This window comes from Semicossyphus pulcher, unplaced genomic scaffold (assembly GCF_022749685.1).
Source record: "Semicossyphus pulcher isolate SPU_LCO1_2020_fin unplaced genomic scaffold, fSemPul1.0.p SCAF_8, whole genome shotgun sequence".
Taxonomy (NCBI): domain Eukaryota; kingdom Metazoa; phylum Chordata; class Actinopteri; order Labriformes; family Labridae; genus Semicossyphus; species Semicossyphus pulcher.
The window spans coordinates 27238253-27360148 of record NW_027211759.1 but is presented as its reverse complement, the minus strand read 5'-3'; the positions used below and the strand labels follow the sequence as shown (position 1 = coordinate 27360148).

Sequence of the window (121896 nt, the reverse complement as noted above, 5' to 3'; positions counted from 1 at the left end):
GATAACGAGTCATTTCAGTTGTGTTCTCGAGATCTCGACTTAGCGTCCTAATGTAAGAAGACCCCCCCCCCTTACAAGTATACAATTTTATGTAACCTGTTAAATAAAATCACGTTTTGATGTCCTTTAGATTAGGAGGACCGTTTATAGAGCAGTCTGCAGAACAGCTGGATGACAACTCTGCTACCAGGCAGACCTTCGTTCTGTTCAGTAACACACTCACACACGCTCCTGGTCCGGTCCGGTCCTGGGGGACTGCCAGGAGCTTAACTTAGGTGTGGAGGGCCGGGCTAAGCCCACTAACAGCACATGAGGATGGGGCACTGAGCTACACGGCACTACGGCTTTTTGGGCTCATCATTTTGAGACATTACACTCTGTGACAACAATTCTCTTAAAATTGACGTCATAACTCCTCCTCAGTTTTTGTTTTACTCGGCCGATCCCGTGTCTCTCCATCTTTCCTCCCCCTGGCTCTGTGGCTGTGAGTGACGGCTGACCTCAGTCATGAGGGGTTCAATCGCATTACAGTTGTGAACGTATATTGACCTTTAAAAGTCTATGTACTGTAGCTTCACTGGTCCGTTGAAATGAAGGCCACGAATCATACAGATGTCTTTTGATGATTTTATTTATCTCTCTCTCTCTTTCGTCAGCAGACACCGTGAAAACTACAAGAAAATTAAAGAGATAAACTTTAACATTTTAAAGTCTCTCAAGCTAGCGTCTGTTCACAAACAGGCCCAGACACGCCAGCATAACAGAAATGCGCTGACAACATAAAACCAATACAAATGTCTCACATTGTCCATGAAAAAAGCACATTAACAGACATTATGCACAAATATGAAACAAATTAAAGACAATATACCATGTGCACCTCTTTCCTGGTTCTTTTGGGGCCGTACGCTTTTGTTAATTATTACATTTTTAAACCATTTTTTAAAGGATGTATGAACTCAATATTATGAATTATAACAAATAACATAAAATAAAGAACTCAATGTAATATGTCTCTGAGACAGTTACAGTCTAGACCCCGAATATAAGTCAACCCCACTTTCACATGTATTTCAAGGCCATTCTTGTATGCAGACCAATACGGTATTTATCTCGTTATCTCGAGATAACAACGCGGCAGCACCGTGACGTCAGGTGATCATAACTCGTATCCTCAGAGCTGCAAAAGCACCAAACAAACATAGAACCAGGCTGAACTGACCTCATCAGTGTGGGCGATGGCAGCGTGGCATGTCCTGCTCTGTAACATCACAGTGAGCAGCCTGTTGGTCTGTTTTAGATTGACAGAAAATGATCCCGTTATCACAAGAAAACCAGCTTTCTTATCTCGAGATAACGAGATAAATAAGTCGAGATCTCAAGAAAACAACCGGAAATTACTTGCATGTCCGCTAAGGGCTTCCATTCAAACCAAAACAGGTTAAAACTGTTTCCTCATGCATTCAAGTTCTGGCCGGTGCTTAATATTTCCAGTAAAGGTCATGTGTAATTAAGGCGTAGAGGCGTAGTCCTATATGTAAGGGAGGGAAATGTCTGTTTGTAATAATGAAGATATATCATCAGCACTCTGTAGCTCAGACTGGAGCGGAGGGGAGAGATAAGGAAGGAAGTGAAGCCAATTAGCAGAGAAGCAAATAAATTAGAAAACACCAATTATGAAAACTCATTGTCATTTCTAGACCGACAGCAGGGCTGTGGAGGTGTTTTCAGCAGACATGTATTAAAACATAAATCATCTTCAGTCTAAACGTCCCGCCTGACACCTGAAAGAATCACTGTTGGAAAGGTTATCAGTGTCTGTGGTGGTTCACTCAGTTTGTCCTGTTTCCAGTTAGACAACATCAGCAGAGTGAAGCAACGGCAACGAAAACAACATACACGCGTGTTTACCTACAGCTGATGAAAAACATTTTATTTTTCAGACTTTCAGTTAAACTCGACAGTATCAGCTGTATTAGTTCTACTGTAACTTTAACGCTGAACACAGGAAGTCACAGAGGGTCCGACTGCTACAGGATGTAAATGATGCCACTGTTGGCGGTCAGAAATGAAGTCTGCAGAGAATGATGAAGAATTTGCATGTTGCAAACATTTCTCATTTGATATAATTGTCTTTGAAAGGATACAAAAAATAAAAAATATAATAAGATACATTGAGGATAAAGTCTTCTTCTCCTTCTGTACAACCTGACGATGATGCCGACAAAACTGCATCATCCAGTACATCCAGAGGGAATTCAGTTTTGTGCATCATCTGTCTGGAGAAAAGTTAATTATTTCAGATTTAACAGCGGCTGTTCATCGTACCTACATGTTGTGATGTAAAAACAGGCCACTCCTTACTACAGTAATCAGGCGACAACAAAACAGACATCAAAGCAAAGTGCTGGAAGCGTTTTATATGCTCTTTAAAAACTAGAAAAATCACATTTCCTCTCTGATTTCCTGCATTTCTTTCCTTCTTTGTTTCCTCTACCTCCCTCTCTCCACCTCTGAACACATCTTTGCTGCCTTTTCCTCCTCCAGTCTGCTCTCTCTCAGGATTCTTCTCACAGCTTTCAGAGTTTTTTCTCTAATTCCTTCTGTTTTCTTCTTCTCATTAAACTCGTCTCTGTTGTGTACGAGTGTTCACTGGGCCATTTGGACCACAACTGCCTTCCAGGCTCGGTCTTTGTCAAAGTCCTGCAGCGTTCCATTGGCTGCCTGCTGCTGAGGGAGCAAAACAGGACGAGAGACCGACAGAGAGAGAGAGAGAGAGAGAGAGAGAGAGAGAGAGAGAAAACGTGGAGGGGAAAGGTGACATGTATGACCTGCTGTATGAGCATTATGTAATCAAACATCTGCAACAGAATTAAATGTATATTTTGCACACATTTTAATGACCCCTGCTGGACGTGCAGAGACAGACGGGGAGTATAAAGATTCGTTCTTCCCCCGTCTTACCTCACAGTAGTGGGTCTGGCTGTGCATGCTGTCCTCGCTCTCTGGAGCCCCCATGCGGAGCTGACTCTTGTAGGAGGCACAGTGCACCACAGTGGCTGAGGTGAGAACTGCCTGCACCAGCAGCAGCACCATCAGAATCAGCAGCAGGATGTCGTAGGATTGCTGTTACACACACACGCACACACATGCACGCACGCACACACATAAAGACAGAATGAGATGATAATGAGAGATTCCTCGATGAGTCAATTTCACAGTTCCTTTAAAATCTGTTCCGGGGTTAGATGGGCAACACTTACGAGAAAACCTGCACATTGCGTACGGCTGCTGAATTTCCGCTTCATTAAACTCACCTTGGCTGTAGGAACATCATGCAGGAAAATTTCAATAAAGCTGATCACACTGCAAGAGAGGAAGCCGGAGGCTGAAAAGAGCAGCGGAGACGTCACGCTGCTGATGGCGATAAGCACCTCCACCTGAGAGAGTTAGGATGAGAGGAGAGGGAGGACGAGGGAACAGAGGAAAAAAGAGTTTTAGAGCCAGTGGGAAAAAGAAGTTTATATAACTGTGAAATTAAGTTCTGAGAAGAAAATCCTTTCATAGCAGAAAAGCCTAATTAACTTCAATAAGATGAAGCAAACAACATGATTTATAGGCACCTCTCAGGAGCAGATCGACACAGAGGGCTCCACAATAAAACAGATGAAGCAAAAGACAGAAATATTTACCCCCTCAGAAACACCATAAAATAGAATATGGCAGGTTAAAACAGGTGGACTTCTTTTATAAGTGTTTATAAGGGTCCTGTAAGTTTCATAAGAAGCACAAGTTCAGAAGTCAATTAGAAGCCAGTGAAAAGAAGATTGTTGCCACATCAATAAAAAGTTATCCAGGGATGTCAAGATGACAGTGAAGGCGGTTTCATACCAGGTCAGACGCAAGTGGCCAGAGTTTTGTACGAAAAAAACCCAAAGAAAAATAGTGTGGTTTATGGTGATACATACATTTTGGACAGAAGAGTCAAAGAAAATATCTGATATCCAAATGGAGATGCCTTTAAAGTAAAGGGGAAAGCGTATGCAAGGTAAATACAAGAGGACCCAGGACAGAACCGTGAGGTACACCACAGTACAGAGTTTGAAATAAAGTCACATAGTCACCAGCAAATGAGAATCTCCTATCAGAGAGGTAAAGGGCACCACTCCAGGGCTCTGAAGCCTGAGAGGGGAATTCACTCGGAATGGATTGCAAGCGATGATAGCGCTTGAATTAGGCATCATTTAGTCTAACAACGTGGTATTGTTGTCATGATCAATGGTAACTCATGACATCTCTTATACCGCACTGCAGTTCCCACCAGCTCTCTGCAGACGGTAATATTTTCTCTCTAACTGCGCGGTGCTGTTAGCACTGGCGTGTGTCTGCAAAAAGCACCGGCGCACAGAGACGCTGTTTGCTCTGCAGCACAGTTTTGGGTGCATTGAACCCTCTGTGTGTGCTTCGAGAGTGAGGCAATGTCTTTTTGTCACATTTGCACATGTGTGCGCAAAAGCTGCGCAGTCCCTTATTGAATTAGGCCCTCTGTTGTTGAGGATGCTGCGGTACACCTTATCAAAAACTGCACTTTATTCAGCAATAATAGAAACAGAGGGTTGTTCTGCATCAACATGTATCACTCATCATTCAGGACTGTGCCTGTTGTTGTTTTCAAAACCCCTGTCACTACATGAAACAGCAACGTCCCCCTGCTACCTGCATGCTGAAAGCTGTGAGTTTGGACGAAGATCCGTTTTAAATGCTCGTGTCACAGTTCTGCTTCTCCTTTCCACTCACTCCTCCTCTGCTCCACTCTGCCTGCCTGCCACGCCCACCTCATCAGTTCACTCAGTTCACCTGTGCATGCAGCTGCTTCTGATCAGTAATCAAGCCAGTATTAAGCCTCTCCTGCTCTCACTTATTGCCAGATTGTTCTTTGATACTCATGCAAGACTTCCCCCTACATCCCCCTAGTCTGTCATAAATCACCTCTGCCTTCTGTCCCCAACCACGAGTTCTTTCTTTGTGTTCCTGCTTCCTGTCTGCCTCTTCCCCTGGCTGCTGGGTGTTCCCCTGCTATGACTCTGCTTTGTGAGTTTTCCTGTCTGCTTTTTTATGGCTCACTGTGCCTCTCACCGGGTCACTACACGTCTTACTGTGTGCACGTTCTGTGGAACTTTACCTGCTGGCTCCTCGCCCAGTGTGGGTCCCCGGGTCAGTCCAGCAACTTCTACAACTTCTGCCATGATTTTTGTGTCAAGCTGTGTTTTTTCCTGCCTGTTTTTCCTGTACCTGCTGAAGCTTTAAGTAAAGTATTTTTCCAACAATCCCTGTTTCCCTGGATCCAAACTCACCCTGTTAGAGCTGGGGCTCTCCTCCCCACGTGCAAAACAAGTTACTTGAAGGGCATTGTTGCTGCATCCTGGGTTTAGCACCACACAAGAAAATTGTGCTTTGATTTAAGTACAAACAACCCCAAACCCCCCTTAGTGCAGGTTTGTGAAGGGCTCAGCCGGAGCTTTCTCCTGCGCTGGCACAAGGTTGATACGAAGTGAGGAGATAGTTCTGGCTGTGTGGGAATATCATGCATGATCTGTTTCCGCATACTATCTCATACTGTAGAATAAATGTAGTTTGGTTGCACAGCTGCCCGCCCTTTAAAAGGCATAAAACCTGTTAGTTTACACACATTCCTAAGAAAGGAGCCCACCTGCTGCAGTACTGCCGTGTACTCACCAGACATTTGTTGGGGTATTCTGACACAACATGGCTGGCAATGGCACTGGGAAAACACTGCAAAGGATTAAAGTTGAGACATAAAGTTATGCGAAGAGGCCAGTTATGGACAGTTATAGTTCTGAGCTGCACCTTTACAAAGAAAAACTCACAGCCACAAGAATCCAGAAAAACGTGACAGACAGGTAGGGCCCAGGCAGCAGAGCGTCCATGTTGAGGGCGATGATTCCTCCAAACACAGCAGAAATCCCAACGATTACTTCGATCACCTATTAAAGACATTCTTCAGTGATTGATCAACATTAAACAGACAGAATATTATAAATAAAAACCATGAAAACTACCCACAGAATAAGCCTTGAGGAGTCGAGTGGGGAACACTGCAGGCGTCATGACCACAGCTCTGTCATACATCACCGGCTAAAACATGGACAGAGAGATTGAGAGGAGTTAGGATGGGAGAGTGAAAGCTGAGGGGAGGCAGAGGGGAGAGACATCAGTTGGAGGAGTGAAAGTTCTCAGTCACCCCCCACACACACTCTCTCACACACACTTTCACACACACACACACTTTCACACACACACACACACACACACACACACACACACACACACACACACACACACCTTCCTGTGGCAGCAGCAGTCCTCTGCAGAGCGGGCTGACAGGATGACAGTACTTGCCATCAGCACCTCCAGCACGATCATCAGGATGAGGTTAAAGTTGATCTGAGCACAGACAGGGTGGGAGGGAGATCACACACAACAACAGCAGCTTCTTTTGACCTGTTTGTCATGTGTAACAAAGGTTTAATGTTTTATTGAGATGCATTTACATTGACAGCAGACGGGTTCAGCACCAGTTTACATCCAAACCAAACCAGGCAGGTGGTCGTCACTGCAAATGTGGACACGTAGAGCACCTGGAAATCTGACACCTTGAAAAAACATGAGGCCTCCATCAGTATGAAGCCTCAGATGCCCTGAGAAAATCTAATTAAAAACCCATTAAATGATAATTATCTCTTTCGCCTTTGGTGTGTTGCTTGTTTACTCACTGCAACGTGTCTGTTCTTGGCGATGGCAAAGCTGGCCAACGCTGCAGGGAGGCCCTGAGAGGAGCAACAACACACTGAGCTGCTGCTGTGTTCGATTTATCAGCTGAAAGTGTCATCTAAACTCTTTACGATGGATATGCACATGAATTTAACTGTTAATCTGATGGTCACTTACAGCGCCTGCAGCACAGCGCAGGTAATCCATGGCAACAGGAAACACATTTCCCAGGTACAGAGAGAAACCAGATGTGATGAGCAGACTGCCCTGTGGACACACACACACGCACACACACACACGCAGACACTCATGATTGCATTCAACGGGTTAAATTGCAAAAGAAAGTTAACATTTTCTCACACACACATGAGAGCTCAGTGAACCACGGCTGCACTATAAAGCACATTTTCTTCATCATTGCAATATGAACACGTTTTTATCAGTTGAATCAGAGCAGAAGCCAGATTAGATTATTCTTTGTTCTCTGCGAGGTTAGCTAGCACAATGGCTGAGGAAGGAGAGGAGCCAGGAACATGGAGGGACAGCGTTTTACAGACACGTGTAAAACATGAAGAACAGCAGAAAACACAAGAACTGTAAGTTTGAACTGATATGCATGTTTCAATATTTGTTTATTCATCGTAAGTCATATTGTCATCAAAATATTGAACGTGGCTCGTGCATATTGCAGATTTTCCTCTTATCGTGCAGGCCTACAGTGTGTCAGATGTATAACTCTGACAGGGAACAACCCCGTCATTCTCTAAGTTTGTTCTCTCAAATTTCTCTTCATCTAAACATGGAGGCACAAAACAAGATATCTGATGTCTCTATCCCACTCAAAATTTCCAAGTTGGGATTCTCTCAGCAGAGAAAGGATCACCCCAACCTCTAAAGTTTGTGTGTTATGGACCAAACAGCTCCACCCGGTAGTGTGCCTCCTCTGCCCGCCTCTCCTCTCACCCCTATGAGGACGCTGTAGAGCCAGGCCCTGTAGCTGAAGCAGGGGTGCTTTAGAGGCTCCGGCTGGGCCAGCTGCAGGTCACTGGCTCTGACGTCCACCGTGTAGCTGTCCCGCTCCGGCCTGTACCGCTCCCCCCTGGTTAGGCTTCTCTCCCCTCCCCTGTCGCCCCTCCGTCCCAGCGTCCCGTTGCCCCTCTCCAGGGTGGGCATGTGGCTGTAGGTGAACTCCTCTCTGGCTGAGAGCTCGTCGCACTGCATCACTGAAACAGCTGAAACAGAGGATGATTATGAAAGGAAATGAGCTCATTGCACACAAACTTTGACATTCTCCTCTGTCTTGAAACACGCAAAACCTGAGAAAGAAAATGAGCCCATAGTTCACATTTCATGCACTAACCCCCAAAGCAACCCCTCTGTGCAGTCTTCCTCAGCAAAGAGGACGTTAATTATTCCTTCTCCCTCTTGTCACAGTTTCCTCCCTCCACACTCACCTGTTGTTCAGTTTCCTGCAAATATTCCCCAAATATTGTCAAAAAAAAAAGTTTCGTCCAACAACAGGGATCAAGTTGTCACATGGAGGACAGCTTGTTTGTGTCTGCAGCTCCTCCTGCTCCCCATCTCTCCCCTCACACTCTCTGTCACCCCCTCTCTCCTCCCCTCCCTCTCTCCTCCCTCTCCCTCTCTCTCCCCTTTACACGTCGTTTCTCTGAAATAGTTCTGAAAAGTTTTTTTTGCAGCCCTTCAGAGCGTGGAGCTCAAACACATGGCTCTTGTGCTGCCAGCCCGCTTTGTGCCAGAGGGAGAGCGCCTGTGCATGACAACAAGGGGAGGATGAAGGGGCTCGCGCTGGGGGCAAACACCCTTTCTACACTCCCATTTGCTCATGCACACACATGCACAACAACCCACTCACAGAACTGAACAATAGACACTCAGAAATGAGCGCAGGGAAACACACACACACACACACACACACACACACACACACACACACACACACACACACACACAGTTACATGTTGAGGAATTTCAGTTCATGGAAAGAACATGAAGCAGCCACAGAGAGAGAGAGAGCCACAGAAACATCATGTACGAGGTGGAACTGTTGGTCTTTCCCTGTAAAGCTGCATGTGTCCTCCTGTGCAGCTCCTCTGGTGTTGCTCAGCGCTCTGCTTGTGCTTCACAGCTCAGTAAATTAAGATGCCCTGCAGCGCTTTAGAAAACAGGCAACAGAGACATTTCAGGACTGCGTCACGTGCTCTCCTGTCTGACACGGGAATCTCATGATGGATCATTTCTGATCTAAATCACATTCCATAAACGACTTATCCATGAAGTGACGACATGTTCTGAGTGTGTGTGTGTGTGCGTGTGTGTGTGTTCATTGTGTCTGTGTATAAACATGAACATGTATGTGCACCTCAGGAATCCTTTCAGTCACAGTGAAGCATTCTCAGCTCGACATTGTTCATGGGCAGCCGTAACCACGGCGACTCCTTAACAACTGCTGTCACCCTGTCCCTCGCCCAACACACACACACACACACACACACACACACACACACACACACACACACACTGCAAACACTGCAAACCCCATACACACTTAAAGAGGCATTTTGAAACAGTTCTCTGAGGAGCACAGGTTACAGTTTAATGTGTTCCTGAACCCTCGGCTTGTTTCCTCCTTGTAAATTGATTTTGAGAATTTAGCATTTTCAATTTAGCAAGTGGGACAAACAAAGAGTATCCTGTTCCCCATGAAATGTTTGTCACGTGAAGACAAATGAAGAACACCCAGAGTCTGAATCATTGCTTTTAGCTTCGTAGTGTTTATCTTGTTAAATGCTTATTGTGTGTATCATTCTGTGTGTTCGTTCCACTGCGCAGCTCTTTGGGCTGCATGTTTTGTACTTACTAATCATTCATCATGCATCGATGGGGTTCCATGTCTAGCCGAAGGATACTTCGACTTGTAGACTGAAGGAGCAGGGGATCGAACTGCAGACCTTCTGGTTGGAGGGCAGCCCACTCTGCCTCAGAGCCACAGGGCTGTACCTAACTCACAATCACTTTCATTGCTTTCAGTGACAACATCTCTGAAATGTCATGGATCTTACAGAGTGCTATCAGCCCACCTTTCTTCCTAACTTTTCTCCATTCTTCGGACACAAACAGGAATTATTTTCCTGACAGAGGTGGAAAACAACATTGTCTAAGGTCCCTCTTGGACACAATGAAAGCTGGATGTCTGGACATGTAGTTATAGAAGATATGTAATGTGTGGTTTAAGAGAAAGGTGTGATGTAGATGAGATCGTGCAGATTGAAGGCAGTAATTACTTTGATTTCATTTCTGCGCCTGAAAACTCAAAACAAAAAGGAAAAATAAAGAGAAAAGCATCCTGCAGCACTTGTGATTGGTCTCTGTGGCACAGGAGCACATTTGTAGCACAAGAATCAATGCAATAAAGAGCTTTAACGCTCCTCTGAGAGAGAGAGAGAGAGAGAGAGAGGAGCAGAACAAGGACAGGTCTGTTCTCTGTACAGGGTGGGTGTCAAACTAGCTCTGATCGCTTTTATCCTCTGACTTACTCTACACCTGTCTGCCTGCCTGTCTGTCTGTCTGTCTCCTGCCTGCCTGTCTGCCTGTCTGCCTGCCTGTCTGTCTGCTTGCCTGCCTGCCTGTCTGTCTCCTGTCTGTCTGTCTGTCTGTCTGCTTGCCTGTCTGCCTGTCTGCCTCCTGTCTGTCTCCTGTCTGCCTGTCTGCCTGCCTGCCTGCCTGCCTGCCTGTCTGCTTGCCTGTCTGCCTGCCTGTCTGCTTGCCTGTCTGCCTGCCTGTCTGCCTGCCTGTCTGCTTGCCTGCCTGCCTGTCTGTCTCCTGTCTGTCTGTCTGTCTGCTTGCCTGTCTGCCTGTCTGCCTCCTGTCTGTCTCCTGTCTGCCTGTCTGCCTGCCTGCCTGCCTGCCTGCCTGCCTGTCTGCTTGCCTGTCTGCCTGCCTGCCTGTCTGCTTGCCTGTCTGCCTGTCTGTCTCCCGTCTGTGACACCTCCTCTACTTCAGGCTCTTCTTCAACCTGCTTTAATCCACATGAAATAAACAGCATACTGACTCTGAAACATTTTGAGTGTGGAGCCCAAAACAGACAAACCATAATCATTTCTAAAACCTGATAAAACCAGGCGAGTGATGAGTCCTTTCTTACTAACCTGATGATAACATGAGTTGACTACATGTTTAGTGTTTCATTAAACTCTTCTATATAAGAGGAATAGATGCAATCAGATGTTCACCCCAGAGCTAGACAAAGTCCACAGTGTGTAAATAATACACTTTTATAGAGCCCTCTGATAAAGCACTCTGTGGCCTGATATCGGGTCATATAACTATTGTAGAACTGTCAGTGACGACACATCAGTGAGTCTGATATCTCTGCTAACTCTCGAGTCATGTGAGTGTTACAGCAAGGGGAACATGGGACTAAGTAAGCTAGCTGAGGCTAACTGTACAGTTTTGGTTATTGTCCATAAAGAGACGTAAATAATGAGCATCTCCAAATTGTCAAAGACGACACAATAATAAATCAGCTCTCTTGTGGCCCTTTGTATAGAGAACACATGGATCAGGATAATGACTGAAACATGTATTAGGTGTATAATATACACATTATCACAGATTATTTAGAACACATGTACAGTTTGTTCTTATCATAAACTGTACATTTTGTTTTGTCAATTTACAGTTTATAATTAGAAACATTTATATTATGTCATCCTTGAAAGTTATGAATGATGCCAGAAATAACGGCAACAGACCTGACGTGCTGGGCTGCAATGACTGGTATATATCAAAGCTGGTTTTCTCGTGATAACGGGAAAATCTAAAACAGACCAACAGGCTGCTCACTGTGATGTTACAGAGCAGGACATGCTGCCATCGCCCACACTGATTTCAGTTCAGCCTTTTTCTGTGTTTGTTTGGTGCTTTTGCAGCTCTGAGGATACGAGTTATGATCACCTGACGTTACGCTGCTGCAGCTTTGTTATCTCGAGATAACGAGATAAATAAGTTGAGAGCTCGAGAAAACAACCGGAAATTAACTTGTTATCACAGGAAAACAGAGTCAGTAAAATGTATATATGCATGTCTGCTCAGGGCTTCCGTAGATTCTAACTTAACGTGGCTGAATACCATGAGAAGTCTTTACAGGTAATTACAAGGTGATCAGAACACTAAAGGTGTCTTTGTGGGAACTTCCAGGAGAGCTGTTGGTGTCAGCTCGCAAACTTAGAAGCTTTCGCTGCATTAAAAGAGTTCTACAAGAATGTTAACATGCAGTGCAGTTCATGGATCAATAACATGACATGGCTGGCTGATGCCATTTATTGAGATATCTGGTCATTGCTTTTAGGCTACAGCGACAAGTATTGATCCCTCTTAGACTCATCTTGCTGTTACATCTGTTGGATGCACAAATATCTACCTGGAGGGCTTGCACCGGATCTGTCACACACAGAGTATCAGCGGAAGGTTCTAAATAGTTTAAACACCATGTAACACCCCACATTAAAGTTATGGACTATCTGGTGTTTGTCTATTACATATAACCCAATAAAATCTTTATGCAAGACACTATAAAGACTGCAGAGGCCTGTGTGCAGTTTGGTTCCAGCTCCTTAAACCTCCTCCTGCATGAGATCGAACCTTTCATCTCTGGAAAACAAAACAATGAAACAGAATAATAGACGTCCCCCTGCGGGTGTTTTTAAGCCAGAGGCTGCACCAGGAGACTCTAAGAGTGGATTTATAAGATTCTTTATATTAATCTTTACAGAGGAGAGATAAAGTCACACATAAACAAGTCATGTGGTTTCACATCTCTGGAAAAAAAAGCGGACAGCCTCGTGTTCCGGGTTCAGGCCTGGAGCGTCTCACACATGAAATGACGACACCGTTTGACTGTTACACGTTTAGTGACCCATGCTGATGACACAAACTCGCTCTTATCGCTCAGCAGCTCCGCCGGCAGATCTTTAAACCTTTCCAACAGAAACAAACACAGTCGTCCGCTGACATGCAACATTTAAACAGTTATTTAAAAGTTGTTTTTACAGCGATATCCAACAGTAAGACACATGAGAAAACATCTGTGGATATATATACATTAAGTTACATCTTCAATAGCTCTGTTTCTATGAACAATATTTACAGACGCAGAGGAAGGAAACGTTCTCCTTCCACCTCTCGGCCCAAAGAGTTCTTCTTCTTCTGCATCAGTCACATTACAGGTACGTGTCAGTGGTTCGTCTGTTTGGCTTTAATCAGCACACATAATGCTAAGTGATGACAAATATACAAATTAATCAGTCTGTACAGGTCGACATGTTTCAGCTGGAGGCAGCAGATCTTCCTCACACAGCCTCTCAGATCCAACGTGACGCACTGAGCGGAGAACATCTTGTTGTTACAGTAATGTGTGTTTTTTTGGCATAATACAGCTATCTTATGACAGTCATTGTATGTAACTGTAAGTTATAGTTGACAGATATCTTGTAACAATCTGTGATAAGATAACAAGAAACAAGAGACAACAGAGACAAAGATCTTAACCGGACAGCCCACAAGTCTGATATGTCTGTCGATACAGAGTCACACCTCTCTGCTCCTGTGAGATCAGACGATGGATCCCTTGGAGGAGGACAGGTGGATGGACTGGATGCGGACGGCCAGAGTTTTCTCCAGGTCCTGCAGGATGTCACAGCCGGGGCTTTCAGGAGGCGCGTCGTAAAGCAGCTGTTTGAAGGGCTCCAGCTCGATCAGGATCACCATGTTCTTCAGGAAGTAGCCCTCTATGTAGGACGCCAAGTCTGGAGCGTCGAGAAACTGTGGAGAAGGCGGAAAAACTCTGTTATTAAAACACATTTTCAAGTATTTACGGATCACTTTCCTGCTTAAAATTGAATCCACATCTAAGAAATGTGTCATAGCTGCATCGTTCTTTAATATCGTGTCTCTTTCTGCACCTTGGTGTGGTTGTAGATCTCCACACACGTCTCAGTGTTGATGTTCTTGGTGCAGATGATCTCGCAGTGCCTCTGCAGCGCCTCCAGCTGGAAGAACTTGGCTGCAGACAGAAGCTGGAAAAAACACAACATTCATTTAATTAAAGGTTCAGATTCTTGATCAGAGACATTACTGCCAGGGGCAGATCTACAGGGGTGGCACCCTTGAAAAATGCCTTGCCACCCCAGCTGCCACCCCAATTTTGGATGATCAAATCAAACATCGTCCAAAGCAAATTCATGCGTATATTTGAGGCTGGTCGGAAGTTTACGAGTGCAAGTAAATGCAGCAAAATATCCTCCTTGCACCTTGACACTGGACATGGGAAGCTGAGACTATGTCGGTGAGTGTTAGGTTGCCTTATGGCGGTAATCTAAAATAGTCCTTCAAATCTCATAAAGTTTAGTTAAAGCCTGTGGTTGTCTCAGCACTACATTCGGAAGCTAAACTGTGGGTAGTTGTTTAAAGCGTGTGTAACGTGAACGTGTGGTAGCCTCATTAGCTTACTAGCTAACATTAGCTAACTCACATACTGAGGAACGTTGGATTAATGTTAAGAACAACACAGAGCTGTAACGTTACCGGTAACAACAGCAGCTTCTGTGCAGCTTTTCCGTGTGCCTACACGATGAGTGCGCACACACTATCTTTATGTCAGAACCCCCCGCTTTTCAGAAAGGTGCTGGTGTCTCACCGCACAAGCGATTCATGTCAGCGCTTTTGTGGGCAATTTGTTACAAGGACTGTCCTTATGAGGCCGATGACAACGTGTTTGAAAGCAGGTGCGCGCTGCAGACGTAGGTGAGGACAGCGGACGAGCAGCGGAGGAGCAGCCCCGCCTTCTCCCCCCGAACAAAGCATCCAGAGCCATACAGACAGAGAGTCGCGTCTAATATGCTCCATGATCCACCATTGCGATGTCACAACTCTCTCTCTCTACGGCTGTGAAATGTCCACACGGAGAGAGCCGATCTAATCGCCCGCCCCGGTGAAGATTAAACACATTTTCCAAGCAAATATTGATGCGATTGTTTGCGATCAAATCTTAATTTAATCTTAACCTAAATCTTAAAATGTATACATTTCTGCCACCCCTTAAAGTTTTCTTGCCACCCCATTAATAATTCTCTCGATCCGCCTCTGATTGCTGTAAACATTAAACAATGCATTATCCACTGGTGGCCATTTAAATCATAAAACATCAGTTTAATCTTTAGAGTACATAATGCAGGTGTCAGGTTTGCAGATAAAGGCGTAACACTGACCTCCATGACATCTGTGTTCCTGATGTGCAGAGCGTCCGTCCCTCCGAAGTACAGATACTGCATCACCAGCTGAGAGGAGGAAACACGTGCACATATATAAGGTGTATTTATGAATGGAGGAGTTTTAATGTGTGGTTCAAGTGTGAGTAAAAAAGTGTCTCACCTGGAAAATGTGATATTTGACATTGCTGATTTCGATACACGTGTTTTCACCACACGGCCTGTTGGCTAGAAGAGTTTTGAACCTTCAAATCAAGAGACAGAAACAGTCAGTGACGAGACAAGACAGCACACATCACACCTCCAAGTGCTGTAAAGTGTGTCAGCCTTTAAAATGAGCTTTAATGAGACATCCTCGTGTTTCCTCTGAGGACATCATGTGAGTGGCAGGATTGATTGATTATTATTAAAGTAACATGACATGGGAATTAAATGGACGTCCTTTTTGGATCCCAGGGGCCAGAAAAAAATGACTTTATGGATCGGCAGGAAGAAATGTACAGGACTGACCTCACACGTCAGCAGCAGTAGTAGAGTTTTGTTATTGCTCTATGAATGAATCTCTCTTATGTTCACATTTAGACAGTAAAATGTCCTGTAAAGAGTCACCATGCAGCAGAAATGCTACATAAATACAGTGCTTATTGTTCTTTTGAAGTGCACCTGTTGGAAGCGGTGAAGAGCAGGACTTTGTGGGCGTAAAACGGCTTCCCCTCCACCAAGAAGGTCACATCTGACATGTCTTTGTTGTTCAGGAAGTGAGGATCTGAAAGAAGCACGGCCAGAAAAACGTCATGTTTTTCTGATTCTCATAAAAAAAAGCAAATGCAGTGCACGTCTTAGCCTTCTGGCCATCCTCAACATTTAGACAGTTTGTCTTGTATGGCAGTCTCTGAACACTAGATGGCATTATGTGCACTCTCCATATCTCCTCAGTGTGCATTGAGTGGGAACACACCACCCTAAAAATATACATCCAAGTAGTGCTTTTGTGCTACCTTCCTGCTGTATGAATACACCTTACAAACGCATCGATTTTACAGAAATATAAATAAGACGATAAAGACAGACTCTCACCCAGACGAGATGCCGGCTTCCTCTTGATCTCGACCAGTTTGGGGATGGGGTACGGCCCGTAACACTGTGTGAAGATGGCCGCCAGCTGCTGGCTGATCACCTCATTCTGACAGAAACACAGACACAGGAAGCAAACATCAGAGGGAGAGGAGAGCTGCCTGGGCGGGCAGCGCTCAGCCAGCATCCAGGAGTTCATGTTACGCAAGAACACCGGCACTTACTGTAACGCTCGTCTCCCACACAAACATACCCAACACAATTATCAGCACAGCGAGAGGGAGACAACTCCTGCAGCCTTGTTTTACTCCCAGCATTCATTTTAAAACATGTTCCCAGGTATCTCACACCTTTTAACAGGGATCACATCAGAGGAATTCCTACATGCTCAGTTCCTTTGAGATCACTGTGACAGGAAACACCATGACAGGGCGAGAAAGGGAGACAGGAGAGTGAGAAGCTTCAGTCACTGACACCAAACTTTCCATGTGTGTGTGTGAGGGGGTTTAAACCATGGGAGAGGGAGGGGGACGCCGTTTATCTGCAGCAGGGGTGTGAAACACTGCAGGCCCCATGTGTGCAGAGAGGCTGTTACTCTTACTGAGGCATCACACAAACAGCTTTAACCACCTTTTCAACCGGGAAGAGACCTGCATCTCTGTGAATGTTCCAAACACAGTGTGTGACAGTGTGAGAGAAAGAACTGCATACATTTAAGCTAAGCCATCACAGCAAGGAGGCTCTGGGTTGGGACCCGCTGCCTGGCTGGGGTCTGTACCTGAGTTCTCTGGCTTCCTCCCATAGTCAGAGTTCATTTCTGTTTTTAATCTGCCCTTTTTGTGTGAGTCTGAACATGTGTCAGCCCTGTGATTGACAAGCGAACTGTTCAGTGTTAACCCCGCCTCTCGCCCAATTAAACTCTGCGCCAACCTCCTACAGCCCTCTAATGATCCGCTGTGTGGATAATAAATGTATGGGATTGAAGAGAACTGAAATAAACTACACTGAGGGGACGTTAGGTGAAAGTGAAAGTGAGTTAAGCTGAACGCTGAAGTGTACTCAAGTAAAAGTGAATCAAACTGAGCTAAACTATGTGGAAGTACACATCTGTGGGCGGGTCGAGGCTGCAGACCATCCTGCAGAGAAAAGATGAACAGCCCTGCTTCGATGTCTGTGTGATCCTCATGGTGGAGCTTTGCCAGGGGTCCCTGAGGGCCTCATAGAGATGAGGGTCAGTGGCCCCTCCATTCATCAGCAGAGACAGAGACCCACCCTGCAGCTGTACACAGGATGGTCTGAGTGTAACTGAATGTGTGAGGGAAAGTCAATCTCAAAGCCTGACGAGGATACAGCCTCTGTGAACGACGGCCAACTTCCGGTTTAGCCAGCGTTTAGCGATAAACTTCCAGCCCAGACTTCCTTCACCGTGCTCTGCATTGTTTACAGTCCAGTTAGCAGCTCGAGAAGCGACCGTGTGTTCAGATCAAAGTGAAGGTAAATTCTCCCTCCAGATGTGTCTGCTAAATAAACGCTGTCATCTCTTGGTTCGTCCCATCCCCCGGAGGAGCGCCCGTTCATCCGTCTGTGCTGAGTCTCAGTCTCACTGTAAACAGTAAGTTACACAGAGGCTGCACTCGGCTTACTTCAGCGGGATGAAGCCCAAACAGAAACAGATTTTCTTGTGAGTGACTTTAATTAACGGCTCTTCAGTTTGCTGAAATAACAACATCATGATGCAGATTAGGAACAAGTCAACATGAAGCTTTGTCAGGTCTGTCCTCAGGAGGAGGAGAAAACTACTTTAACATGAGACGGAGGGCGGAGCCATCATTTCTGATGCATTTGATGTTGGGAAATCTAAACACTGATAGATTTGTCGCTCAAATTAAAATGTTTGATCTGAAAAGATTGTTAACTGAACTTGCTGCAGATTTCTGTTTACTGAGATTAATAAGATGACTCTGAAGCCTGGTGATACGTGGTTGGTCAATACTACTTGGACTACAAGCGTACTACAAACGGATTCTGATTCTGAAACCAGAACACTTCTCATACCAAAGTCTGGTCCTCGTGAATTTGCTGTTTAAATCTAATATGGCCGTGCCGTGGGGATCTTCAGTAATGACAGCGGGCCCTGATGTAACAAGCAGCAACATGAAGGAGCAGGGGGCCTGTCATAAATCATTATCATTTAGAGTAAATGATATTGAGTGGGTCTCTGGGGCTGTCGGTCTCTGTGAGGCTGATGACCTGACTGTCTAATGACAATGTTACAAACAGAGCAGATAAATATCAGAGTACGGAAGAAGTTAAGTTAAAAATAGAGATAAATATGAAGTTTAGTTTTGTCTGACCACAGGTGAGGCAGACGGCGTGGTACCTTGCTGGCTCTGAGGATCTGGAACATGAGAGGAAGGCCATGCGTGATGAGTTCCTCAGTGTACTCCTCCTCCTCGATGCAGCTGAACTCTTTCAGCAGACCCTGGATTAGAGGTCGGCGGTGCTGACTGAAACACGTCCGCAGAGACTCCAGCCAAGTGTGCAGAGTCCAAGGAATGCCTGAGACATCGAATTCACACACAAACACACAGAGAACGTGTAAATGTTGCACGCAAAATGTGATACTGTAGATAAGGCATGCACATGTTTTAGAGAGCGAACGGACCGAGGCTTCGTATGTCTATGGTGATGTCTACGTGGCCGTGCTCCGAGCTGTGGTACATGGCTTCTTTCAGGGCTTTGAGTTTGGCCTTCCCGGTCCGGATCAGGTCGATCTGAGACGGACTTCTTCCTTCCAGCTCCGAACCCTCCGCCAAAATCTCTTCCAGGGATAAAACGTCCCCTTTCCCTTTCTCTGTGTGGGACAGCAGCTTACGGAACACGTTCCTGCCAGAACAAGAACACAAACACAGAACTTGATTTGTCTGTCAGACTGTGACTCTGCTTTATTACTCTGATTGTTTGTGCCTCCTGTCCAATAACAGCACAAGTGGAAACAGGTGTGTTTGTTTTCTAACCCACACTTCTGTGTTTGTGTTCAGTTATATGACATTCTCTGAGTCATGGTCATCACTGATAGGGCCCCACAATCTGAAATGAACTGTCTCACGGCTTTAATTGTTTTTGCTGCTTGTGGCTCAGTTTTAATGAACTAAGAAGTGAGATAAACAAACGCTTTCTGCAAAACAACAAACAACAAAACATCCTCAGAGTAACAACTTTAAAGCATACGAGCTCTTGTTTGTCTTTTTGAGACTTTGAAAGAAGTGACTGGTGTTAAATAGATGTCAGTTAAATAGTAGCGAAAGATCGTGGTCGACTAAACCGTTTCCATGCACCCAAATGTGAAATTTAAATCAGCCTGTGAGGTGAAGACATCATTTAGATGAAATCTAGGTTTTTAATTTCTAAGTTGCAAACACTGAGATACACTTGATTTGTTTGCTCCTCCGTGTGGACCAACTTGGAGTCGTCTTGTTATGAAAACCTGACGCTCCTGTGACCTCTGTCTGTGTCATTTTGTAAAGAGTGAATGGGAGGCATTAAGTGATAGACCATACCTGTAAACTAACAAGATTACGCTCTTTTTGCGACATCAGCAGCATTTCAGAGTCACTTTCAAGAAGTTTCTAATAAAGAACAATGTAACTTTTCATTAATCATAAAGGAAATGTTTGAAATATTTAACCTGCACATTTCCATTTAACTAAACTGATAGCATCATGTTGAGAGTCTGTAAGGAAGTGCACAGGAGGTCAGCTGAACACGGAAACAAATCTGTGGAAGTGGAAATATCGGCCCTGGAAAATAAAACTTTAGAAAAAACGATTGTGCACACTTTTGTGTAACTTAAAGAAGAACACTAAAATGTTGGACTTGTTTTAGCAGAAGTTGGACAGAGATTCACACAGTATTTACAATTTGAAAATAGATTTGATAAAAGTTAAATAAGTTCAACTTTTCAATCTGTGTCCTGAATTTAAAACAACTCGCACTCTGTAAAAGTGCAAATACTCAGCAGCAAAAACACACAAACTCTGCTGTGACTGTGTTTGTGCATAAACAAGATCATAACTAAACACACAGCAGAGTGTGTGTCTTCTGTTTGTTCACTGTGGAGTGTGTGTGTGTGTGTGTGTGTGTGTGTGCGTGCACTTACCTGTGTCCGTGAGCCGCTGCCAGGCTGTACGAGTTCATGTCTCCCTGCGGTGCGGTGGAGATGCCGTTGCGGTACATGGTTCCCACCATGGGGTCGGCCCCCCGCTCCAGCAGCAGACTCACCAGCTCAAAGTTACCTGTGCATGAGAGACCATCAGCAGAGCTCTTACACCCACAGACACCAGAGTGAGACACAGAGGACGAACATGTGATGATGATTCTGCAGGCATGCCTCACGCTGACAGTCAGGTGTTATTATCAGCTGCTTATAGAAGGCCAGCTGCTGCTGTCAGCGTGCTTCATACAGCGAGACAGGAGGAGGAGGGTGGAGTCACGCTGTGTCTCTGTACCTGCAGCCGCAGCCAGCTGCAGCGGGGTATCCGTGTAGTTCTCCATCCCGTCCTGCAGGGAGCCCTCCACGTTGGCTTTGGCATCCAGCAGCAGCTGCAGAGGGGGCCGGTGGATGATGGGAGAGAGAGAGGTGGAGCGAGATAGGTGAGGAGAGGCGGACAGTCAGGTTAGAAAAGATAAATGTTTTTTACTTCGCTTCCTTCAGTGTATATAACAAAAATGTGCAGGGAACAGCTATTAAACATTTTCTGCAGGTTAACAAACTTCTTGAACTTTACAGCTGGTTTTTATTCATGAAAAGGATTTAGATGTTTTCACTATTTAAACAAATAGTTCAAAAGTTTTACACTCTTTTGGTTTATACCACTCTCATATCTGGCAGTTTAATAGGAAGCACAGCGGGTAGTTAGCTTAGCACGATATGGTCAAATATATCTTTGTATCCTCTAAAACCAAAATGTTTCTTTTTGCATTTATTTTTGTACGGATTAAATATAAAATATATGTTACTTTGTGATCTTTACACGTAGCTATGTTATGTCTTCATGCTACATTTAGGCTAAGCTAACTATGCCCTTCTCCAGATTTCTATTGGCCGTACAGACGTGACAGTCAGTCGGTCTTTATACCTAACTTTAAGAAAGTGAAAAAGCTGATTTCCCAAAAGGTTAAAATATTTGTTAAATGTTTGCTGATATTTTTATAAATTTAAATACATTAGTGATAAAAAAACACTCATTTTGACATTAGGCTAATCTGTTAGCTGGGTTATAACCATAGTCATCTTCTTTTCGGGTGGCTTTCGGATCACTTGCACGCTGGCTGACAGACATTTATCACCAATAAATGATGCTGTGACCAATCAGGGGAAGAATATTTTAGTCATCTAATAAGATGAAAATTGACAAACATCCAAACTTAACATTGTGGAAAATAAAGACATTTTTAATCTATGGCCATTTATCGGTCTGAGTTTAATGTTTGTCTTTTATTTGATGCCCTCAGAGTTCAAACTGTGACGTCAAATGGATTTAAACATTTTCCATTAGGATTCAATGATTTAAAATCCAATGTACAGATCATTTAGAGGACAAGCACATTAATTAAACCAGGTCAATAACAGTTTGACCTCTGTGTTTCCACTAACTCCACTCGCTAATGCAGTTTGATCCTTGAGCAAAGACTGACAGGAGGTCATGTTTAACTGTTCAGACCTAAATACTGACTTGTTAAATTCTCTCTTCACAGATGAAAAGATCAAATTAAGCATCTCAGAAACAGTGTCTCAATAATCCTGAGAGATAAAACTAAAAAGAGCGACAGGAGAAAACTGGCAGCAGAGAACCATCATCATCATCATCATCACCACCGAGAAGCGCTGATGACAGAAATGACACAGATGACCAACCATGAGCTGAAGCACAACGAGAGGTCATGATGAGAGAGTCACAGGTGAGAATGGACGTCACTACCTGCACCACAGGCACATGTCCGTGCAACACAGCGAAAGTGAGGGGCGTCGCCTGCCGCGTTTCGGGAAAGACTGAGGGGTGCTTGTGCACTGAGTTTGGCACCTGGGGAGGAGGGGATACAGGTAGGTGGGTGGGGGAGGGAGGAGGGAGAGAGGTGAGGGAGAGAGAGATGAAGACATTAACACGACTACATGAACTACGGAGCACAAGACAAGCAGCTGCAGGGAGGAGAGGGAGGAAGCTCTATGGGAGTGATTAACCAGGAACCCCGGGGCAGCAGGGAACTGGATGTCACTGCGTTAGCCTCCTAATGAACACGATGGATTGATCTAGTCTGCACAGGGCTGTCCTAATGCTTCCGCTCTGATCTCTCCTCCCTCAGCTGTGGGTTAAAACTCTCAGGACTCGGACCCAGCCTCGCTCAGGCTCGTCTCTCCGCTCAGGCTGCAGAGACAAACGAAGGCGTGACACACATGAGAGACAGTCACATGACCAAAGCACACAGGCACAGATCTCCATCATGCTGCTTTGGGAATGAGGGGGATTCATGTTTGATAATGAGTGACAGAACGACCTGTAGCTTCACTTATTTAAGGCTTATTGAAGCTGGTAAAAGCTGCTCGCCAAATCTCTGAATGGACTTCAGATTTTCTGTTATTGAACCTTATCCTTTACAAAAAGAAACAGCACCCAGGCTGCAGTCAATCATAATAATCGTTCCTGGTCTTACCTTTGGACTGGGCTGATGATTACCTGTTTACTCTGCTATGAGGCCTGCACGGTCTGAGGAAAGTCTGCAAAGTCTTATGACATTGTTCAATACTATGACGTGCAATACATACACAGAAGTGTGCATCAAACCTAAAGTGTTACACTTCCTGTGTCTTTCAGCTGTTCTCCTGTGTTTGTATCAAGGTCTTCATCAACCACATGTTCCTCTCCTTCCTCAGTGATCGGCTAGCTAACCTTACAGTCGGCACCAAATTTACACCATTCAATTTGAGGGTAGCTGACTGCTAGCTGGAGCTCCATCTGACTGACTGAATGGAGTCAGTATATGACCTGTGTTGTACGTGTTGTTTAATGCACATGCTCATGTTGCCCTTTCCCATTTAATAACATTGCTGTGCTTTTTAAATGGTTGACAATTCTCTCATTATTCCATAATTTTACAGATACACAGTATTTACAACAACACTAACTTAGTCCCAAAGATGTCTTGTTTGGTTGAACCCACTCTGATAGTTGGAGGGGTGTACTTTAAGGTGTTGAGAGACTTTAAACATCATATATCATAGCGAGGTTACTCAGCTGAATGAAGCTGAGAGGATTCAGTCTTTATGTTTCAGAGGACAATGCTTCGTGCTGTGGTCATGAGGGATGAATGCAGCAGACACAATGGCTGATGGGACATGTAGTTGTTAGTGAGGTGACTAATAAAGGCCAGGATCAGGAGGCCGTGACTGAACCAGCTCTCTGAAGTCTGCACACTGTCACAGGATGACATCCTGATCTGTGATCAGTCTGTGAGGGATTCATTTTAAGTCAGCTGATCTTTGTGTTTCTTTTTCACCTGACGGAGAGAAAAACGACTCAGCAACAAACTTCTGCGTCCCAATTTTACACTCTACTGAAAGTGAGTTTCATTGCACAGATAAATTCAGTCTGTTTGCTACACGTCGTTTAATGTGGCGGGGCAGTCAGGGCCTCATGATCCTCCGCTCCAACACATTTAGCACCATGACATGACAGAGAGATGAGGGACAACACAGCGCACACATCATGAGCTCCTGTTATACCTCTGACCTGCCATAAAACACTCCTCCTCGATGCATACTCTGCTGATTTCTCCTGATTAAATGTCACTTCATAAACACTTCGTAGATCAGTTTCATATTTTAAAATCTGATGAGGGCGATGTGAAAATAATCCTTCCTTCATTTGACTTTGATCAACACAAAGCAGAATGGCATCAGAAACTTCAGCACTCACCTCGCTGTTAATATCCGCTCCTGCATCCAGCAGCATCTGGACCATGGCCTCGTCTCCACGGACACAAGCGTACATCAGCGGGGTCATCCCCTGCACACGCACACACACACGCACGCACACACACACACACACACACACACACACGCACACACACACACATGCACAGAGGACAAGAGTGATCACATCATTTCAGGAATTAAAGATGCACTCCCTTTTTTATTGTAACACCCAAGGGCATTGTCAAATCCCAACTTTCCTGACACACTTCTAGTGACTCCTGCGTACACACTGTGTCTCTTCCAAGACTTTCTAAGGCCTTAAATCTTACAAATACTCAGAGGTATACGTCTCGATGTGTTTTGTTAAATAAAATGCTGTCCCCAAAAAAGAAGAATTCCCTAAAGAATATTTCACATTTTAACCCTAGCTAGAACAGTTTGACAACATATTTGAGATTAAAGACGTCTTTACATATTTTTACCTGCAACATTTTTAAATCAAATGCTTTTTTAAGACCTTAACAAATCTAATTAAAGACCCCGAAAACATCAAAACAATTTCTTTGGTAGAAAAGAGGATTTATTGAGTCCTGCTTTGGAAAACAAAATGTAACTCTCCCCTCGTTTTGGTTCAGTGCTGAAAGCAGTGCCGATTCACTCTTTTTCAATCCATTAACCAATCAGAGAAGGGTTCAGCCATATTAATAAGCCTTTGCTCTGACATTTACTTAAAAGATCAGAGAGGCTGCTTTCAGTCATTGTAAACATTAACATGTGCACTGTAACGTCACTGCAGAACTAGTTATAAACTTGACAGGACGGAGGAAAGTAGGATTCAACAGCTTTCACCCCCATGGTCCCTAAGGACGAGGTCTTTTGGAAAACAACCTCTGACACCTCTCTTCTCCCAACCAGCTCTGATCTTAGCTCTACTGTATCCAAATCACGACTGACGACAGCGAAACAACGCCGCGCAGCCAGACTCAGTCACAGTTTGTAGCTAGCCAACATATCGTAAACAGTAAAGCTTTCAGAGTCTGTAGGACATTACAGTCACACAACTTAGATTGCTTCTATACTCTTTGTTACAGTTATGCCGCTGCATCAGCCTTAAGTGCTCCATCTGCAGATGTAACACCTGCAGCAAACTAACAGTAAATTTAAGACCAACATTTCCCTGATTTTAATTGAAGATCTTTTAAGACTTTTTAAGAAGCAGCGGGAACTCTGAATAAAGTATTACAGATCAAAACTTTTGCTCCGCTCTAAACTTGTGTCCTTGACTGTTCCTCTCTCCGGCACCTTGAGGCTGATGAGAATATTATTGTGCTATTGATTTGATACCAGATGAATCGATGCCTCCTCTGGGCCATCGGGGACATCAGCAGAGCGTGTCTGACAGAAACACAGAGGACCAGACTTTGCAAACTTTCTGCTTAGATCAGCCCTGAACCAACAGTGGATTTTTCTGTGTAAAATGATGAGTTACACTCGCAGTATTCCCCTGGTGATGTACTGTACTGGAGGTGTGAGCTGTGATATAATGCAGAGAGGAGAGCTGCAGGAGGAATTTACAGCAGAATAAGCTTTGATATTCATGACTGCCTCTCTGCTCACAAGTCTGCTCAGTGCTCAAAGGTGAAGGAGCAGAGAAAATGTGTGTGTGTGTGTGTGTGTGTGTGTCAGTGTAAATGTGCCTGCATATGCATTATTGAGTGTGTTGACTGTGCCTCTAACCTGCTCACTCATGCTGTTGATGCCATCAGGCCCCAGCAGGTTGACAGCCTGCTTCACCAGGTCCGTGCGTCCGCAGCTGAGCATGCGGAAGCCCAGGTCCTGCAGGAACTTCGCTTCAGTCGAGGCAGCATCCAGTTTCCTCGAGGCACAGAAGCAGTCATCCGTTCTGAAGGGCAAAGCACACAAAGTGATTCACAGAGCGAGCAGACTCTTTTGATTGTTTGCAATGTGCCACGTTTTCTCTGAACACCTGACAAGCCTTCTGTTTTTAACACTATAGGGAGGATGAGTGCAGGGAATATGCATTTCTTTTCTGATGTGCGACTTTGAATGCGACTTCACATGTGCCTGCTGCTGTTTTTCATGTGCAGATGAAGAGGCTGGGTGCACACGTGCTCCGTACCGAAGCTGACGCGGCTCACAGTCCACTCCGGGCAGCAGCAGTCGGGCCGCCTGCCGGACGTCATCGCTGTCCACAGAGAAGCTGCGTCTGTGCTCGGTGTGAACCACAGCCACACGCACCCACTCCATCAGAGGCGGCAGCACCATGAACGGCCTGTAGGGGGAGATAGAGACACATGTTGTGGCCACCAGAGACTCGCACTGAACTTCACTCATCCTCAGTACTTAGTGTGCCAGGCACTTGCAGGGAAAATCCAGCTAATACAGAATGTGATTATGTTATTTAAGAGATCTTGCCCGGTGCAGCTGATGTTTGAGAACAGGATGAACTCTGCTAGGAGCTGAAATCAAAGACCTAAAGCGAGCAGGTCTCAGAGAGGAAGTCTGATGTGAGGAAATCTAAACTGAGCAAGTGTAGACTGTAAGATCAGAGCAAACATGCTGTTTAATACAGTCTGTGTAAAGCAGGAACATTTGTATCCACCAGGTCTTCTTAAAGCCTAAAGCCTGACGGGGTCATGACATAATATGCTGACGCTGTGAAAGCCAAGGCCAATTTGCACTTAAACCAAAATATGCAAAATGCATCATGATTCTATATGCCTTTAAATGCATTTTCATGTTATGATGCATTACATTTATCATACAGGGACAAGTGTTGCTCTGGTCCTGTGAACATCACTGATCTCTCTGCAAACATCGTGGATGCAGAGTGTGCTCACTGCACGCTCACACAGAGAGCTCATTATCTGCTTCAATTAAACTGATGGTTTAATGATGTTTTGCAAACAGACTGTTCTGTAAAGCTAAGACAGTGGCCTGAAATCATTCAGCTGATCCTGACAGCAGAGGTCACAGTGAAAGTGTAATTGAGAGAACATCCCTGAGCGGCTCCACAGGACCAACAGATGTTCTTGGATGTAAATATATAAGAGATATAAAATCCTGCACGCTGCCATGACTATGAATAGATTAAATCCCTTCTCTCCCTGGTTTTCCTCCTCCTGCGTCAGAGCTCACTGCAGCCACACGTTATCCATATGCATGAAGATACATATGCATGATGTCACACTCTGACCTTCCTTACTGTACCGACAGCATGTTATGGATATAAATACACTGTATTCACGTCAGTAAAACAATGAGCTGTCATAGGCACATTATGCAAAAGACAAACACACTCTGCATATGGCTGCAGAAAGCCCCATTTAGAAGACTCTGTTAAGAGTTATGATGACAGAAGTTTTATGACTTGAGGTGAAGTAATAAAGTCCTGTGTTTACTTTGAACTTTCTGTCTCTATATAAACACAAATATCTCTACTGCCTTATAGTAGAGGAACCAAGGCCCTGAAAAACTGAGATAACAAAGCATAGTTTTTTTAATTATAATTTTTGGTTGTTTTTGGAACATAAACCAAAAATAGTGAAAAAGAAGGCTTCTGGAAAAGGGACACCATCTGCCTTATCACATGTGTCTCTGATAATAAACTTCACAATGACACCAAATTTGGACCGGACATTCACAGACACTTCCTTCTTACAATAAGTAAATTAATACTTTTAACTGTCTTTGAATGAAATGTACACACTTAAACACATGAATTGTAGGTGAAAATCTAAAATCAAAAGGTATGTATATTAAAGGTTTTTTTTAAAGTCAAGCTGAAACAGCATTTCAAGAGTATCCAGCTTCCGTATCGTGACGTATTTCCGAGTGAAACAGGACGTGCAGGCGGGACATATCATCAGAGGGATTTGATTTGATCGTTGAGAAGTGGGTGTAGACAGACGTTCTCCACAGCGCAGTAGCTAGCTAACTGACCGAGCGTTCTTGGTGCTCTGCGGCTAAATGTTGCAGATTGATTGGCTGAAATTGTTTGGTGCTAACTTACGTAAGCACACGTGAAATTTAGTTTTACTGGAAGAAAAAATGATCAGATTTTAATATAAGAATACGAAGAAATGGATTTTCTGTATTTTTTTGTCCTATATTGTCAAATAGATGCACAATATTACCGGGGATGTGACATTTTTCATTTCACCTCGACTTTAAGTAAGGAGACCAATCATCTAAAGATGTCACTTATATGTACTACAAACTGTTATGTTTTCATAAAGTAGATTATTTGACTCTTCAGTTCACCCTGTGATGTCACCAGCTCCTCACAGTGGAGCCAGCACAAACACGACTCTGAAAGCGGGGCCCTGTCGGTGTAAATGTGTGAAGAGAAGGACACAAATATAACTATAGATTACAGATTACATTCTGCATACATTCTGTCTTTGTATTTTATATATTGGTGTGATATTATATGATGATACTCTGAGCCAACAGGCTGCTTAACAGAATACTGTCACATAATTCAATGAATAAGAAAATACCCCAAAATATATATATATATATTATAATATATATAATATAATATATAAAGTTAATCATTAATAACTAATCAAATATATACAGTATTGATATATCCTGGAGTCGTCTGAGGCTCTACAGCCTATCGTTGTGTTTTAATTCAAATCAATCAGATGAGATGACACTTAGCCTCTACTCACAACATTAACCTAGTTTCTTCATAGAATACATTCAGTAAAGTGGTTCCTTCTTACACTTTGCTGTAAAGGAAAAGTTCAAAGGAAGTGTTTGTGAACATCCCGTCCAAATGTAGCGTCACTGTGATGTTTATCACATCAGATACGTGTCGTAAGGCCGATGGTGTCCCTTTTCCAGAAGCCTTCACTATTTTTGGTTTTTGGTAAGATCCAAAAAACAAACAAAAAAAATGGTTTGCATGAAAATATTTTTATACAACCACCCATTTCATAAAGTAGACATGTAGAGAAGTTCTGATGGTTGTGCTTTGTTCTACCTCGGGTAGGGGTATCTCGAAAACGAAGGCCTTTTTGAGGGTTTGTTCCTCACTGTTTCAAAACAGGCTTGTAACTTTAGTTTTAATGCACAGAGGTGAATTACAGATTTAGCATCATTACAAGAAGCCTTTCCAACATCGACACAGATTTCAGAAATCTGTTGGTGTCTCCATCAGGTCACATCACCGAGGACAGACGAAACAAAGAAAAGGAGGTCAAAGACAAACAGAGAGAGAGGGACAGTGGAGCGTGGAGAAGAGGCGTCTAGTGAATGTGACGTCTGTGAGCGACAGGGAGGACTCGGAGCCTCATCGATGAAAGTGAAGCGGCCAACATGGCTGACGAGCAGCAGCAACTGATTTACACGTTGGAGCAAAGTTAAAGTTCATTATTTTCACTATGTTGTTCTTTGATTTGAAGTTCACATGATTTCAGTTTAACAGTCTCCAAATATGAGGTTAGCTTCAGTTAGCTTAGCATAGAAACAGCTGATAGAAATGTCATTCTGAGGACTGTGAGGACGTTTCAGAGGCTGGACGCTGCACTGATACTGCAGGACACAAGCTTTATCGATACTTCTAGAGTTATACTTGTGGGCACTTTTACCACCTCTGATGACCTTTAGAAGAACACACTAAGGCTGATACCTGCGATTATAGGTATAAAAAACGAATCAATGATGAGGGTTTGAAGGAAATCGAAGCATCTGCCAGTTCAGTATTTTTTCATAGTATATTTCTTTCAATCATCAAAGACTCAGATCAGAGCATGAAAATCAGTCAGAATGCTGAGGCAGAAATAACTTATTACTTACTTAATAAATGTTTTGAATGAGGCGTCACATTCCTCTGCTGTGACTTCTTAATGAAACTCGTGTGTCCTCTGGCTGTACAAAGGAAGTCTTAGTGCCTGGAGTGTCCTTGACACGTGCTCGGCCCACTTCTGTCACTCAGTGTTAATTATGCTCCCATCAATGCTCCTCTGAGCTGAATGGAGGATCTTAAATAATAGTTTGATCTGCTAAGAAATGCAAACCTTGTGTTTTACTCACTTCAAAGCAGCCTGACCTCCGGCCACGTGACGCTGTCGGTCCCACAGACTTAATTAAGGCAGCGCACAACACCTCATCAAGAGGCAAGGAACGTATAATGCAACACATTCCCCACATGGAGACACTGGTTCACCAGAAGTTCAACGTCTTTTCTTTTCCATTCAATCCTCATCAAGAATCTCAGTAAAGCAGAGACATTCCTGAGGAGGTGACTGCAGACTCTGGGCTTCCCCTAAGTTTGGCTCCAATGTGCTTAAAAATGCTTAAAACAAACTTACATGATGTGATTGTTACAGATTATTATTAGACTTAAAGCAGATGTGAGTTGGTCACACATAAGCTGAAAAGTTTCTCCACTATAGGCGATAAAGCCTGCAGGCCCAGAGGACGACTGTTCAGGCTCACCTGACAGCGCTGATTCCCTCTCGGCTGCAAGCTGACGGGGTTTTACTGTAAGACATACTGAACATGTCGAGACTACGAAGCGTATAAAGAACCAGCTCATAAACTCAGCAGGAAAAGTGTCCAAAACCTACAGGACGCAGGATAAAGGGAGTTAACACCATGGAAACTTTGCCTAATCCTTATGTCATTCACACATAAGTCACCAGCACAGTGCTGCAGCTGTCGGCTCATAATGTCCCACTATGTCAGGTTTGTAATTATATATACTGTTTGAGCACATGAGGGTGAACGCCCGCTTCAGCAGCCCCTTCCTGCCGCTGCTCGGGTCACCCAGAGGGCTCGAACAAGGAGCCAATATGTCGACAATCCACTTTCTTCAGGAGGAAAACATCTGCTGTGCCTTTTCAGGGCGAGCACGGAGAGACAGAGATATCATAAAGTGTGCAGAAGAGTTCAGTTACAGCACGATGATCTCTGCAGCTCTCTGCTCTGGATCAGGTCTATAAAGTGATCACTGAGGTGAACAGGAGGGCAGACGCAGGAGCGTAAATTCAGGATAACTAAAGTTATCCTTGTGTGCTCTGTGCTTTTTGTTATTGTCCCAGTGCACATTAAAGGAGTGATGTGTTTACTGTCCCACAGTGCAGGATGAGAGGAAGGGGTCTGATGGTTTAATCAATACCAGACAATTCTATTATTTTACCTTCTTTTGGTTTCACAGCTTAAATATGAAGTTAGAGGGGAGTAAACATCTTGATATTGTGACTGACAGCTTCCTTTCTCTAACCTAAACACAGCTAATAATAGCCTCTACTCCTGTGCTGCACATTGTGCTGTATCACCTCTTCATTAGATGTTTCTGGTACAGCTCTTCTCCAGCTCTTGTTCTTTGGTGAAATGTGAGTTTTACATGCTGTCAGTAACAGGTTGTGAGCTGCAGCACAAACCTGTTCACGTGCGTGTTCTCAGGTTCTCACCTCTCAGAAGGAGGTTGATATAAGTCATAACCTGTGTCCCAATTTGGGGGCTGCATCCTTCTATTTAGGCCGACTGCGTCACGTATCCGGAGAGTCATTGTGCACCGATTCAAACAAGATGGCAAGTTTTTGGTTTCAACTTAATCGAATAGCTCGAGATACAAATGTTAAAAAAATGAAAGGGGCCTTGAAACAAATTATCTTTATGTTACATGACGTTAGTTATGAGAGCTAGTTTAGCTAGCATTTCAGATTGACCTTAACGTCTACACGGGCTACCAATGACTCATCCTTTGTAGCCTGCGTCCTTCGAAGGATGCAGGCCCTGAATTGAGACACAGCTAGTTAGTAAGATTTAAAGAGACCAATTTAGTTTAGTTTAGTTTAGTTATTTTGCCTTTTATGCCTATTTACAGAGAGAGGACAGTGGATAGTGTTGGAGACAGGGGAAGAGAGAGAGGGGATAATATGCGGCAAAGGGCCGAGGGAGGGGGTTGAGCGCGGGGCTGCCACGGTCGCCTCTGTATTTGGGCCGTGCAATTTAACTGTTGACCGAAACTGACCCCCAAAATTCTATTTATTTCAGTCCTCAAATTAAATTGAATCTTAATCCTGCAATACGAATTGTTTCACCATATAGAAGCAGCAAAAAGAAAAGTAAAAAGTGCTTTGAAAAAGTTCTAATCTTTTGAATCTTTAGCTCTCTTTTTGGTCTCCTCCAGCTCCTGTGAGAAATATCTAGCTCTTTAGCTGCAGACCGCTCCACGATGTTCACCAGATCGTCTCTAAATGTCCCTTCTCTTAATGCAAGGCTAGCATACAGTGGGTTTTGTTGCCTGGTCATAAAACGCTAATGAGAGACGCAGTAGGGAACCAAAACAGTGAAGCTGGATGCTGGAAACAAAAACAATGAGCTGAAAGATGCTAAAACACTGTAGGGCTGGATGACATGATTCTCTGCCCGTTCAGCATCACAAAAGAGCTTTTCACCTACACGCTGTGTTTAGCTGCTTATGAAGGGATCTTTGTTATTAAGGGATCAACATTAACTTCCTGTCTGTGTTGTTTATGTTCAGTGTTGAAGACTTGTTGTTGACTTCCTGCTTTACCTCCTCTTTGCTCCTCACCTCTCTGTTTGTAGTGTGACCTTGGAGGGCTCCACGTTGGGGTTCTCCCACTCCATCTGCGGGCAGTGCATGAAGTAACACAGCGTGTAGATCGCCTCGGGCGCCCACTGAATCACACCGCTCTTCTGGTGGACCGGCGTCCCGTTGTTGTGGTTTTTCATATACAGTGGCTGCAGGTGATGCATGGACCGGGACACCAGGTCACCTACACACACACACACACAAACACACACACACACACACACACACACACACACACACACACACACACACACACACACACACACACACACACACACACACACACACACACACACACACACACACACAGAAAGATCAAACACAAAGGGAACATGAGTGAGAAAAGATGTAAAGACAGAAATATTCTGAGCACACGGCCTTTAAGAAAGACGTGTGGGAATCATCCTCATTCTTCCAGCTCCCTCTGAGCTCGTCTGTCAGGGGAAATCGACAGTTTCCCAGCACCACAGTCAGGAGAAAGACAGGGTTCATCCCAGTCCTCTCTGTGCAGCTCACAGAGGGAGAGCAGGGGAATAAGCATGCTCAGGACTGCACTGTGTGGAGAATGAATATTTATGGATAAACATTAGCTTCTCCAAGCTATTTCCTCTGCATAATTTGTCAGTGCTTTAAGGTCATCCAGTTGGGCTTGAAAAATCAAAGCTTTAAAGGTTCTGCTAATAAAAATTTGAATATTCTCTGGCGGGTTTTAAGGAAATTAAACAGTTCTTGGAAGCGCACGATCAGACCCTTTTTACACACCGGGGACCAGGCGGACGGCCTTTTAGTGCTGCAGACATGGAGAGATGGAGTGTTGGACATTTCTTTGGACTATCATCCACTTGAAGAAAACATTATGACTGTGGCACCTTCGTTATTGAGCGGCCGAGTATGCCTACATGAAAAACAACCCTTTTTTTTAACAGCCTGGGCACAGATCCCATTTCTCTGGAAGCTGTCACATTTCTGTCGCTTCTCCTTCCCGTCTCGTCCCACTGCACCAGAGACATGTAATGAAACTTAAAAACCCTGTGTCATTCTGTTCTGGTCAATTTGATGCTATTCAATCTAAAAAAAAAGAAATAGCACATGATGGCTCTTGTTCCCCGCTCTGAACGAACTGTCCTGTGTGTGTCTGTGTCTGTGTGTCCAATACAATGTACAATACCGAGCGGGAACAAACAGCCATTCCCCTGGACAAAAGTGTTTGTTTAGCATCAGAATTGTGCTATTTGGCGCTTGCCAAGATTCCATTTAGGCCCGGACAATGTGTGAGGCGACTGTGAAGAGGACGCCCCAGTGAGGGGAGAGCATTCATGCAATAAAACAGTCAATCTCTCTGCTGTCCTCTGGGAACACTGTGACTGTGCTGATACCGAAATGTGCTGGACAACATGATGAACTGATGCAACAAGCAGGAAATGTTATAACTACCTCCTGTTCAAAATTTAAGTGAAGGCCCTGCAGATTCTCCCTGTATTATCTGTGACTCCCCCTCATGCATCTTCCTCTTAATTGTACCAATGAGGATACAGATTAGCTTGTAAGAGTGCCCTCTAAAGCTCGCTGAGGGGAGCTGAGGTGGTCAGCGCTTACGTCTTATTTATGCTGGCCTGTGACATTTAGCAGAGCAGACTGGCAGGGCTGAGGAGGAAGATTATTTCTGAAAGAGGGCAACAGTGAAGCAGCAGCAGCAGCTTAACACACGGGGTGAGATTACTGCCGCTTCCTCAGCAGGTGCACGCAGAAATAACTGCAGAAAAAGGATGATCTGGTTGTTTTCAGTGACCAAATGTCAGCACGGGAGCAGGAGGAGAAGGATGCTCGGAGGTACAGAAATCTAATAAGCTAAAGCGTCAATATCCTTTTCATTACAAGATTCAAGCCTTTAATCGATACCTCGGCCGGGTAATTAATTCTTTATGCTAACAAGAAGAGGAGAGGTGGAGGGCACACGCAGAGGATCCTGCTCTTCAGGTATCTCAGTGATCACCTTTAAGCAGCTTTGAGTTCAAAGCTTCAGAAGAAGAGAATCACAGAAATATGAAAGTTTCAGTTGACACCTTTAAGGTCAGTAACCGTCAGTGCAGCTCCACATAACTAACCGCTCATTACTTCAGAGAGAGTGAAGGCTGTTTAATGTTTAACGCAGGGAGAGAACGTCTGCTCTTTAGAAATGGATTAACACTCATTTCTGATGGAGCAATTATATTCAAGCCTTTATAGGTAAATAAATATGCAGTAACCAGCTCTCCTCTGGGTATCGATGTATAAATGTGCTGTGCAGCTGCTGCCAGCGTCGCACTTTCTGTCTTTCAATTATTGCTGCTATGCTGCCATGATTACATTTAATGGTCGCCTGTGGCCATTCCGACTAAACAAGATGTTGCTAAGATATTCTTCCCGCTTGTACTTTGGTCCATTTAAAATCAGCCTGAGCTTTTAGCCCCCAAAAACCAGACACAATCCTTATGGAGCTCTGGTGCAGCTGAATCTGGTGCATTTAAAGTGGAAGGACTCAGTGAGGACGAGAGAGAAGTCAAAAAGAAAGAAGAACAAAGGCAACAGCTTAACAATCAGACTGCTGCTCTCTTGAATATAAAATATTGTCGATCAAGAACAGAATTATTCCTTTCATTGCCACGAGTGGAGCTCTCTCTCAGGTCTTTCCTCACCATTACTCATCCCTATTCCTTTTTCAGGAGGAGTCAAACATTAAAATCTGTGACACACAGCTTCTCTGCAGTAACCTGTGAGTTTGCCTCCCTGTGAGCAGTTTGCACTCAGAGTCATATCTTTGGCTTACTGTCAGAGGCTTTAAAGGGGCCCTATAAAGCTCATCTCTAGCTCTATATTTTAAACTGGGGATTCTACTCGAGTAGCTTTGCATGATTTACAGTTTTAAAATCTGCTTATTTACCTTACACTGACCCTGTCTGCAGACCCTCGGTTCAGCCTCTGTCTGAAACCAGCCGTTTCAGCCGCTGGCCCTTTAAGTGACTTTAAATATTGTAGTCAATACCTGCTTGTGACATGATGGCGGATTGAGTCTTTCAGTCACAATCTGTATATTGTTTACAGATTGTTAATAACTGAAGGAGGAAGTATGTGCTCAGAGGTGTGAGGACAGGGGATGTGATATACGTCGTTGTTCTGTAAATTCCACTTATACTTCACTCCAGGATACAGTTAAACAAACGGCTCCTACTGTCGAATCAAAGTAAAATAATAGATTTCATCTCTGTATTGCATATTACTTTTTAATTTTAGTTGATTCCATAACACTTCTGGTTTAGCATCATAGAGAACATAAAGATGGCACCTTTTTACCATGAAGCACGAAGATCATTAAATTGCTCCATCTCCTCTCAGATCATACTTCATTCATCAGTTAAATGTTCAACATTTCTGCCACAACAAAAGGATATTTGAAAGGTGTCAGTGAGAGCACAGACGGCCATTAGCAGCACCTTCTGTTACATCTGAGACACTTACAGGAAAATGCTCTGATTCCCTCAGACTCACATGAGAAGATGAAAAGCATCAGAGGAGATCAAAAGAGAAACAGCACGACTCTGCAGAAGTTCAGGTCCACTAATAACGACCAATGATGTTCAACACATTTTAACCAGCATTAATAACTTAGATTGTAAGACAAAGTACCCACAGAGGTGTGTAAGGCTACACATGAATTATTAACACTGGCTTTATTATTTTACTGCTAACTTTGGAGTAGATGCAGGTTATAATATTTGTTAAAGGCGTTAAAGGCAATGATGAATGTGACTTAAAAGGAAAGTCTTAAATCCGGCTTCAAGTGTCCATCAGTTGAGTTAAAGCTGTTTCTACAGGGAGCAGAGTTGTTGGCATCACCTCAATGCTCAGTACATTCACACCAGATGAATAATACTTCACAGCAAAATATTAGTTTTAGGACGACGGAAAAGTTGGGTTTGAGATTTTAAAACCATGAAATATTTAGGATGTACTGAATCTGACTTTATTCTTTATAACGGAAGAAAGGGAAGTGTAATGTTCGATATAAATATTATATTTCATTCTTTTGGACTGAAAAAGAGCCAGACACAGTTTTGCCTTAAGCAGCATCAGGTTATGATAAAGAGACTAAAGGAAAAGTTTGACTTTTGGATTCAAAACTCAGCGTGAGTTCAATCACAAAGACTATTTCCCTACTTTATTCATTCACTCACATCACTTTCTCTGTCCACCCCCTCTCTCTCTCTTCCCGCTGCATTTAATCAGCTGATCATGGGCGTTCCTTTTTCACTATTAATCAACCAGATTTTGCCTCGACCTCCATCAGCTTATCATCCTGCTGCTGTCAAATCTGTTCTCCCCTCTGCTGCTGTCAGCCGTCCTTTCAGGGCAGATTTGTTGCGCGCCTCCTTCACCCCATTCACCTCCAGTACATCTCATCCAGTGTCCGGGTTGAGCTCCTGAGTCCAATCCTCATCACGACCTTCATCCTTCCATCACCACCACCAGTGTCTAAACTCCGTACAGAACTTCCCCAGCCTGTTTCCTCTGTCTTCACACGCAGGGTGGGAGGCTGAAATTACAGCTTAACTGTCCTATGCTGTGTTCTGTTGGTCAATCTGACGGTTATCATTTCAAAGCTTCTTGATTCAGCAGCAACAGATCAAAGACAGGAGATGGAAATCTGAAGGGACATCAGGCCGAGGTTAAACCGAACACAATATATTTGATAACTGAGCTACTGTTTACAGCTAACGTTAGCATTCAACCACTTCCCTAGCTAACATTAGCATTTGATAGTGTTACACAATCTAAAAGAAGAGGTGTAAATTACTCACTGATGATGTTAACTAGCTTAAGGTTATATTAGCTAGGCATTAGTTAAATGATAATGTTAGCTGTTGTGACATCAGTTTACAAATATGTTGTTTCGATAACTCATTAGCAAATAACAGCAGCTAGCGTTAGCATTAAATCAATTCCTAGCAAACATTACTGTCAATTAGCTTATACTAACTTGACCTTTCCATGATAACGTTATGTTAGCTAGGAATTTATGCCTTTCCTATTATATTGTGTAACACTAGCAAACAGTAATATAAGCTTTCAGCCACTTCCTTTCTAACAGTTATATTATCTAAGTGGCAAAATGCTAAAGTTAGCTGTTGTCTGACAGTTGCTAACCGGTTTTCAAATAGGCTATGTTGTTCTAACTTGAACATAACAGTCAAAGTTAAAGTCAAAACTGCTAGTATTAGCATTCAATCAATTTTACCTTTAGCTTTCCTAGCTAACATTACGTTAGCTAGGATTTTATGCCTTTCCTATAAATATTGTGTAACGCTAACAAACAGTAGGGTTTCAGTCACTTGCTGACAGTAATATTATCTAAGTGGCTGAACAGTAAAGTTAGCTGTTGTCTGACCGTAGCTAAGGGTTATCAAATGTTGTTTTAACTTTAAATTCGGCCAGACTTCCTTTTGGATTTTCACTACGCATTGTCTTTTCAGTTCCTGATCAAGAAGCTATAGGACTTACGACCTGGAAAACAGCAGTATGACACTAACAGCATTTTAGCTTCCCACCCTAAGTGTGCCGTAAGAAAAATATAATGAATGCAGAGTATCCTATGCTGCTCTCGGCCTTACTACCACCATGATGGGCTCTTATTAGCAAAGAATTTGGATATTTCTCATCTTTATCATGAAGTTGCCCAATATGAAGTGAGATACGGTTATTTGCTCTCGAGCTAAGAATAAGAGGAGAAGATTGTTGCCTTTGTACAGATCCAAATGAGCTAATTCCTACATCCCGCGCTAAGCTAACCATCTCCAGGCTTCGAATTCATCGTACAGACATGTTGAGATGAGCATTTTCACAAATCTATTCATCAAACGTGACAGAGGGTTCAGTTCATGTTGTGTGGTTTGAAGCCAACAGACATCATACACGGAGAGGTCGCTGTCATTTGACCTTGTTTCACTCCAGCTGTATAGATTTACATATATATAGAGAAAGCCTTTTACCAATGCTGCCTCTGAGAATAGATTCAGCAGAGTTCCGGCCTGAGTTACACTGTGAGGATCATATGAAGCAGGGTTTTGTCAGGCGTGATTGACTGATGACGACACACCAAGAGTCCTAATAATTGCACTATTTGCAGGACTGTCATTTCAAATATGCTAATTTGGCATTTTGGCTGAAGAGAAAATGAGAAAATACAAAGAGGTAAATCAGTGGAAAACCTCTAAAATTGAGTCTAAATGTCAGAGCAGAAAACTCTCCTCGCAGGATGCAAATTCTACTGCTGGAGCAGCCAGTGTTATTTTACTCCATGAAATTTATGTTGAAAAGCTCGCAACATCTCTTTGCCATCTTTCTCTCTTTCACATACTCTATGTGACAGCCTGATAGTGCAACCATTGCAGGCTATTCTCCTTGTCTCAATTATTCATTTATTTCTCAGCCCGAGCTGTTTGCAGATTCTGTCGTTATTTACAGAATTCCTCTCCAGGCCTGATAACATTACCACTCCACTGAGCTCTGCTGTTATCCCTCAGCCACTCTGTCGTCTCGCAGTGTGTTTGCAGAGTCAACACAACAGAATGAGTCCTTGCTTGACCTCATCAATATGACATGGACAGTTGACAGTGATTTGCCTCCGTGCTGCAGCACCCATCTCCTCCATCCAGAGAGGAGCATTAGCTGGTTGTTTGCTCTGATGATAAATGTTTACACTTCATGTACTGGAAATATTTCTACAGCCTTGTCTTCACATACTGGTGCCTTGACAACGGAAAAAGACCCTTCCCCAAATATAAGTCTGTATGTTGTCTTTATATTTTCATGCACATGAGGAAATAATCTGTGCTTATGTGGCTGCATCTCTTCTGTAAGACGGCACTGCAGCTGCAACCAAGAAACCAAACAGCTCATCACTTCCAGTGAGCGTCTCTGTGATTATATCTGATTATATCAAACGGGAAAACATCAAGTTGTGTTCTCAGTGCAGCTGAGAAGCTTGTCAATGCAAGTTTGTCAGAAAGTTTCCCCCAAACAGAAAACAAAGTGGAAACTTTAACAAAAAGACTTCGATAACTTTTTTGAGTCGAGATAAGACACTCAGATGCTCATTATTCTTTAAATAATGACTCCATTGTGAGTGGACGGACGTTTAAATTAACTGTTAGAGCGCTCGTGAAATATAAGCTAACATCATTTTTGCTGAATGTCTGTAGTTCATTAGAGTTTCTGTCTTTGACAGTGTAACTCACATTCATTTAAATATGCACAAGCTTTGCAGGATTACAATAAACTGATTTACTGATAGCATGGGACAATATTAAAAGTCACTATGATATCAGCCAATGATCATCCAGCTCAAATGTGAAGGAGGCTTCTAATAGGGTTCGTTCCTAAGCAGCCACTACGAGCTTCAGAGCGTGTTCTGGTACAAACTGGAGCTTTTTAAACTCTGAACAATGTTGGAACAGACTGTTGGCTTATTCAGACAACACAAACACACAAACACACAAACACACAGCAGAGACAGCGAGCTGTTGTGTAATGCTAGCTGCTGCTAGCTTGTAGCCTGTGTTTCTAAAACTTATTTTCATACGCATAATTGTACAGCTGTTGGTCTCATTATGTATTACAATGTCATCATCTATACTGTTGACAAGTTTGTGCTTAAAGGCGCTACACCTTGTATGAAAGGTTTATGAAGGTTGACCCGTCTGTTAATTCATAGGGGACACTCTGCTTCGTGAAGAGCCCAGCGAGAGCATCTCTAGTTGACCAAAGCTGCAGACCAAAAATCCAACATGCTGCTTTGAAAGCTAACCGTCTTCCCTTCATATGTTTGCATGCTAAATTATTGCAAGAAGAGCAGAGGCCGATGAGCATCTCATTAATTTTACTAATATTTGGTTACAAACAAAACTCTAGGATCACCGAAGAAACCACGTCGATCATTTCAGAGCTGTTGAGACATTTCACCTCAAACCAAACATGTCATGATGGCAGGAGAACAAAAGTGAGGGGATCGCCAAAGTCTTTAGGATCCGGCTCACAAACAAAGAATGTCTCCATCCATCGAGTTGATCCTGAGATATTTTACTGATGAAGAAAAAATGTTGAACTTAGCCCTAAAGGAAAGGTAAGGGGATAAGTCAAAGCATGTATCCTCTGAGTACTGTGAAAATCCATCTGTGCAACGCTTGTTGAGGAATCTCTATAGATGAACACATTTATGAACCTTGTGATGGTTTCAGAGTAAACTTCATCAGAACAGAAGGACCCATCGTCTGCTAACTGTGAGAATCTGTTCAATGTTCTGCAGTTAAATGAAGTCAGGGATAAATATCTGATCAGTTAAGAGACAGCTTTGTCCTGCTGGTGGTGCTCAAGGGAAACACAAGGAACCTTTGTGTCGCTTTAACAGAATTCAATCCAATAGATGTTGTTTGGACCAAAGGTTTGAACCGACATGCTATCACCATCATCACGCTAACGAGGCTAACAATCCCTCTCTACCACTTTATAAGTGTGAGCAGTCGCTCTGCCTGAGAGCCGCTTATAGATCAAAAATAATCTCAGCTTTCCTTCAGATGGTTTAAAATCTGCTTCAAAGAATTTTCAGTCCAAGAATTAATTCTGGGGAAACACCAAGAAATGAACATGAGTGTTGCTGCCATGAGAATGATTGAATTTAAAACTTTTGATTATCAGCCAAACATAACAGGTGTCACATAAAACACACACGCAGCTCTCTGCCATGTTTATCAAAGCCAGAGTTTCTTATTCAGCAGCATGCTGTCTCACACTCATGGAGTTACATTTGTAAGATATCCTAAACTATGTGGAGATCAGCACGAAGCAGGGATGGACGCTCAGATCAGATGTGACTTTAACATCTTAACTGAAAACTATGAGCATTAGCATGCTAACAGCTTCATCACTTCTGGAAGGGCTTTCAAAGTCTTCTTCAACACAGCATGATGTTCATTTAAAGTCAAATAGAGGATAAATCAGGGGGTGATTTAGGGCGGGGCTACCTGTGATTGACAAGTCGCTTCCACTCGCTCCAATTAAGACAAGATAAGATAGAACTTTATTAATCCCGGAGGAAGTTATAGTGCCAGATAGCTCCAAAAAAGACAAATAAGATAAATACAAAAAACATCTCAAATATCAGGGAAAATGTAAAATATAAAGTGTATGGGTTAATGCAGAAGAGACAGGGCCTAAAAGAAAAACAATATTACAATAGTCATCTACAAAAGTAGGCAGGAAGTCATGTAGGCAGGTAAATTGACAATCATGGTCACTTCAGCTCAAGAAAAAAAAACACAAAATGGAGACCGGCTGAAAAACAGTCATCATTAACCATGGGATGATGTCCACATATAAACTCTGTGGTCGGGCCCTATTTACACGGCACATGAAGCAGGTCTAAAGCGCAAAGTCCGACCCACTTTTGCTGGTTACACGGCGTACTTCTTCTTATATAAACTGAGCTTGGGTCAGGATGTTTAACTTGTTTCTGTCCACTATGCCCCTGCACACGCAGAACACACACAGGTCACTGTACGATACATGTTGAAGCACAGATTGATGTTAAAGCCACTGAAGCGATCTTATGTTTATTAAAGTTCTGTGTGCCGACCATCAAAGAAAGGTTGGCTACACTGAACAGTGCTCTGTCCCGCACGCTTTGCGCCCCGGGTGTACGATGGGGCCCTCCATGTTACTAGTAATATCTGCTGGCTGCTGGTGGAGGTGATGAAGCCTGGGTAACAGTGGACACGTTTTCTGCACCACACTTGGGAAGCTATTTTTTACTGTTTGTGCACAGGTGCATCATCAGGTGAAGCAGGAAGAGATCGATCTAGTGCCACACAGTTAGAAGAACAATGCCGTGATAAATGATCAGCACCTGACAAAGAACAGCTCCACTTAACGTCTGCGCGGTTCATTGCCTCGCTTAAGGACACAGTGACTACAAAGTGAGGGAGGGGGGCAAAGATGGTCCTTCATTACTTCAGCCAGACTCTTCCCACACCCACACACCCACACACCCACACACACACACACACACACACACACACAGAAACACACACTCACACACAGAGATAGGACTCACTGAGTTCAGAAATGCTGCCCACTCTTGTAGCCAGTAAACACTGTTCAACAGAACGCAGCTCAGACTGACTGTAGGCGTTTCCCTCCCCGCTCTTCCCCGCTCGCTGCTGCTGCTGCTGCTGCTGCTGCTCTCTGTGAAGAGTCAGACCTTCAGGTAGGCTGAGCACACCTGGGAGAGAGAGAAAGAGAGAGAGAGAGAGAGAGAACATTACAGTTATGGTAAAGCAATTTGAAAAGAGACCATCTTCTCATAATTTACCTAAATAAATTAACATGTAATAGTGTATAATAATTATCTGTATGAATGCACACAGTAGTAATGAATCCCTGTAGTTGCAGCAGTCAAAGACTTCTCCCACAGGTAATAACGTGTAATATTTCAGATGGATTTTCATTATTCACGCCTCTGTGAGAGTCTTCCTCGGTGTGAGGGTGACGAGGCAGACTGCTCTCATGTCACTCTGCTGACAGTTTGTTATTCCTCTGCAGCTTCGTGCTGCACTCTTCTCACTGTTTGCAGGGTGTCGACTTATGACATGACTCAGAGGAGCGAGTCTCTCCTTAGCCCTTTAATCATTGTGAAAAAATAAGCTGCTTTCTCATAATGTGCTGCTAATATAATGTAAATGCTGCCTGCAAGGACGGTGACAGTCTTCATTCATCATGCAGGAACAGACAGTTTAAAGACTCATTTCAGTGGTGGTTAATGTTTGCTTTGATAGACGGTTCCAGTTGTGTTGTGTGATCTAGTGATTATATGAGAATGATTGTTCCATTAGAGCACTCAGATTTAGCAGTGCAGTAAGTTGTTGGAGTAATGAGCGACACAAGTACACAGGTACCTGGTACCTATATTACCCAACATGCAACACAACCATCGACATTTATGCATGTGCAGATATGCATGTGTTCAATCTTAAAACCCATCAGCTAATATCTAGTCTCTCTGCAGGGACTGGGCATAAAAATGTGGAACCTGTAGTTTAGTGGAGGGACTCTTCTGGTTTACGTTTGTATTGTCTTTGTAGTCCGAGTAGTATTGACCAATCACGTCTCTTTCCTCTTTGGTTGCATGTAGGAAAAACTTTGGATCATAATCAACTGTAACACCATCCCTGCTCCCATCATCGGTCAGGGATGTATCTTTGTATTAATCTTTATAAACAGACATCTGTAAGTGCAGCTAATGAACGCTTCTTAGACGTCATTTTAACTCCAACTGCATCCTCCCCTCGCAAGTTGCTGGTCAGACTTCAAACGATGCAGCGCATGGAAAAGGAAATCATGGCGATAAGCCAGAGAAAAGACGATGTGATGACGATATATCCTCTGGGAGTGATGACCACCTTTTCGGTGCTTCAGGTGTAGCTGGTGGTTAGCGTAAAGGCTTCCAGCTTCCAGCCAAGACTACCTTCTCTGACCTTCTCCTACCTTCCACCTTCACCTGTGCAGCTCCCTCTGCAGCCACAAAATACTTTTTCACGTCATGGTACTCCTCAGCATATTTAAAGAGAGTTTGATGTTAAAATGTAATATAACTACTTAATCATCATTTTTAGCGCTCCCTTTCTGCACCCCAATTTTTTCTACAGCCCCTAACAATAAGGGTTAATATCTGTGAAACTTCCTTTGAATCAACAGAGACTGAACCTGGGCCTGCCTCTGATTAAACCGTTCTTTTGTGCTCGGTTCACCATACGTTGTAAAAACGTGATAAAAGCGGTGTGGCAAGAACATCTGGAAACTGATTTATAGTAATAAGTCTCCGTTATTTAGCTCATAAACCTGCGTACAGAGCAGCAGCTGTGGCTCCATCTCATCCACATCTCTGCTCAGGTCGGTCAGAGATCTACAGCTCTGACAACCTGCACGACTCTGGAACAAAGAGCAGGAGACGTCGCCATCTGCCGCACCGGTGTCGGCTGTCCTGAGCAGCTACAGTCTTCTGCCAAAGCTCCAGACAAGCCAACGAGTTCAATTAAGAAGAAAAGGAACTTTGCTCCCGTTTCTGCAGGGATTACTCTGAAACACCTCCGTTATTGCTTTTATTGCTCACAACGTGCCCTCTTTGGCGAGCTGCTGTGCCAACTGCAGGAAATCCATCTTTAGAGCTGCAGGAGGGCTTCCTTCCTCACTCCCACCTTCTCCTCAAACAATTATATGAAGTAAGTGGCTCACTCACAGAGGACTCATGACACACCTCTGTGATCTGCACAGACTAAAGGCCGTCAGCTGTAATTTGTCTGAATAGTGCACTAAAACTGCAATTGTCTTCACAACTGCCGACAAGATGAAAACAGTCTCTAACCTTTAACTTCTGCTTGTTGTATTTTCTGTGTGTCTGTTGTACTATTCATACGTTCATACAGGACTGTCAGAATGAATCGTCTGGAGGTGTAGACCTTGGACGTAGTTTTTGCTCTGATAACATGAATAAAAACACCTTACTGTTACACTTTGACTCTGCGGCTCCTTAACCTTGTTTCAGGCGAACAGGAGCAGCTGACAGTGAAGGCTGAATGCTCTCAGGATGGACCGAGGCAAGGTGACTCACTGGCTCTCTGCGTCCCAATGCAAGGCCCTGTCTGCCCTCAGGGGGGAACTGATGGAGCTCTTACATGCCACCCACTGTAGCTGCTCTCTCTCTCTTCCTCTGTGTGCTTGCTCTTGTCACTCTCTCCCTCCTGATTGTCACTTCACCAGAAACTCCCTGGAGACTAAATATTCTCAGGTTTCAAACTGCTGTATAACTGCACAAGATGTTTGAAGCCTTAAAATGACAATAATCATCATTATATAACTGCTGTTAGTTGTTTTAGGACGTATAGTAGGGTGAGATGATATTGGGAACCTGCAGCTCTTTAAGTGGACCACTCCTGTTTGCCATATGGCAGCTCCTCAGAGTCAGAGCGGAGAGGAGGCTGAATGATGCTGCAGGCACAACACTGTCACTGCAGAAGACGGTTCCCATGCAGAGTGCACATTACTCATACTCTCTGATACTACTCTGCCCGTCTGTTCGAGTGTGCTCGAGGTTTCTGCCTGTTTAAGGAAGTTTTCCCTGCTCATGGTGGATTCTTGTTGGGTCTCTGCAAACAATATAACAAGAAGTAAATTGTATATGATATATAATATATAATTAAAAGACTAAACTGATTGATAGGACACCACAATCATGACCGTGGTCAAAAAAAACGTTTCTGTTTCAGTTTCAGACAGCTTTACTTCCCCCAGAGGGCAATTCACTTTCACAGCCTGCAGAGTCATAAAGAAATAAACACCAAAACAAATACAGTCTCGGCAGCATTCAGACAACATGTCAGCGACAACAGATCAAGGATGGGGAACCAGAGCGTAGCGGCACACAGGTCACCAAGTGAGAAGCCATGAGAACAGTTTAAAACACAATCGTACAGGGACTGTCCAGAAATCAATTCCTGCTGTCAGCACTGAGCAGCCTGAGAGCAGGAGGAAGAAGAGAGTGTCTGTGTTCTCCTATGACGGGCAAGATAGCGCCTCCATCTTTGATTTATACTGACGCTCTTTAACCTTTAAATCTGCACCGATGCATTTGGCATATTTTGAAGTGTTTTGGATAAATTTTAACAAATATTTTTGTAAAATCTTCTTGTACACTTCCACTCTCATGTCGGTACACTGGGCTAAAAATGAAGGTAAAGCTAGCTAGCTAAATATGAAGGTTAAACTAGCTAGCTAAATATGAAGGCTAGCTTAGCTTTGCACAAAGATTAGAAATGAAACTGAAGTGCAGTAGAGGTGTTTGTGTTTCAAATGAGATTATTTGTGTGAAGTTTGACTGCTGGACAAACAGCAAATGTACAACTGTGCACATGAATCCAGGTAAGTACCGGAAGTCATCCAGTCACCTTTGTCTCGGCGGGGGTCTCCTCACAATATTTGAATGTTTGCATGCACGCTGTCCTAAGAGACGTTACATTTTCTTCTATCTATGAAACGTTAATTTGCCAAAAGTCCTGCCAAAGAAATGTCTGATAGGTGGATGTAAGCAAGGTGGCAGACTGATACATTAATGATTCTGACTCTGACGAGCACATAGCATGTAAGCTCTCGATCATGTTAGCTGCCAGCTGTAACGTTATACTTAACGTGGCCGATGGTCGAGTGCTCCATTTTTCTCTATTTCTGGCTGTTGTCATCACCAAAGGCCAACATCCATCCATCCATCTATACCTCTTATCCTGTTCAGGGTCGTAGGGGGCTGGAGCCTATCCTAGCTGTCATTGGGCGAGAGGTGGGATTACACCTGGACAGGTCGTCTGTCAATCACAGGGCTGACACACAGAGACAGACAACCTTTCACGCTCACATTCACACCTACGGGCGATTCAGAGTCACCAATGAAGCTAACGAGCATGTCTTTGGACTGTGGGAGGAAGCCGGAGTACCTGGGGGGAACCCACGCATGCACGGGGAGAACATGCAGACTGCACACAGAAAGGATGTGTGCCATGTGTGACATTTTTGCCAAATCAAGCTGCTTTGACACAATTTGTATTCATTTTGTTTGTCTTAAATATGTTTCTGTTTGAAGGCACAGTAAGAACAACAATTTAAGGCTTTATAAGGACTAAAATATGTGCGGAAACTAGATGAGTCTGGTCCTGGTGCTGTCTTTTGTCACACTTTAGTTTTTGAAAGTGGTTTTGGTGCTAAGCTAGGCTAACCACCTGCTAGTAGTAGCTTCATTTCGAACTGTATTTTACCTTGAATATGACTTTCAGCTAAGAAATGGCAAACTATTTCTTGAAAAATGTGGAACACTGCTTTAGTGTTTTTTCAGTTCACAAACATCATGTCATGAGTTGTGCTAAATATCATTTTTAGAGCTTCTAAACTAATGTGATAAAAAATGCAAAGAGTCCTTATTTACTATTTCCCCGTGTGTGTGTGTGTGTGCGTGCGTGCACGTGCGTGTGTGTGTGTGTGTGTGTGTCTGTCACAGGGCGAAGGACTGTCGTCTGGATCCTCTCTGCCTCGTCCCCGGGTTGAGTGGAGCACTGGGGCAGGACGCCGACCTCCATGTGGCTCTCACCCTGCACTTAAATCTATTTTGGAGAAACTCACAGAGAAGAGCTCTTCCCTAAACACGCTGCGGCTCTGCAGGGACATGGCTCTGAGTTTCACACACAGATAAGACACAGTGAGAGCAGAGCCTCGCTTTGATCAGGAATGTATGAGTAAAGCTTTAATAAGACGTACACCACAGCAGCACTTTTTTTTCATTCAGAGATTCAGCCCAAAAGAAGTAAGATAGTCGGCTTCATGCAAACATGGACAGTGCATTATGTCTCTAAAGGGTTAATCATGTTGTTACTGTACATGGTTCACAGTAGTGCTGCCCCTCTCTGGGCTCCCGCTCGGCTCTGCCAGGACAGATGGCCACCATATGTACAGAGAGTGATCATCGAGCGAGACTCAGCGAGGTGAGAGCGGAAAACAGAGCAGTGACGTGTGTTCAGACGTGTCAGAACGCCTTTCTCTCCTGACTGGCTGCTTCATTCATTCTGAATAATCCTCACAGAGTGAAAAAAAGGTGCGATCATGAAACTCTGGTATGTGAATGAATGTTGTTCAGCCTGGATGGAGGAACGGTCTCGGTTTGGGCTCTCAGGTGACCACAGTTTGGTCTGAGGGAGCCACAAGTCTGTAACGGGTTAGTCCTGCTCCAGCCCGACGGAGAACCATGAGAGAATGTAAGTACTCATGCAAATGTCTGTTTAAATTAGGAAACTGGAGGAGGGAGGAGGCGTGTAAACACTGGATCAACCACAAACACACACACACACACACACACACACACACACACACACGCTGATACACAGTCAGTAGCTGTAAACAAGTAAAGCAAAGTTGCACACAACACTGAAGTTTGTGCACATGAAAGCAGACACCAAAGATTATTATTAGTAATTAAAAAATCTTAATCCGTGCACGTCCTGTCGAGCTGGAGCAGGCTCTGCAGAGAGAACAATCTGTCTGCTAAATACAGAATTCATATTTCTGTTTGCTGGCCGAAGCCGTCTGCTGATCGTCTCTGAGAAAGCTCCACAGTTTGCATCGTGTGTCGGCTCAGCAGCCTCCTGATGAGAGAACTGCTGGGGGGGAATGCATTCGTTTACAGACTGTAGTTCTACAAGCACTAAAATAATTAATATCAATGAATATGATACTCTACTGCTCTTTTTTCGACACCCCTTCATCATACAGAGGTCAGAGGTCGGGCTCTGATACACAATAGTCCCTTTTGGAGCTGTTAAAGTTATAATCACGAAGTTCTCAGTTTCGTTCTCTTTGGTGGCACCTTGTGGCGGTAAAAGGCAATTGCAGGCGCATGTGTCCCAGATAACCAGACGTCCACGGTTGGCTCCGGTTGTAACTCTTGATTTTCCTGGCTGACGGTCACTTTCCATTTTCGACTGTTTGCTTCATCTGAGCGTCGAGTTTGTTTCTGTTTCTTTTGATTTTCACTTCTTTTTGAAGTTGTATCTGTAGTCATCCATCTTTTCTTTGTTTGTTCAGCCATAGTAGATTACTGTTTACTCGCAACACTTGCAGAGAGCGGAAAAGCAGCCGCTTAGCTCCGCCTACCCTCTCTGGCAGACCAACCACTGCTGGCTGCTGAAAAATGCGTCACTAACTGGGCGCCGCCACAGACACCCAGTCTGTAATAATACTATATACTGCAAATGCAAAGGCTTCCATCAGTGGGCCATAGGCTCAGTCATTGTGTTACCTCATTCAGAGAGAGAGAGAGACTTACAGACATTTATTTACATGAAAACCTTCCAGATTATATCTTTAAGGGTCACTTTGTCTTGTCTTGTTTAGGAAAACTAACGCTGAAACAGGAAGCTGAAACACGAAGCTGAACATGACGCGATCTTGTATTAGATCTTTGAAGCAGGTGTTCATCAGACACACAGAAGTCCAGAAGCAAACTGAGACAGAGCTGCTCACAGCCTCCTGGAGTCCTTCCTGTCTTCAATATGAAGCCTGGTCTCTGCTGGCAGTGCTTTTATTAAAGAGCTGCTCTCTTGCAGTGAAGTGAAGGATGTATGTTTGGTTTGTAAAATTACTTCAGCTGCACAAAGCAATATTTTTATATTAACAACGGACAAGACGGCTACATGTGAGGTAAAAGGGGCTCTCGTAGTAACAAACCCACAGACAAATATCACCCAACTCTGCACTCCGGCCTCAACTCTGCAGAGAATTTAAATCTTTTTTTTTGGCCTTGTATGCCTTTATTGAGAGAGAGGACAGTGGATCGTGTTGCAGGCAGGGGAAGAGAGGGTGGGGATGACACGCAGCGGGGCACGAGGGTGGGAGTCGAACCCGCATCGAGGACCGCAGCCTCTGTATATGGGATGCGCGCTTTACCTGCTGAGCTAAAGCGGCACCACGACTCTACAGAACTTTTCTACTGCTTGTTTTGCCTACAAACGTAACATTTTGAATGTTCGAGTTGAGTTTCATCAGGCAGCTGCTTTCTATTAAATGCTCTGATAAAAAAAGGCTGAAAAAGAGAGGGTGAGAACATACGTGTGGGAAACATGTTCAACAGGGGTTGTCGGCTCTTCAGCGAGACCTGGAGGTGAGATTGTTCCCATGTCTTTGCTGTTTGCAGTAATATGCTAGCTAATGTCAGACTCGGGGTGAGAGGGTTTAACATTGCTGGGCAAAATCGTCTCTTTCACCGGCTGTTTGGTCCTGCTTATAAAGTACTGATGTCAAGTTCAATGTATTATCAAAAAGGGAGAGGACCCAGAGGCAGACGTATGATTTATTGAAACTAACAGAAAGGCAATCAAACGGCAGAACAAAAAATCTTACTGAGAAGAATCTAGAGAAACAAAGTTCAACAAAAGGTCCAACTTAAATTCAATAAAACAGCTGAAAACAATCTAACGCCTGGATCCCACAGGATCCATGTCCAACGCATTCTGTCTGTGCCACGGTTCTGGTCCGCCTGTCGGCGTGAGCCCTCGCCCGCAGCGCAGCGGAGCGCTGGCCCAGGCAGCTGGATTCGGGGGATCACGAGATCGTGGGAGAACTATGTTATCGCGCGAGATTGCAAAATCTGTTTGCACCTCGAGGTTGATTATCTGCTCATGTGGAGATCATTCTGTGATTTGTGTGTTTCTACCATGGCTAAGTACACTGCTTAATTTAAAGTGTTCTTTTTTCAAGATTTCAGTGTGTTGATGTTACGAAAACGAAAAAAAAATACCGTACTGACTGTACTGTACATGGCGTTTTATTTTGAAATGATGCTGTTTTCGTGTGTGACTTCCTGTTTGGAACGATCTGCTCTGTTCTGCTTGAAGCGACCTCCGTCAAAAATAGACCCGGCACGTATCTTTTGCAGAGCGGAGAGACGCTTCTGGGACGGACCGCGGTGCGTGCTGTGGAATCACGAGCATTGGCTTGAATGGCCGCGATCGACTCCAAAAGTCGTGGCGAACACGAAACGCGCTGGAGACGGATCCTGTGGAATTTGAGGGTAACCCTATAATCCCCTGGGACAATTGCACCTGATCAAAGTACGTCCTCTAAAAGTGCTTGTTTTACCACTGACAGGCTCAGCTTGTTGCTCCAGGTGTCCGACAACATTACGGAAATGATCCCTACAAAGATCGTCCTTTTCTTAAAGTAAGATCCTTTTTGTGTAACCAGAAACAGAAGTCTCGCTCTGAAATCTCGTAGCGGTGAGATGTTACCTGGACAGGACAGAGGTTTCATTTGATCGCCTGTCCACCAGAATCAAACGAGAAACACCAGACGATAAAACAAAGACGAGGACGGAAGGCGGAGAACTGTTCACGTTAGCTAACATGCAGGTATTCCCCCCCCCAAAATGATAAATAGACGTTATGAGCTGAAACTTTTAAACACTCCCTCGACCGTGTATGATTTCTGCCCCATCAGACTTTATTAGCGATGCCGGTTGTTTTAAAGTGATGCTAACCTCTCACTTAGCATCCTGGGCTACTTTACATAGCATCAAACTATTCTGTAGTTGTTTTGATTTAGACGCCCTATAGCAACAGAAATACTGTGCATTGTAAAAGAGATTTGTCCTTAATTTTCATGATTTTTTAGCTGCAGCATCAATGAGCTAATGCTCAGAGAGAGAAGTGTAATAAAGAGATGAGCACTCAATCAGCAGCTTGTTATAGCAGCACAGCTAAAAAAAGAGACAGAGGAATAAGTCAAGCAAAAAACACACATGCAAGCACATACTATACAAGTCATCAACACACCAAAGGGCACACACGCAAACACACAGACGGAGAGCTTGTGACGGGTGACCGGCGCACAACAAGGGCACAGCTAGAATTACACAAGCGTCTCCAATCAGAGGGAACCCGGCCGTCCTGCGGGCCGCATGCTACTCAAGCCCGAGGAAGCCGCTCTTTCACTCTTAGCTCTCTTTTCATATCAGTTCTTCTGTCATGGGTAATAAGTCTGTGTGTAACATCCATGAGTCCAACGCTTCCCGCAGGAGGCTTTCCAGACAATAGTGGCAATCAGCGGCAGCAGGGAGAGTCTGAAGTCGCTGAGCCGTAATCTCCTCGCTCGCTCTGCACCACCTCAGCAGAACCACGGTGTTTTCTTACTCACAATTATCTCATATAATCTGATCTGTGCAGGGAAATATAAAGTGTGTGTGTGTGCGTGTGTGTGTGTGTGGTCTGTTGCATTACAGTAAAATGAAGGATGTGAAATATGACTCCGAAAAATATGAAAAGCCTCTGAAATTCTGGCAACCAGACGAAGCAATCTGATGTTGTGAAATAATTGCTCACTTAGCACCGAGGGCAGCACAGTAATTAAAGGATATGACTAATGTCATAAAATGAGATTTGCTGCAGGGGGATATTTTCCTGCGGGTCATTCTGAAGCGATGACATCATATCGAGCTGCTTGTAAACACAGAGAGCTTTCAGTGGAGATGCTGTCGGACGTGAAACTCAGAGTCATAAATATAAGACAGAGATAAGGCGGTAAATCCTTCAGGCAGGAGAGGTGCAGTCACTTCCTGTGTGTGAGATGTGGCGTGTAACTAAATTGCTGGTAGAAATAGAGCCAGACCTCAGCTCTCATGAACTATTAATGCTGTTTACCAACATTTTAACTGTAGCTTCTGTCTAATGAACATTTCAGCGCTGCATGTTCCTGTGACCTTTAAATCTGCACTGTGTTATTTTAACTTCCTGCAGCAGCTGCTTTCACCGCTTGTGTAGGCACTTGTTCAAATGTCACTTTTAAAAGCAAAAGATTCAACGTTAAAGGAACACGCAACAGAAGAAGACATTTGCAAAGGGGGCAAGAGAGGATGATTCAAAGCATTCTGGGCAAACATCACACACAGCGCAGGATGTGAGAGGCGATGACAAACGATGACACCAGACTGCAGCCTGCTCAGAGGAGGATGTGTAAGGTGAAGGATATGTCATGTTGTAATCTTGACAGCGTAAAACGTTCACTCTGGTCATATCCTATTTTGTTTTATTCTCAGGAATACTTTGAGGGACCAAAATAGTTATTCGGATGAAATGAGCATGGACATTTCCAGGTGACATAAACACGAGAGCACCTGTGTATTAATCACATCCACAAATTATGGAGCCTTTTTTAAAACAAAATGTATTTCTTATTTGTTACCTGTTTCTTAAGGTGTGTCTTCGATGGGAACAAAAGATCTGGGGAGCCTCGGATAGGGAAGTCGGAAAGTATTAAGTGATTACGGGGAGAATCTTTATACAACTCACCTGTTTACATTATATTAAGGCTTAAAGTGATGCAGCATTAGGGGCGTGGCCTCTTTGAGTGACAGCTGGGAGCTGCTAGCTGTCTGCTAGGTGTCCCCTCAGCTAACTCAGTCACTGAACGTAACCTCTGGGCTGTGTTTGTGCGCTTTATTGGACTAACAGACCGTCCAACACGACTCACACACTGTTTTTACACTCATTATTTATTCATATGTTAGCACTGATTAGCAGCTAGCTGTGTCTGTGTCATTTTCAACAAGACGTGCCCGAGTCTCAAGGCTTGGAAATGACAGTCCATGAAGCGGCTCCATCCTCTTCTTACATTCGCTCTATTAGACTAAAATGTTGCTGCTTTTGAGCTGTTCAAAGGTTTAGTTGATGAAAAAAAAAGTGCCTCCACCACTAAAATGTGGCCATGCTTTAGGATCCCTGTTTTATTCCAGTGGTTCCTGAGATGCACAGTCACCACTCTCACACACACCACAACCCACATTACAGTTTCCTTCTATTCTTTTTACCCTTTCTATTACTTCTTAACTGAAACACACACACACACACACACACACACACACACACACACACACACAAGCTGTTGTTAATGTAATATCCACTCAGTATCGACACCTGAGTGCGACAAATAATCTACATCTGCCCCCTGCTCCTCCCTGCAGCCTCACGTCTGCAAACAGGAGGAAATAATCTGATACCTGCTGCCCTTCCTGCACACGACAGACCCCTGGCTTCTCGTCTGCTCTCTCTTTTTCATTTTCTTTCAAAGCGCTTGTTTGTTGTATTCACAGCGGGAGGATGAGTCAGTTATCACCTGGATGATAGCACTCTCCTTACTGTGCTTCGTTCATATGAGGATAAAAACCCATAATGCACTCCGTGTGTGTGTGTGTGTATTTGTTTTATCGAATGCGCATGTTAATGGTCTTAAAGCCTCTTTTTAAACCTTCAAATACAGCAGCAGAAGATAAGGCACAGCACAGCAGAGAAAAACACTCTTTCCTCTAATGTTGTCATTATTAACATCAAAGAACTGCTCGAGCTTTTTATCCGACTTCCTCCTCTGAATGTCGATTCATTTCTCTTCCATGACTTCTTTCAGGATGTGAAATCAGCAATTTATGAGGCATAAGCTCCAAACTGCGCCGTAATTGTTAAACTCACCTAGCTCGATCGATCATTGTGACTTTGCAAAGTGACTGTGTGCGGCACAGACGCTGACAGGAAGTGGGTCACGCCTGGCAGAGAGTGATGAGGCCGGGGGCTGCGGGACGCTTCCCGCTGCTTCCTTCTCCCTCCTGGGGGATGACCCTCGCCGTTCAGGGCCTCCGTTAGCAAATATCCCTGTCACTATGATAATGTGAGTCCTTTTTTATCAGAAATGTGATCATTCAATTTTGAACAATGCTCAAACCCCCGGGGAGGAGCCCCGGTGCCCTTAGCTGTATTGCTTATTATGGAAATGAGGAAAGTCTGACAGAAAAACAATGCTCTCTTTGTGAAGTCTCAGAGTGAACGATTGCTCTCATACTTAGGGCTGAACCTGTGCCGAGATGTAATTGAGCAATTTGTAATATCACTCTTGACATCAGTCATGCAAGCTTTCAAAAACACATCTTTGTGCACTTTTAAGCAAAACTTTAGAGACAGAAAGAGCTGCTTCCTCTCGCATCATCAACAGGAATTAGCTAAGAGTGCTCATAAACAACAAACAGGGCGTTTCCAAACTGCAGCTGTCCCTGCAGGTTAAAAATGTCACAGCTCATGCCAACACTACATCCTTTAACGAACACGCAAACCAAAGCCAAAGCAAATATTGAAGGTATGGTATTTTGGGAGCCCGCCCTGCACCAAGCTGCAGGTACAGGCTGGGTCTCCCCCCTGCTCCTCCCGGCTCTGCCCCACATGTTTTCCCAGCCTCTCCCCTCGGGCACACTGGCTCTGCTGTGAGGAGGGCGGAGGAGGCCTGCTGGCAGGGAGCAGAAACTTCAAATCCAAGTGCACAGGCATGGAGCGGACACACACACACACACACACACACACAGTATCCCTCTTTTCCTCTGTTCCTGCTTCACCCTGCAGAGTCGGGAGATTCATGCACGCCAGGAATATAAATGCAGAAAGGGAGTCATTGTTGAAACGGCCAAGTCCAGAGCTCAGTCCTGAAGGTGGAGTTCTCCTGAAAGTTTAAAACAGCAAAACTCGGATACTGACGTCTTTCAGCGACAGAAACAGTGAACAACACGTGTAGTGACCTCCGTTTACTCTAAAAAACAACCTATTCTGAACAACTTGAAACCATCACAATAAATCAGAAGCGTCTCCTCATCATGTCTTAACTCTTCCTCCCTCAGTGATTACTCATCTCTGCTGCTGCATCCCTCTAATCAGCACCTCCACATCTCCCATCATGCCCCATCACAGAGCTGGATCCCAGATTCCTCCAGCACATGATGGGATGTTCAGTCCGTCCTCATCATGTCACTCATGCTCAGCTCATTAGTGGTAATTAATGGTGGCTAAGTCCCAGCCCCCCCCCCCCTCGGCACTGCAGAGTCCAAACCTACACCCGGCCGACCCCGCCCAGCCAGGCCGGCACAAGTTGTTGTCCCGCTCGCTCGTCTGTGGCACTTCATCTGCTGCCTAATGCACTTGGCTGCAAAGACAGAGCTGGAAATTATCCAACCCAGAAAGCTGAGATAAAATAAGACCTTTTAAAAAACCTAATCTTCTGTTTGAATGAGAGCTCCTCTGGAGAGCGACACCCTGACTTTGAATCGAAAGCGGCTCTTAGGAGAGCTGCTCATGTGATGTTTTACTTTGAAAATCTGAGTGTTCATGAGATTCTGTGAAGTGTTTCGACACGCATTAACACCTCAACAGTATCAACAGGATACTCTTAACGCCATAATTTATCCTCTTAAAGGGACTTTTGAGAAGCTTTGAATGAAGGCGGCACATAAGGAACACCCAGAGGTGGATGAAGTACCTGAAAGCCATACCTGAGTAAAAGTACAGATGTCAAACCAAAAAAAGGCTTCTGTAGACGTTAAAGTCGGCTGTTCAGCTGTTAATAACAAGAAACGTCGCCACTAACGTCGCCATCGTCAGCACTGGCACCACCGGAACCAACGTCAGCACCGTCAACACCGGTACCACCGGCATCAACGTCACTAACGCAACCAACGTCACCAACATCAGCACCATCAGCACCGGAACCAACGTCACCAACGTCACCAATGTCACCAATGTCACCAACATCACCAACGTCACCAACATCAGCACCATCAGCACCGGCACCAACGTCACCAACATCACCAACGTCACCAACGTCACCAACATCACCAATGTCACCAACATCACCAACGTCACCAACGTCACCAACATCAGCACCATCAGCACCGGCACCAACGTCACCAACGTCACCAACGTCACCAACGTCACCAACGTCACCAATGTCACCAACGTCACCAACGTCACCAACGTCACCAACGTCACCAACATCACCAACGTCACCAACGTCACCAACATCAGCACCATCAGCACCGGCACCAACGTCACCAACATCACCACACTCACCAACGTCGCCAATGTCACCAATGTCACCAACATCAGCACCGGCACCAGTCACCAACATCATCCTTAACCGAGTAGCCGGAGAGCCAATGCCGTTGCTGCCTCTGCCTCCATCCGCAGTATCACTGTCGAGGGGTATTCTACTCGTGTGGTCACTACTCGCTTGATCTGACCCCTGGACTTCACTTAAAAGTGAAACCGCAGATTTGGAATCCCTTGTTGCATCCCTTGATTTACCTTCTTCTTCTTCTTCTGCTCCTTTTTCTTCTCCTTCTTCTCCTCCTTCTTCTGCTGCTTCTCCATCCTCGTCTTCTGCTTCTCCTTCAAGGTTTTTCCTCCAGTTGGCATCCAAGATGTTGCATTACCGCCACCCTCAGTTTTTAACCTCTCAGTTTCCGTCACATTTTCCAAAATCCAAAATCATTAGAGCACCAAATTTAATAAACAAAATAAGGACAATTCTTAAGGGAAATGTATCGGACTAAAAGTGGACGTTGTCAGAAATATAAAAACTAAGTACAGACTCCCAGAAAATACGTAAGCACTGTAACAAAGTGTTGTTTCTTGGTTACACCAGTGGGAACACCAACTAGTCATCACATATGAGTGTAGTGTTGATTTGTTTTCCAAATGTTCTGCTTAAGGCCTGTTCCTATGGTCCAGTAAAGCATTAAATCAGGTCAAGTCTGAAGAGTTTCAGACAATATGATCACAGAGATGTTGACTGCTTCGGCTTATTTTTGGAACCATAATTAATCGAACTGCAGAGGCAAATGACTGAGAATTCATGGAGTCATAAGCCTGGTGCCCGGCGTATGAGTCTGTGTCTCGTTCAGTAAAATGAGAGCAGCATTACCCAGAGGCCTGTCACACTTTAATATCATGCTGTCAACTGTGTTGTGCTGAAAAGTCTGCACACTGGTATTAATAGGTCTGTGATTTTTGCTCATACAGTCGTCCCTTCTTCCTGTCCGCCGTGTTGCTGCACGTGGTGAAGAGAATGATTGTTGTTTCTGTTTGCGTCACTTAGTTCCCTGAAGACATAATATTAGTCTCTACTGGTTTCACAATGGACACGCTCGTATGCATTATATAATGCTGACTTGGCTGCCAGGGGCGTCACAGCCCCGCTCTTAAAAGGGGTTTGGAGCATGAATGAGTGCCTACGCCTTGAACAGACGGCTGCCTTACAGACTTTTCCCAAACACTCGCCTGCCTGATCCAATCAGAGCGAAGATCAAAGTTAAATCTCTACTCAGCCATGAGACCGCTTTCTTTAAATTATCTCCCACAATGCCCCTGTAGGACTGGACGCATGAGTGACCCCTGTGTGTACGTACATGACAGTAAAGCGTGCCGTGTTGATGCAGAGCCTTGCAGCATGTGAGCTGCTCTATAAGCATGGACGTGTTTCTGCCTTACTGAAGCTGAGCCCGCATGTCTGTACACAAGGTCGCTCATCGTCCTTTGACTCCTTTCACATGAGATGGTTTGAAAGTGTGGTGGTCGTCTACATGAATCACTTCACGCCATGTCACATTAGCTACCTTTATGTTATCCATGCAGGGTCCTCTTTCTCCTCCAGACATGTCAGAGTGACGGGTGAATGACGGTGACGCGGCCTTTCAATATGTCAGAGGCCATCAGACACACGTTATACTAACCATATACACAGAATCAAATCATATTGACTATTTAAACTGAAACTTCCACAGAGCCTGGAAATACAGAAAACCAACAGAAAAGAAAACACTAAACCAGCAGGGTAACACGTTTAGTTTAAACTACACCTGTTTGTCTTCTTTCACACTTAATCCTATCAATGCCGCTTGGCCCCTGGTACCTCGCAGATGGTCCCCTGGCTCCCTCCTATTCTACCTACAGAACTACCCCACCCCCCTCTCCTTCACCCTTGTTTTTCCGTTTCATTACATTTTATATCCCATGTAACAGCACACACATACACACACACAAAGCCCTTTTGCACAAATAGAATACTTCTTTGCCTTCGCGCACACAACCGTCTGCATCCTCAACGTTATCGTTCACATACCTGTCTCTGCACTACGCGTGTTACAGGAGGATACCTCTAGAGGGCGCACCAGAGAGCTCAGGCTGTATGCAACTACTGTATGTGCGGGATATAAACAACAGACATGGAGACACACAAGGAGGTTACTGTGATGTTCACTCTGAGCTCACAGCAGAAACAGCTTCTGTGTGTTTGGTGGACAGAACACACCGTCTGCTCTGTCCTCGCTCCGTCTCTCCAACATGTTCCTCCGTACACAGTCGTAACGCTCCCAGACTTTTTTCCATTTAGTTTTGCAGGTTTCCACGTCGACTTCTAAAACAGAACTTATCTGTCTACAGCTGTTTGACAGGCATGTTTGTGCAGCGGCAACGACACATCGTACAGATGTGGATCATTGTGGACTTGGTCTATCAGTTCGTCTTCAGAACTTTCTGCCATTGTTGTCCCTGCTGCTGTGTTGACTCTGCCACATCCCCTCTACACTGCCCCTACTGTTCATATGCATATGCATCTCGTGGACGTGTGCAGCCGACGCTCCAAACACACAGGGAACGCATGGCAGCCATCATGCTATCGTGAACTGTAGTTAAAAGCAAGTATGTCTCCGGCCTTACACACTCACTTCCACTTCCACTACTTCCTGTTGGTCACTCAATCAATTAAACGTTATATATCTTTAATTATTTATTTCATACTTCTTGGTTTGGTTTTGTTTGTTGTTTCACCACGTACTGTATCTTTTATCACAATAAAAAAGATTCTCACTTCAGACAGAGGATGCATCCGTTCTTATTCCGTCCATTACGCCTCATCAGGATCTGTGTTTTAGTAACTGTACCTACAGTGGTCACAAAGTCAGGTGGATGTAAGTCTGTAAGGCTTTTAAAGACTTAGTCGATTATAATACAATACAAATATGTACAAAGCCAAAAATGGACAATTACCATTAAGTATCCAGAGGTTGTTTAAAATGAGGGTCAGTAAATACAATCTGAGAGGACAGACAAGAACAAACGTTAGAAATCACTGTCTGTTGAACACTTGTTCTGAAAACATTAAAACATGCAGCACACTGATCAGGATCAAAACACTTCAGAAGAACAATTGCATTATGCAATACACTTTGGAAAATGTAAGTTAACTTAAGTATGTTAATGCCAGTAATGACCAAAAATGAAAATACTAATTTATCGGCTTTGCTGCTGCCATTCCTTGTTTTTGTGATGATCATGATTTTGTAAGGTAAGAGGGGCAGGTGTTAATACGCTTATTTTCTATGTTTGTATTTTGTTTTGTCGATTGAAAATGAACTGAAATAAAATTGAAATTGTCTGCTCTGCTCTGCTACACTTTTCTGCTTCTTTTCTTTTCTTCATTCCAGGTTCATCCTGGCCCTCAGCAGGGACCCGGCCGCTCCAAACTGATTGATGTGAAAACAAAACTCAGCGGACGGACAGAAAGATGCGTCCTCTGCAGCAGTGTGTCTGAATCCAGTGATGGAGCCGCCTCCAAAACAAGGAGCAGAATTACAGAGAGTGCTGCACGCTGACATCCTGACAATCAAATATCAACCAAAGTTTTCAGAGTCCTGCTTTCAGGGAGTTACAGGAGCTACTGTGTGGCGGCCATGTTGCTTTAGATTGAAACAAGTTCTTTTTGGACTAGTATGAACACTGGCAGAGAGTTTTATTGAAGGACCTACTTCACTCTGAGCAGACTATATGCAGGGGCCTGTTAGCTTTGCATAAAGACTGGAGACAGGGGACAACAGCTAACCTAACCTTTAAACAAGCAGTAACTTCCATGATGTTTGTCCAGGTAAGTTTATAGTTAGAACACGACCAACAGAGACTCCAGACATCCTGCCTCCGGACAAACATAAACCAACACTGTTTTAGACTTTAGTGTTTGTGTGGTTTATCCAATTGAGACCACATTAAGAGGTGCCTTAGTTAGCTCTGGACACAGCCACGCATGTAGTGATGGGAATTCTGGCTCTTTGTAGCGATAGGATCATTTGGCTCAGCTCAGCTGATAAGAAGCACTCTTTAGCTCTCAAACGGCTCCTCATTTAGTTCCAGCAAAAAGATACATTAGGTAAAGACAAGACTTATGTTGTATTCCCAGTAGAGCTGGAATATAACTGAGCGGCAGCAGCTGAGAGGAAACAGGAAGAAAGATATTAGTGTTTTCATGAAGCCGGAAAGACGGGGTGAACGCTGGAAGGCTGGAAGGCGACCAGTCCTGGTACAAATGTTCCTCAAAGTGAGAGTCGGTCAGGAGTGTTTTGGTCGACAGCACAGGAGGCTGTGTGTTCTGAGGAGGAGCTCACAGAGTGATGGGAGGATGCAGAGGAGGTGTCGTTAGAGGAAAATGTTTAGGTACACCGCACTGGCAGCAGAGGTGAACCAGAAGGACCGGAAACGTTAAGTGGAGGCTGAATGAAGAGTTTGCTTTAAAGTCATCTTAAACTGAAAGAGTCTGACTTTCAAACTCCAGAGAGGAGGTGAGAGCACGTGGACTTCTACAAAGTGTGAGTCAGAACAGGAACAGGCGGGTTTACATACTTGTGTAAGGAAAACATGTAGCCTGGGCAGTATGCTTTCAAATATGACACATCAGAGAGAAACATGTGTGCAGACTGTGAATGAGAGTAAGTTAATCCGTCTCATGCACGTCCTGTAGCTGTCGTTGTTCTCTGTACCAGACCTTAAGTCAGAGCTGCACAATAAATCACAATTTCTTTATTGCAATATTATGTTATCACACTTCATTATCACAATATTCCATCCATCCATTTTCTTCCGCTTATCCGGGGTCGGGTCACGTGACAGCAGGCTAAGCAAGTTAGCCAAGACGTCCCGCTCCCTAGCAATGTTTTCCAGCTCCTCCTGGGGGTCCCGAGGCGTTCCCAGGCCAGATGGGATATATGATCCCTCCAAGAAGCTCTGGGTCTGTCCTGGGGTCTAATCTCAGTTGGCACCCAGGAGGATCCTGATCAGGTGCCCGAAACACCTCAACCACCCTGTGGAGGAAACTAGTTTCAGCCGCTTGTGTCAGCGACCTTATTGTTTCAGTCAGTAACCAAAGCTCGTGACCACAGGTGAGGGTCGGAACGTAGATCGATTGGTACACTGAGAGCTTCACGTTACGGGTCAGCTCCTTCTTCACCACGACGGTCAGGTACAATGCACACTGCTCATATTGTGCAGAACTGCTTTAAGCAAGATCCTTCCTTTGTGCCACCTAAACGTATGAAACGAGTGTAAATCCAAAGTGTTCTGAAGTTCAGATGGAAGTAATATACAGGTTCAGCAGGTCGAATCAGGTCGAATCAGTGTGAAATTCTCTTTCAGATTAGTTTCGGCTGAACTTTAAGACAAAAATCCCCACCTGGGAGGGATCCCAAATGAAAGGAATGATTTCAGCCATCAGTCTCACTGCACATAGCACTGTATCTCTGCTCTGGAATGAGTCTTCAGCAATGACCAAAGCTTAACTAACCAGCAACCGTAACTTAGTTACTTTGTTTTTGCTGCAGATAGATTAAAGTCTGTGTCAATGATCTGCTGATGTGGGAGGATGGTTTGATGGTTAATTTTAAAAATCTTTTACTGTTATTTTCTAAATAAAGACGCTCTGGTCTCTGTCCGAGCTTTCTGATGGAGCGCAGGGTCTCATATCTGCAGTGAGAGGGGTCCACGTGTTCCTGCACCTACAGTGACTTACAGCACGAGTGAAACTGGTGAATTCTGCATGATCACCTCACCATTAATTTCACGTCATGCAGGCCTTTCTTCAGTGATTAACACGGATAACGTTAACACCCATAAAATGAGCACCTCAGCTCATTGAGAGCAGCTGCTTCGTGCTGAGATAAAGAGCTATTGTTGTTGAGAATGAAATCATTCATTGATTCTTTCGGTCCGTCGTTCCATCTTCTTCTCTCCTCCCACTCCCAATGAAAACTGCTTATTGTGCCACACAGAGAAACAAGCAGGCGGCACATTACAAAGAGAACAAATGAAAACTTATTGATTTATTTTGACATCTCAGACAAAAACGAGCTCCAGAAATAAACATGAGTGATCGGACGAATGCTGTTGCAAACTAGCAACCCCTACACTTTCTGCCCTGATATTGTTTCTGCTAAAAACATGGCAGGTTAGAAGCATTTAGCAAGCAGGCTTTCTAAACTCAAAGTTACTTGATGAACAATTTTCCTGCAGAAAAAGCTGCTTGGACAGCTTCAAACATTATGCTGGAGTTTCTTTAAATAATAAATAACTTTAGTCTCATTTAAATAATTCTGTACTTGCTCATGAATGTTTAATTCTTAGATGAAAACTTCAGATGTAAAGATGCATTTCTGTGCACAGAAAAAGGTTCAGTATCAGCACACTGAGCTGAATGTTTCACATGTTTTAACATAAACACTGATGATCAGTTAAAGTTTGATGAATGACGGCCGGAGGGGATGCACACGATTTACCTACAATCTGTTAAAACTGTGATCATCTCTTTTATCATCCACAAATGCTTTTAAAACTTATCAAGGATAAAAATCTCTGAGTCACTTTGTCTTTCACTCTATTTCTGTGAGAGGAGGATGAGGGTGCAACGATTAGTCCACAAAAATCGATGACGAAATCAGTTGCCAACAAATGTAATTGGCGATAATTAGTCTTTTACGTCATCACGCGTTTTTCATGCTGTGCGTGGACACAATGTCGTTTACCGGAGATGAGCTGCTGAGGGGGTGAGCCGACTCTCTCTGCTGAGAGTTGTTCATGCAAAACAGCGACCGGGAAGCGACAGGTAAACAAAGCATAGCGGCTGATGTAACACCATCACGTCCTCAAACTTGTAAAGTCTTTTCAACGCAGCAGAGAAAAGGATCGCCTGCAGGATCTGTGACGAGGAGCTCGCTCATTACAGGAGCACGTCGGTGATGTGCGAGCATCTGAACCACAAACAGAATCAAGTTTATCAGCAGGTTGCTTTACAGATACAAGGAACCTGACCTGGTGTTTAGGTGCAAGTAGAATCAAGTAAACAGCTATTAAACAGCAAACCTGTGTGACAGCGTTAGTGATGACGGGTCAGGATGACTTTTATCTCTAGTTGCTGTCCGGTTTAAATGATCAATAAAGTTCATTTAGATGAAGTGCGTCTGTGCTGCTCTCATGGGTCCCTAAATCAAAGAGAGGACAATGTGTGACACGCCCGTTTAATGGCCTATATACTGCGAGTAGCTTCAGCATCATCACCGTCAGCCTGTGAATGGAAACAGGATCAGTGGACTCGCTGAGAACAGCAGCTTGTGCCTCACCGGTGCAGCTCGGCCCCTGCAGGGACTCATGTTTGCCAGGGAAGTTTATTTGCCAATGAATGACTGGCAAGCCATTCACATCCTCCCTGAGGGGGCGGTGCTGGCGATCCCTTTATTAACTCCGGGTCAGAACAGGAGAGAAAGTGTGATAGAGTCACTACAGCGCTGTCCGACCGGGGATTTTCTCCTCTTTATCTGTCACAGGCAGGAAAACAGAGAGAAACAACCGGCTGTGTTTTCAGCTTCTCCTCAGACATGGCAGCCTCCTGAGTGACGGACAGGTAATCTGACCCCGCAGCAGACGGCAGACAGACACTCCACCAGGGTTTCATGTGTGTGAGCAGTGTGTGTGTTTTCCTCTCCTGTCGTCCTGGTGAAACTAAAGCTGTGAATAATTCAGTCTGACTCGTTGATAGGGACTCCACGGCTCCAAGGAACATTAAACAAACCGAATACTGAATATTATATTGTGCATCATATTGCCTACGATTATGCTCAAACAATCACACACGCTTTTAGTATATACGCTCTGTAACAGTCGTATAACGCCGTATCCTTTGTGGTTAGAGCGTGGCATAAAGTGTTGGCAGGGTCAGAGGTTTACATCACACAGAGTCGGGGACTGTAAGTGAATCACTAGAGGGGGCGAGCAGGTCGGGGAGGAGGGGGAGAAGCTCTTTTTCCCTTTTTATTAAATGTTATTTTAAACAGCGCTGTCAGGAGTTTAACTCCAGCATAGCTGATATCCAGGGACAATAAGAGAGCAGATCCCACACGTAGCAGGCGATAGATCTGATCTATCTGATCTTCATACATATTATTATTAGGTAGAAATAAGGGAGGGGTGTGTTTAACAGCAGAAAAGCTTCTTGTGTTGGTCTGAGGTTAAAGTTCACCGGTATGGAAACTTCAATGACTGTAGTGATTGTTTTAGTTACGTTTCCACTCCCGGATCGTCCTCCACTCTGCTCATCCGGAACTGATCGGATGCAGGAGCCGTATTGGTCAACAGAGCTGTCAATCATCATTTTGACAGCATCAAATAACTAATTTAAAATAAACTTGTCAGAAAAATGAACACTTGGATGTGAGTCAGCATGATAAGAACTAACTATAACGACATAAACCATGTGTTGGATACTTTATAGTTTGACTCATGTCCCATCTGTCAACATGTAGGAGGCGGGCTTTATCACCTATACTGCAGCCAGTCAGCAGGGGGCGCCCGAAATATTTTGGCTTCACTTTTCGGGAGCTGTCATGTCGGCCATTTTTTGTACAGTCTATGGTGCATACCCACTGAACGTGACCTGACGCGGTTGAAGATTTGCCCCCATTCATTGTGTATTGCAAGCAGCTGATTCGCTGTTCAAAGCATGCTGGGATACCTGGCAGCTTTTCTCCCTCATTATGTCATTTTGAGAAAACGATGTCATACTGTTACATAAAACAACCTTGTGGGGAGCTGTTTCACGCCAACAAGTGACCAGCGAGGCTGTGCGGACGCCAGTGTAGGCGAATCGGTCGCATGTGGTGGGTCCAGTTAGGAGGCTTCAAAGGGGAAGAGAGACAGACAGAAGCGTTTCACAGTACTCCTCATCAGAAATCCATCCAGGAGGCATTTGGACTCAAAGAAGAGAAACTATAGAAACGTCAGTTTGTTCGTTCTGTAGAATAACGGTTTACAACCACAGCAAGACAAATCTTTACACACACGGGGAGACGGCATGGCGACATGTGGGCGGGCACAGGGACGCACAAGCAAGAACAAAGACCTGAATATTCGAAGGCCTCTGGTTATCACGGCTTCTTTAGCCCGTTGTATTGCGAAGATTTTCAGACCTCACAGTGTGGTTGAGAGTGCTGGCTGTCTCGAGACATGGTAAATACATTCGAGCCCAGGTTATAATACACAAGGCAGACAGCATTTTGCTGACAAGTGCATGTCAGAGATATTAATCCCATGAATCATATCGCAGCCCATGTGTCGAGAAGCATATCAGACGGCCTGAAAGGGAGCGATGTACACTCTGGACAGGGACTCGTATTTACCTTCAGAGACATCGACAAGGAACAGGACGTCCAGAAGACAGATGTACAGTGTGAGAAGAAAGACAGCGAGGAGTGATGAGCTGGGTGTACGCAGAGTGCAGAGCGGAAATCAAAAGAGAAAATCAATGAAAAGAAGGAGACAGTGACGGACAGTCAATGGACCTGAGAGGATCTGGAGAGCAGCGACTGACAGCCTCTCCCCCCCGTCCTCCAATATTACAGACATACACGCTGTCAGTCTGCTGCAAAGAGGCTGCTGCTGCTGCCTCTGGTGACCTTGTGACGCGCAGACTCAGAAGAGACACAAATACGATCAGAAGGAGCTGATGTCCTCTGGTGGAAAAAGTGATAGTGTGTGTGTGTGTGTGTGTGTGAGCGCGACAGAACCGCCTGCAGGAGCATGTGAAACACAATCGCTCCCGTCAGCTCCAGCTCAGCAACTTTTGCAGCACAGAAATAGGACTTTGTAGTCGACCCCTGTAATCACTGTTTGAAATCACCGCCACATTGCAGGTCCTAGAGCATGCGTCTCCCGTTAGCTGCACTCATGTTTAGCTTTACGCTGCTAAATTAAGGATACAGCAACAAAGCAAGGCTGGAACAAACACTCGGATGTTTGTGCGACTTTCTCTTGTCCTACAGAAACAAACAAGCACGGCTGAGCACACATCCTGAGGGTGTTGATACCAGAAAAGCCGCGATGACATCAGTAGCTGGAGGCCGTCCTCGCCACTGGCCCGCAGCCATCCAGTTAAGGGCTCCAAGATGGAGAGCTCCACCCACCCTCATGCTGCCTGGAGGAGCTGCTCGGCCTCAACCGGAGGGCTGACAGACCGCTGGCTCACCCATCCAGAACATTGCACTGATTGACCAGAAACACACAGAGACATAACAGTCGTACATGAAACTGTCAGAGGAGGGGGAGGGGAGTAAATTGTTGGATTGACTTAACACGAGTGGGAAGCAATAAAACTCGCCACCACACAAACTAATGACTCCAGCATGCAGGCTGCACGGCCCCTCCCTCCCTCTCCTCCTGCAGAGACCTTGGGAAAAACCTCCTCTCATCCTGAACCGAGGACAAAGTCTTCAGTTTGTGTCAGTAACAGTCGTTCTGTTTGCTCTGTGTTCAAACAGATTCGACCTTCACTGAGGCCACACTGTTAATGTCCCCGTTAAAGCAAATACAACAGAATTATGCTAATGCAGAGTTACCGCCACTGTGGCTAATGAATGAGGATGACCTTCCTCCTGCCGTCCACTTCTCATCTGTGAAATTAACTGAGTGGCTGGCCCGAGCTGCCCGGCAGGAGGATGATATCTGATACCGGTCATTACACCTGCAGGCTGCGTTCAGAGCGTGCACACAGGTGAAGACAAAAAGCAAAAACAGTGTGAGAGCGGGAGACGACCAGAGGGGAGAAAGAACGAGTTCAAAGGGTCACCGCTGACTCTCTGTGAAGGTGTGTTCGGTGTCTGACCTGCAGGTGTGCAAGGCCGTAAAAAGCAGCTCAACATGAATCAAACATAAAAGGGAAAACGAGCTGCAGGCCTCGGCTGAGAGGAGTGATGGAGGAGTATTTAAAACAGGTGGGAGCTTCACCTGCTCTGTTAAAACTTTATCATCATTACATCATGAGTGATGACCTGCGCTGTTACTGAAGATGTAGCTCTGACTATAAAACATCTCTACACACGGCGTTCATTAGGAATGTGAGAGAGAATAAAACCTGTGTTATTAAATAATATCACTTTTATACCACGGCCACTTGCAAGACACAAATATGTGTAATGATTGTTTTTATGGAACATCTTCTTCAACCTTGGTGTACAAATTAATTCAAACCTCTATCAGGTAAGCCGAAGCAGAAACGATCCGCTACATCAAAGTGTCTGGTTATTAACAGATAATGCACAACTGCCCAATCAGAAACGCAAATCTGCGGCGAGATTCACGACAACATCAATGCAATGTCGCGAGTAGACGTGAATTCGGGTCGGGCGGCGCGAATGACGTGACGCAAATGATCCCAACACAAATTTGCATGAGTTGAAAAACCCGAACTTCCTCTGCGAATTTGTGTCACGTGGTGTAGTGAAAGCCTATCAACATCAAGATTCTCCTAACGCCATTGGTAAGCGTGGAGATTCTTCTCCTCCATTCCGGAAGCGAAGGAGGTATACACGCCTGTTATTTAAGAGCACATTTTGATCCGGCAGTCAAACTCGCGTGAGTAACTCGATGCGAATAATCACTTTGCTTTTGGTGTGAACGCACAGTAACAGTATGTTTTATTACATTTTACTTTGAAAAATCAATAGACTAACAAACTGTCATCATTTAAAACGTTCTCCTTGTATTATTGCTTTGCAAAAGTCACAACATTGAGTTATCATTTCACAACTGTTTAGGTCTGTTAAATCAAGGAAAAACAAGCTTAGAGAATCTTTTTTAAGAATGTGTTTTAAACTTCAGTGAAAGTTTAGTGCATTTTATCATTTAACCATTTTCACAACTACTTAAGGCATCGTGTCCACAGATCGCTTTTAGTGTGGTGAGAGAAAAAACGCTGCATGCCGGTATCGTTTTTATAACAACAATAACTTACTACAAAACTAACAACAAGCTAACAACAAGCTAACAATGCGTAGGGCGATAAAAGCACGACACTGACCAGCAACACTTCGGCCGATCTGCTTCCACAAACGGGCTTCTCGGTCTCTGTTGCGATACTGTCTGTTTGTCTGTTGGTAGATAGAACGGCCACAACAAGTTGCTCCTCCATGTTTGGTGGTAACAAGTGTGACGAGTGGCGCCTTATCTGATTGGTTGCCTGAAAAAAGCGGCGGTTAAGACACCAGCGCCTTTCTGAAAAGTTCTGAGATTTTCAACTCGAAGCGCTCTGAGCGGTCGCACAAAAAAGGCAGAGCGCTCTGAAAAAAGATGATGGGGGCAGCTCTTTTTCTCTAGGCGGCAGCATGCGCTCAGTCCTCATTGGGAACAACTGAAAAAAGACTCTGGGGCTCAGGACAAGGCGCTACATGGACACGGGGCCAAATCCTTCGTCTGAATAGTATGTAGCCACTTTCAGGAGCCAGTGAGCTTAGCTTAGCATAAAGTCCAGGTGCAATAACGTCCTACATCACAGTGTACAAAGTGATAAAAGTGATAAACGTACACGTTGATTTTACACTTTGTTTAAAAAGATTTTACGGTCTAATTAATCAGATTTAATGTCACTGTTAAGGTTTCACCTTTGACCCAGGCTAGTTGTTTTCTGCTGTTTTTTATGCTAAGCTAATTACCTCCTCTTATATACTCCTTCGCTTTATATTTCCCATACCGACATGAGAGTGGTTTCATCTTCTTATCTAACTCAGTGAAAACCAAGTGTATATGCCACACTGTTCCTGTGTGTTTGTGTGTTTTATGACATTCAAGAGATTTCACCCTGACTCAGGCTTTCTCTGGTCTCCTGTTTTAAATGCATCGTGACACTCACAACTAATAAACAGAGTTACCTCTGCAGGGAGAAAACCCACAAACACCTGTGTAAAACAAACCAAAGTACTAAATCAGATCTGTGTGAGGTGTATCGTGTAATTTTAGTGACAGAAGGGAGTAAGACCTGCTCGGTGCCAGTGTTCAGCGGTTGTACTGGGTTGTATAACATTGTACAGCATTGTGTTGTTGTATGTAGTGTGAGTCAGAGGACACATGGCCTGCATGCTGTCAGCATCGTGCAGAACTACGCACACGATCCGTCATTGATCTCACACATTCCGCTGTGTATCCCTTTGAACGCTCGGATGTTTGACTCCATTGATCGAGGATTGATTTCTTCTCATGCATTTAAACATGTTTTTTTCTGGCCTCCAGCTGCGTCTGAAGACAGTTCATGATTGCAGGAGAGGCAGCGAGAGCCATTAGCCATCTGGATGGTGTGTAGCGGCCTCAGAGAGCATACATCATGAACACTAGAGGCACAGCTCCTCTCTTTCTCTTTCTGCAACAATGATCCCACCAAACAAACTCACTGATTCTGCTCTCTGATGCTTTGGTCTGATTACGCGCTCACAAGACACAAACCAGGAGGAGTCTGTCAGTGAGAGGGACAGTCTCTGTGTTTCAAGAAAAAGCACATATTCTGTTTACATGTGGAAAAAGTGACGCAGCTCTTCTTGATTCACTGCTGAGCTTAGTGAAGGATCATACCGAGGAGCGGGCGACACAACAGAGAGTGTAATGAGTGCACACAGGTTGAGGGATCACAGGCACAGTATGACATATTAATCTCCTTCCCCCGAGGGAACCTGACACCACAGAACACAACAGGTAGGAGAGGAAATTCAGTTCTCAGCACTGGCCCAATCTCTAATTACAGACCTGCCACACTCTCTCTCCACCATTACTGTGCCCAATCACCCACCTGATCCTACATGTATGCCTGATTGTTTTTTAGCAGCAGTAATCTGTCGACTTTAAGACGTGGGTTAACTTATTGGATCACAAAGACTGAAAGCAACAACACACCGACGCACAGGTCGGAGCTCACTGATAAACATGTCTGATATTATTCATTTAACCTGTGCAATGAGGATGTAATGGCTGGGACTATTTCTTATAAAAACCAAAGTTCTCATGTTTCTTCAGTCTCTTTTTCCCGTCTGTAGGCGAACGACTTCCTGGCTGCTGCTCCATTTCTGAAAGAATAGTTTCACACATTTGTTTGCTTTCATGCCAAGAGTTACATAAGTAATCTAAACCACTCTCATGTGTGTATGCTTAATATGAAACTACAGCAAACAGATGTACAGCTTAACTTAGCATAATGACTTAAAGCAGAAGGAGAGCGCTAGCATGATTCAGCAACCCCTCTAATGCCCTCTATCATATAGCTCATTTGTTTAACTTCCCTGGCACCAGTCTTTATGCTAAGCTATGCTAATCAACTGCTGCCTTTAGCTAACTCTCAGACAAAAAGCTAATAAAGTGTTTTGTAATGTTGAACTGTTGTTTTTATGCAGGGACAGGAGATTGATCTCATCGTGCTACACCAACTCTCTGACATGACAGCATAAGCACAAATGCAGAACTATTCCTTTAAAGGGATAGTTCAGGGTTTTACCGTGGGTTTGTGTGAGGTACTTTTTACAGGAGATGACGGTCAGCACGGCCCCTGTTCGGAGAAGTCAGCACGGCAGTATCATCACAGTAGCTAAGACTATGTAGCACTTCAGACGGGGCCATGAGAAACACGTACTCTCATTAACTTATTGTTATTTTTTGGAGCTCTCTTAGATGGTTGGGTATGGCAGCGCTACAGCAAGAATCTGGTTTATTTGGTGTTTGTTTATAATTGCTTCCAAAAGTGATTACTACAGACAGGTTGTCTCATTAAGGAGTGTTTACATTCAATGCAGCTAGCCGCAGCTGTCTCAGGACAATAAAGTCAAGAAACACAGTGAAATCTATTTGGTAAGCAGGAAACTCTTTGCTTAAGGAGCACGGAAAAACACAGGCATGCACCAACTGTGATATTAAGTCAAGTTTGATTTCAGTCTGTGCTAGCTGTGGCTCTGACCCAAACAGTGTATTACAGCGTGATACAGTGCACAGCATGCGTAGGAATACATAGCTTAGCTTCATGTTGGTACTGTTATCTACTGTCAAAGAGTGTCCCGCTCATCATTCAGATCTCGCCGTGTTCAGATGACTGATATTAGTCTTACAGAGCTGTGGCTAGCTGTAAACATGTCTGCGACGATTATACAAAAGCCTCGCTTGAAAAATCTGAACTGTCCCTTTAAGAAGAAAATCATTCCCATGTTTTTGTGTTTTGAATCTGTTTGTTTACCACTAAAATTAAAGACATGAAGAGCACAGTCTGATGTTCCTTCTTTCACTTCTTGTATCTACATTTTCCCTCCATCAGAAAGCTGGATGTTGTCATCACGGAGCGTGCTCGGGGGGCTCGGGGATCAGGGAATGTTGTTCTCATCACAGACCGTATTCATGTGGCTCGCTGCCATCTTTCCTTCATTACACCATGAGCCTAAAAACCCCAAAACCATGGTGACCGCAGCCCAACATGTGGGTCCCCTCTGTTCACTATTCGCTCTCATCGTAGCAGGCCCAGCCGGGCGCTGCGTGCTGTGATGTCATGGGGTAATTTTCATCACCAGAGCTGCCGTGAACATGTGAAATCAATGCAAGTTCAGACGGAGACGAGCTATTAACGATTACAAATGAGCACTGTCCCCTGCAGCCACACGGATACTAAAGGAGCAGCTCAGTGTGTGTGTGTGTGTGTGTGTGTGTGCGCGCTGCGTTAGCAAGGACAGAGATGAGTAATTAAGAGTTCATTTCATAAACACTGATCGGATAATGTGATGTGACACTGGTGTAAGAATGAGGGTGCTCTAAAGCTCCTACCTCCTCACCCTCAGTGACATCACAGCGGCGGTTTGGGCGAGCTGTTAGACTCCGTTAAAGACCGCCATTACTGTCTGCAGAGCCTGCACTGCAAATCACAACAGCATTCTATGAGTTTGGAAATCCACACAGGAGTCTCATAACACGGGGAACATTCCCAGAGAATAAAGCATGAACTACAGCGCGCAGTCGGTTTAAAGGTCCTTTGTGTCTGAATCATGAAGATTGAAATGCTAATGTCTGCCTCACACATCGACAGGATTATTTCCACCATAAACTGCAGCTTACTTACTTACAGAGTGGAGACTGAGCATGAATATGACACTTCAAAATAACACATGCTCCAGTGTTACACCAGGAAAGCTCCACTTTCTGAAGTTTCCATGTGCAGAGATCTTAATGGTTCCTTAATGATGCAAACTGAGGCCCTGCCAGCCGTGCAGAGCAAAGAGCAGGGATGGTAATAACAACAGAATAACAATGTTAGTTTCACGGTTAAAGAAAAGGATGTACAATCTATCTCTATAGTTAATGTACTCGTGTTGGCGACACGTCTGGAAACTACGGTAGCCCTAAGAGGACATGCATCCCTACATTACATTTCTACATATTTCATTTCACATCTCAACTTATTTATCCCACTATCTTGAGATAATACAGCAGGCTGCTCGCTGTGATGTCACAGAGCAGGACGTACTGCCATCGCCCACCCTGATGAGGTCAGTTCAGCCTGTTTCTGTTTGTTTGGTGCTTTTGCAGCTCCGGGGATACGAGTTATGATCATCTGACATTACGATGGTGCAGTGGTTAGCGCCTCACAGCTAGAGGGTTCCTGGTTCGATTCCCTGTTCAGACATAGTGGGCCTTTCTGTGTGGAGTCTGCGTGTTCTCCCCGTGCATGCGTGGGTTCCCTTCAGGTTCTCCAGCTTCCTCTCACAGTCCAAAGACATGCTCGTTAGGTTCATTAATGACTCTTAATTGCCCGTAGGTGCGAATGTGAGGGTCAAAGGTTGTCTGTTTCTATGTGTCAGCCCTGTGATTGACAGGTGACCTGTCCGGGTGTAACCCCGCCTCTCGCCCAATTACAGCTGGGATAGGCTCCAGCCGCGACCCTGAACAGGATAAGTATAATGGACGGATGATGGATGGATATTTAGTATAATCCTGTTTAGCGCCACAAAGGAGTTAGAATCATCTGGTTCTGAATTCTTTTATCACCTAAAAACAAACATTTGTTTTATTGTTCATTTCATTTTTTAAGATTTGTTTTTATTAGCAGGATGCATATTTTTTACAAAGTACAAAGTCTGTATACATTTCTTTTTGTAGTCTAACAGATATTAATACATCTATTGATACATCTATTTGTTATGTATGGACATAAAGTAACGATTGAAATTAATAAAAGATATTGTATTGCAGAATCTGAGAAAATTTGAGAGCTTTCCTTGCAAAGAACACAAATATAAATCTTCTGATGTTCCATAAAGAGGACGGAGGAGCCTGACGGATGTCTCTGACTTGTTTCATTATTAAACTCTGCTGACACGAGTCCACGACTTCTTTCTGTCAGAAAGCGATGAGTGAAAGCAGAGTGAACACAAGATGACAGCCTTCACAGTCTTTTTACAGTGAATCAAAGCAGCTACGGTTATTCCTCTGAGAGAAGAAGAGCTGCGTCCTGCTCTGAGATACAACCGGGACGTAAACGAAGCTAAACCTTTCAGCAAACGGATCTTCTGATGAATGCAGACGGAGTTTTTCCTCATCAGAAACCATTTTTAACTCTAGAGGATATTTTTAATGACGCTGCACGTCAGTTTCTTCCTTTCAAACCAGCTTCTCTTCATGAGGCCTGATCATGAATCACATCCTGGACTTCAGATGCTTCTCACATCTCAAAAAAGGACCTTAAAGTGTGACTTGGTAAAGCTGGAGCTGACTGAATGATTTATCTCCCGAGTCCACGAGCAGATCAAGATCATCCTGCCATGTTCTCATTTTTCTCCTGCTGACACTCGGGCCTTGAGAGGACGCCATCTGTGATAAGTCGGATGTGATTTATTTGCTTGAGTCTGCACCTCAAAGAGGAGGCGTCCCAAACCTGCACACGCATTTCACAGCTCACGGTTCCCCAGCTCTGATTATACATAAAGTGACCCACTGCGTCGAGCATCAATCTGCACACATTTACTCCTCACCTTCACAGAGTCTGCCCTAAATAAGAATCTCCGTACAAGCAATTCTGTTATCCCTCCAATCAGAAATCCAATATGCCTTTTGATGGACTAGATTGGACGCGGCAGGTCGAGATGAACATGCAAATGACTTCTATCTGATATGAATCTCGAGTGGTAATCCCGGTCCACGGAGGAAATCAAATCCCACTGCAAACAGCCGCTCTGCTCAGCCGCTCTGAGCATGTGCTGTGACATTAGAGCGGCAGTCAGAATGCGTCAGTGTATCAGCCTTATCAATCACTGTGAGGAGGGATTAAGCACAGCAAACAATGTGACAGAGAGGACGTCTCAGCTCCCAGCAGAGGATGGACCACGTGTATTTAAAGAACGTATATCTGCAAGTCTACATGAGTAAACATACATGGTCTCTCTCTCCTCTAAGTGTTAAAGTTTGCAGGGATGACATAACCAGGCTGAATCTGACCTCATCTTATTCTACATTAAAGGTCTGAAATGGATGCTTTATCTTTAAACTGTCTGCTGCACCCTTTGGAGGAGCAGAGAGGAGGAGAAGGGGACAGGAGGAGGAGCAGAGGGGAGGAGGAGCAGAGAGAATCCGATGCTCTGGATGAAATGTCAAATCTCTGTCTGAATGGATTTAGTCATTCCCCGCGGCCCCTCTCCCCTCAGCTGCAGCACTGTAATGTCTATGTGATAATCTTTGTGCCCCCACAGTCGGGGTAACACTTGGGTCAACATCACTGGTTGGCCCAGAGGAGCCCCCCCTCTACTCTGTAATTTTTATCAAACAGCCAGAAGAGGCGAGAGAGGGCAGGTCGCAGGGTCTCCATCCCAGTGCCTTCACAGACAATCCGCCTTACACATCAGCAGCAGTCAGAAGACATCAGCAGTCAGGGTAACACAGGACAAACTGGTGCTTAAAGAAAAGTTGGAAAAGATTCAGAAAGGCCATAAAGTTGATTAAATTTCTGTGCAGTGACGAAATAAGCCGTAAATATTTGATCAGCAGAAGCTCGGCCTGCAGCAGAGAGCAGAAACAAACTGTAGAGTAGTTTGATGCAGCTAATCATGCCGCGGGGTCGTAACAAGCAGCAACCTCAGGGGCTGAGAAATGAAGCCAACGTTTCAGTGCTAAAAGCTGCAGTTCCTCTGGTGTCCACCTGAGGCTGTCTCCAGCAGTGAGTCAGTCCCCATAGAGCCCCATGTTAAACTTTACAGCAGAACTAAACATGTTTACAGCCTGGTACAAAAAACAGTTTGGGTCTCTATAGCTCATTTCTCTCTTCATGACAACTGTACGGGGAGAATCTTTATACAACTCACCTGTTTACATTATATTAAGGCTTAAAGTGATGCAGCATTAGGAACGTGGCCTCTTTGAGTGACAGGTGGGAGCTGCTAGGTGTCTGCTAGGTGTCCCCTCAGCTAACTCAGTCACTGAACGTAACCTCTGGGCCGTGTTTGTGCTGTTGGAGCTGCATCATCATTATCCTCTCTGAGCTGTTGTCCATCTTCCTGGTCTGTCCCTACTCTGTAGCAGCGCTGCGTTCAGGTGCCTCTTTAGCTAAACTTGGTTGAAGTCCCTGACAGGCAGCAAATAGATCAAATCAGCTGGATGCAGCTTCTCCTGCCAGCAGTGGCGACCCTGATAGTTCACTTTAGATCCAAGATCAGCCTCCTCTCGTCTGTCTCTCTCTCTCACACACACACACACACACACACACACGCTCTTCTGTTTTTACGCTTCCCGTCTCGATGTTTCTCAGCTTGTTTTCATATCCGGCCTCCCATCGGCTTCTCCTCTCTCCCAGCTCTCTCCAAATAACACAGCTCATTATCATTTCATCCTGTGTTCGTTCTGCAGGTGTGAAAAGGTTATAATAGCAGGAATCAGTTTGCAATCAGTCATCATCGCCTGGAGACAATCAATAATTTATACGCTGGATGAATCAGAGGGATTGTGTGTGTTGGTGCAGTAATTTCACCGTCCTCTGGTGGCCTTTCTCCTCTCGGAGATAATCGGGGAGGAAGGTTAATGACGATAATAAGACACTGGGAGGAGAGGGAGTAACACTGCTGTAACTGGTGAATGAATCCTCTTTCACCCCAGATATTAAAGTTTCATCTTTTTAATCAGATTCAGCCATTAGAAACTCAGCCTTCAGTCTCTCTGGTCATAGATCTCCTCCCCCCACAGGGTTAGAGAGCGGAATTTAAACAGCTTAAAGGAGACTCAGGATGTCTCCCAGGAGCCTACAGGTGATAAATAACATGGCTTCGACATTTATTTGGGAAAATCGGAGCAGCGGCGCCTCAGAATATGATTCAGTTCCTTGCTTCGTGTATTTTTCAGCAGGTTTGGAGATAATCTGAAGGTGCACGCTGTAACTCATCCTCCCCATGTTCCGTCTATCCTCTACACATCAGGCCTCCAGCTGTGAGACCGTGTGGATCAGAGCTGTGAGGCTGAGCTGATGCAAAGTCATGCCAGGCTCACACATTCACACACCTGTTTGAGCAGCGTGTCCTCCTCTCAAACACTCTGTCCCGTGAGTCAGACGGCTCTGATCTTCGGTCTGTCCAAAAAGAGACGGAGCCAGAATAACAGTCGGAGCATAATGAAAGGCTGAGTCATGTATAGTGGCCTTTAATCACTGTTGTTCTGTGTCAGTGGTGTGGGTGTTTCCCAGAAATTAGCTTTGATTATTAAAATATGCTCTGGACCGTTCACTGCAAACAAACACAGCTTTTTAACTGTCAGTGTTTCTCCCTCAAATGAACGAGCATGCAGAACGATGCCTGCACACTGCTACTGCAGTTTCTTATCCTGTCTAAGAGTGGACATTTACTGCATGGATTACCAAATATCTGTCAAGCCCAGAGGATGTCAAGACAAGTGATACCCGGACTTGTAGAGACGTTCAGTCCAGTTGCAGCCGTGCCAGGAGTAAAGTGACAAGGATTAATGGTGCACCTTCATTAATCTATGATCGCAAAGGCTTCATCTCTGTTTAAAGATACGACTGGGCATGAGGTCTCCCCCGGGTTTAAGCTCGGGGTTAAGGCAAAGACGAGTTTTGAGCTTTGCTAGCTTCTCCAAAAAGTGACGAGACGACCCAAAGCTAGCTGACAGAGCACACATCAGGCACATGTACCCAGGCTCAGACTGGGAACAAAACTCGGCCCTGGCAATTTTCGTCTGGACCGGCCCCACTTGTCTTAATACGGACGATCCGACTCGAGGTAGAGACGGCGCGGGTCACAGATGATCCAGAGTCTGATCTACAAGCAGTTGAGCAGAATCTATAACAATGTGATCCAGCAGTGAGCAGTTTATAATCATGCAGCGCAGAAAGGACACCGAGAGTGAGTGAGTTCTCATACTCTGCCCCTGAGTCCATAGGGTCATGATCGCTCCTGTATTTCTGTGAACAACCTTTATAAAGAATAAAATACGTCTCCACAAGCTGTGACGGAGATGAGCTGGAGGTGATCCATGAGTAGTTTATCAAAGTTATCATGTGCTCGGGGAAGAGACAGATGTTAGGAGAGGAGATATGACACAGACCTGTGTGTGTTTTGATGCTCAATAACATTGTGATCTGTCCGTGTTTCTGCGCACAGTTAAAGTATAAACTTCGTCTCCACAGGCTGTCACATGTCCGTGTGCTGTGTAGTTCATATAATTCACTGATAACAGAGCTGTGGAGGAGCATCAGGCTTCATGATCAAACAAAGTTTCATATCACGTCATGTGATGTGAAGCCAGGGTTGCCAGGTCCGCGGTTTTCTAGCAGAGTTGGGCTACTTTTGAAGAGACCGGAGAGCAGACCGTTCCTGTTGTGCCATCCCAATTAGCACCTTGATGCGATGGTGCCTTTCTGAACCTCTGTCATGCAGCCTGAACTGCGGTGTCTTTTTGGAGGTTTTTTTGTGGCTGGCAAGTTTTTTTTCTCCCACAATTGATTCCCGTCATATTTCTGGTGGCCCGGCGGCCCATCTGGCATTTGCCAGAGTTGCCAGATTGCCAGTCCGAGCCTGCATGTGCCGCGGTGTTTTAAGACAACACAGGTACATAAAGAAAACTGGAGTTGGACACTTTCTTCCTCTCTGGTAAAGAGCGTCTAACTTCCTCCCCACGTCTCCAGCCCCTGCTCCAACACAACTAACACGCAGCAGACAGATCTCTCCTCTGAACTCAGAGACAAAATTGATACTTCAGTCAGACAGCAGACATCACACTTACTACTTACTAATATGTTTCTAATGCATTACTGCTGAACACGACTTCTGACCCCCTGAGACATTGTTTACGTTCACCTCCTCTCTTTGCATCCTCGTGCATGTGCGAGGAGACAAAGCTGGCTCCCTGCGATCACAACTGATCATTACATCAGTCTGTCATTAGTTAATCATCTCCTTTAAAGACTAATCAATGGGACAGAGCATGTGTGCCGAATAAAGATGATTCCCCAATTGATGAACACATTACTGCAAGGTACTACGTCTCCTGTGGGATCCAGGTACGCTGCAGCCAAAACAAACGCACAGAGAAAAGTCTGAGTGTTTTTATAAATAAAGAAGTTACAGCTGTCTGCGTCTTCTTACAGTGAGGCTGTTATTCTGTCTCTGGTCCACAGTCAGAGAGAAATGGGGGCGAAGCAGGAAGCAGCATGTGTTTGTAATAAAACATGTCATGACCAGAATATACATATACCTTCTCCTGTGGTAATCTGTACCACATGCTGCTGGTTCAGCCGGGGGTGAGCGAGCGCCGTAGGTTCGAGAGAAGGATCGAGAAGACGTCCGGGGCACAGTTAAAGGAAAGCTGCTCGGCTTCACGTACCTGATATAATGATTGAAACTCTAGCAGCGTCTTTTCTGACACATTTCTCATTGACTTCTTCTCACTTCACCCACTGCTACGCCCACTCTGCACTGCAGAATACAGTTACAGATCGTAGTTCGATCTGCAGCCGATCTGTCATGATTCAGACACGTGTGTCAGTCAGTGAGCTCGGCCCCACGGGCCCAACATGTCGGGATTGACAGAACTATTAGAGCGCTGCCAGACATGTAGGACGGGACAAGGTTACCTCAACTCAGCACTTACTCTCCATCAAGGCAGCGGAGGAAAATGGACTCATTATATCTGTGAGAATAAGAGAGCTGGAGGGAAACAGACTGGAGGAAATGAAGAAGCACGGTATGAGAAGAAAGAGAGTAAAGTGCAAAGACAGAGAAGAGGGACGACGGACAAATTCATTCACATCTTGTTTATTTAAATCATCCAGCTGCATTTTTAAGGTGACAAGCTCTGACTGAGGTAACTGCATTGTGGAAAGTAGAAAGAGGAATGGTGTATACGTTTGAATTTGACATGCAAAAAGGAGGAAATGCAATGACACACTCAGAGTCTGAAGGTCAGAGCTCGGAGCTCTCAGGGGAGGTAACGGGAGACGGGTCCACTGGAACAGAATCAGCAGAGCATCAGCAGAGCATCAGCAGAATCAGCGCCTCCTCGGATGCTGCTAAGCCTCAGTATGAGCCTTTTCTTCATGTCTTTCACAAGCAATAAAACACACATCACAGCGAAATCCAACCTTAAGCACAGCAAATCCTTCCACCGCTGATGTACTGTAAAAAGCAAGTCTCTGTAGATTCAATGCTTCCACACAAAATAGTCCCTGGTCACACGGCTGCCTGAGAGGATGTCCTCTGTGGTCATCTCAGAGGTTTACAGAAGAACGATCTTGTTGTGAGTATTTGGCAACCAAGTATTTAGATGTTATGACTTCAAGTCCACAGAAAGCTGCCATGCAGCTGTTAACTATAAGGCCACTTTTGGATGCCACTTTTTAAATTTTTTTTTTTTTTTTAACATTTTTTTCGGGGTAGGGTCGAGATGGCAGCAGGCTAATCAAGTTAGCCCAAACGTCCTCCTCCCCAATGACATTTTCAACAGATATATAATCCCTCCAGCGAGCTCTCGTCTACCCCGGGTCTCCTCCCAGTTGGACGTGTCTGGAAAACCTCCAAAGGGAGGCGCCCAGGAGGATCCTAATCAGATGCCCGAACCACCTCAACCGGCTCCTTTCGATGTAAAGGAGTAGCGGCTCTCCTCCGAGCTCCCTCTGGATATCTGAGCTCCTTACCATATCTCCATGTATGAGGACTTTTACCTTCATTTGATTCTTACTTCATTCCAATTTTTTCTACTTTTCCTGCAGAAAGTCTGAGGAAGGCATTCTTGCTCTTATCTTCTACGCTGTTCCCTCCATTGCAACAATATAAAACAAGTTCAGGCACATACAGGGGATTGCTGAAAGGCATTCTGGGAAAGAAACTAGTGAAAGATGTAGGCTGGCAGCGTGAGAGGAATATTTAGGTTGATATAAAAATGTCTCGCAGTTTAAAAAAACAACTTGTGTCACATTTAAGAGCCCACACTTCATCTGCCTCCGACCCCCCGAGCAGCTCGTAAAGATACAGTAATGACACCACGCAGCAGCAGCAGTCATCAGCCAGTATATCTCCATACATTCAAGGATAATTATGTCCTCCAGTGAAAGTATATGTTTACTCCACGGGCACGCTGGCATGTCAGCAGCAGAGCGTTTATTTTTGTCACATGTGTTTGTACAGCTGATGCTCCGTATTCTTTATGTGCAGAGAGGACACACGCATGAAGAGGTTCAGAGAGGACTGAAAGAATCCCGAACAAATCCCAGACATGTTTTAGCCCCACAGCTCAGCGTACTTTAGACACGGGTTAGCTGAAACTGCAGGAGAGCTGAACCCTGGCAGGTAAAGGGGCAAACGTCCTTCACCTCAGCTTATTCTATTTTTCGTTGAGAGTGAGAAGAAAAGATTGATAAAGCCCCTTTCACACACGCTCTGCACTCCTGAAAATGTCCCAACATTGTCCGGGTGGGAAGCATGTGTGAAAGCAAACGGACGACTTCTCCTGCCAGCCTCTTGTCGGGGTGAGCTGACGTGTGAAGCTGCAGGTAATAGTCAAGAACATTCACAGCTAGCGAGTGGGCGGGATGATGATGTTTAGACCATGTGACCGGTGTTAAACCAGAAGAGCGACACAAACAGGATGATTAAAAACATATGAGGTTTAAGAAGACGGATCGTTTGCCTGCAGACCGGAGAGAGGAAGAGATTCACAAGCTCCTGGCTGGGAACATTTCTGGGAGTTGTCAGGAGTGCATGTGTGAAAGGGGCTTAAAATGTAAAGATACAGTTAGCTTAGCTTAGCATAATGACTGGAACAGATAGAAACAGCTAGCATGACTCTCTGAAGAAAGCAATATCCAGCTACCAACATCTGTAAAGCCTGTCATACATGATCACCTGTTAGTTACCTGAGGTCTTCTCTGGTTATCTGTGACCTCACCGTGACAACAAGCATCCACAAACTGCACCCTGCCAACAAACAGTCCAGCACATCAGCCGTAAAGTGTTGTTTTTAATTGGACATATTTTTTATGAATGAAAAAGAAGCTTTAATGGAGCTGCTTGAGGGATTTTGCTTCTTTTGAACGATGCTAAACTAGCTGTTCTTCCCTCCAGTATTTATGCTAAGCTAAGCTAAAAGTCTCACAGCTTAGCTTGACATTTATACTCAAAAGTCTGTGGCTGTATATTTGAGCCTACTCTGAGGAGTTTTTTTTGGTTCTATCTCACACAGGCTCCGCCCTCTACTGGACTCTATAGGTACTCCTCTCCTCCAATCACGCGCATGTATTGTACCACTGAACTTTACATAAACCTGGCCGGCCGATCGGGCCTGCTTGAACATGTGTGTCTCTCACAGTATATAAGACAACACACACCGCTGTCTGCGATCTTCTTCTTTGAGGGCGAGCGGTGGTTTGCCCTGTTTTGGCGGTCGGGGTCCGCGTGGTTTGTTCAATGTTTCGTTGCGACAGGGCGTTCATGCATCGGCGCTGTGTGAGATAGAATGAAGGTTATGTATTATAGCCCTAGTTCTATAAGCACAGGCGGAGCCCTCTACCAAGGCACCCTGTCACTGCTGCATCGCTTGCTGAAGAGCGTGTAGGATAACAGACAGTGGTGTGTGCTGCATTCATACTGTGGGAGCCACACGTATGCACGTGAGCACGCCCTGATGGCCGACTACGTTTATGCAAAGTTTAGTCGGCGAATACGTGCGTGTGATACGAGAACTGTAGTAACCATAGAGTCCAGTAGAGAGCACCGCCTGTGCTTATAGAACTACGGTTATAATATCATAACCTTCGTTATGAACCACCCCAAATAATCCTGATTCCTCTTTATGATCTTCAAACCAGAACATCAGCTAGAAGATGGATTACATCAGTATATATATCCGCCTCTCTGCCAGAGTCAGATTCAATTAAGTGATCTGTGCAGAACGCCTTTGCTTATATCTTCTCTGACGAAGTTTCACAGTGTGCAGTGCGTACGACAGTTAAAAGAATGCAGGAGGAACATTTTTTACTGCGTACCAAGAGGTACAGCTTTGTCTAAACATCTCCATCCATTTTCAGAGAGTTCATCCGAGCTTATACATGTAAATTGTTGCTCTGGGCTGAAACAGTGAGAGCTCCTCTTCTCACAGCCGGGTGGACCGGCTCTGTGTGCGGCTGGACTGCTGCTCGATTCAGGGAAACGATGTCCTGATATGACAGCATCATCAGCTGAGGATTACGGCGCACACACAGAGGAGGCTCGCTGTCACTGCAGTGATGAACTTGTGTGCCGTGTTGCTGCTGGCAGGTCTGACTGTCTGCTTGGTGTTGCTGTGATTAAGCAACAACAGGTGAGATGATGCAGGAATAACTGGATTAGCAGGGAGTCGCCTGTGACTGGTGCTGGCTGAGAGACAGCACAGTGCTGAAACCTGCTTTTATGTGTTACGCCCCAAACTACGGTGGCCCTGTAGGGCGAACAACAGCCCACAAACTGACCCAAAGTTAACCACATGAAGCACCTAAAAACAGTCCAAACTCATGGACGAACAAAGAACCAAATCAGTAAATAAAGATGGACAAAAATAAAACACAACAGATCAGTGCCCACTTCAGAACCCTCTGACTTCAACAGAAGCTCTGAGTGGACATGCATCCATACTTTTTATTTACTCCATTTTCCCGTGACAACGAGTCATTTCAGTATCTTATTTATGTTGTTGTCAGATGATCATAACTCGTATCTCCAGAGCTGCAAAAGCACAAAACAATCATAGAAACAGGCGTAACTGACCTCATCAGTGTGGGCGACGGCAGCATGGCATGTCCTGCTCTGTACCATCACAGTGAGCAGCCTGCTGGTCGGTTTTCTACATCCACAGAAAATTATCACCTTCTCATGAGAAAACCAGCTTTGATATCTCGAGATAACGAGACAAATAAGTCGAAATCTCGAGACAAAAAACAGCTGAAATGACTCACGGGAAAACAGAGTAAATAAAATGTTTGGATGCATGTCCGCTCAGGGCTTCCGTCGTATTCTGATGGCAGAACTGGGCTGCGGTAGAAAAGTCCTAAAAATTACCCCCAGTCTCTTCCTAACCACTTTTTCCTGACCTCGATGGAAAACGTCACGAGGTCATGAAGAGGTGTGAAGAGGAGTCAAAAGGAGTGAGGAAAAGACGGCCGCGGAGCTCAGAGAATCCGACTGCACTCCCACTGGGCAGATGTGTGCCTTGAAGAGCATTCATCTATATTATCCTACAGCAGAGATACAAATACAGTTTGATTTATTGATTGATTGATTAATTGATTGGAGGTGGGAATTAAATAAAAAAGGAAAATAAGTGACCAAAGGGATTTATCCTCGTGAATCAGAAGTTTTATAGTTTAAAAATAACTGTCTGATCCAGTTAAGTTGGCATTTAAATCTACTATCAACTATCTTCTGTCATGTTGATGTGTGTTGTCATGACCGCCGAGAGGTGCGTCACTTAAAATGTTGCTGCCGCAAGGAATTGTGGGTCATTATTTTCTCCTCTCCTTTCGTAAAGGATGGTCCAGTGTTTCCTAAAGGAGATAATAAAGGAAACGGTGACGCTCCTTTCCTTATCATGGCTGACACTGAAACACTTCATTTCACTCAGTTAGGAACCTTTCTAACCAAAAAGCATGATTGGTCTGCAGCCCCAGGAGTTTTTGTGAGGTGCAGGTGCGAGCAGGTGCACCTTGCTGAGCAGTTACAACTGGAAGGACGAACAGAACAGGGAAAACATGCGGCCGTAATGATCAGAACTAACGAATTTGGTTCAAAGTTCATCGACTGTGAATCCAGAAGAACCTCGACGTGTCCTGACACGCAGCCTTCGATATCAGGTGTATCACTTTCATGGCGGTGACCCTTTCTGTGAGTCTTCTCAGCTTACATCAAAGTAAAAAGCGTGTTTACCAGTTTCTTCTTCTGAGTTTCCAGCCAGGCTGGCTCTTATTTAACGGGATCATTTCCCTCCAAACAACAATAGGAGTTCAGACAGCGCTGCAGACACTGATGCTTCACCTCACTAATCCACGTGCTGGCACTTGTTTGCCTGGAGTCTTTTTCCGGCTATAATAAGAAGGAGGCATCGCCTGTCTGGTGTCGTCTGTCACACAGCTTCTCTTATGGATTTTCCTGTTTTGATCCCTGCCATCTGTGCCTCTCCCTCTGCTTCATGAACAATTCCTCCACAGCCACCACTTCACTGGATTTGACTCCACAGTGCAGACTAATTGTTACTCTATTCTGGTCCTTGGTAAGTTCTTATTGTCAGCCTATAAACGATTTCAATTTGAAGGGAAACAAATGTCCAAAAGAGAAATAAAAAGCAGCCTTCTCTCGTTGGTAAAGTCACACAGGAACATAAATACAGACAATAAATAAGAAGCTAAACACGTCATGCAGAGAGGTTTAAAAGCAGGAACTGCTCACTTTCTTGGTCGATGTTGTTATGAAGTAAATCTCCTTTTAGGACGAGGTCAAGCAATTGCTTTAAGCTGCATCTTCAGCAGCGTTTAAAACTTCATACAATACAAATGGAGGTGCTTGAGCAAAGAGGAGGCTTCCAGGAGAGACCCATCATAGCCTCTATCGGCTGTTTATCAGCTGTCTCCTCTTCATCATCTGAAGTAAACTTACTCTCTGCCCCGTACCAGCCTCCATGTCACATCAGCATTCCTCACTCCACTCCCAAACCCACAATTAATACCAGATCTGCTCCGAGTGTGTGTGAGCCTGAGTGTGGTGCTGCTGTGTGAGGGTTTCCCCAGCACAGACATGTTCTACCTCACTCTCAGACATAATGGGGACTGGTCTCACTGGTACAGAGTGGTACGTCTGCAGCCATTCCTGTCTGCTGCCTCCCCTCAGCATGTGTGCACCAGGCACTGACCTCGCACTGCAACTCCGACAGTTGGATCGGGAACAAAAGAGACCTGCACTCCTTCACCCCTGTGAAGCCCTGCTAAAACAGCACGAAGCTGTCAAGCAGAAGAAACTGCTCCACACAACATACCATCAACGAGCGCCTGATTGGTTCTGGTTTGCACACATGACGCCGGGGGAAAGTGGGTTCTCATATGTGAATGTTAGGCGTAAGTGTCGGGTCAGCCGGCTCGTTTCTGCTGTTAGAACGTTAAAGCTTTAAAAGGAAAATAGTACAAATACCAGCACAGCTCACACTGTAATGGTCCACTGGTTTCCTGTGGATGTGCTAAAGTGCTGTAATTTACCACACAGTGGCGTGTGTACTTTGTGCTGCGGTACTGATAACCCAACATGTTTTGCAGGTAAGAAAAAGTAAGAGTGAAGAGAGAACAATGCCACAAAGCAGCATGCCCAGAGGTTCAAATTACCTCCAATTACACCCCAACAGGGTTAGATTTCACATGCTACTGGCAACAGCTCCACAAAGATGCAATTTGTGGCAGCATTGAATTTCTGCTGAGGCTGTCGTGGCAGAGAAGCGTCTTCACGACAGCTGCAGTAACACTGCCAAGAAAATATCAACTCTGTCTCACAGACACGATTCTTAAAAAAGTAAAAGTGCAGCACACTTAAAGTTTGATTAATATTGAAATGTATTTTAAAAATCCAGGTAAAGAAACTTGTTGCTTTGATCTCCTTTTCTCTCTGGTTTTGGTCTCCACCGACTACAAAAGGAAACATCCGGCCTCCGAGTACTCCGGCTTCCTCCCACAGTCCAAAGACATGCTCGTTGGGGTCACTGGTGACTCTGACCGTAGGTGTGAATGTGAGCGTGAAAGGTTGTCTGTCTCTCTGTGTCAGCCCTGTGATTGACTGGTGACCTGCCCAGGTTTAACCCCGCCTCTGGATGGATGGATGGATGGATGGTAGACAGTTGCTTTGGAGGCATGTGTAATTCTGAGCTACTAACTTGACCAGTTTTATTTATGTATTGTTAATTTAAGGTACCGAGAACACCTGAGGCGGAGTGATACAGACAGTAAAAAGTCCCAGTTCAGTTAGACTCTTATCAGCACATACTATTGGACAGGAGGCATCACCTCCTGTCCAATCAAATTACTTGATCAGAGCTGTTTTATAAAACAACTCATTACCATAAAGGATAAACTGGCCTGAAAGTAAAAGGTACATTATATTCCCTTTGCTTAATGAGTTTAGGGTGAAACTTCCCTTTAATCTGTCAAACACGCCGGCTCTGCCCTGACATGAAAGTCACCTCACACCTGAAATGTGATCAGAGACTCGTCCTCAGGGTGGTACACGTCCATGAGCACTGATATCATGTTCCCGTAGACATTTTCTGTCACATGCACGCGACGTAAAGGAAATCAAAGAATCTCTGAGTGTGATGGGAGTCATCAGAAATATCCCAGCATGCCGAGCAGGTTCCTGTTCTGACAGGAGACTACAACGGGAAACCCAGCACCCACCTGCGAATAACACTGAGTCAGACAGTGAGAGGAGCCTATGACATCTTCATGTATATGTGTGTGCGTGTGTGTTAGCGTGTGTGGGAGGTCGGCCATATGCTGGATGTGCTAATGCAGAACTGTGAGGTGCAGCAGGTGAGAACAGACATTAAAGCGTACGATTACTATGTGTGCTGAAATATCTATTCATGAAGCAGCAGAGAAGAAGACGGAGCTTCTATTGATTACTCTTAAAAACATGACTGAAGAAATACACTTAAACAGTTTGTTTGTATTGTGGAAACGTCCCGATACATGTGTAGTGATATTAGCACAGAAACACTCTACCCGGCCGCCCCCTCGCCTAAACCAAACAGTATTCTCTGCTGTGAGGTCGATGTGTGATAAAGTCCGGACAAAGTCAGGACCTGATTGTTTGGAAATTATCCAGAGGTCATGTGTGAAAGGGGCTTTATTCACATTTATACCGAGAGTTAGATGAGAAGAATGAACAGTTAGCTTAGCTTAGCAGCTATCAGTAACGTCCTGAAGTCTTGTCGCCTCTGCATGATTACCAAACAACCTGTGAAGACTCTGGGAGTCACTGCTCCTGGCTGAGAAAGTACCTAACCCCTCGTAAAACCACAAAGTGTTGGTTTTATATACTTTTGTGTGCAGACTAAACAAACAAGCTATGATGTCATAATAAGTTACCTTTTCATGCACTTGCAGGTGGATTTAGTTATGTTGGGGATGGCCAGGCAAGCTGTTTCCTGCTAAGCTAAGTTAGCTTTCAGATATGAGAGTGGCATCGGTCTAATTGTGTAATTTGGGGTGATAAAGCCTTTCCCAAAATATCAAACTGTTGCTTTAAACCATCTGCGGAAGAGAAAAAGCCCCTAAGATGTTTTGTTTCAACCAGAAAGAAGCTAAAAGGTTAAAAAAGAAAAGTTCCCGCCTTATTTAGTTTGTGACAGCACAAAAAGGAAATCTCTTTTGGTGGAGGAGATGCAATGACAGATATTCATAAAGGCTTCCCAACAAAGCCGGGTTAGTGTTAGCATAATATGGAAAAATCACCTCCATTACTCCCACTTGGCAGAGAGAGACGGAGAGGATGGATAGAGCGATACGGAGCTTCAATTTGGCAGCAGCAGCTCGGTTAAGGTCAACCCTCCCTCGGATCGACTGGCTGGCTGCGAAGACAACAAATGATGTGTCCCTGTCTCAGCCTTATCCGTCCCTGCAGATAGAGGGTATCTGGAGGGTTAGAGGTCCCGCTGGGTCGCAAGAAGAAATGTGGCAAAAGACGACAAATTCCACAATATGAAACCTGTCATCCTTTAATGGCCCAAACAGACGGTCAGTAAACCCGTCAGTCTTACTCCGACAATAACAGACTTTATCTGCACTTAGGGGCAGCAAACAGGCTGGAGCACAGCGCTGGCACACGTCACTTTAAGGTGACATGGCAGACTTAAAAGAGGCCGATAAAGAGGAGGAAACATCAGACAGCACAATACACACACACACACGTCTATGTCTTAAAAAAATTATCTGGAAGATTTTCATGTAAATAAATGTTAAGTCACTATCTGTCGCCGAATGAGGTAACACAATGGTGAACATCCTCAGTGATTTAGTGCATCCAACGTAAGAAGAACCTCCACACATATTCTTCTCTCTAATCTCAAACATGCAGGATGTTATTTAGATTACGGTGTGTGCCAGAGGGAGCAGCGCACCGCCTCCTGGGATCTCCTGTTGAAGCCGATGTAAACAAACAGAGACTGTCGTGATGCTCTGCAGGCAGAAGACACCAAGGTAGGAGTCTGAACGAGTCTGGATGAGGGAGTGTTTGGGATGAAGAGGTCAGGTGTCTTTATGTCAGAAGGAACTGAAGGTAAAATTGTACCTAGTTTTTTTGTCAGCTTGAAACACTGTCAGCTGCTCTGTCTTCTTCTCTCTCGTTGGCTGTTGCTGTCATGCTCGGAAGTTCTCAAATGTTTAATTAATTATTGGGGCGTCTCAGATGAGTCTACGAGTTGTTTGGTATGTTAACCATTGGATCTGTAAAACTCACATTAGCAGAAAATCTGGGCTGAACATCCGAACAGACCCAGGGCCAACACCAGATTTCTCCCCTGATCACTGGGAGGTGAACCGGGGATAAATCCGCCAAAAACTCCTGTAGCCTGAGCCCGGCATTAAATCAATAGTCCACTCGCTCCAGACGTTTTTCTTGCATCTCATCCTATTCATCATCCCAATGCAGCAGCGAACACTCAGCACACCTCTACAGCTGGAGCCTCAGTGCATGCAAAGAGGCCTGAGTGTACAGAGTGAATACTGACAGTCAGTACTGTGCAATATGTGTCTGATGTTATACTGCTTCTCTTTGATCTGCATATGTGCCCCGTGTGTCCAGATATATCATGACACTAAAAACGAGTGTGATCCTGAAGCCGTACCGTCATGCATCCATGTAAACACACTGTCCAACCAGTGTGCTTGAATAAAAGGTGTCACTGCACCTTTAAAACCAAAGCGGTACAGTAAAAAATAAAGTGCTCTCCTCATGATGCCGGGCTTCTGCTGGTGATTCATCAATACAGAACCTCTCTAAGTTTCTGCCTCTCTGTGTGCCTGTCTCTCTTTCTCTGCCTCTCTCTATAACTCACTTTTATTCACATCACTCTGCATAATGCATGACAGCACATAGGTCCCCCAGGGCCTCTCATTACGTAAACCTGTTGCAAGAGGAGCCACAGCAGCACTTTTACAACAGGGGCAAGCATGTTGGAGAGTGCTCTGTGATGTATTGCTGGATAAGCAGCAGTGACGTCTTAATACAATTACTCTTATTTTGAAAGCGCACATCAAATGTTATTTATTTTCACTTAGAAAGCTGAAGAGGAAACTACTACAGAGTCAGTGTGTACACCAAAATCAGCAGATGTACTCATGAATGAAAGAGCTGCTTCCTCTTTGGGTGAAAGAATAAAACTGACCTCTGCAGGGCATTTGTGTGTGTGTGTGTGTGTGTGTGTGTGTGTGTGTGTGTGTGTGTGTGTGTGTGTGTGTGTGTGTGTGTGTGAGAGAGACAGGGAGAGCCCCTTTCACTGAGAGCTCTCAGAGTGAGGCATGCAGCCCGAGGATGTCCGGCCTGCTTCATTTTGTGCACTAACAAAACCAGCACATACAGTAGAATAATGTGCAATATAACAGTGCACAGGAGACAAAAGAGAACCTCTCTCTCTCTCTCTCCCATCCTGACCCACTCAGTCTGTCATCAGCTGCCTGCAGCCTCTGCAGCTCCAGGCTCTCTGACAGCAGGAAGCACTGTGTAAGCTGCAGAAACGCTCCTTCACTAAGTTCTCAGACACTTAACAAGACAGACAGGGAGCTGTTGTGTTTAATCTCTCTCCATCTGGCACACAGGGACCTCGTTACCCTCATAGTGGTCATAATTGTGTCATTTATGGTGCATGTGCGACCTGTTTGGATCAGCATCATAAACCTGAATAAAGAAGCCTTCACCTGCTGATGCTGATGTAAATATCTGCTGTGAGATGAGAGGGGGCTCTACAGGTGACCAATTAAGGACTGAAAATGTGTGTGTCTGAGGTGGAGAAGGACCCTGTTGCAACGACTCACCGCTCGCATTCTTCCCACAGATCAGGTGTTGCCAGGGCAGCAGAGACCCCCATATCTCCGCGTCCCCGTTGACGGCCTGCTCCAGGGTCTCCACGGTGAACTTAGGGATCCCGTTGTCGCGCTCCAGCAGCGCACTGCGCAGAACCCGCGCGTACACCTCTCTGAACAGGCTCTCCATGCACGCTGCCAGGTAGATCGCCGCGTGCTCGTGGATCCTGACCGCCACCCTGCTGTCGACCATCCACCTGAAGAACTTGCCCACGTTGAAGATGAGTCCGCAGCGCAGCGACTTCCCGCGGCTGAACTTGTCCTCCTCCGTGCTCATGTTGTACAGGGACAAGGCACTGAGGGCCGCGCTGATGCAGCTCACCGACACGCTCCACGACAGGGCGATCTTTATGGCACTTTGGATCTCATATTTGGTGCATTTGGCATAGCGCAGACTCAGGCGCTGCGCCTCCTTGGCGACCCGGACCAGGGCCCGGCTGACCAGCACCGACAGCCTGAGCAGGACGTCCTGCGGGGGGGTCGGCAGGCTCATCTCCTCGTCCCTGCTCAGCGCGCTCGCCACTTCCCCGAGGCTCCACGGCACATCCTCAAGCTCGGGTAGTTTCGCGCACTGCCCGGTGCTCTCCAGGATCTCGGCGTCTTCGACCAGGACCGTGTTTACAGTGTCCAGACTGTTGTGTCGACTGTGCATCGAGTCGGTTAGATGCCAGTGATTCCCTCCATGTGCCTCCGAGCAGCACAGCGACGCACTGGAAGACCTGAAGGAGTCGGCGGCTCCACCATAACCCGAGTCTAGCGTCAAATCCTCCAGGGTCCTCGCTGCTGACTTGCTACTCCGTGCCATAACTGCACTTCATGCTGTAAGAGAGGGCTTTGAAAAGTAGAGGAAAATATTCAACACGCAGAAGCCTGGGTGCGCGCGCGCCTTGCACGAGCTCAGCTGACAGATATTATTCTGCTTTCAAGGGAAAGTCCATCCGAGGCTGTCGTATAAAGTTAAAGAGAAGTATCTCACACAGCACATCAGCAGTCACACAGAGCTGAGGCAGCGCAGTGCCTGACAGAGGGGGCGGGGCCTAAGGACCGAGAACAGCTGTCAGCCAATGAAAACTCGGCATGGAGCAGCAACGGGCTTTAATTGGATCGTCTCAGAGGATCAATATTTGGTATAATGCAGCTCATGATAGGGCTTATATATTTTCACATACACATGTTGCGTCCTGATGTTTATGTTGACCCTCTCTGAGGCTTTCACAGAGCTCGAGTCAGTCTGAGACTGTATGTTGTGTATTGAAGTTATATGCAAACAATGTTTAAAAGATCATTCTAGTCGTTCCAGTAATTTAAGTGTGCATAAAAAAGTGATGTAAACAGTGAACACAACGTTTGTTTGACTGTCTACAGCCTCCTTGTGGGAAAACTGAACTTGTCTAAACTTTGGAGTAACTGCAGACATCCTGTGAAATGTTACAAAGACACATTAAATCATACATGCAGAAGTGTCTGCTTATATAGAAGCATGTTTAGGGGACCAGTTCCCCAGAGGATCAGGCTTTCCAGATATTTTCTGAGGGCCGATGATGGTAACATGACTCGAGAGCATTAATAATAGATTGCATGAATAATGTATCCCTCTCTGGTCCTCTGCAGGAGAACACGCTGAAAAGGTCTGCATTACTCTCAAGGTCGTTTGCTGGGATCATTAACAGGGTCTAAACTAGACATCTGTTTTTTAGCTTGGCTCTGAATCTGCATGAACTCTGGTCCACCTTAAATTCATGGCCTGACTGATACAAGCAGAAGTAACATTTAAAGATGGTACAAGTCTTAGTAAACGGCACAGGTGAAGTTTTCTTTTTAAGTTAAATGTTCTGGAAATAAAAGCAGTCATGAAAATATCCGTTCGGTGCAAATAGCTCTCATACTTCAAGGTCCAGAATAAAAGTGGTTGAGAAAAAACTGGAGGTAAAAATAAAAATGATCCATAAGCTGGAGATTGCTCAGAGATCTGTGTGACTGTAGCTGCTCTACACCTGAGCTGCAGTGAGACGGGAGCTCCTGCATCGGGCAGCAGGATGGAGGTATCTCTGGAGCAACAGTGAACCCTGCTGCTCTGCAGTCAAACTTCACTTTTTTTCTCTATGATGTGTATCTCAATCATATTGATGATTTCATTTAATTTACCTGCCTCAGTTTCAGGGTCCCATTTTTTTGCAAGACGGTCACGTGTACTGTCATGGCTTAGAGAGACATCTGAAGGGAACAGAGAAATCCTTATTAGCAACATCTCTGCGTCTGCTGCTGTGAAAAAGCCCTTTGTCTTAATATGTAACAAGCTTGTGATGCATTTGAATATTGTAGATTTCCCATAGAAACAGATGTAAATAAAACAAACACGGGATGTGCGGAAGAAAAAGGTTTGTCAGAGCAGCCCTAAAGAGCTCTTCAGTGTTTAAAGAAGGTCTAAGACAGGTCTGTCTCCTTCTCACTGTTGTTTTTATCAGTTAAATCACCTGTGAAAATAAGCATGTCTTTATTAATAATTGTGTGTCCAACATACAGATCAGATATACACACATTTTACAGTTTTCTACCTCACATACAGAAACCAAATCTCCCTATAAGAACTACCCACCCCTAACACAAGCCCTCCCAGTTCCAGCACAGTGCAGACTTAAATCAGACACAGTGAGATAAATAATACACAACAAAAAAATGAAATAAAGAAAAGAGCAGACAAAAAAGCTTTGTCTGAATAATTAGCCATCATTCCTCGGTCTAGGAAGTGCCGTCCAGAATATATCAGATATTTTAGGTCCCACGTAGTCGAGGAACGGCGTCCACATGTGATAAAATGTGCACATTGTGCTTTTAGACCAGTATGTCACATACTCCATAGAAGGTTAAATATAACATTATAACATTATACCATTATACCGAGACTGTTGGAGGCTTCTTTGAAATCCATTTCAATCATATACTCTTATGTGCAGCGTTAGCATATTCAGCTGTTTCTGTCTGTGACCCTCCTTGACCTGTGGGCGTGGCATCCTAACAGAAGGCAAACTGGATCACAACACAACTCTTTGTTAAAAACTAGACTCAGTTTTGCAACTACTTTTCCCCAAAAACCCTGAATATGTGCACATGCTCATACCATGTGTATGAAGCTACCATCCTCCTTATTTTATTTATTTTTTAAATATTTTTTCCTTTATTATACATGACAGCTGAAGAGAGACAGGAAGTGTGGGGAGGAGAGCGTGGGGGAAGACATGCACCAAATGGATCGGCAGACCGGGAGTCGAGCCTGCGATCAGCGCGTCGAGGACTGTAGCCTCTAGACGTGGGGCACCTGCTCTACCAACTGACACAAACTGTTGGACAGCTGATATCTGAAGGCAGTGCAGCCACCTGAACTGTAACTCCTTTGCTCGATTACCGATATATTATTAGCGTGCTGCCATATACTAGTCTGTCTCTGCCTCAAGATCATGAGCCCATGTCTGTAAAACTACATTGTCTGCTTTGCTGGACTTATAAAGAGCTTGATAACATCGACCACCTGTACGTTTATTGCTACGTGCTTTAAAGATGCAGTAAGTAACATTATTAAAACTAACTTTTTATCATATTTGCTCATATTTGCTGTGAGCTTTGCAGCTGACACCGAGCCTGGAGATGAGACTCCATACAGCCTGAACATCCCCATCAGAAGAGAGGAGGCAGAGCCAGAGAGAGCTGACCCAGCTGGAGCTACATCAGCAGGAGCAGCAGGCAGGAGCCAGAGAGGAAACCTTTGACCTTTTGGCTCTGTCGACTGTTCGGGAGACAGACGTAAATCCCCAGAAAAAAAGACATTAAGCCCAAGCATCACCTGCTTTGGTTGGATGCAGAAACACTTTTGGGTTTTGTTATCTGTATTGTCTTGTTGTTTTCTGTATTTATGTTAAAATAAAATGTCTGTTTAAATGTATTGATAAAGTCTAGGTCTTCTCTCATCTGGCAGGTGGATGTTAAGGTCAAATTAACCTCAGCTTTTGGGTCTGTGGTCTTCATGCCTGAAGTGTTTATGGCCATATTGCAGAGCTAACCGGCTGTTAGCATGCTAGCGCAATGGTGACTGGCGGTTAGCATGCTAGCACAAAGGTTACCGTGATGCTGTCGGTGTTAGCTCGGCAGGGTGGGCGTGAGAGTGAGCTTCTGGTGATGAAGAGCCCAGGAGGAGGGGCCCAGTTTGAATGTGTTGTTGACAAAATGCAAGAACAAATCCTCCTTATCATAGCTTTAAAGAGCAAGTGTTCAGTTGGGGTTAATTCCAAATTAAATTTACGCCCATTTGGCATTTTGAATAAAACTTCTTGTTTGTAAGAACCTAAAAAAATGTGTTCGGGGTAATTTATATTTCAGCCTTAGTTGATCAAATGACATCATTGCATCCCCTTCAACAAGCCTTTTAAAACTGTAATGTAACCTGCATCTTCCCACAGATAAAACCCGCCAGCTGACAATACTTGAGGGAAATCTGCGTTCGTCTGTGTTGGAGTAATTGGTGATAAGACATCAGTTCTCTTTTCCCATTTCTTAATCACATCCCAGGCCTTAAGTGTAGATGATTGATCACATTAATTAATCTTGCTGATTTATCAACAGCTCTATCCTTAAAGAGGAGACAAAGCTGTGATGTACAGCACCGAAAAACTTGGAGAATCATTTTATGTAAAAGAAAGTTAATTTAAGTTATAAAACTGACCTTGAAGGTCTTTTATGGTCCCCAACGATCACAATTTCATGTCTTTGTTGGGTGGAAATGAGCCTTTCCGGTTGAGAGACTTCTTTAATCAAACCTTATTAAAAAGGAGCAGCATGTCAGAGGGAGCACGGCTCAGACCAGCTGATTAAAACAGGTGACTTTGGGTCCTTTTTCTGATCAGGAGTCTGAGAATAAACCAGGTGATCTGTTTCTAAAGCATGCTAAGGATGATAATGGGAAAGATTTCCATAAAAGTTGCCACAGATGTTCTTGGTTCTTAAAGGTAAATCAGACTTATGTAATCTTCTTTTCCTCTGGTGCCACCAGCAGCGTTGTCCAGTGGAATCTCTTCCCTTCCTCTGGTCTGACAGGCACACATGTTTCTACATTAATGTCTCCAGAAGATGTACGCCAACATGAGGTTGTGGCTTTGAGTGAAATGTCTGCGGCTATTGATCATAATCACAAGGTCAGCCATCTTCCTCTGACACTTGAATGCTGACACGATGTACTGCTGTCTTCCAGGTTGTAAGTTGTATAAATTAAGGCTATCTAACAGGTGTTATCATTTCACTACTTCCTGATTAATGATCAACTGAAAAAACAACTGATAGGGATATTCTGAAGTGTCATAGTTCAAAGAAAAAACACACATTTGACAACAGCAACGGTTAGCATTCAGACACTTCCTAGCTAATATAACCATCAGCTTGAAAGTGACTGAATACCAAAAGTACCATTTGAAAATGTTACTATATTTATCGACTGTGTAAAATATACATTATATATTATATAACTCTTTAGCTAATATCAGGCAACAACTAGGGTTAGCATTCAGACACATCGTAGCTTATATAACCGTCAGCTTGAAAGTGGCTGAAAGTAGCAAAATATAGACTTTATAGCTCCTAAGCTAACATCAGGCAAGAGCTAAAGTTAGTATCTAAGCACATGCTTTACCTATCTTGTTGTACAACGAATTTCAAAGGTAACGTTAGCATTCAGCCACTTCCGAGCTAACAGTAATATAAGCTAGTAAGTGGCAGAATGCTAACAGTAGCTGTTGTCTAATTGTAGCTCTGACAGTAGCTAATGGGTAATAAAATGTGTTGTTTTAACTTGAAATATGGCCTGATGTTTCTGCAGAATTTCTCTATCAATTGTCTTTCAGTCATGATCAATAAACAAGCAGTAAAATTATATGATTCACTCTGTCTATAAGACTTACAACCATGAACACAACAGTATGAAACTACATCAGAATCTGAGCTTCCCACCCTGAGCGTGGTGTCAAACAAAGACAGCCGTCTTGCGATATGGTGAACTGGATGGATTGCTATAACATCTGGTGTAGACATTCATGTCACAGCTCAGGAGGAGTTATATTTGCTCTGTGCATCTCTATCAGGGCTGTAGCACCATCATTAGAACTTTCAATGTGTCCCGTATTCTGGTTTATTCAGGAAAAATGATGCAAACACTGAATGAGATTTCAATAAGCTTCGGTTGTACTTTGTGTTTATATTTAATTATATTAGCATACAAACACTATAGGGAATAAATAGTCCATGTGTGTTACCTGCTAACACCAGCAAATGGCAAACATGGCTCCATCTCTACGTCGTGTTTTGTATTACAACACAATCTGCTTAATTATTATGAATTTGTATTAACATATCTTTAAAAACATAAAACATGGACTTCATTTTAGAAACATAGTGCAACTGTTTTTTCAACTTACTTAAGATATTGACCATAACGTGTTTGTATGTCATTTGTCCTGTGGCATTCCCAACGCAAATAAAAAACATATAAGAAAAATTAGATAAAACAAAACACAACTAAAAAGCCTCAAAGGGCTAAAAAGTGAGAAACTTTAAATTAAGTAGAAAAAGCAAACAATGCAAACGGGCTGAATGTAAAATAATGCCAGGAAAGGGATATTAAGGCCGTTCAAACACAACTGCTGGTTCAGACTGCCATCTAGTGTCCACTTGCAGAGCTACATCCCAGAAGTTGGACTCCTATTATTGAAGAACTTATTAGCTCAGGTCACAATAAAACTCAACTGTTGTGCAGCAAAATTAACATCAACACAGCACATTTGAATTGTTTTAAGCCCCAAGAAGCAGTATGCTGTGTTTCAAATTCACACCCACAATCATTTACTCTGTGAGAGAGGGACATGTGGTCACTGCAGGACACTGAGGCAGCTTCTGAAGCAGCTAGAGAGGACTCTGTGGGTCTGAAACCTACTTGAAAGTAATCTCATGAGGGTATCAGGAGTTGCTACACAACATCTACAGTACATACTTTAATGCCTCTCAGTAAGATTTTCTGTTTACTGTTAGACTCCTGTTCCTGAATCACTGGGCAGATGTTTGAAGCAAAGCTGCTTCCCATTAGTATTTTCTAGATGAGTAGCATACAACAGAAAGAAATAGTCAGGTGTAATTTTCTGAACAAGTTAAAAGCCTGTACACTTAGGTCTAGATACATGTAATTTCTATTATAGTAAATGTACTGTGTAGCTCCACAGGCCTGAGTCTCTGGTATTATAATATTATTTGACATCCTGCTGCAGGCTGGTACAGGATGTTCATCTTGTTTCATCACAGTGCTGTATCTCTTACACAGCATTTACGAGTGATTACAAGAAGCCACGAGACGAGGATTTGTGGCATAAAAGGCGTGATGCCTATTAGCAAATCATTCGAATGTAATTAGATCAAAAATGCAGCAATTATAGCAAATAAAGCATTTTATTATGATTGATTATGGCATGATTTGTCTTGCTGAATGATTATAATGTCATTTATAGGGAAAGTCCAACCCACATTGGGAATCTCATACAATCTGCCAAGTTTAGCTTAAATTTCTTAATTTTGACATAATTTGACAAACGTCCCGCTGAACAGCAGAGAGATAGTAAATGACATAACAAATTCGGACTACAACAGACACCCCTAGGAGACAATGAAAGCAGCCATCCTGAATTTTTTTTTTTTAAACACTTTTATTGAAAAATGTATACGTTACAGATTAAGTTACATTTGTTTACAGTTTACAATCAAGTACAATACATAAATAGAAAAAAAACATACAGTCAATCATAAAAAAGGGATCTGCCCTTTTTTATGTGCGAATAACAATCCATGTTCCTTAAAAGTTCAGAATGTGCCAGGGGAGGTGCTGAGTCTTATCCAGAGATCTCCTCCTCCAGAGGTCTGTAAAGAGTTGTTTTACGAGAGTATCAGAGTCAACAAAGTCTGTTGTATGGTGGTCACACATCTTGTTTTCCATAAATGATGACAAACAGCACTTATGATGGTTTGGAAAAGTTCTCTTTGTTTGGTAGGGAATTTTTCCTCCGACAGCCCATACATAATCAAATACATAAGATACTTTAAACAACAACCATATACTTTCTAGTTTTGTCCAGACTTCCTGTGATCTGTAGCACTCGATGAGAAGGTGTTCTTGAGTTTCATTGTCGCAGTGAATCATTGGAAAATTTTTTGTCGTGACTCCAAGATACAACAGCTCTCACAGGAAGTCTGCCAACAGAAATAAGCCAGCAAACATCTCAAATGCTCTCTGATAAGTTTTTATTTTAAAAAAATGTTATCACCTCAGTATAATTATTATTAGTTATATTATAATAATCTATAAATCCCCCCATGTTCACTGTTCCATGCAAAGTGTTTGTTTAATTTAAAGTGTAAGCGCAATATTCATATAAAACTCCTTTAAAATAGCCATAATATACTATCCTTTTTTTTTTTTAAATCAGGGATATGTAGTCTGAGTTTGTTGAATGTGTCCAAAAATAATTACTACAGCTCGCTACAATGTCTTTTAAATGTCTAATTTAATTTTATCGTCTAATAGTAATTTTCAAAATTTAATTAACTTCGATCGAGCACCATCACAATGCATGGAAAGCCTACATATAAACTTTTAGATCATTTATTTATTCTTTATGTAATTTACCGTAGGTCACATTGGTAACATGTTATCGCTGCTTTGTGTGGGCGGGGTTAGCTGTGTCCAGACACTGTATGGAAATGTCTAAGCAAACGCACACTGTAGTGAGAGCGGGGCGCTCTTTGTAATAAATCGAGCGCGCCTTTTTGGAGTCAAACCACGCCGTCCTGCATGTGTTCATCCGGGTACTTCAGAGTGTACACATAACTCCATCCAACGCCTCCTATTAGCTGCTTTTATCAGATACATTTCGGCTCTCTTTGACCTTTTTCTCTCTCTAACTGAATCATAGTTGAAAGTGTTGACAAAATAAGGCAGACTGTAAATGTTTGGGTTATTTAAAACAACCTTAAACTACGTATAAACAGATAGAAAGAAAGCACGTTATGGAAACGTGACTGAGGAACGCTTGTATAACGGATAAATCTGACCAATCAGAGAAAGCCATTTCTTCCTGCGTATCTCGGTGGGTGGATATGTTAGTACACACAGTGCATCTTGCATGGCCGAGTTGACCAGGTGTTAATTTACCGGTCCTACGCTTTGTTCAACGATTTAGTGTTTTATCTTGCTGTGGACTAACGTTACTCGTTGAAACAACCAGGAGATTTTTAATCGTTTCTACTTTTTGCGAGCTAACGTAAGTGTCACACGGGCTTCAGCTACGCCTCGTGCATGAGCTGAACGTCACAGGATACAACTGTTTCAACGTCTCTTCGGGGCTGAAGACGAGTTTATTGGATCTGATTTATACTAGACGTGTTCTTTTGATCGTTGCTACTAATCGAGACAAGAGTTGTGGTGTTTTCCTGTTTTTCCGCGGTCACCTGCCGTCACACATGCTGCCCCAGCTGCTCAGGACACTCAACTCGGTGGATGAATTCATGGAGCAAGGTTAGAGTAAAAAGATCCAAAAGCGACTGATCAGGGACAGGACACATTTTTTAGGGCATCTTTTTGTATTTGGGATCATATTCCCTCTTTTCAATCTAACTTGGGATCAACACAGAAGGCAGGTGACATGGTGGTCAACACCATCCACTGGTTCAGGAAGGGACTGCGGCTGCACGATAACCCGTCTCTGAGAGACTCCATCCGTGGAGCGGACACCCTGCGCTGCATCTACATCCTGGACCCCTGGTTCGCTGGATCCTCTAATGTGGGCATCAACAGGTGGAGGTGAGGAGGGGTACAGGGGGTCAGAACTGCAATGCTGGTTGGAGAGAGGGAGTTTACAGGTCATTGCTGGACCTTAACCTCCCAAACTAGAAACACTTACTAAAAGATGTCTTAGTAATGTGTCACGATATTTTATCGATTCTTTGGACAATGATATGGTATTTGCTGATTTTACAAAGTCTTGATTGATTGATTGATTTATCTTTTTATGTCGATGTATACATACGCAGGAATAACAGTAATAGACTGATCAGTTAATCCAAACAACAATCTAAGTTTTAAAATTCAACACAAAGTAAATAATACATGTTGGAAAAAGATGCATCCTTCTGTCTCTACGAGTCAACAACTAATATTCAAAGATTATGGACAATTACAAATGCTGCCACAATACACATTTTGATCGATTCATTTCAATTACAACCAATACATTTCATTTAACAATAACAATTTGATTTAATGATTTGAGTACAATATTTAATCATTTAATCAAAATTCCGATGTATACTTATGTATTGTTACACCCCTACTTATTTAACACTTAAACTCTTCCTGGTTATTAATCCAAGGATTCAATTCGACGGATTAATCACCGACCTGTCAGTCAAAATGTGCCATATGTTTGTGTTCATGGTTAAATAATACAGTGCTTTTTGTACACTTTGTACACTTGTTAATACTGTCACAATATAGGGAATCATATTCTTATACCATGTATAATGTAGTGGCGATTTGTCTTTATATCAACTAATAAAAATCCAAATCACAAAATCCAGCTGGCCCCTGAGGCTCAAAAGATCTTACTCAGGATAAATTACATTACATTTTTGTGGCACGCATTAAGTTTTAGTTAGTTTTACTAAGCGTATGAAATGGATGTAGCCATGTGGAATTAGCCTCGGTCAATTCCTCATGAGTTGCAAAAGAAAAGTGCTAACTGATGCTAACGTTTGTCCTTGGATTGTTATTGGGTTGACATGTCTTTAAAACAGGACAGAATGTGCTCAGCAGACCACTGACTGTCCTGTGTGTAAAACTGATCACTGTTCACTCTGCTTTGATTTCCCATCTGTAGCAGCCGTAACAGACTTGTTTTTCTGCTCAGCTGTGTTGTTCCGGGCGTATCACAAGAGAAGCGGGGAACAGTACATTCCCCTCCATCAGTGTGCAGTCTGTTGTGACGTTATTGTACTTGTGTGTGAGGATGACTCCGCCCTTTTCCAGATTGTTGTAATGATGTCCTTTTTTACGGATTTTTTGTTGTTGCTGAACAAAAAAAATACAGATTTTTTAATAATGCTGATTCGGAGCTTCAGCTTTCTTGATAGTCTTTGCAGTGTTTACACTGTGCCTGTTTTTCTTTAGTGCAGGCTGAGGATAGACTTTTACTTGCAGCTCTATTCTTTGTTGATTGATAATCCACAGAGCTTAATAAGCAAGGCACCTTCTTTGGCTCTCTTTGGGGCAGCTGTGGCTCAGGAGACAGAGCGGGTTGTCCACTAATCTGACAATTGGCCGTTGGATCCCCGGCTGCTGTTAAACTGTGTGGTCTACTGTTGTTGTATCCCTTGGAAAGATGTGGGCCGGCAGCTTTTGTCATAAACGTATGCATTAGCGTGTGTATCGGTGAATGTTGTTATTAAAAAAAAAGGCAAGCACACACACTAACTCCATACCACAAAAATATTTGAATCATCACACCCACTTATACCACACACACACACACACACACACACACACACACACACACACACACACATGTTGCACACCAATAGGCTGACAGGCTCTTTGAAGGCAGGTGTGGTTAACCATTGTCACTGCCCAGGCTGATAAACATCCACAAACCTCATTCACTCACAGAACAACACAGGAAACTCACAGGAAACACACAAAGATAATAATGAAACATATCTTTCAACATCACAAAAAATGTGACGTTTCACAGAAATTCATACAGCGATCCACATCTCCTACATATTAACAAATAGTACGATCAATGCCTGCTCTTCATGTCTGGCGTTAGATAACGTTTGTTATCGCTGTATAAATAAAATTAATTGATTAATGATTGACATATAGGAAATGTATAGAGTTAGGGGACAAGAGAAGAACACTTTCAGTAATAGAAACCAAACATATATTTATTCATCATTCTCTGTCTAAATAAAGTTTAAATATATAAAACCATGAGGGAGAAATCAAAGCATTGTATTTTCAAAATAAGGTATTTTTATACATTTCTTAATATGAAAGTTTTTGTCCACGCTGTCAAAAAAAGAACCTGGGGAGTAAAGACATGACGCATCTTTGTTAAATATTGACCTGCAGTTTAAAGAGCTTTTATTAGAGAAAGATGAAAAAGGAGAAGTGCAGTTGGTTTATCATATTTGAACACTGCACATTATATGATTGCATTAGTTAGACGCTGGAGAATATAGCTGCAGAAATTGAGCTTCTAAATTTGCCCAAAACACAATTTTAGGCTGTAAATGAATGTTCAATATATAAAGGACACAAAATATTTAATATATACTGAACCTTAAGATAAGATAATCCTTTTTTACTTACATCATAAACTACATATTTTACCACTGTTCAGTTTGACGTCTTATTGCAATTTAATTCAGTGGTCACAGTCAATCATTTCTTAATTTTTGGATGATGTTATTCATAAAGAAAGTAAAAAGAAATGACTTTGCCCCTCGTGAGAAGATGCTGTAACGCTTCAGGCAGTCAGAGTCGCGTGTAACCACCGCGACGAGGACTCTTCCCGCTTCCTGACTCTGCAGCTCTTCCCGCTTCCTGACTCTGCAGCTCGTCTCTGAATGGAGGCATGAGAAAGTGGGTCAGTGTGCTGTTATGGTCATTACATCATCACAGCCCCTCACAGAGGTGACCTACATTAAACACACGCTCAGCACCAACCCAACCCCACCCCATTACAGCCACACCACCTCCTTTACATGTGCCCGTACATGTACATCTAACTCCTCACGTACACCCACTGCGTCACTGTGCGCACCTACCTCAGCTTTGTGAACAGGCAGTTACGTCAGCATTACTGCAGCTGTAGTTCTGTTTCAATGCAGACTGTTGGTAACATATTTATTCCTTTCTATTAACCTCTTCAATCCAACCTTTATTTAAAACATCTCGTCCATCTGGCATACCCAAATACAGACACATAACAAAAGAACTGTACGGTCCAAATGTATGAATGAAGTCTGATTTTACGGTAACGTCTTCTAGTTTCTGGAAGATTCCCAACAATTCTTTTTCTGGCCTTAGTCTGAGCTTTTCTTTAGGAGCCAAAAAACAACAAAAACAAAAAGCAGATTTTTAACAGATTGGAACAATTTCTTGATTCCCACATATCATAAAAAAATCTAAGAAAATCAGTTTAATTATCATTATACCAATACTGATAATGAGGCAAATAAAGTGCATTAACTGTGAATCAAATTTAATTTCATACTTTACCCAAATAAGAAAAGCATGTATAAAATGCTTTTTATGAGGAGTTCAGGTTTGTTGTCATTGTTTCATTTGTTTCGTTTGTTGCCTACAGAGGGCACTCTCTGTTGTTCACTCTCACACTGTTGTAATCAGAGACATTGTGCGTCTGTCGTTGTTCTTGTTAACGTGCAGTGTTGGACTGCGTGTCTGTATAGAGTCCACCAGTAGAGGGCTGCATGTTCACAGTGAAACACTTGTTTCATGCATTGCTTTTGTTGTCATTTGAGCAGTTGAAACTAACCATCATGTGTTTTAAGTTTAATGAGAATAAAGCCCGAGTGTTTGCTCTGAGTAGTGTGTTGAAAACATCTAAGTGAAAATAAATGCTGCTTACAGGTGAAGTGCTGATGACTTCAGGTGTGTTGTTTACTGAAGTGTGCAGATTTCTGTTACAGCTCAGGTGGCTTTGAATATATACAGTATAACACACATGCTGTCACACATGCAAAGCAGCTGTCCCTGACTCCCACAAAAGAAACTATCGGTCATCTAATCAGATTAATCTTTAAGCACAGTCAGCAGGGTCCGCACACGGGGTCTCCTGTTGGTTTAGTCTGTTTCTCCTTACGCTTTGCTTAATGTTGGGATTTTTCAATGTGGTTTATCCTGTGTTGGTGAAGCACTTTGTATCCCTGTGTAATGATAAAGTGCTGTATAAATACATTACAAAGCTTAACTTACTTACAGCCATTGGTGTTCTATTTAAACAGTACTCATGTGACACACTCGCACACATCTTAGTGCTGCAGCAGTGTGCTGTTAACCCCCCAGTACTCCTCTCAGATCATCAGATCAGCCTGCCCTTGTCATTAAAGTCTCGTTACTGCATTTAGAGTGACCATGGTGACAGGTCTAAAGCTGGCTCAGCCGTATAATCTCTGAATCTTGATCTTTGTGTCTGTTTATTTTGCAGGTTTTTGTTGCATTGTTTAGAGGACTTGGACGCCAGCCTGCGCAAACTCAACTCCCGCTTGTTTGTCATCAGAGGACAGCCTACAGACGTCTTCCCTCGACTCTTTAAGGTGTGACTCTTTAAAGTGGAATATTCAGTGTTATATGGATCTGTACTCTCATTATGTTTGTTTTAGCTCACCTAACAGTGGATGAAAACAGTGTAATATTTTTATACGTCGATTTACTCACGCAGTCGCCCCCAAAATATATCAAATAGAAATAAACTTTTAAGGCATGAAAATCTCATATCAGTGATAAAGTCCTTCATGACTCAAGCTATTATAAAGCTCACATGTGGGCACATGACTCTGCCATTTATCACCCAGAACCAGTCGTTCAGCTGTTCATGATGTTTAAATAAAGGGGGCTTATTTACCATAAACTATCAATGTCACTATTAGGGATGAGTCATGAATTTTGAATATTCGAATAATCATCAATTAAAAAATCGAAAAGTTAAAAATACATTTTTCCAGTGTTTTTAACAGCGCCTGGTTGTGATGCGGTGCTACCGCTGGGCGGTGGCTGTGGTGCATCTGAAATGTGTTTGCTAACCGCCATTAAATAACAAGAGAAGATATCATTAGTGCCAGGTGCCAGTGAAGCGGGCGTGGCGCTGTGAGGTTTGGAACCGGAGACAAATGCAGAGACTTCTGCAGCCATCAGAGCGTTCTGTGTGGAACTGCTTCAAAAGATAAATGTAAATGAGGTCAAGTGCAAACGTTGAAACGTAAAACTAGCAGATCATGATTTTATGACAGCTGTTATTAGAGGGCGAAATAAAACCGACAATGTTGTGCAAAAGTAAATCAGTCTCTCTCTCTCTCGATGTCTGCGTGCACCGGTGGTGGGGTCTTCGAGTAATGGTCGAATAGTTCCCAGTGAATATCGAATAGTATTTTTGCTTGAAATGCCCGTGCCTAGTCACTATAAGTCCTTCTTTTACATGCGTTACTTTACTGAAGAATAAACCAAACTGTACTCTTTCTCAGGAGTGGAAGATCAATCGTTTATCTTATGAGTACGACTCTGAGCCGTTTGGAAAGGAGCGTGACGCTGCCATCCAGAAACTAGCCAGCGAGGCGAAGGTGGAGGTCATGGTGCGGATTTCACACACGCTCTACGATCTGGTGAAGTGAGTGTTGATACAGAGTTAGTGTTAACACATGAACCTGTTCTCTGACCTGTGTCTGTGAAGGTCTGTGCTGATTCCTGTCCTGTGCTTCTGTCCTAAAGGATCATAGAACTAAACGATGGGCAGCCTCCGCTCACGTACAAGCGCTTCCAGGCTCTTATAAACCGCATGGACGCTGTGGAGCTTCCTGCAGAGACCATCACTCTGGATGTGATCAGGAAGTGTGCCACGCCCACCAGCGACGACCACGACGACAAGTTTGGGGTGCCATCCCTGGAGGAGCTCGGTGAGTTTCTCTTTATTTGTAAGTGTGTGAATGTTGTTGTCAAACCTTGCACAGTTCAAACTGAACGTGTGTGTTTTTGTTTTCAGGTTTTGAGACGGAGGGTCTGAGCACGGCAGTGTGGCCGGGTGGAGAAACAGAAGCTCTCATCAGGCTGGAGCGACACCTGGAGAGGAAGGTAACAAGACCACTGAGTAAATGCACAAAATAAAAGATGGATATACTTGTCACCGTACAGTTCAGATGATCTAAGACTTAACAGTGGTGGTGTGGGGATTCATTCTTCATAATGAAAGTAAAAAACATTTAGAATGACCGGTGTAGACGCTCTGCCATCTTTAATGGACTCACAGTAAATTAGTTTCCTCCTTCACTGCTAAGACTGAATCTAAGATGTAGTTTCCAGGACTTGTGGATAGTGATAAAGTGATCTGTTATATCGTCATCTTCAGCATCTTTGTTACGTCTCTTTTGAACCTCAGGTTTTCAGGACTGAGACTCAAACATTTCAACTATGCAGGACCACATTAAACTTTTCCTGTTTTTACAGGCCTGGGTGGCAAACTTTGAGCGTCCTCGTATGAACGCCAACTCCCTGCTGGCCAGTCCCACAGGCCTCAGTCCCTACCTGCGCTTTGGATGTCTGTCCTGTCGTCTCTTCTACTTCAAACTCACCGACCTGTACAGGAAGGTAAATATGACCACTGACGAGACATAAAACATTATGAAAACATTACTTTTGTTTGGCATTTTTTTGTCTGACATTTTATTCTGCTGAAGTTTTGGCAGATCATGTTTGTACCCTTGAAAACATAATTTTTCTTACTTACAAACGTTTTTCAGCCATTTTTTTCCCATTTAATTCAAAAGTAAGATTTGACGTTTTTCATGTGAGGGTGACGAAGCCAGTCCGTCCTGCAGATGATTAACATCACTCTGACTCTGTCTGATCAGGTGAAGAAGAACAACTCCCCTCCGCTCTCCTTGTACGGCCAGCTGCTGTGGAGGGAGTTCTTCTACACGACCGCCACCAACAACCCCTGCTTTGACAAGATGGAGGGCAACCCCATGTGCGTGCAGATCCCCTGGGACAGAAACCCAGAGGCCCTGGCCAAGTGGGCAGAGGGGCAGACAGGTTTTCCCTGGATAGACGCCATCATGACCCAGCTGAGGCAGGAGGGGTGGATCCATCACTTGGCGAGGCACGCCGTGGCCTGCTTCCTCACCAGGGGAGACCTGTGGGTCAGCTGGGAGGAGGGCATGAAGGTACGTTTAAAGAAAGAGGTCGAGATTTACAGGAGCGTAGAACAAACGAGGGCTGGGACATTACAGCCATAACATACATATGTTCATTTGCAAGGACATTGGGAAATTGGCATTAAAACTAGCCAAAAAACACACAACCTCCAGGAATGCTGTGAACAACTTAAATGCCACGTCCACGTCCACTATTTTAGCGTCTTTGTCCAAGCGCTGCCTGATGTCATTTGTTATATTTTTATTCATTAATATAAAGTCTTTTTAGCATTTTAGTATTCAAGGTTCACACTTGACATCAATCAGCATTCTGTGAAAGGAAAGCTGCAGTAAAAGCTGGCACCCTGCTGTTTAAAATACCCATCCTGCACGGTCTCTGTTTCCTGTTCAGGCGTTCGAGGAGCTGCTCATAGACGCAGACTGGAGTGTGAACGCCGGCAGCTGGATGTGGCTCTCCTGCAGCTCCTTTTTCCAGCAGTTTTTCCACTGCTACTGCCCTGTGGGATTTGGACGACGCACGGACCCCAACGGAGACTTCATACGGTCAGTCAGCGCTGCATCTGCATCACATGAATAATAAAGAACCAGCCTTTCATATGCCCACAGTGCTGTGGGTGTGTGTGCCCCTGCAGTCATTTTGAAACGAGAAATTAAAGCTCATGGTTAGCTTTAGCTCTTTGTTAGCCTCAAATATATTTGTTATGCTGGTTCCAAAAATATCTCCAAAGTGTTTTAGCCTCCATATGACTTTTGGAGTACGTGAGATGTCTATTGGCTTCACACCACAGAGAGTCTCCTGAGTGTTTAGTGTGATCTTGTGTATTAACCGATAAACAGCGATGAAATTTAACATCACGTTCTAAACATTTTCTGTCTTCCACATTGATTTTCATTCTTCTCTCACTCTCTGCCTGCAGGCGTTATTTGCCCATATTAAGAGGCTTTCCAGCGAGATACATCTATGATCCCTGGAACGCCCCGGAGGAAGTGCAGAAGGCAGCCAAGTGTATCATTGGAGTTCATTACCCCAAGCCCATGGTGAACCACGCCGAGGCCAGCCGCATCAACATTGAGAGGATGAAGCAGATCTACCAGCAGCTGTCCTGCTACAGAGGGCTGGGTAAGGACACGACCCACACACTGTCCCACCAATTTCATGTATCTGGATTGATTCCAGGTTTCTACAGATAAAACATTTCTGTATAAAGTTGTAGTTAAACAAAGTCCAGGACATCCCTGTGAAACCTGTGATACGAGACCAACCACAAACATCACAATGATGCTTCTGAGAAATAACTTTCTGACGAGTGCACAACAAAGCATTAGAATACTCCACAACTAGATAAAAGTTTATTCCATTTGTCGTGTAGTATTGACCAATCAGGTATTAGCAGGCTCTGGTGTATGCAGGAGAAATTGTGTGGAGAGCAAATGTGGTGGAACTCAATCTCGGTTCCCATCACCGGTCATGTGACGATGATTTACCTTTTTATTCATCTCTATAAACAGACACCTGCATGCACGTGCAGCTGTGCATGTGCATGCAGGTGCAGCTAAAAATCTGTTCTTAGACGTCGTCACTTCACTCGAACTCCATCCTCGCTTCTCAAGTTGCTCGGCTGGAAGTCGTTTATCGCTAACCCTGGCTGCACTGGAAGCCCCGAAAAGTTGGCCATCGCTGCCAGACGAAACATCACCGTCAGTTGATAGTCAATATGCTCTGACATCGCAGTGGGCGGGATCACCAAATCTCTTACCTTCCTGCAGGGTTTTGTGGGTGTGTGAGGGTGTTTGCTCGCCCTTAGAGAGTAACCGATGTGAAACATCAAAAACCAACATATTTTATATCTGATTTATCGCTTATTTCTTGGTAATGCGAGCAGAGCAAGAGCAAATTCAGAGCAGAAAATTGCAATGATCTGCGTTGTATCATACAGACGTCCACATCTGATGCCTTCGGTGCAGATATATCAGCCTGGGTTTTCATAAATGTGCAGCGCTGTGGCTCTTGCATGTTTCCACTGATCATTTTTTTACTGATATTGTTTAAAGCCCAACAGACATTGAAAATGTTCCCACACCACAGACGGGTTTTAGGATCCTGTCGAAGATGAAAACAAACATGAATGAATGTTGTCTCTTTGCAGGCCTGCTGGCTACAGTTCCTGCCAACTCCAACAGTGGTGCAAACAGCAGTAACATCAGAGGAGTTCATACAGGGACCAGTCAGGGTCCAGGAGGGTCCTTTGAATACCCCCACACACAGGAGGGAACAACTCGAACAGGTACGGACGTTAACGTCTTCATTCAGTTCCCTGCACATTCACACGTTCATACATTTTTACATTAATTTACAAATGCAGATAAGATACTCAAATGTTGTTTATTCAAAGTCACGGCTAAAATAAATACCCATGGACCAGGGTCAGTCGGCCATGTGAGGTTTAATATTTGCCACCTCTGGCCTGCAGAAAAGCTTTTTGCATCCCTGAATATTTGGCTTTATTAAAGCAAAACTAAAAGACTGTTCTGCCCGAACAACCCGGGAAAATCAAACAAACTGGAGTTAACTTTGTAACTGCAAACACAGACGTAATAGCTCAACAAATGTTTGCAATTCACAGTTGAATTTCTGGTTGGTGTTTTTTAAAGCAATTAATACAACAGATGATCTCTTTAAATAATGCCTCATCATTTGTTCTGTGTGTCGTGTTATCGCAGAACGAGGACAGTCGACACAGAAGCGGCGCCGTGAAGAAGCTCCGCCCGAGAGCAGCTGTAAAACCTGGAGGCAGAGCACATAGTGTAAAAAGGACCCCCTACTGCCTGGCCTGCACCGGCCCTCACAGGACCCTCAGATTACACTCAGCAGTAACTGTAACAAACAGCCACAAAGTACAGGTTAGGGGTCCAGCTGCCTCAAGGACTCCCCTTTGCACATGATTATGTGATCAGTTTAGATTGTTAGAGGTCGGACAAAAGGTCAGCTGTTAGCATGTCTCGGTCTCCAGATGAGAAACTTCAAACATCTCAGGAACAGAGGGAGGAGAAAGGACCCTGAAACAGCGGCACGAAAAATGAATCCATTAAGTCTTCACATCCGGGTCACCTGTTGTCTTCCACTGCAGTGTGTCATTTTCTAAAACTCCACATCAAGGCCACTTTGTGTAATCAGGAGGCTGAACTGAATGTTGAGTTGATACCTGCCAGCTTTGCTCTCTGCACCTTACTCTGAAAGTGTCCAGATCTAAAGTCTGAGTCTCCTCTCAGCGATGGGAACAGCCAGCACCCTCACCCTCTTTTTACACCCTGACCTGCAGAACACAAAACATGTTTTGTATTTTCTCTCATGAACAAGCCCCTACATGTTTCTCATCATGTGAGAAAGATTTAGGATGCAGAGATCTGATGAATATAAGCAGCACTGTGAGGTTTGTTAATACAGCAGCCTTACACGTCAATATTTGTACATATTTATTGTTTTTGATTCCTGACTTTTGTATATTTGGTCACAGGGGTTTCACACCTGCGTTTTGTAACCAAAACTCAAAGACCTACTGTGAATGCATGTGCTCTTGTCTCCCATGTGATCGTCAGTCTGTTATTTTTGTATAAAGAATGACCAAATTCTAACTGTATTAAAAAGGCAATAAAACACAGAAGCACTGTTGTATGCTCGTCTTTTATCTTATTTTTACTGACACATCTTATTTTAAAGAATAATTTAGGTATCACTCATTAGGCTCAGTGTGGATACATTCGTAGAGATTTATTTTCAGGACAGTTAAACATGTCTGCTTAAGCACTGTGAACTTAAAGCCAAGACTCTAACAGTTTGCTGTTTTTTAAATGATTATCACTTAAACTAATCCATGATTATATTTTAGTTGAATTAGCAGATATTTACTTTTTTATAGTATAGCTGGAAATTGACCAACCATTTTATAAGGTCCTTAATCTGTCTTTTTTATATTACAACAAACTTATTTTTAAAATGTATTGCTTTCATTCAGTCTGGCAGTAGTAGAGGGCAACAAGTCTTATTTCTCCAATCAGAAACATGCTGGAGAGAGAAAGCACTCATACTGCACATGCTCAGTTACAACCTTTGCCCACCAGGAAGACAGAAGACATGTTGAACATTTGCTGCAGCATTTAATGGAGAAAAATAACTTATATTTTGAGTCCTAAAAGTTTTTGTCATTCTGCCTTAAATCTTTGTATAAATTAACCAGAACTGAACTAGTTTGGATTCTTGTTTTGTTGACTTAGAGACGTGGTTAGCATGTGTCAAAGTGTCTATGTAGCATATGTTCTGTCACAGCTGATAGGATGAACAATTATTCATTGAAGAAATATGTTTAGGTTAGTTTTATTGCAAATACTTCAGTTCTTCCCTTCTGACGCTGAAATAAAGAGCTATGAACAGCATCTGTAACATACGCTGATTTTAGGTGGCGTACATTTCATGAAAAAACACTAAACTAAAACTAAACTTTTAAAAAAAAAGGATTTGAAACTGTACTGATCCTATAATTGTATTGTAAAGTATAAATAAATAATCCCATACTATAATTATTACACATTGCACATCTTTAGAACACTTTGCTTGAGACAAAAAGATCAAGTTAGTGAAATTTGTTGTTATTCTGTTTTGACATTACCATTAAAATAATATGGCAAACAATATGTCAGATACAGTCACATATAAATGGTATGGGTAACTAGCTGACTGGTAAAAGTTTAATATTTAATTTTACTTTGTTTAGGCCAAATAGTTTGTGAGTAAATGAGAGTAATTCCAAGTGTTGCATTTGTCCCCAGTCTCCCCTACTCTGTCCCCTAACACTGTAGATGCAAGGTGATTATTTTCATGCTTAAGTGGTGTAAACCGTCTCTCTGTGCTGTCTGTTTCGCCCTTTGTAAACTGTTTGACGGGTTTTGCTTTTGCTTCTTGCAATTATTGATTGTATAATCGGTGAGGACGGCCCCTCGTGCCGCGTCACGCTCCCGTGTGATCAGTGTTGCAGACTCTGCCGGGGAAATGATTCAAATCTGCCCCAGGATGGAGAGAAAAGTCCACCGTGTCCAATCTCAGCTGCGGGGCGGGGGGCGGTGACAGGATATCCACGCGCAGACGCTGATTCTGATTCAGGTAGATTTTTGGCTCGTGTGAGATGGACACGAGCCGGGACAAAGTGCAGGAGAAACCTCTTCGCCTCATAGCAGCTGTGTGCAACGACATGGGGATCGGGAAAGACGGAAAGCTGCCCTGGCATTTACCGTAAGTGAAACCGTCTGATCAGTGGTGTTTGGCTTTTAACGGCGAGGTTTGATCCGGAAGTGCAGATTGTGCTTTCAAACCGCTGCTGGTCTATTGATCAGATAAATGTCACTTTCTTCTACTGATGAAAGACAAAAATAAAGAAAGAAGCCTGTACAGCGATGACAGAGCGACACGAAGGAGAAACATCTGGAAGACGCTGCAACAAGTGGCGATGAGAGTTTCAGATCTTTTGGCTCAGCTCAGCGATAAGAGCCGGATCTTTCTGCTACCAAACGGATCTTCATTTAGTATCACTTCTGGATTTTATGCGATGTTTTGACCTTTGATTGATATGTGTGCACATGTATTACTTATTCTATGGTAGAACTGTGTACCAAGCCTTATAACCCCCCCCCCCCACACACACACACACACAATTTTACATTATGTTTAGTAGAGAAACTGTAAATAGAAATATCAAACTTTTTCCACATGTGTATTGATTGATTTCTTTTTTAATTGTTGTATGAAATATGCACAAATATGCCAGATTCTTTATATTAAATTCTGGAAATAACCAGGCGTACTTATGATTAAGAAGTCAGATAAATCAAGAACAACTGGCCCAGTTGTTTAACAAAACTAGCAAGGTACTTAATTATATGAATGATAAATAATTACAGTTACATAGTTACATAGCTCTTTATGTTTTTACCAAACGTCCCTGGATTGTATTTAATAAATACATTTTAAAGTTGCTCTTTTAATATGCCTGGTATTCATTTATATCAAAAATGAATGAATAACATAAAGAATAAATAAATTGTCTTAGACAAAGCTGCTCATAGAAAACAACTCGTTCATGACCGACTCATCAAAACTAACTAGAAAATATTCTGTATTACTATCTGAGGAATTATGAAAGAGGTCATCGTCACTGTCATCATTTCCTGTTGATTAGGCATCAGAATGAATACATTTAAAAAGACGGTTCACACCTGGAGACATTAGGGGGGGTTTCTAACACTAACTCTGCTTGATTTAATGTTAAACATTTCTTTTTCAGGGGTGAGTTCCAGTACTTTCTGAACACGGTCACTCGGGTCTCCAGACCAGGTATCTGTCTGTATTCCTCACAGGGCTGGCGATCATTGAAAACTTTTATTTTAGTACTTACCAAAAACCCAAATGATATATATCCTTACTTTGCTAAATATTAAAATAAGTCAAACACAACTTGGTCAAAATAAATCTTATTAAATCAGGGAATGTCTGATTAAAACATACATAGCCAACTTTGGCAGTAGAGTTGTGTTAAATGATTATAAATACATTTTAACTTTAAGCATAAATAATCTCAAACAATATGAATAGAATATTTCTGAGTGTGTGATTTATAGGATCTTTAATATAATGACGTAACTTAATGTTTCAGGCATTTATATCAAAGGATTTGCCGTAATGGGACATTTATATTTTGTCTCATATCAAGCCAAAACATTTTCAATGACAAAAGATTTTATCGATGTCGACAGTTTTCCTGCTTTTGTTTGGGCTCGATTCATTTCGTCTCTCCAGACTTTAAAGACTTTTAAACCTGGTCCTGAACTCTGTGCTCACTGTGTGAAGGTAAACGAAATATTTCATTGGAATTATTTTCAGGAAAGATGAACATGATGGTGTGGGGCAAACTGTGCTGGTACTCCAACCCAGAAACTCTGTTCCCTTTGGCCAATAACCTGCATGTGGTGCTGAGCAAGACACTGCAGTGAGTGACCCCTGACCTTTCTGACACACACACACACACACACACACACACACACACACACACACAGATATATCTGTGCTTATCCAGAATCAGTTCTAGATTTCGCTGTAATTCATCCCTTCTGTCTTGTGAATGTTTCTCCTCCCACAGCACGGTCCCAGACCACGCCCACTTCCTGCGTCCAGACTTTGAGAGTGCCCTCCTGTTGGCTGCTCAGCCCCCCCTCGCTGACCTCATCGAGACCATCTGGGTCGTCGGGGGGACGCAGGTCTACAAGGTAAACATGGTCTTTCTTCTTTCCTACAAGTCCTTGAACCTTTAAAGATCAATTCTAGTAAATAGATGCGCTGGTGATGTTTTCTTCACACATTCATTTGAAGCACTTTTAGTGTTTTTTTTGGCGTAGACGTGAGTTGTGTCGTCGTCTCCTGAGGGAACCAAACCAGTGTGATGGTTTCTGTCCTCACGGCTGCTCCTCGCTTAAACGTAAACTTAAGCAAACTGTGACGTATTTTTATTAAAAGCTGATTTTACTGTTTTTAGATTTGATATTTTGCTGTGAGGCCAATTCATTATGAAATTAGGGTTAGGGTTTAGGGTTGCATAAAACTTGGTCAACTTGCTGTGATTTTTGAGTCTTAAATCTTTGGGGGAAGGATAACGCTGGACAGGCAGCCTGCAGAGACTGAGTTTGTATGAAGTGACATGAAGTCAGGTGGTATTAAAACAGATTTCATATCTACCGTATGAGTGGTCTTCAAAATCACTGTGCTGTATGACTCATGTGTTGGTTCTGTTAACGTGGGTTTCTTCTCGTCTATGATCAGGAGGCGTTGAAGCACCCGTGGTGTGACCTGGTTTACCTGACAGACATCATGGCCGACTTCGACTGTGACGTCTTCTTCCCTGAGTTTGACAGAGGACTGTTTAAAGAACAAGAGAGGTGGGTGTGTATCTCTCCCTCTGACTGACTGCATCTGACCACATATGCACCGTTACAAAGCCAACAATTGTCAGACCGTGTTTTCATTGGTCATTGGTTTCGTTGACACCTTCACTGGTTGCTGTGATGTCAATTTTAAAGAGCAATGTTACTCAGTTGTTCTGAGATCAATCGGTAATTTAGTAAATGAGTTCCCCTTAAGGTAGATTTTTACTTTGATTTAGTGTGTGAGGGAAATTCTCCTCCTGAAGATAATTTTTGAAGAACAAGCAAACTCAATGTTATGAGTCACGTCTCTTTACTTACATTTTACATGCAGCATGGAGAGAAGTACAGCAATGTCAATTTAAATGTCAATGTCACTTTTATTTATATAGAACATTTAAAACAGCCAGTGGCCAACCAAAGTGCTTTACATAAAAGCAGGAAGAAACAATAAAAACAATTAAAGCATAAAACATATAAAAACAGCAGTTCTCTCCCTTTCAGTCAGTGTTCAAGCTTATATACAACGTCAACAAACCCCCTACCCCATCCCCACATGGTACTTCAATCAGCCCACTGGCCTTCAAAAGCAAGATAAGATGATCCTTCTTTGCTCTCCAGGGGGGAAGCCGGGGGTAAAGTAAACGTCATAAAATAAATTGCCGCCCCATATAAATTAAAATTTAGACGAGTTACCCTTTAATGATGCCCGGAAAATTCCCACAAGCGTTATATTTATTTTATTATTAAAGGTAACGAATGATTGATTTAAAGTATTTCACTTGATTTGTGTCAGTGGGTTTCCTTTCACAATAAAAGCTCTTTGTAACCTTTTTTGTGTTTGATTCCCAACAGATTTCCTGGAGTACCAAGTAAAATCCAGGAGGAGAACGGCATCAAGTACAAATTCCAAGTATTCAAGAAAGAGACTTGTGACGCAGTGTAGAAAACTGGACAGGCGATGATCAGACACGCATTCCAAATACTGTAAATATGAACGCTGTGAGCACAAACACTTTAACAGCTGCTTGATTTATTCTGCTCTTTTTTAGAATTACTTTGCAACCACTTTGGTGCCTTTTCATAAAAACAAATCATTAGTTCTTTTTTCATGTTCGTTTTGAGACTTTCTTTTCATTCCTGAATAAAAAAATCTTTGTTCATGATCTTGTATTTGATGCTTTCTGCCACTAGATGGAGCCATATAAATTAATATTGACGAGACAGAAATCTGAGTATGGGCTGCACGGTGGTGCTGTCACCTCACAGCTAGAAGGTTCCTGGTTCAGACGTAGTGGACCTTCCTGTGTGGAGTCTGCATGTTCTACCCGTGAATGCGTGGGTTCCCTCCGGGTACTCCGGCTTCCTCCCACAGTCCAAAGACATGCTCGTTAGGGTCACTGGTGACTCTAAATTGCCCGTAGGTGTGAATATGAGTGTGAAAGGTTGTCTGTCTCTGTGTGTCAGCCTGTGATTGACAGGTGACCTGTCCAGGTTTAACCCCACCTCTTGCCCAATGACAGCTGGGATAGACTCCAGCCCCCCTGTGACCCTGAACTGGATAAGCGGTGTAGATAATGATGGATGGTTTATGTATTTTATTGAATGCTCATATCTGTAGTGTGATGTGCCTTTATGGTGCTGTATATTTTAATGACACTGTGCATGTAAAGCTAACGAGGGTCAACAGTTAAACACTCATTCACTACGTACAGCTGCACCGTCCCCATCAAAGGTAACACATTTTATCAGCTGGCAGGTCAGATCTGCACACACAGCACAGACATGATATTGTGTAATTTTAGCAACATCAGCAGCCTCTGATCAACAGTCACGTAGCACAGACATGCTAAGGATCATTGCTCACAGTTTGGCAAAGAGAAAAGAGGATCTGAGTTCACACTTAAAACCCAGTCTATGATGCAATGTTATTATAATGGAAGAAACAGGCGAGAGATAATAATATCCAGTTAAAGCTGCTTTTTAATTTGAGGTTTTCTGTCGTGGTGAACACAAGGTGAGTTCTAAGGGGAGATTTAAGTTGCTATAAAAGTTAATTTTTCTCCCTTTGATGACTATTCTTATAAAAAAAACTGGACTTTAGCCGAAGTGACTCTGACTCTAAATCAAAGACATTTCCAGCAGCGTCGGTCGCCTGTGCTCTGCTTTAACTTGAATTCATGGCTTTTGATTGTGGATGTCACCTGATCGTGGAGATATGACCCATAAAAGCATAAAAACGTGCCTAATAGCAACCAGTGAATGAAAGAGGAGAATTTATGCTCCCTCTTATTAACCTCTCTGGCTCGTCTGTGTAATTCACAGAGCCCACAAGAGGACAGGAGGACTGTGGGTAACAAGTAGAGGTGACCTGCATGCACACACCTGAGGCCTTGTCTCTCCTGCAGCCTGGATGTATCAGATTAACTCCTCGTGTTTATCACTGAGCAGAGACACGACCGCGCACTGATTGGTCCCCTTCAATGCATTAGCTGCAGAGTGTTAAAGGAACCTTTGGAGCCTGTCAGAGTTTCATGTGGAGGTTTGAAAATGAACACAAGCCAAACATCTGCTAAGCTCAGGTTCGTTACAGGATGCACTCTCTCTCCCATCGTCTGCCCAGTGGCTACAGCATGACTACGGAGCCATGCTGAGTGATGCAGCGGCGGCAGATGGGAAGTTGTTAAAGTGTACCCCCCCCCTCCCTCTGGTCACACACGTCCTCTCTCTTTGTTTTGACCCCGTCCTCCACATTCAGAGAGTGAGGGAACCTGGAGGCATAAAGTCATGGCTTCATTAGATGTGAAGCTCACTTCCATTAGAGGCAAAAAAAAATCCAGTTTCGGGGCTTTTTCTATCTTTGAAACATTACGGAGCGTTCAGAAGGAGACGGGAACATATGAAACAGAACCTCTCTGCGCTCAGACAAAGCTCGGTGAGAATGTAAATTGATTTTGTGGCTTCACTCTAATCAAAGCTTCTTTTTACACCCATATGAAAGCTTATTAATAAAAGCAGACTTAATGGAAAATCTATCAGGCCTAAATTAACTGAAACTCAACGGCTCTTTGAATAAAATGTGCAGGGTGCGTTCTTCAGTTTCTTTTCTTTTTATCTCCTCGTGTGAGTGCATAAGAATAGATATTTAATATCATAATACAGTGACATTACTGCGGTGAAGTAGCTCATTACAAAGTGTCTCCACCTCTAAAGTAACAATAAAAATGTGTGACAGTCACGTCTCCTCCCTGAGGGGAAGAGCTCCAAGAACACGGTGTGAAAATACAACTCATACAGGCTGTAAATAAAAAGCCTTGTTGGTGTTCAGTTATAACCAGTAATGCATTTTATAGACGAGTCAGCATGTCGGTCACTACACAGTGATGTCATGAGGTATCTATATAAAGTCATTGTAATGAGTTTACATGTAAATAAGATGTATTCGATTTGGATGCCAAAACTTTATTTGGCATGGGACACCAACCGCCCTGAAATGCGTCACACATTAGGATGCCAGGGAGTTGTCTCACTTTGTGTTATTGTTATGTAACCATCCTCATCTCTGAATACAGGAGTTTACACCTGAAATTAAACTGCTGTTTTCTCATATAATCAGACTCAGAGAGAAATATTGTGTGACCTCAGTTTTGATATTTTTTCCATTTGGTATTAAAATCACCTCATTAGAGGAAAACTAGGGCTGTGTTCGAAATGCCGTACTACATACTATATACTACATACTATATACTACATACTATATACTACATACTATATACTACATACTACATACTATATACTACATACTATATACTACATACTACATACTACATACTATATACTACATACTATATACTACATACTATATACTACATACTACATACTATATACTACATACTACATACTATATACTACATACTACATACTACATACTATATACTACATACTATATACTACATACTACATACTATATACTACATACTACATACTATATACTACATACTATATACTACATACTATATACTACATACTACATACTACATACTATATACTACATACTACATACTATATACTACATACTACATACTACATACTACATACTACATACTATATACTACATACTATATACTACATACTGCATACTGCGTTTGGCGGTAGTCTGTAGTATGGAGGAGCTTTTCATATTCATTTTGCAGTATGCTACGCCAGGCGGAAGTAAACAATAACTGCTGCTTCTTTAGCTATAGCGCCCCCTTCTGCTGGAATGCTGCTGCGATCGTCATTTCAACTGCCGCTGTGAAGTTCCAACGCTTTGCATTGTGGGATACAGCAGGCGAGGTAGAGTGGTCCGATGCACACTGGAGATTTTCTCAGAATCAGTACAACATCCGGGTATTTTTGGCATACTTCACACTACATCTAGGCCACATCAGTATGTACTGTTAGTATAGTATGGCATTTCAAACACAGCACAGGACTTTGCTGTGTACCTGGTCACCTGCCCAGATCTCCTTTATGTCCTGCCTGCAGGCCATATGAGGCCACCTGTGCCAAATTAGAGAGACTGGAGCCCTCAGTTCTTGGATTTCATACACCAGACTATATTGTACATATTTCATATAATACTCTTTTGGATGACGATGATTATTTTGTTCTATTAAAGTTTCCCGACAGTAGGAGTGCTGCTGTTCACTTTGTCTATTTTCATGTCTACCATAACGTATGCGACCAAGACAAATTCCTCACGTGTACACCTGCATGGCTATAAACACAGATTTGTGTTTTTTTGTGGTTAAATCAAAGGATGGGAATTAAAAAGGTTTTCCATAAAAACATGTTGCAGTCAGTATTAATGTGCTTTAACTGCTCCCTTTGAAACATTGTGATTCAATATATATAATCTCGAAGATCTCAGTTTCGTTGTCTTTGGCGCCCCTATGGTGATTAACGGTAATTGCAGGAGCACACTTCCCAGATATCCAGACAGTGCT

General features: G+C 43.7%; 4 protein-coding genes across 5 annotated transcripts; 2 read left to right on the top strand and 2 right to left on the bottom strand.

The window, feature by feature from the left end:
- Nucleotides 1-613: 613 nt before the first annotated feature.
- mlc1 (modulator of VRAC current 1) lies at nt 614-8360 on the bottom strand. The gene is made up of 12 exons (XM_069686443.1): nt 8247-8360; nt 7756-8024; nt 6970-7059; nt 6795-6848; nt 6573-6674; nt 6364-6465; nt 6085-6156; nt 5889-6005; nt 5737-5793; nt 3318-3440; nt 2965-3126; nt 614-2730 (listed from the first exon to the last, which is right to left on the bottom strand). Exons 2-12 carry the CDS (start codon nt 8011-8013, stop codon nt 2650-2652), a joined length of 1218 nt encoding a protein of 405 aa, XP_069542544.1. The 5' UTR covers nt 8014-8024; nt 8247-8360; the 3' UTR covers nt 614-2649.
- Nucleotides 8361-12551: 4191 nt separating this feature from the next.
- Nucleotides 12552-92726, bottom strand: btbd11b (BTB (POZ) domain containing 11b). 2 transcript variants are annotated; one of them, XM_069686987.1, is made up of 17 exons: nt 91874-92726; nt 42864-43031; nt 32702-32906; nt 26267-26419; nt 25864-26029; nt 24128-24217; nt 22136-22237; nt 20663-20756; nt 20314-20449; nt 18820-19040; nt 18535-18713; nt 16158-16263; nt 15744-15846; nt 15244-15325; nt 15081-15149; nt 13776-13889; nt 12552-13635 (listed from the first exon to the last, which is right to left on the bottom strand). In XM_069686987.1, the coding sequence occupies exons 1-17, from the start codon at nt 92724-92726 to the stop codon at nt 13426-13428; spliced, it is 3051 nt and encodes a 1016-aa protein (XP_069543088.1). In that variant the 3' UTR covers nt 12552-13425. The 2 variants fall into 2 exon arrangements, with proteins under 2 accessions (XP_069543088.1, XP_069543090.1); XM_069686989.1 differs by lacking the exons at nt 18820-19040; nt 20314-20449.
- An 8406-nt stretch (nt 92727-101132) lies between these two features.
- On the top strand, nt 101133-112589 carry cry1b (cryptochrome circadian regulator 1b). The gene is made up of 11 exons (XM_069685836.1): nt 101133-101801; nt 106231-106339; nt 107264-107406; nt 107508-107692; nt 107779-107867; nt 108240-108380; nt 108644-108955; nt 109338-109489; nt 109864-110066; nt 111094-111231; nt 111668-112589. The coding sequence occupies exons 1-11, from the start codon at nt 101644-101646 to the stop codon at nt 111748-111750; spliced, it is 1713 nt and encodes a 570-aa protein (XP_069541937.1). The 5' UTR covers nt 101133-101643; the 3' UTR covers nt 111751-112589.
- A 1483-nt stretch (nt 112590-114072) lies between these two features.
- LOC138613439 (dihydrofolate reductase) lies at nt 114073-118045 on the top strand. Its single transcript, XM_069687107.1, has 6 exons — nt 114073-114230; nt 115279-115328; nt 115875-115980; nt 116131-116257; nt 116808-116923; nt 117764-118045. Exons 1-6 carry the CDS (start codon nt 114124-114126, stop codon nt 117852-117854), a joined length of 597 nt encoding a protein of 198 aa, XP_069543208.1. The 5' UTR covers nt 114073-114123; the 3' UTR covers nt 117855-118045.
- Nucleotides 118046-121896: the final 3851 nt, after the last annotated feature.

Coding starts and splice junctions, on each gene's coding strand:
- mlc1 (XM_069686443.1), bottom strand. CDS start 8,013: ATGCAGTGCGACGAGCTCTCAGCCAGAGAGGAGTTCACCTACAGCCAC. Junction 6,849..6,969: donor TGCGCTGTGCTGCAGGCGCT/GTAAGTGACCAT, acceptor TGCTCCTCTCAG/GGCCTCCCTGCAGCGTTGGC. Junction 5,794..5,888: donor TTTTCTGGATTCTTGTGGCT/GTGAGTTTTTCT, acceptor AATCCTTTGCAG/TGTTTTCCCAGTGCCATTGC.
- btbd11b (XM_069686987.1), bottom strand. CDS start 92,726: ATGGCACGGAGTAGCAAGTCAGCAGCGAGGACCCTGGAGGATTTGACG. Junction 26,420..32,701: donor GTCACACTACAAACAGAGAG/GTGAGGAGCAAA, acceptor CTCCCCCTACAG/GCCGTTCATGGTGCTGCCGC. Junction 13,890..15,080: donor GGAACACAGATGTCATGGAG/GTCAGTGTTACG, acceptor TGTTTTTTCCAG/CTTCTGTCTGCAGCCAAGTT.
- cry1b (XM_069685836.1), top strand. CDS start 101,644: ATGGTGGTCAACACCATCCACTGGTTCAGGAAGGGACTGCGGCTGCAC. Junction 106,340..107,263: donor TCTTCCCTCGACTCTTTAAG/GTGTGACTCTTT, acceptor ACTCTTTCTCAG/GAGTGGAAGATCAATCGTTT. Junction 107,407..107,507: donor ACGCTCTACGATCTGGTGAA/GTGAGTGTTGAT, acceptor TCTGTCCTAAAG/GATCATAGAACTAAACGATG.
- LOC138613439 (XM_069687107.1), top strand. CDS start 114,124: ATGGACACGAGCCGGGACAAAGTGCAGGAGAAACCTCTTCGCCTCATA. Junction 114,231..115,278: donor AAGCTGCCCTGGCATTTACC/GTAAGTGAAACC, acceptor TTTCTTTTTCAG/GGGTGAGTTCCAGTACTTTC. Junction 116,924..117,763: donor CTGTTTAAAGAACAAGAGAG/GTGGGTGTGTAT, acceptor GATTCCCAACAG/ATTTCCTGGAGTACCAAGTA.